The sequence below is a fragment of the Anopheles moucheti genome, chromosome 3, assembly GCF_943734755.1.
Source record: "Anopheles moucheti chromosome 3, idAnoMoucSN_F20_07, whole genome shotgun sequence".
Taxonomy (NCBI): domain Eukaryota; kingdom Metazoa; phylum Arthropoda; class Insecta; order Diptera; family Culicidae; genus Anopheles; species Anopheles moucheti.
This window is the reverse complement of record NC_069141.1, coordinates 36262857-36404051: the sequence shown is the minus strand read 5'-3', so window position 1 is coordinate 36404051 and position 141195 is coordinate 36262857. Positions and strand designations below refer to the sequence as shown.

Below are 141195 nucleotides of genomic sequence, written 5' to 3'. Positions count from 1 at the left end.
TTAATTTATTTATCTTATGACGGCATTTGCCGTATTATCAACACCGTAGTGTTGAGTGGTGTACAATTTTACAAAGCATTTTCTCCTTGCAATTTGCTTATCCCGAGCATACTCGATTGTTCCAATTAAATTATGTAATGTTAATAAATAACAAATAGTCTTTTTTCTATTTTTTATAAGTATTTCGGTGTTTACCTTTTGTATTGCCATGTTATAAATTTTGGTGAAATTATATTTTTCATGACCTGACTTACATTATTCGTTATAACCAAACCAAACTAGGTAAAAAATCTATATTTTTGAAGGAGATATTATGAACCCTGTTTACATTGGCTGTACATAATATTGCATTTGATCCGTTACAGGGTGTAACCAGATAGAAATGTGAATAACAAATCTAAAATGCTGAAAAAAATGCATTTTTTTCTGTCTTGTCTGTCTAAATGATTAACGGTTATTTAAATGCAATTAATTAATGAAATATAAGTTTATAAATAAAACGAAACTTTGCAAAATATAAAATATTGCTTGTTAGCTAATTCTGTCAGTTAAATAACTTTTTTAACACTGGACCTGCCATTATACAAATTAATACATTATCCATAAACCTTCTCAACTGTACGCACACTGAGCGACCCCTTCAGACTTTTTGATGCTCATTTTATCGACGATTGAACAAACTCCAAATTGGCCGGGAACAACTTTCGGACTTCCAAGCCGCGGTATCATTATTGACTTGGCGCAAAGGTAATTGAATTAGTTTTCCTCACCTCAACGCACACGGTCGTCCACTGTGTTTGGGGCAATTATTTGCAGGATTCGGTCACGTTCGCTCGAACAACACAAACGCGGACTAATGTGTTAAGCCAAACCGTTGCGCTGCTTGTTGGACAACCTTCAATCAACTAATCAATTGCTCCCGAACGAAACATGGATCGCAAACATCGATCGATACCGATCGCCACTGCACTCTATCAGATCGATGTCTAATGTCTCGTTACTTTTTCTCACGGTTTACATTTGACGGACTGACGGAGCGATATCTTAGGGGAGAATGGACGGAATGGCAAAGGGACGAGAGTTGAGCATACCGACATGCCTAGTTCTGATTACGCGTCTGAGCCGCCTTTATGATGTGTTTGATCGACGGAACGGGGCAGACCGTACACGAGCCATCGGTCACCGTGATAAGAACGTTCCCTTCGACCGTGCATCCAAATTGGGAGACAAACTTGCAACACCCAAAACGGAGTCTGCATCGGCGTGGAGCATAATTCATTTTTAATTTATCGGGCACGATCGAATTGCGAATTTTATGCTCTCTGCACAGGTGCTCCACGCCCATCGCCCGGCATGGTCCAATGTTGGCCCCCGGTCTAGTTAGCAATCTCAACCAAACCAAGGTGTGACCGAAGTAAATGAGGTTCCCGAGCACACATGCCCCGGGGGGCTGGCGGAAGGTGTATCAACACCCTCCCAAAACCCTCGGTCCCACCTCTGATGCTGCTGATTCGCACCGATGCATGTTTTATGGAAATGATGAGCCGTACCGTTTTAAATCGTCGATAACCTGTCCTGCTGGCGAGTGCAAATGGTCGCTGCCGGTCGTCGTCGTCGTACCGGAATGTGAACCACCGTGCAGGTGAATGGGTGGATAATGCGAGGCCACGCGAGATATGTTATGATAAAGGCATGCACACGCACCGCGCGCACTTGGTGCGTCGGTAAACGAGTTTTGCAAACGGGCCACACCAAGTTGAATTTTAAATATCACTCCAAATGGAAAGCAACTAGAAATAAATACATAATTAGTTGTGTGGTTTTGTCCTGCATTGCCGAGACTCCTCTCAGGAGAGCCCCGCAGAAATTCGCATCCGTCATCGAACGGAAAGGGCTGGCCCGGGGCGGCGGCAGGGGAGCGAGGAGACAAAAAAGAACACTTCCATCCCATTATTGCCATCGGGGGGTTCCATCTCATAATCTGTTTGCCTTTTTTTTGTCGATGCTGCATCCGTTGCCCGATTGCATCCAGCGCAATGTGGTGCGTTTTAATTTATGTGTCTCCAGCGCTCCAATCAACCATCGGACATCATGGGAATGATTTGAATTCAGTCTCATCGTCATCGATCGGCGGGTACGCTGCCACTCACCGCTGGCTTTTTGCCGGATGGACCGGTTTTGTCATTCACCGATCGTGTTCATGTAAAGTGAAATTGCAAATTAAACTGATTTGTATGCAATCGTCAATCGATGGACAGAAAAAAATGGGGACATATTCAAGACGCACTTGACTGTTTTCGTGTTGTCTACTGGCGAGACGATCGATTACAACCGATCGTGGTGGATGGTCGCGGCATGGATCGTGGTGAGTTGTGGTCTGTTCTACATTAAGATAGCGCGTGATAGCGATGCCTTTCTCCAGCTACGACGTACACATGCTACATAGAATGGCCACAGTACGGTGTGTATGTATAAGGAAAGTTATGCAAATCGCGCGAAAGAAATAAAAACCCTGATAAGCATAAGCGGCAGATGAGTTGTTAAAGGAGATCGGAAATGCAAGGCACATGAAGCTTGGGAAAACTCGAACCTGCTTCATGGACAAGAATATCGTCGATGCCATCACAAGCACATGTAAAAACAACCTGTACTAATATATTTCGAATTGGACTATTTGTTTCCTATTGGGCATTATTAAGAAACACAAAAATTTGACAAAATTGTAATTAATATTTACCTCATATTTTAGACGTCTCTGCGTCACCACAATTGGTGCTCTGCCTTAATGGGACCATTCTTATATCAAGTTTTATTGGCATATATTTTAAGCTGCACACTCTGTTTAAAAGATGTATAAATTTGGAAGACTATTGACTGCCAACCGGTCTTTCTACAATCTGAAAAAAAATTTCTCCTCAAAACTCCTATCGCGACGAACGAAGCGAAGGACTACATGGAACTTATATAGTTCCAGTGCTCAAAAACACTTCTGACACTTTGTCCAATATTCTAGTTGGCCACTTTCGAGAGGAAGATGTGCAGAAGGTTCAGCTCTACATATTGTACGATGAACTCACTGCCGTAGATAAAATTATTCATGCCAGGCTCTGGTGGATAGGTTATGTCATGAGAATGACACCGCACGACCCAACACGTAAAGTCCATTTAGATCGTCCACATACACAGAGGAGGCGTGGTGGGTACAAATTGAGATAGCATGATGGCATTGATACGTCCGCCAGAAAGGACCTAATAATGCGGCTTAGTGATCTAGAGGATTCCTGCAGCAGGGCAAGATCTCGAAAATTTCAATTTTCAAGCAGGACAATTCGCGAGATTCTCTAAATCACTATCCCAATAAAACTATGAGCTATTTTGAAAATTTTGCACATGATGATCATTTAACTATCGTGATACAACGTCTAGCGTCTAGAACTGTAATATTTCGCGAATGTCTTGACTTTTAATTACTGAAATCTGTATAGGAGAAGTGTCCTGGGTCCTGGATGACTCCTGGTCATAGGGTTACCAACTGCATGAGATATAGTACGGTACGGTAAATGAATGCGAATAGATAAGCTATTACAGGTTAAAGGAAAACTACTTTGTGTTGATTCTTTCCTTTCCCAGTGCGATAATTGAGGAATAACCAGCACCTGGAGCATGTCATCAGTTGGTAGCTGGAATGATTTCGGACATTCCCTGGCGTTCGAACATTTATCGACTACGTCATCGTGTTTGAAAAGGATATGAAATCTCAGCCAGCGTCACAATGTGTTGTTTTAACGGCTCAATAAGTTTTTTTTCAAGTTCATTTAGTTTTATTTCCCAGACCATTAGAAAATTCTGTTCCGCCAGATACAGCAATATCGCTTTTCATCGCCTATTTCTCCTTAATAATGTGTACCTTTAGGTTGTTTTGACTCAAGAAGTATGAATTTCACGTCAAGTCAAGTCAAGTCGATATAATCGTCGACATATCGTCGATTGACAGTTGCCTGCTGTATCCCTTCCAGGTCTTGTAGACCAACAGCGGTCTCAGGTCTTGGTAAAATATCAGAGATCGTGGATTGAGTTTCATGTAGACTAACTAACTACCGTAGAAATACCTCGACGATCAATCGGAAACGATCCCTACCATTTTACTGAATATGATTGATACTTGTCGATGATAAGAACTTGATTTAAAATCACTTTATGCCCGATTCAGATTTTCAAATTTTAGTTGAATTTTACGCTTCTGAGCATCTTTTGGTATGCGTAGATACTTGAAGACCACACCAATGTGTGACTCGGTAGAGTCTTAGTTAATTTAATAATAACTCAAACGACTTTACTGGAATGATCTACTTCTTATCTCGATCTTGTGCGTTAGTGATGAGTGAAAAAGTATCCCTTACCTTGCACATATTTCCCTCTCCCTATTTCTCATTCCCTATTCTTAATTCAAGACAACGATAATAATTCCATCATAAAAAGATCATATTGCGTGTGGAAAAAAACTGCACGATTAAATTCTTACAACGATGAGCGATGTTATTCTAATTCCTCTTTTGTTGCCTGCATTTGAACGCATACAAAAAGAGGGAAAATTCTTTGCATATTAACCAGCGCAGAATGTAATTCGATCGGACTGCCTTTTAAAATGGCAACACACACACAGACAAAAGCATGATCATTACTCACCAATGATCGTACGATGTGAATCAAATCTTTCCTTACGATACGGAACGGATCCGATCCATGGCCATGATCTTCGAAGCATAACATCGTTTCGTGTTTTCCTCCCCCTAACCCGGCAACGCAACCCGATCGATTTCATATTCTATTTATTATATTTAATTCCCACTCCCAAAAACGCCACTCTTATGAATTGTTTATGAATGTACCAAGCAAAGGGAAAGAAATTCCCGTCCGCTCCCCACTAGCCTTCGCGTTCTCAGCGATCGGAGTGAAGCCCGCACGGTTCGACAGAAAATGTTACGAATGTAATGTTTTCCTAATGTAATTAAAATTTCCTCCTATCGCTTCTTTACATTCTGCTTAATGTTGCTCAATTATCGTACCTGGTAAAAAAACCCCGAAATGGTAAAATATAAAAACCAAAATTTACACCAAAACCCATCGCGCATTCGACGCGCCGCACCGAAACATGGTTTAAATCATTTTAATTGTGTCAAAACTGTCCGCGGCTTCCAGATCTTGGGCCGATGATCTGCCGGCCGGTACGCACGCCGACCAATATTTATGATCAACCTGCAACCATGACTAATGCACCTGTTGAAAGCAAATTTTATGTCTTTTTTATGATAAAACACCCTTTTTCTTTCCTTCGGTTCAGCCGAACGACGAGGGGCAAAAATGAGAAATCCCAAAACGGCCCACCAGAAACCCGGCCCGGGATCAACTGGCAATTAACGGAAAAGATACACCGGGACCGGGTGCTGTCGCTGTCCGAGGGTAATAAGTCAAACCGTGAATAAGCATCTTTCGATGCCTGTTTTTGCCTGTTGGAACTGCACCAGTTGCTTTGGCACTGTGACACTTTTCCTCTAGACCCCTTCGGAGACCTTCCGCGACTAGCGGAAGAAAATAATCCCGCTACGGTCAACATAATAAGATAAGCATCGATGGAAGATTGTCTTGCATTTTTCCATTTCCATCCGGACGGCGCTGCTGCGGGATTGTAGGTGTTGAGCAATGAATTACCACTTGTCAGTGAACCTGTCGACGGAGCCGGTCCTTTCGGTGCTCGCCGGTAATGGGTCACGGATCGGCAGAACCGTCCCATCACCCAGGTGCCGGGAGCGAAAAGTGATGTAATAATTGTTTACGATCATCAGTTGTGGAATTTATGAATGAGCGCCCTGGGACAGCCAGTGTAGAACCGCACACAAATGAGGCTTTGCTGGAGAGCCCTCAGAGCGCCGTGGGCCAGTTTTTGGCCCTTTTCTTTTTAAATTAATTAACGCACCCGTTTAAAACACTCCACCACGGAAGGAAAAACGTACGTACCGGTAACGAGACCGGCATTAGAATAAGTACACTCATTCGCGTTGCCTCCATCAGGTCAGGTGGACGCATCGTTCCATTAGCGTTTGTCGAGGCTGAGTGCCTGTGCCACGGAAGTGCCACGGTGCGTTAACAGGTGTGGAGACTGTGTGTGTGTGCGACCCGTGGTTGTAGGACAGATTCACAGATGGAAAAGAAAATATGTTTTTATTGTTTTATTATTCAGAAAGATCGAATTTTAATACATTAAGCAAAAACGCTGTAAAATACTCCCAACGGGCAACTGGTCACAGCAACGAGAGGGCCTTTAGCCTGTTGCATTAATATTAATTATCTTAACGATCTTTCACTCTTTCACGGGGAAGGGCGGAAGATCACATTAGCGGTTAAGCAGATGCGTGAGAGGTTTTGGTGTGAAACATGAACACGCGAACTACGAAAGTTTCCGGTTTGGCGGTCCCAAGGCGCTTAATGCTGTGTTAATGTGCAGCCCCACAAGCATGTGAACAGCGTACACGTGTGTCCTCCTTCGCCGTGATTGCGGTTGTTCGCGAGAAGTTTGATGAGAATTGGTGAAGGAATTGCGGTGCGTTGAATAAAGGATCCCCTGATTGAACCACTCACCCACCTTTTCCCTTGGGCGAAAACCTCCCACCCCGCGATCGATCGCACGTGTCTTTTACAATTTTTCGGAACTTTCGGGGCGGATAATTTCATAAGCAATCGCGCAACAGTACGCGTGATGGATCCGGCTGGCACTTGTTTTACAACCGCCTTACCCATTCGGTATCGTTTACCCGTATTCATTCCACATAAATCACGGTGAATTATTAGCGCGCACCTTTTGCCTGCCAGCTGCACTTGGAAAGGCAAATAAAAAAATCCCCCCACCCCCGGTTTCGCCATGTACTTGGTAAATGTAATTATTCAGCAGCAAGCTATCATAATTACCAAAAGTACGTATACAGATATTTTTCAGCGCCATCCCCGGCACAAGTGTGGGGCTGCTCTTTGGATCTGCTCCTTGCAAAGATTCTACCCTCTACTGGTGGATTTTTCTGGACCCGGTGCACTGGACCGGTATAGCGGGGTTCAATTCGTGGCAGGGTGCTACGCGAATCGAGCGCCTGTTGAATAAAGATCACCCTCCAATCGTGAACCCTTTTACCCCCCCAGGGTGGAATGTTCGCCAAAACAAAAAACCAAAAACAAAACAACAAAAAATAGACTATAAAACTAATGGTTTTAATTTTGACCAGCCCCAGATCCCCGAGCACTCGCACACGCATGTGGTTGTGGTACCGCACCGACAAGGTTTTAAAGTGTTTCGAGTTTAATTGACGATTTATTAAATAATTAATAGCAGCAAAATGAAAACATCACACGAGTATGCGAGAGGGCTGGTGCTCTGGCTGTTTTTTTTTTTGTTTCTTCGAGGTGGACATTTAATCCCGACTCACTCCCTCTCCAAGTGGCAGACCAGTGGCGTACAAAGTGCTGTTTTGTTAATCAAACTCTCTCGGTCGGTAACACTTGTTTTAGCACCAGGCACCAGAAGTTCGAACGGCTATCGTCTATTTGGTGACCATTTACATTATCAGACGATTTGGACGGGAAGCGGTTTTAAACTAACCAAAGCGCATTCTAGCGAATCGTCGATCGTTCGCACCAGCCGTGGCGCGGAGTTGACCCTATACGGCCGTACACCGAGCGCCAAAATCCGGAAGCGGGCACATAAATTAATTCCTAATGAGCAATAACAATAAGGTTGGTGAAATTTTTATGTTTCATCATACCACGTGCCCGTGTGAATATGACTCGCGCACTGTATAAGTGATCAGTATGCTGCGGTGCTGGAGTGTTTGTGGGCATTTTTTTTCTTCTCTTCTCCGACTGCAAAACCAAGCGAAAACATAAAGCCAACAGGTTGAAATAGGTTTTTTTCTTTTTTGTTCGGTAGGAATTATAATTTTATTACACCCCAATAAGCTTTGCCGTAAGGTAAGGTAAGGTTCAACGTAACGCCAAGCTGAGCCACTTCCCCAAAGGTACGGGGTCGATTCTTGTGGCAGATTTTCTAATTTCATTGCCACGGCAAACGGCACGGTAACGTAACGGATAAACACATGCGGTGGACACCGGCGCTGGGCTGCTCAGGGATTCAGCATAAATGGTTTGAAGTATGCTTGCTCAGGATGACAGCAATAAATCACGCTTCGTGCACGGGTTACGGTATAATTAAATCAATCCCCCCTCACACATACACGCCGTGTCGGGCAGAATAGGTTAGCAAAGCAAATTTAATTACATACCAATGGAAACGTTTCCAAAATCAACAGTCAACATTTAACCATCTTTTAAAAAATGGTAAACATATTCCAGCAATAACCATCCCCAATGCTGGGGTCCTTTCGTATGCGCTCGCACAAATCTTTCGGGGAGAAAGGAACGAAAAACCACCGAACGCCCGAAATTCGTTTATTAGCCAGCACGATCGAAACGATCGATGTAGCATTGCTGCACGGCGCCCACATTCACGTTGCCATTAGCAACGACCTGTCGATTGACGACAAATCGTTTGCCGGAATGAAAATACACATTTGCACCATGATGCACCAATACACGTACACATACAACAACAAAAAAACGCATCGTCTGCTTCGCTTTTTCCGCAAAGTGAATTTTGAATTTGAATTTTAAATTCCAATTCCCTCCCAAAAGCAACACAAAAATACGTCACGGGAACGATATGTTTGTTTGTTTGTGTTTTTTTGTTTGTTGTTGGTGTCCTGCCATGCCGTTGTTTATGCGTGTGCATGCGCTTATCCTGTCGTCCTTTTTATGTTTGCAATTCTTGCAAAACTGGCATCGCATGCACGTTTGTCGCTAACGTGTTGAGTTTAATTTTTGTCTGATTGCATTGCAGCGACGCATCGATTGGAGAGGCGAGTCACTTTTAGAAGCTATCAATTAGCGAACATTCAATTCCATTCCGTTCGATTTGGAAGAAAGCTTTCCAACGGGGGGGGTATTCTTCCTCTCGGGCTAACATTTCGGTGCTTCATCTGCAAATGAATAAAGAAAAACCAGCATTACTATATGAACGCTCGAACTTGCAACATGATGATGAAGATGATCTGAATATTCATTTTCACGTTGCATTACGTTCACCTGCAAGCATCAGCGTTTGGGAATGGTCTTTTTTCCATTTTCCCTAATTGAAATCCGTCTCATAAACTGCAGCACAAATAAGAAGGTTAAAGAGCTTCTTAGTGGAAGTGGAGCCCTTTTTTCGAGTGCGGCAAGTGCCTTCCATTAGTGCCGGTGAGCATTTACTTCTTTCGTCCGGTCGTCTTCAAGTACGTCGAATCACTCTGCTCCAGGGTGGGATTGTTGCTTTTTTATTCCCAAGAGCACTCTGTTTGAAAATTTTCATAATTTCAATTAAATATTTAATAACATGTAAAGTAAATTAGTGCAATATTTACCCAAAAGAAGGAACGAAAAGAAACGGGGAATGGCCACTTCTTCCGCTACCGATAATGATGCACACGAGCTTCTCAACCGCAACGATGATCACGGCGATGAACCCCTTCCGATGACCTCTTCCGAACGGGGAGGGGGTGCGAGTGCCCTGTCTCTGAAGGGGGGAAGGGAACACATTTGATCAATTCAATGTAAATATCAAGATAGCTTTAATAGCCTTTAATGTTAGCATGAAAACTCATAAACAAATGCTTTTCTCACCTTCTCGCCCGTCGCCCTATTGATCGCCATTTTGTTTTTTTTTGGAACCATTTTCGGTGCGCAACCACACGAACCAAGGTGTCATGGTCCTATGTGTGGGTCAATCTTCATCCTCAGCTGAGGGTGGTTTAACGGATTCTTCCTTCCTTTCCACCTGCCGCATCGGGGTCCTTTTTGCGAGTTTAAGCCGAGTTTAAGCTTAACCATCATCGTTGCTATCATGCTTTGCTGAGCGGACAAAATTCAACCTAAAGAAAAGAGGTAAGCAGACGGGAATGAGAAAACATGTAAGTATGCATGCAATAAAGTTTTTTTTTTTATTTCGATGATTAAACGCGCAACGGCATGCTTCACAATTTGCGCCCTCACGAGAGATTTTTACCACTCTGGACGGTCTTTTAACGGCCAAAACCGTGCTGGTGAGGTGGAAAGGATAATGACCAAACATACCAAAATATGATGAGGATTAGGAGGACCACCGGTTGTGGCGTGTTGGCCACAAAACTTTCATTTTAATTCCTCCCTCGCCGCCGCACCTGCCCTTACAACCCACCCACCCACCCCCTTTCGCCATGTTTTCCATTGGTACCGGGTGCGAAAGTGGCTATGAAAACGTTTATATGCGTGCTGCGTTTTGGGGTGTTTATTTTTTGTTGGTTCAGGTGAATGGATGGCAGCTTTAATGTCCATCTTCTCTAGCCGTAAGCAAAAAAAAACTATTAAACTAAACCCCGAAAAAAACCCCATCGCCAATTATGTTAAATTTATCAGCAGTGAAACCCTGTTAAAAGCCATCAAATGGAAAAAAGGGGTTTTCACGTGGTAAGAATGTGTGTGTATGGTTAGTTTTTTTTTTGTTGCCTTATTGTTTTATGTTGTTTTGCACGAAAACACCACAACAATATAATTACATCTTCAGAATGTTTGTTCGAGGGCTTTGCTTATCGGTGATGTACATTGCAATCGAACTGTTCGATGCTCAAGGTTTGATGTTTATTGTACAGAATAATTTATTTACTGCTTCGGCCGCAGCCAATATACTTAACTTCCCCCTTTAGACTAAAGGCACCTAGCCTGAATAGCCTTCAACCCGTTTTGGAGAGCAAAACAGACGGGTGGGTGTAGGAAGTAAGACGCCCATTCTAATCGCATGAAATAATTAGCGGCCGTGTATGTTTTGTTTACACCGCTACGATTCAACATTTATTATCATCGACAATCGAACGATGATTGGCAACAATCGATCGAAATTGATAAAAAAAATCAACTCACACACACACACGCTATCACTTGTCATATATCATGGTCATCGGCTTTGCTGCTTGCCAAGGCTTAGATGAGCAACAGCAGCAACAGCAGAAACATAAATAAATAAATCCTATTCATTTAGCACCCAACCAGCGCACTTTGATACGGCACTAGGCGCTAGTTGCGCTTGTTGCGTAAATACTGCGTCTCGCGGCGCACGTGTGTGTTTGCATTGCATTTCATGCGGATTGATCGGTGCGCACATTTAATGCACCTTTCGCTTATAAAGTGCAATCAATATTACCTCGCATCGGCGATAATGATCAAACCCTCTCGAAAACTGTGGCTGTGTGTGACAAGCGTGTGGTGATATGAATATTTATTTAGCCTAACGCTCTTACGACGTGCAAATTACTTGAAATCAATATTATTACGCAGTAATTATGATGATTATCGCTTAGGGCGACGTACATTTTGCGAGCGGGCCCAGTTGAACCAGTTTCTTATTTGTCTTTCTTTTTTCTCGCGTTCAACGCGTAAACTACCTATTGACATACGATGGACAGCGAAGGCGCTGACAACAGCATACCTTTGCGGCATAATAACGGTACATAAATTAATTAAGTCTTTCCGCTCTCTTCCTATGTCTCTCTGTGGCACTTTTCCGCTCTCCATTTTGTACTAAAAATCATTCCCCTAACTGAGTGACGATGGAAAACCCTGCAAAGGAAACAGAAAGAAAACCCCACGTATTCAAAAACGTCCTGTTCGACATTCCAAGCCAGCAAACGAAGTAGGCGCGCATGTTTTAAATTGTATACAAAATCAGGTACAACCACCACAGTCGAAGGAAAATAGCGGTGGACGCGATTTGTGGCGACAGACAAGACTTTCAAAATGGCGTCTAAGGTAAAAAGAGAAAAACACACGGTAGCATAAAATGTATTCAACTATGCATTGTTGTGGTGCAGAGGGGATGGGGGGGAGGGAGTGTTGCCTGTGGAGGATGGGGGGGGGGGAGAGGAGTTATCATCACATCGATCGCAAACTTGATGGAATGAAAGGTGGCACACAAACGGTCCCACACACACACACGCGCACGTGATAATTAAATAGCCAACCCTGGAGCTAGGAAGGTTGGAAAATTATCAGCAGCGGTTTGCACCAACCGCGTTCCATCTCCGGTTTTATCGGAGATTCAAAATCGGACCTGAAATAAAAAATCAACATGCCGCAGCAAAAACCAGAGCAAACAGATGCTTCTACCAGGCAAGTCGCTAGGAAAAAATTCACTCCACACACGCGAACATGCGTCAACCTTGTTATGGGTAGCTGTGTTCCTGTAGTTAGGCGCTATGTTGCATATTCAACAGTAGGCGGCGTCTAATCATAAATTCAAATCACATTTCTTTTCAAATCCAACCCATCGATGAGGGGTTGCCGCGACCGTTACCGACCAAAAGGGTTCGGAAGAATCCGCCATTAAGGGAGAGAGGGACGGACAGAGGAAACGCTGGAGAAAAGTCCTGCAATAACCATTCGAACGTAAGTACGGATGATTAAGTCTCTATTAAATCTTACTTAAAGCTTCACAATCAAGTTTCGAAAGAAATAAAAAAACCTAATACATATTGAAAACGGTTAAGCAACCGATTGAACCACCCCAACACCGAACAATGGCTGCTGAGGTGAAATCATTATCGCTAATTAAATGATTATTAAAAAATGAAGTCCAACCAGATGAACCCTGCCCGGTGCGCATACGCATAATATACATTTGTGCCGCTATGTTTTTTTTTGTTGTTGTTTCTTGCTGCCTTGTGGATTGATGGTAAAACGTGTAATTATCTGATGGAAATCTAATCTAATTACAACCGTCCCATTATCGCCTTCAAAACAACCACTTACTATTCTCACCGCCAAGTGCCAGTGGGTTTTCATTTGGTTCTTCTAAGGGAAACGTCTTGAATATCAAAGAAAAAGAAACAAAAAAACCACCCCACCCCCACCTGTTGCTTCCGAGCCAAAATTCAAACCACCCCGTAACCCGCACTACAAGCCTTATGGCCGGAACGGTTTTCAATGTACGTTGGGTGTGTGTGGCAGTGCGGTGGTATCGAATATTTATTTATTCTAGTTCACTATCATCTTGTTATATTTTTATGGGTTATTAATTTGTGACTATTTTCTTCTCCTTCGGGTGGTGCGAGTTTTCTTTTCGTTTTTTTTCCCTCTCATTTTGAACTTGCTTCACTAGGGGTTTTGAGGAGTTCCACTAGTTAATTTTAACCCCACCACCACCGGGAGCAAGCTAAACTTTGTCTAAGAATGTTAATGATAAGCACATTGGGTGTGTTTTTTTGTTTTGTTTTAGGCTATCTTTCTCTCCTTTTCTCTACCTTACATTTTCCATCCATCCCAGTTTTCTTTGCCTTCAACTCATTTTCTCCTGCTGGTTGTTCGGTTTGTACAAGCATTTAATATTTCATGTACCGTGAGGTCCAATCACAGGTTTTTTTGGGTGCTCTTTTTCATTCAAAATGGAAATACAGCTAGCTTACTAAATTTTGTAAATTATCCCAGCGTTTTTGTGTTTTGTTTTTCTTCGACCCCCTTTTCCATACCGGGATCGCGAGTGAGGAAACGAATTTTCATTGCGTATGAGACTATCCGGTGGTCAAATTAATTAGGCGTTCGTTCAATTGGATCGCTCTTTATACGGTACACACACTAAATGCCCCATCATTGTAAGAGGAAAAAGGCACAGGTACATACAAGGCTGTGTAAAGCTATTTAAATGTAACCTGCCCCTGCCTAACATTCACAACCATTTTCACACCCTAATATTATGGAAAATTCATTCTGGAATAACAATCACATCACACGCAATATTAGTAAACAACAGTGTGTTTAACGCTTCCGTACGTTGTAATAGTGCACCTTGGTCTAATAGTCCACCTAAGGGTCCATCATGGTTTGTGCATCCGCCAACATAAGCATCCCATTTAAAACCATCATGTAGCGCATATTTTTCTCAATTTAACGATGGCTATTTTTAACAGGTAACAGTACAAAACAGTCGTTCCAGCTATGTGTTGCTTTTTTACCATTACAAAGTGCTGCTTCAAATTTGCTCCGGTGGCACATTACATTAGCTGGGCCTATTTGGGGTTCAACTGGGCATGTGGTGGACATCATTGTTCTGCTGGATCAATCTAAAAATGTTGGAAGGATACCAAATGTGTGTGAACTTGATTTTCCAATTAGCGATAAGGGATGGTGGACATACTTACGTGTTGTACCGTCGTGTACCTGTCGATCGAGCTTGGAACTGTGGGACGTATGTCCATCGTGAGCCAAAAATATACTTCGTCATATTCCTGCAAAAGACAGTATTGTGAGTTGATATTGGCAACGATTCAACAAAGCAAATGGTGAATTAAAATAGAACGGTTATGGAACAGTATATTTGGGGAAATCATGTAATAAAGAATAGACCCTTAGTCACAGTTTAACCCTCTTTTTTACTTATAGCTAAACTGTTTAATTGGAAACTAATTGCCTGAATGTTCGATTGAATGTTCAACTCTTGTAAGAATTTGAACGAGAATCCTACGCAAAACGAATTCTTGCTGATGTGGGAAACAATTCTACCAAATAAAACAAGCTAGAATTGTCCATCGTCTATGTAGATTTGCCATATTCCGACATCCTCATCCTCTGATGATGGTCATTACCTTCCCAATGCTTGCTCCCTCACACTGGCGAATAATTTTCCAACATCTTAACTGCACCATACGGTCTAGCATACCTCCACCACCTCTCCGAGACGAGAGTTTCTTGATTAGCCCAACATCCAAGGAAAACCGGGGGACCAACTTTCTGTCTGCTAGAGTTCCTCCCCCACACTGGCCAACATTTTTGCCAACCTTTTGGCGGAAGTTTTGAGACCTTTGCCGTCCCGGGATGGAACGTCCGGATAGATAGTGGTCTGCTGCTGCTGTTCATAGCAGGATGATATATGCGATGGATGTCTCAATTACCGTACTCTGCCCGTCTGCATCGCTTACCAATCGCATACAGGCACACAGAGACATCCAATTTTGGAGCCGTAAAGAGCGGTTTCCCGGGTGCAACTGCGAGGACATTCGTTTGCTCATTTTCACTCACTCCCGTCCAAACACCTCCTCCCACCGCAAAGACAGGAGGAAGAAAAGTGGCCAGATAATTTCACGCTTCGGCGGACGGGTTCTCGATGATGCGAAGACACGGAGAATGCTGTGCCGTGGCTTCAACTGGACAAACTTTCTGATTTATAGAATGGTTCATTAAAATGATTTAATGAGCGATACCCCAACGAGTAAAGGAAAAACCGGAACGAAGGTACAGCTTGGCATACAAATACGTGCGCTGCGGTGAAATGGACACACACACCAACGAAAAAAAAACAATGCACAGGAACGAATGATCAGAGGGATGTGACATGCCGTGCCATTAGTTCCAGACGCCGACTAGAACTGGCGAAACACCGTGCTCCAGACGGGGCGTCCCGTACTGGTTGAGATCGTAACGGGAGGAATTAAATATTCACCAGAACACGTACACAGCGGTCGGCGCACGTTTAATTATAGCTTGCCGGTTACTGTGTCCATTTGTGCGAATGGTGGTTCTTTTGGGGTTCGCGTTTGGGGAGAAACGCAAATCGAATATATGAACTTACATTGCATAAATTGAAGGTGACTTCATGCAAGTTCCTGAACTGCCTCCAGGGAATAATCCTTACCATTCGAGGTATTTCTCTTTTGCACACGTAAATGTACAAAATGATTTCAATCCGCTTCTCAACATCTTCCAGCAGGTCCCACACAAGACCACCCCATCCACACATGTTGCTATAAAAATTGCACTTCCTGTTTCCGTTTGGTTCCAGATCCTTTCTGCAAACTGACGCTGAGATTGCTGCACAATTTACTGTGCAGAAATACACCGTCCCTACCGGGCACGATACTGTCCCCGTCTTGGTCTTTCATTTCCGGTAGCGCAAGCACCAACCACGGTATGCATTGGGGGTGTTATTTTATGCTACATTTTTCTTTCCTTTTCACTATACAAAACGGGGTGAAAATTGACTTCTGCTACACATCCGGCATCGAGCTTCGAACATTTTGTTGTTCGTCTATTCTGGAGCGTTGGTCGTGATTTCGATGTCGTTTCTTGCTGCTCGTTCTTATTCTTTACCTTACCGGACCTTGGAAAGTCCGTTAAATCCTTAACCTAGAGGAAAATTTAAGGTACGATGGGGCATGGGTACGTAAACTCAACGTTTGCGATGGAAATACCTTGGAAAACTAATGAGTGATTATGTTTGATGTTCATCTCATCTAAAAGAGTTTTAGTAGTTGTTATTGTATTTGAAAAGCAAATAAAAATTTATCAGAGATGATATTTTAACTTGAATTTCTGAGGGATTTTTTTAAAGATAATAGTCAGAGCTTAGGTTATTAAACCAGAATGAAGTAATTTCTGAATAGTTTTCAGTTAAAACTTGTAAAACTAGATGGACAATATTTGTTTTTATTTTCTTGATTCTGTGGCCTAGGCTGAAAGAGAGAAAAATATTCCATCTTCAACTACAAAAGCGTTAATCCAAATTAGAAAAAAAACAAAAAATATTGAGGACCCTTATCGAGTATTTCATTTTAAGTCCCGTAAATTGTGAATTTAATTTTTTACCGCATGTCCTACGAATCTTTGTATTATGAGAGCCGTTTTTATCCTTGTTTTTGAACATCTAGTTGTACATCAATTAATTTTTACAATATATTGCTCCAATATTTTGCTATAATTTAGCTATCAATTCCAAATCTCATGTTTGCTCCACTTTACTCTAAAACCCCCCGAACGCAACTCCATTTAAGTATATACCGATAAAACTCGAATCGAAACCAACGGCCAACGAGCAAAAGGAAAGCAAATTTAGCACTGTCACTGCCCAAAACTTCGGACTACAATTTTCGGACCCCGATTAGAGGATGCCCTATTGCCTGTTGGCGATGAGTTTGGGGCAAATAGCAAGGCCCACAGCATCTTGTGATAGGAAAAGTTAGTTTTTTTCCTTTCCCCTATATTGGCCAACAATGGGCAAGTAAACGAGACAGTTTACCAACCGCCCTTCACACGAGGACAGAGAATACATTAAGGTTATTAATGAAAACTGTCCGAAATGATCATTTTTCAAACAAACACTCGTGCTGACTAGTTTTCGCACGTGAACATATTCAAATAGCATTCCGGTTTGGTGATAGTAAAACGAGTACGGTAATGTGTTTTCCCATTCGATATGGTCAGAAAGTGGTCAGTGAGTGACATCATTTTTTCGATTTGTCATCTTTGTGAATTTGTACGACAACAAAAAAAAAGCTCCACATCTCATCAGGGACAGCTTAAAAAATCATTTTCTCTAATGATTATTGTGATTACAGTACGGGACACCCCCGTACATTCTGAACCGTTCGTTATGAGATGCACAATGGTCGGTCGGTGTGTGAAGCGTTTCGTATAATTTAGTCATTTTTCTTCCATTTTCTTCCCCCGGAAAAATGTTGCGTTAAAAAAGGAATAATAAAAATACGCACACACAGAGGAAAAATCGTTCACTGCTTGCGAAAACCCCGGGAAAAACACGTAAAAGAGCAGTTGCGGGAAAACCTCCGTAACATGTTTTGACACGCCGCCCATGGCCTGCTCTGATAATACACTTTTTATGACACCCGATTATTCACGGCTTTTACGCTGGATCGCAATGGAAGCGATAGGAGAATATGATTGATTAGATAATGCCTGGAAGTGGAATCACAAGCACACGAGCACTGGACAAGCGTGAGTGAATGTGTGTGTGTGTGTGTTTCGGTTTTTCTTTCTGCACTCCAACTTTCTCTGCATAACGTAATTGCAAACGTATGCGCAAACATACACACAGTCAGTCCTGAGGCTGGCTATTGCAAACGGTTGGGTCAATTTATCTTTTGACAGCCTGATTGCATAGCCTTCAAGTAAATACACGCGCGCACAGAAATTTTTATAACGCCCGCACACAATTTCATATCCAATAACTGAATTAGGCGCTGTCAAAAGTGTTTTTCATCACAGCGGATCAATCCGCGAAACCATTTTTCCCAGCCCCGGCAACCGGCCGCTCGGTACGGTAAATCTGTAATCCAAGGTAAAATACATTATTTATCCACCAAAGCAACCAGTGTATCGCTGTTGAGAATGGTGGAAAAGCACGGGGTTGGTGTTGGTGGGAAAGAAGTGGTAGTGTGTAAAGCGGTAGGGTTGTGTTTCAATCATCCATCGAGCGTGCAGCACTTGTGTTATACGATATATTTATGCTTTTGTTTTTTTTTCCAATACTAAAAGTGTCTTTGGCCGGCAGTCGGCCATTGAGAAGGTATTACAATACGTTTTTTGTTTTTTTTTTCGCTTACATTTGCCTTGACGGTTCAACTAATTGATTACACGCCTGAAAGCGGGGGAATTGGAACTATAAACTCTCATGCTTAACTACTAATGACACATTAAAGTCGCTGAGCAAATTCACCCCTCCGACCCCGTGTATCTGCTTTTCCTTTCGTTTCAGCTCTCTTCATCTCGATTTATTATTATCTTATTCCCGGTTCGTACCATAAACATATTGAAAAGTGGCTCTTAATTAAAAAGAAATCGCATCTGGAGTGCTTTCAATGATGAAAATGAATTTAAATCGAATTACGATCGAAAACAAAAACCGAAACGAAATCAAATAAACAACAATACGATGGGACGAACAAAGTGAATGAAGCAACGCGGTACAAAAAAAGGAATCAGTTTAAAAGAGAGGAAAAAAAGAGAGACAGACAAATAAAGAAGCAAATAACTTTGCCAACTAACAAACGTGGAAAATGTTAAAATGAAATGAGTAATAATGAAATCGGATCTGTCAGGACAGTTCATAGCAAAACAAAAAAAAAACAAACCCCAGATGAAGAAGAAAACTTTAAAATGTGAATTTACTTTTTGTCGCGCATTTTGTTAAAAGAAATGGCGATACGATTGGTTCGATGGGTTCGCCGCATAACACAACGGACGGACCACCATGTTGTTCGACGCCGAGGTTTGATGCTGGGGATGTCGGGGGAGTCCAAAACGGTTCAGCGACACGGTCAGCAAGCTAAATGAGCCCAATGGATGATGGAGCTCATTCAATTATTGTTTCACTCGCCCGGCGATCATCTTTTTCCTATAAAATGTATTCGAATGATTTTGTGTTCATTTTTTCTTTGATTCACCCATTAATTCGATACGCAATGATCTCAATATGACTCGGGGGCAAAGCTTTTCGACAAATCGAATGTTTTGTCATTAATATTTTAATTGCGATGCCGATTGCACACGGCTAACGATGCCGAACGGTGGCCGGAAACGCACACGGGGTTGCTAAATAGGTATTGAAAAACAACTACAAATAGAAAATGCGGGGGGCTAACAACTACAATACTGTAGTCATCGTGGGTGGTTGATTGATCGTAATTATTTGTGGCTCAATTTTTGATTAAGGCAATTTGTTGTTCGATTTCTACAAAGTTTGTTGTGTGTGGAAGCAGTTTGGAGCTTTGGAAATTGAAGTTCAGTGACGCAAGCTACGGTAACACTCAATGTGAGAGGTAAAGTAAACGTTTCATATCATTCATTTTAGTGATGGATATAATGGTTATTTTGACGAATTCCGGAAGTAATTTTGAACCAACGGCACTAAATGGGGACTACCCAGCTCCAATTCGAAATTAATCGAACGTGATTACGGATATATCTTTCTTATTTCTTGAAAATAAAAAATCATCGACAATAGACGGTTAATAAAGAAGAAGGCTTAAAACCCAAGCAAAAAGTCCTGCTACTTGAGAATCCACAAGACAACCTATAAATAACTGGATCAAGCGGCAAAGAGAAAAATCCGTAGTAAAGTCATTGGAAAATCATAACAGTGTAATCATTATAATTAAATCCACCAAAATCCTTAAAGGAATAATCTGAAAATCCTTTGAAAACTGCTTAAACATTTACAGCGGTATCTCTAGCTATACTAAAAACTAAAACTAAATATATCCATGAAAATTTACTGCAAAACTCAATGATAATTGCAAAGACTTTCTAATAAAACAGCGTTAAACTCCAAAGCGAAGCTCTAAGCAGTCTTGAAGAATAGGTCGAAGTAATCGAAGTAGCCCACTAATCACTGGTCCATTTCGGTGCGAATCCTACATTACATAAGTGATCCATCAAAGGATGCTAACTTTACATTATTCACACGACATTTTTCCCGACTTCGAAATCACAGCGAATAACATGCTTGAATAACACCAATGACACGCCAAGTCAGCAAGTCCCGGGAGAAATATTTGAGGGGTCAATTAAGCCGACCGGTAGCAAACTGTCTCCCGGGGCCAAAATGTACTCCCAAACTCCCAGCGAAACGAAATAAACCACAAGAATTTCCCTCTGACGACATAACGATAAAAACCCACCCACAGTAGAAAAGTCCATTTTCCCGCTTTTACGGTGCGTAATCAAAATACAATCATTTATCAACAGTTTTTTTCCTTCCAGGCCAAAAAATGGATCCCTTTTTGGCCGGGCTTTAAACTTCAGCCACCGTGTAACGTGTGTTCCCTTCTGGCTTACATACTTGGCTTATCACTTCACAATGTCCTCGCTCGGTATTGTCAACAATTTTGCTTTGTTGTGTTAGTCGGGCCAGTTTACGTACGTTCTATTTTCCATTTTCCATCATTTACCAGGGAAGAAAAAAACCTCCCCCGTTGTGGTTATGGGATGGAGAAAATTTGAGTTTTTTCAACAATGAACACAACCAAACCCTCGGGCATTGGTTCACTCTCGCTCGCTCGCTCTCTCTCTCTCTCTTCGTGTGTCAATCGTCCCCTCACAAAGTTCGATGCTTCACAATTCCTTCGGGCATGATTGTGATGTAATATCCTTTTTTAAGCGGATAACAGCTGAAAAGCAGGAGTTTTATGTAAACTTTTTGCTTTGCGCTCCCACTCCCCAATCATTTTTCCACGAAAACATCCTCTCCCCATCCATGCGCGTTTCTTCAAGAATGAATAATGCAGAAGTAACACACGTGGAAGCAGCAAATGGAAGCACGCGGTTGCAAAAAAAAAAATGGTGTAGGAGGCCCCTTGAAGAAAGAAATCGCACATAAATAAGTTATCAAAAGATAGGCAACCCAACAGGCTCCAGCGCTTGGTTTGTCCACTTTTAAGCGCGCATTTTAGGCACATTTTCGTTCTAATCTTTGGCAAAGTGTGTGTGGCAAAGAAAATGGAAGTAAAAATGGCCACGTGCGGTACTGGTGGCGGTAGATGGTGCCGAAACAACCGTTCGTGAAGCGGAAATAAAAGTAAAACCATCGTCTCTAAAGCGATAACACTTAAAATTTATTTCCTTTTGCTTCCCTGTTTTGGTCGATTTTCCCGGTTTTTGCCGCTTATAATTTCCATTTCCCCGGCACTCAGAATTCACTTTCTTCCCACACAGGAAAGCTAAATGGCGTTCTTAACGGCAGTACTCTCTCGCTTTGTCCCCCTTTCCGTGGCCCTTTTCTTGCTCGCAGTCATGGAATCGTGCAAAACGTGGAGAATAATATTTCACAAAAGTGGATCCACCAGTTCGTTTGGGGTTTCCACTTTCCAGGAATGTACGTTTGATTGTGTGTGTGTGTGTGCGCAAAAAAGAAAAAACTTCTCCACAGTTTACGCCAATTCCCAAAATATAAATATAATATATCTCCCCGATACAGGAGGTATAACGCATTTTCCTCCCCGATAACCATTTTCCACTGCTTGAGACTTAGGAAAATTATAACTTCCCTTCCACTACCGGTGTCTAGATGTGCTACCAGGCAGGATTGATTGCCCGTTGTGCAGAATTTTTCCCCCGAATTCGTTTACCAACTTTTTTTGTTATGCCTGATTCGTTGCGTTGCGATTTGTTTCCATTTTCCTATTGACCGGGGAGGGCCCGGACGCCGGCCCGAGATTGAAAGATGCTCACTCGCGCCAAACGAACTGCAAGGCACTTCTAAAGTAAACACAAAATACGCTACTTCGCATGTAGCATGAGAAAAGGAAACATAAATAATAAATACAAGTCCCAACAACGAAATGTTAAAACCACCCTGGCCCTGGTCGGGTCTGGCTGCTTTCCTAGCAAGCTGGGTTCGCTTTGTGTCGTATGTGCTGCTTTTGCTAACATGTTATGTCGCTTATTCCTGTCCTGGCTCCCTGCACGAACTCCTGTATGTCCTTGGGTCCTTCCGGAGCTTTCCGGTGTGTATGTGTGCGTCCACCGCCACAATCTCTTGAGATTTTAAAAACCCGAAACATTCAATCCTAAACCCACTCAGCGGCAGAGGACACACACGTTAGTCGTATTTGCCATCGGGCCCAGCATTAGACGCGCGTGTTGGACAGGATTTTATCAGTCTGACTGACAATAACGAGACCAACAAACAACCAAGACAAAAAAAAACATTTATATACATGGAAGCGAACTCTGTCATAAACCGGTGAAGACAAGCATCTTCAAGCGAATGGAAAAGCAAACAAAACGAACAAGAAAACAGTGATACGAAAACGGAAGGAAAATTATGACAATGTCCACACACGATCCGGCGCAGCTAACGTTTTCCAATTCGGGGAGGATTTTCATTTTTTTTTTTAGTATTTCGTGTCAAAGAACGAGCCCGTTTATTCCATTCCAGCGCAGAGTAACAACAACAACAAAAAAAAACACCCCATCCCGCATTTTCCCAGCGGTCAAGCGAAAGCGAGGGTGGGAAAACTCGTGAGCCTTGGACCGCTTCCGAACGGTGTTTCGGAAGGGATTTTGACAAGAACAACTTGAATGCCTTTTTTACGTATTTTTTCCCCCTGTTCCTTGCCATACAGACACATAGGCACACTGGTCGTATGGTTTGGGGCTACCTCGTGATAGAAAAAAAACACTCAAGCATCCTTCTCACACACAACGGCAGGATAATGCTTTCAATCTTATTTTGTTCTGCACTTGCTTAAAAAATATCCTATTTCTAAGCACGGTCTCAGCAGCCCGCGTTACAGGGTTACTAACAGGGATGTGTGGGTCCGGCCCAACATCACCCCACGTTCTGCTCCCCTCCGTAAAAAAAAGGCGACTGACGAACAGCACAAGGCGTAGTAGGTGGGAAAGATTTTCCGTCCTCTCAAAAACGCTACTACGACCGCTTCGACGGGAGGACGTGCCCGGGGAACGTGGCTAACGCGTTGTGATGAAAATATATTCATCCCTTGAGATGGTGTTAAAAAGAAGAGAAAAGCCATGACCCCTCTACCCTGCCACCTCGCACCCTCATCAACTCGCCCCCATTCCTCGAAGGTGACCAAGTCCCAAGCAACAACAACCGAGGAAAAGAGAAGAAAAAAATGTTCAGCCATTTTTATTCCATTTGAATAAGTAGGCACTTGCCGCTGTTGTGGCCATCTTCAAACCCTCTCGCACCCCACCATCCGCACCACCATCGGGTGCGTTCGTGCGTGCGTGCGTGCGTCAGGATGCTGCTTGTCCGGTGTGTCCGGGAATGAATAATGCCAACCGTATGGCCGGACGCGCGCGCGTTTTTTTTTCCTGGTCGCTCACCCTCTCACCTTCTCATTCCATCCATCTATCTCTCTCTGTACTGTCGTGCATGTTATCCTTTATAACAAGGAAGAAAAGGGTCCACTCGGCACAAATTGGATGAAGGATGCTTTTGTTCCATGGGCGTCGGACAAGAGAAATGTTTTTAGAGATTATTGGATTAGAAAAGGCCACACCGCTGGGTGGACGGGAGAGAAAAGGGAGCAAAAGGGGAGGGGTGCAGGGGTGGCATATCTTTGGGGTACGCATATTTAACGCGTGTGTCCTTTCCCAATCGTGTCCGGATCGATTGTAAGGAGTGGAAAAATCGATCCACTTTTCACAGCAGGCGATTCCACATCCACGGAGTAATGTTGTCTATTCCATTTTCGTTTAAATCCTTCAAGATTCATGCTGCTTTACTTAAGTGCCAGGAGCGGAATTTTTCCTTACCGGTAAAATGGGAGGGAAAACTCGAATAATCAAACACTCGATGTGAACGGGATTAAGTGGATGTTCTGAAGGTTCTATCCCCAGCAAAGCGCCTTAAAGCAGCTTAACCTGTACCGGCATCTTATCGCTGTTTTACGACACCGGTTGAGATGGAAAAGAAAACAACACCACTTTGTTGTGTTTTTTGCGCTGCTGCAGCAGCATCCCCTTTCCTGATATGTTGTCGTTGGCATGGAAATAAATCACCCCATCGCTGGCCAGCTCACCATCTCGATTCATTCACCGTACCACGATGCCACGCCCCATTCAAATTTTAAAATCTGATAGGGTGAAGGCAACCGGCAACAAAAAAAAACCCTGGCGCATAATTTATGCTGGCCGGCTTCATTTGCAAGGTTCATTGCGGTCGGCCACGCCGTCCGCCGTGACATCCAATCCCTCATGGTGGGCCAAAAGGGGACAGGATTCGTGCGCCATCGAAACCGTGGCGCAGGATGTAATGGGCAACAACACCAACGACAAAAAAAACCCCACAAGCAACCGCGCCAGCTCGGCGAAGCATTTGAATTCCCATGCTGTGAGTGGAAAATGAATGCCATTGCGTGGCGCGCTGCGGGAATAAATGTGTCTGTAGGAATAAATAACGTCGGGCAGTAGGCTTTTGGTCAGAAAATAAAAGCAAAAAAACTCTCTCTCTCTCCATCTCTCGCGATCGTCTCGCGAAAGGAAACCTTTTATTAGCATTGCGTTGCCATAGCAATGGAAGAAATATTTCGTTCCTTCTCAGCATCAAGCTTGCATAAAAGCTTCTTTATACGATTTATAATATTAAAAACCGATTTACAGTGCAGTTTTTACAGAACAAAAAAACAGGCGGGATAAAAAAAGATTATGCTCAAGCAGCGCAACAATTTCACAATATCCTTCATTGCATGCCTTCCACCATTGGACAATTCCTTTTTGCTTCGCCAATGTCGGGCATTCGTGCGGGGAAAAAACCAAAAAACAATCGTAATGTGCGTAATAAAAATAACGACAAAACCTTGTCCAGTAAGGTGAGCTTATTAGGATTCAATTTTTTTTCCTCCTTCCCGATCCCCCCCCCCCCCCCCCACCTCGTACTCCCTGCCCTTTTCTTTCCGACCCCGTTCGCATCGCAGGCTTCCTTTCGATCAGATTAATTCTTCAAAAAAAAAAACCTGCCGTGACGAGGCTGCGTTTGCATCACAAACACACACCAACAACGGAACATCGGAACGGTTCCGAAGGTCACCCGCCACACCGTTACCGGTCCCTTAATCCCGCCCAATGTAAGTGTGCATTTATCATCCAAGCCAAGTCTTGCAAATGTTGTGCGCGTTGATGCGCGATGGATAATCAACCCTGAATGTCTTGGGTGCCGGGTGTGACAACCGTCCGGCCCGTCCGGCCCCGACCGAATGGTTGATCTTGGTCCGACACTAAGCAGAACAAAAAAAAACGTCAACCTTTGCTGCAGGGAAGGCAACAGCAGCAAAAATCAAACAGAACCACACAAACATACCGCCATTCGGTACCCCACAAAGGGCAGTGATGGGAGCGAAACAAAAAAAGTAGTACAATCCAGGAGTCAAATTAGCATTTTTCCTTTGATCCTGTGCCGCCATCGAGTTGGATGAGGCTGTGGGATTTATTTTGTTGTTTTCCTCCACGCGTGTGCTCAGTTGCAATCGACGCTCGTACAAACAAAGTTAACCTGCAAGCGTTGAAATCAAAGCAAACGGGGCTGAGTGCTGCGACAGCACCATAGAAACGCACTTGGCAGGTTGGGATGGCATGACGTATCGTGAAAGATTGTGCACCGACATGACGAAAAACAAGCGGGGAAAATGTCACCCCACAATACCATCCGAAGGGGGTGGGCTGACGTGGACAGCTCTGCTTAGAACAAACGCATAATGAGCATTTGCGTCTTTGCAGCACATCTCCCACACACACACGCACACAGTTGTTCATCCTCCCCCCGGGGTCACAAGTTTGTTTAATTGGAAACGGAACTAGCAGTACACATAATCCGGTGCACACACACACGCACACCGGTCACAAGATTTTCCAAAGCACTGCTAACAGAAAGCGAGGAAAACACTGGGTGGGTGGCGGTGTCATTAGCACCGGTTTCCCATAGCAACCGAAGCGACGTAAATCATTTATTCAAATATCGCCTATCCAAACATTTTCGCACGAGGATGCGAAATACCCATCCGGCTGGCAGGAGCACACACGAATAATTCGCATTGTCCTTTGTGTGTGTGGAAAAGATGCTAGCGAGCGAAAAGCGAGAAGAGGAACAGCCAGCAAGAAAAACGAAGGAGTTTTATTATTCTACGCGTGGAATACGTCTCCACCCGGGTGCCGTACCGATCGGATCCGTTCCGGCCAGAATCGGCTCCAGTTTCACAAAAACTCTGCCCTATAGTAACATAATGAGCTCATGCCGGCCCTTTCCTCCCGCCCTCCTTCATCCCTCGCACGCACTTCCTCACCCTTGTCGGAAAAGTCCGGCTTAATGCGTATTCGCACCCATACAGGTTCGGGCCGCACGCTACGCCCAGCACTGGTGCGTCAGCTTCCCGCTTTTATTTATGTCCATTTCCATATATACATTTTTATTTCATTTCCTTGCAAATTTTTCCTCGCACCTTGCCTCCACCAACCCCACCGGATGCCGCCCAACAAGTCCAGGAAGACGCACAAGGCACAACACAGCAGCGGGTTCGGGTAAGTAGCTGAAGATATTAATGATTTGTTGGTGTTCGTGCGCCAACGGTGGTAAAACGGGGAGTGCTGCGGGACCTGTCCTGAAGATGTGAGTGGGAAAACCAAGGATTGCTTGAGGGGAAAAGGGGGAAAAGGGAAGTGCGGTTAAGGATGCTACATTCAAATCGCAACATCTTTCCATGGCGCTACACACACACCGTTGCTACGTATCTGCGTGCCAGTCAAGAATCCGTAGCCAAATTTATGATGCCGGAAAAATTCGGAATTTCAGTAATTAATGTGCCCCGTATATGGGTTCCCGCCACCCGATTAAAGGTCAACGGCATCGAGTGTGTGTGTGCGCGTGTGTGTGTGTGTAAAAGGGACGGGTGGATTTTCTGGCGGACGATGGCATAAAGACGCCGTTGGTTAGGAAAATAATAATGAGCCGAAAACGAAGGAAAAACACACGCACTGCACTTCTGTTAGCACCCGGGAGGGAAGCACGTGCCGCAGCAGCCACTGCACAAGGGTTGGATGCTGGCTGCGCTGGATTTGTGCGATGCGCGCGCTCTGGCAGGTTGCTAGGGAGATTTGCAACCCATATAGGTGCAGCGATGGCGTCTGCTGGTGGAAGCACACGCACACACACATAACGACGCAAAAGGTAATGCTTTCATTTATTTTTCATGATTATTTTTCGGCTCTTTTGAAGGATGTATGACAACAATCTACTTCATCTACACGCCATTTAGAATTTTCTTCATTTAATGCATTTTTTAGTTCATTTTTTGTTTTATTCGTTTATAGACCCAAAATACAAAAAATGGGGCAGCCTGGTATTTCAATGTTAGTGACATCGGACTGCATTTAGACAGGACCGATACTGAAATTCAATCGGGCTCTATCGTTTTTCTCAAGCATGGAGAGATCAAATCAAATTTCCACCTGCCGTCATTAGCTGAGTAAATAGCGGTACCTCGAGATAAAAGTTTAATCCGGTGGGGTTTTTGTCAATGAAATTAACTAAAATGCCATTAATTCGTACCGATTCCCAAAACATCACCTCAGTTATCGATTGATAGTTATGTCGACAATTAGTCGATAGTTATAGAAAGGAATTGTGACATGCTTACAGAAGATCTTAATTTTCGTAACGCTTTGCTTATTTCCACTTACAATTCGTTGTAAAACGGACTGTCCAATAAGGTTTGTTTGTCCAACGAAAATTGTGCAAATCCATCAAAAAAGAACAAAGTAAGAACAGTTTTATTTCGAGAAACTCTACAAATTTTCTCCCACATTCTATTCTCTAGACGATTGTGCGTGTTGCTTAACGTACTACGTAGACGTACTAAATGTCAGACTCTTTGAAACTAATTTGGTGCTGCTGTGATTACACTTCGTGTAACTACTCGATTTTCGGACTAATCCTCGACGAGTTCGTTCACATCTGTCTCATCCACCTCCAGACCAATGAATTTTCTTAAAGAAACAATTTCCATTCCTCGATATTTCGAGTTGCAATACTTCGAAGATGTTTTCAACTCTAAACTCAAAGGTCCTCGTAGGAATACCCAGCTTAGTCGAATAATAATCCTTAGGCATAGAATAATACTAAAGAGATTCTCAACAAAACTGTGAGGTTAAAACAAAAGAAACAAGCACACAGGCAGTATGGACTAATCTGAGGTGAGAGAAACTGTTAAAATGCAGTCATTCACAATCGAAAACAAGTGCAACGAAAATAGAGTGATTTAAATAAAATTTAATCGCTCTGTCAGCGCGTGTCGGCTCCTTGCAGGGGTGTAGAGTACGATTGCTCGTACCTCAAAGCAAAATGTCGCTCTTGTTCGGCAAGAAGACGGTCTTTTGACCGCTGTACTTTATCAATTATCAACAATACAATTGTTGAAAACTTTCCTTTACCAACAAAACTTTTCCCCATTGAGATTCGAACTCACGCTGCACGGATTTCCTACGCTCCTGACTGACACCATAAGGCTATCGCGACGTTAAGACAATAAGCCGCCAGATTGTCAATATGACGGACGCTAAATAGGGTCCAAGCTTAAGAAATCTCAACCATGGATGAAAACCTAATTTTTTGCGCCAATTTTAACCACGTCGCGATCATCATATTCTCAGCTCATTCCCTTTGACGATAAAGCCGAGAAAACAGGTATTAACACGAACGGACGCAATTTCCGTTTTATGCCATTCCATTCCCGGCACAATCGGTCGTACGGAATACATTGCCTCTCAATATTTTTATATTACTCTACATTATTTTACTTCCAGCGAACATGTGTGTGTGGGTGTGTGTGGGTGTGTACCCCCCGCTACTGATGCGAAAGGGACATTTTTATTTACGTCTGCCTTTCCCATCCCCAAACGAAACCCTCCAATTCCATTCCACAAGTCACAATTCAAACGAGCGCTCATTTTCCTTACGGTCTATCGAATTTCTGTTTCTGCACATCGAATGCGCAACCAATCCAGACACGACCAAGGACGCGTTTTCCCGTTTATTCTCCATTCCACACTGGTTGGGGCCATTACGGAGCCCGAAATGTGAACAGTCCCCCTGCCTCTGCCCCCAATATTGGCTCGGACATGACGACACAATACACCAGAGTAACAACTATCATCGTGTGCTCTTCATTTTTCCGCCCATGTCTGGGTTTGGCCACCGAGGATGGGGAGCGCGTGTGTGGGTGGATGTGATGTGTGTGTGGGTGTGTGCTTTTTTTATTCCATTCCTTCTCTCAATTCGTTCGGTATTGTTTTTCCTTATTGCCCTCGTGCCCTGTCCCGTGTTAGCATGCATTTTCATTTCCAGCACTTTCAGCAAAATTTTCTCGGGCAATGTTTTTCACTTCTGATTTGATTGGCTTTGTTATTTTTTTCCATTTATGGTAATTGGATCCGGTTTTATCTGCTGCTTGTTTACCGGGAATGGACATGGTAAAGGGCCCTCGCCCCCCGCCCCCGGGAAAACTGTACTGCTCCGTCACACAGGCCGTTTCTGTCGTTTCGCCACTTCGGTGAAACCGTTTACTGCTTATCGATAGGCATCGTGGCTCCAAAAAACCATCGGCCAAGGCTTTTGTTATTGTCGTTTGATCGCAGTTGTTTGCTTTTTTTCGACTGCAAATAAACAAATTCCACTATCTTCACATAACACAGGCACAGTGTCCGCTGGAAAGTATTTTAACTATGCTTCATCTCTCCAGCTGATCTTCGACTTCCACAAACGGAGATAGGCAGTTCCAATTCTATAAAGAAACACAAAAAAAGCTGCCCCCTGATAAACATCTTGAAGAAATTGCACCACTTGAATTATTCGCTGGTCGCAATAATGTGAGGTCAATTCGAATGCCCATATCCCATTATTGCCTAGATTAGTTGATTTCCCGGGTATGTCGCCACACTGTCACATCCCCTACTAACGCCGCATGAGCTAGATCCGTTGCCGTGTGCGATAAGGAAAAAAAGCATTACCAGTTCCAACGCCTGATGGTACTGGTGGCACCTTGCAAATCGTCCGCCACATCCAATCCAGCATGTGGGGACCACCTCCTGCTGTCAGAAAAAATCATGCAAAATAAACACATCGCCGGCCTGACCGGCCAAATGGAAAGCAACGCCGGGAAAAAAAAAACCACTACCACCCCATGCTGGGAAGATAAAGAACGAACCACCGCCAGCGTGGACATGCAAACCCGGGGACCCGAACCTTCACTTGAAAAAATTTCCCCCTAAAAAAAGGGCCGGGAAAACATACACCAATAGTTTTCCCTCAATGTCCGCGTGTACTGGCTGTACACTTCGCTTCCATCTTTCCCTATCTTCTTTCTGCACGCGGAGAAAGGCAAACAATTCGCCATCAGTAACAGGGTTGGTTCGATTTGCCTGGGACTGTTTTCTATACTTTTTTTTTATCTTTTCAATTCAATTTAGCTAAAACGTGTGTGAGCGCGCGCGCGTGTAAGCATTAAGCATTATTTCTGTTCGATATCCGATATCCCGAGCATCACCGCCCGTTACCCCCTCGGTGCGTTCGTTGTTTGGTGGGCATTGCGCAAAAATTGCGCACGATGGGTGCCACACGATGGCAATGCCAAAAAAAAATCCCGGGAGCAGGGCAACAATCGTGCCGTGCCTAGGAAATCGTAAAAGATGAATATAAAAACAATAATAATATTTGATATTAAAATAAAAAACCTCGAACGCAGGCCGCACACCGCAGGATTTGATTGTTTCGTTAGAGGGAAAGGAAATGCGGCGAATCCGAAAAGGGACATTAAAGGGATGGAGGGGGCGAAATGGAGTTGTCACCAGCAATGGTGGTGCCATGTGGCGGTCTTCTCCCTTACACGGCCGGCCAACCGGAAACCGGTGCCCGGAAGGGAATGAATAATATTGCCATAACTGTGGCCAAGATTATTGAGCCGTACGGGGGGGGGGGGGGGGGGGGTTTTCGGCTGCTGGTCCCAATGTTTTACGATTATGATTATAATCATCACTAGCAGTAGTGCGAATGCACGCCGAGAGAAAAAAAAATACACCACACTACCTCTTACCGGACGACAGTGTTTGAATATATTTATCGTGTGTACAAAACCGCAATGAAATAGACACACACGAGCGGACCTCTGATTCTGATGGGCTTCGTTGTTTTTTGTTTTCTTTTTGCTTGAGCCCTTTTTTTGCTTGGGATCTCCAACACCCCGAACACACCAAACCAACAAGAAAAAACACGGAAACGAGTCCCATTACTACAAATGAAACCGCAGCATCCGAACGCACGTGCACGTGGTTCGTTCGATTGGGCTGGTTCGATTTTTATTTTAATAATGGCGCACACATTAGCGATAATTGGATACGCGGTTGGGGTGTTGGGTCCTTCCCCGATCGCACATATTTAAGGGCATCTCTTGTTATGTTCTGATAATGTTCTTGATGTTCTTGTTTTGCCTGCACACAGTCGGGAATTTACCCTCCAGAATTTTCGGCGTGGCGAACAAAAATTGCTAAAGCAGTCGAAATAAATGCTGAAATGCAATGTTTTATTTAGCTATATATTTTTTAATAGGACCTGCTCCCAGTGTTGTGGAAGGTGGCCACCGATAGAGCGACTGCTTTTTGCACCCATCCACCCCCCCTAGAAAATGCCGATTCAGCTTGACCGGATTAGCTTTAGATTCGACTAAGTCCGGCGGACGCATGCTTGATGGGAGGCGGGTGTTTTTAGGTACGGAAGGTATGGAGGTCGTGGTCAAGAAAGGAAAACCGCTTCCGCCCTTCGGCCCAATTCCTCGCGATTCTTCCCCGGATGATTGGACGTGCGAGCGAATAGGCGACAGGGCACAAGCACAAGCACACATCAACTCCGATATCGTAACCGGGTAAAGGCGGGGAGGGATGTGCGTCAGTCAACAGTTAAATTCATTTTATCGACCATCGGTTTGATTGACATTTCACATATTCGCTGTCGGTTTTGGGCCGTTGATTTCGATTTCGGAAGTTTTTTTTCTTCGGCAAACAGTTCGGTGGGGGTCTTCTCTTGCTGTTTTTTTTTGTTGTGTTTTGTCGGCCATTTGCAATCAAACGAACAACGACCGGACGGCCGGCGAAGACGTCGGAGACCTCGGACGCTTTATCGGACAAAACCACCAACGTAACGCATGGTTGCAATTCTTTCCTATTTTTGCTGTTGGTATATTTCAATTACTAGCGCGGGAGTAGAATGCGCAAAAAACAGGGGCCAACCTCTCCCACCTCTTCAAACTTTCCACACCACAAAGCCCCCAAGCTGGAGTTGAATTGATAAAGTTTTTTTCTCTCCTTTGTGCCACCACCACCCACACGTCAATCACCACCGCCGGTACACCGGTACGCAATTTGTTAATCTGTTTGCAAAAGGGGACCGGTTGGAAAATGCCACCATTGGAAATAGAGCGTGTGTCACTGCGTGTGTGTGTGCGGATGTGTGTTTTTCGCAAACAATCGATTGGAATTTATTTTCCACAATTTGAGGCCTTTTTTAATCCAACTGCTTCTTTGTCCATCGAAAAAAAATTAGGGAAAATTTGGTTTTCCTTTTCACAATCGAATGGTTCACCCCCATACCATGATCGTTTTGAATGATCCTAAACGTCAATGTTGCTTCCCTGCATCTAGTAGCCATCCTAGCAATCGTTTTGTTTTATTCGCATTATAACCATAGTTACCATCGACCATCGTCGAACGAATGCCGCGGAGTGCGAAACGGTACGATGCAACAATGTCACTCCGGCTGTCTATCAAAGCGACCCATCTATCTGTCTATCCGTCTGTCTGTTCGGTCCGTTTCTTCCGAGCGCACCGAGCCAACGTAGCAACAAAAAAAAGCATCCAAAAGCTGTCAAATCAAAAGATGCCACCCACCCAACCCGATCTTTATATGCAACGGCAACAAAAAGGGAAAAAGGGTGAATAGTGAATCAAACGTCACTATGTAAGTGACGTGGCTGTTTCGAAGCCAGTGCTGTACATACTCAACCCCTTTAACAACCTGAAATTTCCATCCCTATCGCTGCTCGCAAAACCAGCACAGCCAGCCAGCCAGTACCAGGCACGTTCCCGGGAAAACTCCCCGGTGGAAAACCGAACCGGAATAAGGGCATCCTTCGTTTTTCCTCCACCGGCGGTGAAGTGAAACCCCCGGAAGGGTGGCTGGAAAACCAGGCACACCTCGTTGCGCATGCGTCAGTTCAAATTTAATGTATGAAATAAAATATAATGTATGGAAAATATATGCGCCTGAATATATAATGTTGCACTACACACAGCATCCTTCTCTACCGACCGGAAAACGGCACGGTTCGGAACGGGGAAAAAAAGGAAGCAACACTGTATCGCTTTCGGTCACACACACCGTCGCAGCTAGGCGGTGCGAGAGCGCACGAACGGGAGCGAGAGAAAAGGAAATCGGAACGTGAAGCGGAAAAAAGGATCATAAAATAAATTGCACACAACGGACGGTGTGTAGTCCTGGCGTTGATATGCTCGGCGCTTCTTGCGTCCGTGTGTTGTCGTCGTCGTCGTCATCATCATCATCGGATCGTATCGCTACGTGTGTATGTGTGTGCATGAATATGGGATCAACATCACAACAGCCGGAGGGGCTGACGAAAATGGGGCGACGTGAAACAGACGGGAATTCAGAATAGATTTTCCACTACGAGAGGGTTGCAAGCGCACGCGGTTACAAGGGTGAACCGAACCGTACCCAACGAGAGCGAGCAAAAGGCGAAACCCCTTAACTGACAGCATTCCCCTTTTTTGTTCCTTTTTGGAAGTGCAAATATGCGCTTCCGCCAAACCTCCTGCGCCTGCCACCGAACCGGACCCGGCTACGCTGCACAAAAGGTATTCGAATGAGGTGAAAACCGGTGGCGAAAGGATGTAAACGGATGCAATCTGTGTGGCATTGAAGGCAGCAGCAGCACACACACGCACACAAAACCATAAAGGGTGTAATGGTTGTGGCTCGTGGCACAGCAGTATATCCCAATTTTTTTGTTTCGGATACTCTGTACATAAGCAGAAACCGTGAAAATCGGAGGGTTAACAAGGACAAAAGCATGAAGGACGAAGGCACCCAGCAGTCGTTGAACCGTGCTCTGGCCATGCGACAGATGCATGCTTAGTCATATGATGATGAGATAATGAGATCCAACCAATGCGAACCACAATCGCCGTTCCGTTGTCTATTGTGGCCACGCGTGTGTCTGTGTTTTGTATGCTTTGATTTGAGAGAGAGGTTTTTTTTTAGTTGCTACCATTTGGAAATAAAGGATATAGCCAAAAGGATTGAATTTAAATAAAATCCGCCATTTTCCTTTTGCCAACCCTTTTTTCTTATCGCGAAGCATTTGGTTAACAAAACTAAAAGGGAAGGATTATGCAACTGCCATTTGAATATAGGCAAATGATGGGAATAGCGCAATTCAATTGGATTACGGTGTTTGGGGTGCCGTTTTAAAATGGATTTCTTTTTTCAGAAGCTTTCCCATTGGCTGTAGGAGCGAGTTTTAAAATGGAGATTTAAATGCGCAAATGTCCTTTTTTATTTGATGCACGATTTTATGTGCCGCCATGCGCGAGAGCGAGTCCTATGTCATGAGTTAGTAACGAAGTAAACGTCAGTATGAACAAGATTAGATGAGCTAGCTCGTGCGAGCACTCGAAATGCTTCACACGATTTTAGGCTCTTTTAATTTAGAGTTTAACTTATTTATTAACGTTTCCGGTTAGTCCTCGTGGCTCATCACGAGTTGATAAGATAACTCGAGCGCTCAACTTACCGAAAATAGCAAGTGATCGTAACTATGAGGCGCAATTCACCTAGTTCGCGCGATCTCCAGGAAAAAAAAACTTTTTACCTTTCTTCATACGTTTTTAAATTCTTTACATGTTTATATTTTTATCGATTTCTATACCTATTCCTATATGTGCAGCTAATGCTAATACCTTCTCTTAGGCAATTGAATTTTGTTGCTGCTCACGGAACGATATCCCCTTATTTCACAAGATTTCAGAATGTTGAATTCCCCTGCAATAGATTTATGAATTATAGACTTAAAATTAGACAATAAAAGCTGATCATTTTGACACTCTTGTGAAAGTTGAGTGATTCGTCTAGAAAATATTGAGCTCGTTTGAGAACAAACAATTTAAATTATGAAGATTAGTATTGTCTGATGAATCTTTAGTAAAAATTCTTAAGGATCTTAGAGGATTCGTTAATGTTCGGGGATTTTTGATCCTTTGAGGCATTGGCGGGTTTAACGGTAAGCAAACTAAGCAATTGCGGGGGGCCTCGAGCTGACGGGGACCCCGAGCTGACGGGGACCACGAGCTGAGACAGGCCGAGAGTTGAGGATTTACCTTTTCCAGGAAGTGGGTTAAGCAAAAATTGGAGTAAACAAGCTACGGGTATGCAGGTAAAATCCAAGATAATTTTATAAGACAAAGTCTACTGATCTACTGTTATAAGAATGCCCCGATCTTGGGCTAGACCATTGCAGACCATTGGGCGAGCGCAGTGCAGGTGATGCAGTGCATTACTTATCAGAACATTACTTATATTTCATGAAAGATAAAGACACAATTCAAAGTTCAGAACTGAACATTCAGGAAATGCATAAAATAACAAGACAAATGTCACGCCGTGTTTCCTAAATATTGAGATATTATTGAAAATTTTCTTAACCATCCCAATGTCAAATGCTTCAGCGGAAAGATCGTTCTCCACTTTAAAACGTGTTAAATCATATTTGAGGAAAACACTAGGAGCAGAAAAGCTAAACAAGTAAGCACTTTTGTATGTAGAGCAAGATTTATTAAATCAACTAGATACAGAGAAAAATATTCAGGAATTCGCCATTAGCAAAGTCAGGCGCAAAAATATTTAGCTCATACTTATAGAAAAGTATGATACAAAATTAAATACAGTTGCAAATGAACACCAAAACGACTAGAATCAATTTTTTTTTCTTTTCATTTAAACGCAAATTTAAAAAATAAAATCAATAAGTTTAACCAAAATGGAATGTTTGAATTAAATTAAAGAAAACAATGAACTACAGGTATTTTCCATCTTTTTCAAATAAAACGTAAGATACATTTAATAAGAAAAGCATTTTTATTAGGGGCCCTAAAACTATTGTTGCTCAGGGCCTCCGCACTCCTAAATACGCCACTGCTTTGAGGGTGAACCCTATTGCAGATTTATGAAAGTTTAAGGGTCTATGAATCTCCAGGAGTTCATGTTTCTGAAGAATAAAGATTCAGAACAATTCATTTAGTTCAAAAACTACCTTCAAATTCTTGTGCTATTTGGTCTAAACTGTTGTTAGTGTGTTTAGTGTATTTTTATGGGCAAGGATTTGGCATAATAGCTCACAAAAGGAACATCTCGCGTTATTAGAAACAGTGCAGTAAAGAGAAGCGTCTACTCCTCCTCCGTGTTGGTTGGTTATGATACATTGCCATTCTGTCATGCTTGATCGATTCATGTAACAACAAAGAATTTGGGAGTCCAGCTTTTGAACCAACAAAAAAAAAGCCGAAAGAAAACATAAAAATGCGTCCCGTTTTACCTCTTCCACTCGATCTTCCCAGCCGGACCGGTATTGATTTGTTGCAAATCTATACAACTTCCGTCCTTGCATACAGTCAGGCAAAAAAAAAATAACAAACCAGTCTCCACCCTTAGGACATCCCCCCGGGGACACACGGTACCACCCTCCCTCCCGAAAAAAAAGGATGCTGATTGCCAGTAAATCCTTACGATGCAAACAAGTCCAACACCGCCAGGCAGAGGGGCGACTAAACCAAATGTCTATCAACGCACGGGACGGTACGCAACGCAAACGCACAATCATTCCGACACGGAAAATGTGTGCCTTCCGGAAAAGCAGAAGGAAGTATAATCCAAAGCGCGGGCTCATAAAATATATATTTATGGTTGACCAGTCCCAGTTCTTGCGCCCGTCTTGCATCACGGAACGCAACAGAAAAAACCGGGGGGCTGGATACCCGATTTTTTCCGTCCCATGTGGCGTAACGTTGGGTTTATACTTTCCATACTAATCGGATGCAAAGCCTCAGCCTCGGGAAGGAAAGCCCATTTCAACAAACGTGAGCACAGCGCCCAAGGATAACGCCCGCCGCTGTCCATGCAGGACACCTTCCCGCAAATCACAACCATCCACCAAACCTCGGCCCAGTAGCCGTTCGTCTATATTTCACATCTTAATGTGACATTTCGATTATTCTATGGGATTTAATGTGTTTTATGGCTCTTCACCGGACACAACAACACCGGGCACCGGGATCAGGAGAAATGGGTATGAGGGTCAAACAAACACCGGGTGAGATGGTAAAAAACGATGGAAGTGAAGATCTTTGTTTTTTTTTGTGGCCTTTCTTTCTACACTATTGGTAAAATGATTATTGCCAGTGTCGAAATATGAGTGGTCCCGAAGGTGGTACGGGATGGGTACTTCGACCAGATAGTGTCGGCCCACTCAAATCCACCCCCTACCTAGAGGGGTTGAGAGGAGTTTGCTGCGTCCACAACGTCCACAAGGACATTAAAATCATCCACCTCACGTACTCGGACACTAACCTCAAGAGGCTTTTAAGTGGGAGGAAAAGAGAGGGCAGCAGGCGCTCACACACACACACACGAAAAAACGCCCAGCCGAGTCATGATCTAATTTCAAGTAAATTCAAATAAATTACAGCGGAAAAGCTTACCGAGCCGAAATCCTGGCACGGAAATAAATCAAATCCTTTTTTGACTCGTTTCGCTGATCCTCTAACTGAGATTTATGGCGACTACTCGGGTAAGTAGGGTCTCTAGGACCACCACACACCCTCTGGTGCCACCCAAGAACATCTGCCAGCAGCTCCACCGTAGGCCACAAACACTCTCTGTTGAATGCTGATAAAGCTTGAAATCCCAAGTCTTCAAGGGGTGTATGATTCTACCAATCGAGGTTTTTCTTTCCTTTTTCCGTCCACATCGCAAAGGACAAAAGAAACTCCCCGCCGCTGGCGACAATATGTGTCCACAAAACGTCTCCCTTTTCGTTGCCACCCTGGGAGCACTCAAACGAAATTGGTACAATCTTTGCCCATCGAGCACCACCACCACCATCGAGCACGAAGGTATGATGGATTATTCATCCTTTAACATAATTTTGCACTAAATACACTCCACTTTAACACAGCGTTTGACGTCCCTTCGGCACGCCATTGCGTTGCTATTGAAAATGAATGAGAAACCAACATTAAACTGGAACTCGATTCTGTATAGGGCGAACGGGCAGTACGGGCTCACGGAGGTTTGAAAATTGTGATTAATAATCAGTAAATATCGGTAACCGGATCTTTTGTGCGATCGATCCCATCATGTCATCCTGGCATGGGTACAGGAACCACTGCGAATTAATCCCATCTGTAACCCTTTTCTTACTCGCTCTCGTTAAAGAGTGTGGGTGACCGTAGCAGCATGAAGTTGCGTGAATTGTTCCCTTACTGCTCGGCTGCCGAAGGTTGGATGGATGAGTGGGTGGATGTAAACACAATCAATCATTTTACTGACCGCACACGAGCATGAACGTGTATGTAAATACGTTACAGCGATGGTTGCAGTAATGGAAGAAGATGAATAACATCGATAGCATAAAAGGGGAACCCGAGTCGCCAGAATGTTCGTCAAGTGTCCTAAGATTACACAAAAGGGGTTGAAGAACATTAACAATATATCCAGTGCCATTTGAGGACTTCCATGGAGACTGATATGGGAAATCTTTTCACAGTATTTTTGTTTTAAACATATTATATTTCAAAGAAGGTATGTTCCTCTAAAATAATTATATTAAAAGAAGGATAATTTCCATCATTTTCGCTTGTTATTATAAGATATCTCTGCCATATAATGTCTTATTTAATCTTTATAAGGTATCAGGTACCTGTGTTTGTAAACATTCTTCAAGGACCTTAATAATTCAGCATTCTTTTTCATCTAGACAGGGCTAATAGTAACGTAAAAATTGTCTCAAATTAACTCAAGCAAAGAGAGAAGAACAGTGAAAGAACAGAAAATCATAAAAGGTTCACCAATCATTAAACGGTTCCAAAAATAATTTACCAAAACAAACTGACGACGAATGAAAGTGGAAAAGCTAGTTTAAAAGAAGCTAAATATTATCTTAAATCAACAATACAAACTAACTGGTAAACAATTAAATTGAAAACAGAAATACGAAAGAAGTAGAAAGTAGAATTTAATTAATAATAAAGAGATTACAAAGGGATATCAGAATAACAAACGAAAGTAAGTAATAAAGTAGTAATTAGTGCAACAAAAATAGGAACAAATAGGTTATAGTGGATCGAATACATCCTAATATTTGAACAAATTGATGAAACAAATAGAAATAATCAACTTCTAAACTGTAGCACCTAACAAAATCCTTTATTCAATTCAAATACTCTACATGATACTGTCTCTAGTACGAAAAAAAAAATATGCAAATATCTTATCTTATTCTTACGCATATTATCTAACCCAATAGATCTCTATCAGTTTTCACACTTTTAGAATTCTAGCAAATTCTAGGCCCCGAAGGTAAAGTGTATGGTGTCCATTTTCATCAGAATACTAATAACACCCAGTGGACATCCTGCCCACCAACAAACTTTCCTGTTGATTTCTTGTCCCTGATAAGGACACTGTCTGGACACCGGGCGAAAGATCTGCGTCCGGTCCGGTCCAATCCAATTTACATAATAATGAGCGTGTGTGTGTATGTGTGTGTGTGTGAGTCCCTTTTTCCCAAACGCTTCATTACACTGTTGCAAGCACACGCACGTTCAGCTCATTTCAATAATGGACGTCACCTCATCGGGGATCGGCCATTGTATTTGCGGTCCGAATAATGAGGCCTCCCATTATCGCCCATGTCCGTCATGCTCATTACCGGCACCGTATCGGGCCGAGGTTGCCCACAGTCAAATCTACTCCCGAATCACGTCCATGTCGAATTCGTGGACGGCTTTGAATTTAAATCCTCCCTCTCGGTGCGGAAATGTTTTCTGCTTTATAAATCCCATTGCCGGTCTTATCGCGTTGGCATGGCAACGAGCTTGGCTAGGCTTACCGTTGTTTAGGGGTGGAAAAACAGCACCCCGGAACACACACTCGAACCAAAAACTACATGCACATAATTTGAACGACATGTTTCGATAATGCTCTTGAAAAAATAAATACATTTGTGATAAGTTTCCGTGCATTGACAACGACGGCCGGACGGCATCCGACGTTCGGTCCAACTTCGGTTGAAATAGAAAAATAACACGCAACGCCAGGGCAGGGGTTGAGGGAAACGCAACATTTGACGTAAATTCGATTTCGGCTTTAAAAAATGCATGTTTTTCTTGTTTTTTCCCCCATCCTTAAACACTTTGGACAACTCCCGGGCTTTACACCCTGCACAGGATGGGTGGTCCTGCTATTATTATTGTTATTACTGTAGAGTTTTGAACATTCAGTCGATTGTCATAAATATGAAAACAGGGAAATGGGCAGGAACGATGTCCACCAATGTCTTCGCAGAGAAGGGAGCGATATTTCACATTTTTTTTTCTTAGGTACAAGATGGAAATGCTTCCCTGAATTTTCCAAGCCGGAAAAGAAGGATGAGCAAGTTTTCCAACGCTTCAAAATCGCTTCCATTGCCAAACAGGGGACGATTTGAGCTGAGTTCAGTGCTGTGGTTGACCCCTGGCGGTTTATGATAATAAATCCTGTATTCTTGTTTCTTTTGTTGTTGCCGGAGCAGCTGGAAAAACTTGCCATACTGGACCCGGTGCAATCCAATCAAAGAGGGTGGCATTTTATACCGTTTTTACCCGGTGGGTTTATTTCGACTTCCACTTTTTCTACACGCGCAAGATTGCGTAACAATTGTGAAAATTTGGAAGTTAAAAATTAGATTCCATTGGTGGGGTGGTGGAGGGGAGGGGGGGGGAAGAAATAAAAATAAAACCATTTGTCGTAATGAACCTTAGAAATGGTGGCTAAACCCCCCGTGGCTTTGAAGAGGTAAAAATGACACATTTCCACTCGACACAATTTAAGGGCTGATTTTCGTACGATGCTTGATCACATTTCACTTCGTGGAAAAGTTCACAATAAATCAACCACAACGAACACACACACATACCCAATCTGGGGAGAATCACGAGCGGGGAGTTCCAAATTAATCTAACCCAAATCACTTTTTCATTAAACGGGTAAAAAGGGACGCTGGGTAACTTCATTCCGGACCGATGGCCACTTATGGAAAAAAACCAAAATTCCAGCATAAACACACACACACACGCGATTGGATTTGTGGAGAATTTTCATTTGTCGTCTAATGGGGCGGGGGGGGTGGGGGAGGGAGCCAATCAGTGGCGAAAGAAAAGCCCGGGACTTTATCAATCGCCATTCGCCCGAATGTCCAATTTCAAATTCAACTATTAACACAGGTATTGGCTTAAAAAAAACGGAGAATTGCTGTCCTACCGATCGTTCCACAATTTCACATCCTTAGCGCTACAAGTGATTTTTCCCATTTCGACATTTCCTTTACGGGGAAAGATCTCGAACGAACATCCATCACCCTGAACGTAAATTGAACCGTTTTCGTTCGTTTCGGGTGAAAGCAAAGCGGAAGAGTGGTGGAAGAGTAGCGAGCGGCTAAATAAATTTAACTAACATGGATTTTCCTTTCACATTTTCTTTCTTATTAGAAATTCCATTTCAAGCACCATCCTTCATCAACCGGCACGGCCATGTTCCATTTCCTGCCAACGAAGCACTAGGACGGACAGCATCGCGCTGACCAGTGCGATAGCCCTCCTTCAGCAGGTAAGGAGATTTCCACAACCGAAAATACCCAATTTGATCTAACATATGGGTGGGTATGGATGGACATTTCTATCCACCAATTACGAGCCTTCAAAAGGGCTGTCCACTCCAAGGAGGGAAAGAGCAGTCTTTACGTTTTTTTTTATTTCATTCCTTTAAAAAACGTTCCATCGTGTTGTCTATAAAGTACACAACATGCACACAACACAAATGGCAAGCAAAGGTAAAGCATCACACACTCATCGCCATACTTGCTACACTTGGATCACATTTCTAATTTCCTAATTACGGAACCTCTAGCCATGTCCTTTAACCCACCCCACCCAGCCACCCTTCCTGATGAGCTTCGGCATCCATTTCAGGCTTGTTAAAAATACGGACATTTTGTGCCCCGAGGACACTCAGCATTGTGCTGTAGGTTTAGTTTGTTTTTTTGTTTTGTACGAACACGATTCGCCTGATGCCAGTTCAAGTGGACTTCCGAAGCACTCTAATGTCCCTCGCCATCCACTATCTGTTACCGTAGGACACCGGTGCCATTTTTCCATCACTACGAAATTCAGTATCGGCGATTTGGCGCTGATACGATGCCAATTTGTCCACCTCTTCGCGCTCCTTTCGCCTTTTTCTTCCTCTCTTTCCAACGTCAGAAGTGATGGTTATTTGGCCTTTTTGTTTGGGATTTTCTTCATTTTTTTTTTTGGGGGGGGGGAGGGAAATTTAATTTCGATTTCGAGTGCAAAATTCCTGCTTTACAATGATTACCTTTTTGAATGATCAAAGCTTAATTAAATTCCTGTACGAAACGATGCTATCTTGGTGGCTCAATAATATCCTTGGGTTGTTCTCTTGTGTTCTTGAGGAGATTTAAAACTGAAATGATCACCAATATTCGGTGTCTCTGCAGGCACTGCACACCATAGAGCGCTTAGGAGCTACTCTTTGCAGCTGTTTTGCATAGAAAACATTCGCAAACATGCGCATTTGAATGTGGATTTGGGATGGAAACATTTACAACGAAAACGCGAGAAAACTAACTTACCTTCCACAAGCGCCAAGCGTGCCGTCGTCTCTGTTCGCCGATATCCAATCACTACTCCGGTTCGGGCGCAACTAAATCAATCGCTGGGACGGTAGAACGGCCTAACCCCTTCATTATGGACAGCTTTGGTGATTGTTAAAAAACCTACCGCACACACCAACCTACCCATCGCCATCCAACCCCCTTCAATAAGGATACTCTCCGTTGCGTTATGTACACCCAACACAGCATTGGTGCACATCGTTGAAAACCTAAAAAAAAACAACAACAAGGGTAACCCTACCACGGATTGTTGAAGCTAACCCCTTTGCAAAGTATGTAAAAGGATTGGAAAGTTTTAGCATAACACAAACACACCCTACGCACACCCAGCGAGTGGGAAAACGGGGTGGGTAAACGATATCATCGAAAAGGAAAAGGAAAGAAAAAGGACACAGCGTATGTTTTTTTTCATCCTTCGAAAATCTTCCGGAAAGAGACAAACGTTATCTACTGCTCAGCTTATGTATTTTCCGTGTTTATATAGTACTCTTTTTCCTTTTAAAATTCTACCACGTGCGCAATTTAAATATGGAGGCGCGCCTGTCAAATTCTCCCCTTTTGGTTCAGGACAAAGAGGAAGTCATAGCAGGCATTGCTGGAAATTCAAAAAACCACGTGCATCCAACCGTTAAATTGCCTTTCTGCTTAGGGGAAAATGTTGTTCCCATACCGGTAGAGTAGTTATGTGTTTTATGGTTTTTAATCGTTAACATAAACGATTAGCACCTTCTGATTAGTGCGATAAGCAAGCGTTTGACACGCAGAAAAGGTGTGATAAATAGAGCTGTACATTAATTGCCCACACTGTTGATATGCTAATCGTGCCAGAGCGACAATAGGGGTGGTGAAGTTTGTTTTAACAACCCCTCGCAATGTAAATTGGACCGGATGACAATAACAAAACAAACGTACCAACCCTTAATGCCGCTGTCACGATCGCGACGCACCTGATTATATGGTGACGTGAATGCGCCAAACGTGAATGACATCGCGTTTAAAACTGGAATCAGGTGAATGCAATTAGTGTGTAAATAGCAAACGTTGCACACAAAGTGATTCACGTGGCTTGACTCATCATCTCAGCTGCTAGACAATATAAACAGGCTGTACGCAAACGATGCTCGTATGATAAAGTGCGTTCTGTGAAGCGGAAATTAATCACCCTCAGTACACTTCATTGGTTCGCATTCAATTGGAAATGCCACCTGACAGCCGTTTTTTTTCATGATGATGTCATCATCAGGAAGTCAACTTTCGTCGGGTTAATTGAATTATTCTTTGCCACAATATTTATTAAAGCGACATAAATGCAATATCAACATCATTGTTGCCCTATTACTTTTTTTTGTTGTAGAGACGGTCGAAATATCGGTCACACATGAAAACCGGGCAGTGATACGGCAGCTTATTTGCCCAGCTGTTGTAGTTGCAACACCCAAACGCTATTTTGCTAATGACGAATAAATGCATATCTGGACAACAATGCTACCTGCGGGAATGGTTAGTTCGAATAAGAGTAGTAGAAACATTAGAACTACGTACGGTTAATCCTGTCAACATTGAACCGGTCTGTCCACAATTACGGATCACGAATAGATTTTTCTTTATATTGATGTTGATATTTTATCCCAGAACCCTCCCTAGCTAGTTTTGCTATTTCTGGTAATGAGTGAGAGTGGTTAAACTTGGTTACAAGAAAATAACAGCAACGTCTAGTGCAACTACTTCCTAATGGACAGCGAAAACGGTGGCCTTTCTATATATCGCAACTATATAATAAAAGCTATAAATACGAGAGATACGACAAACAGTGGAATGCATTCGTGCAAGTGTGGAATGTGAAAAGTGTATGAACCTGTCGATGATGATGCGCTTTGTGCTAATTCGTTTGGTGTGTAAAACCAAATATTTGACTAAAACGTTCTTCTCGCATTTGTTTTTCAATTTTTCGTTGCATCTGTTAACGCACCGGCCTAGTTTTCTCCGCGATTTAACTATCTCTACTTAGCCCTGCTTAAGTACAAAAAGTTTGTTTCTTTTTTTTGCGATGCGACGAGTTCTTCGGTTTTTGCGCGAAGCCGCACTTAGCAAACAAGTGTTTGTTTGTTTTTTTTTGTTTGAAATCTGTTCTACAGCTCGGTCGTCATATGGCTGGTGAGGGTTTGCACCCGTTTGGCGTTACAGCTCTTGCAGAGTATGTGATCGTCCAGTGGATAGCAACCGCGACCTTCCGCCTCGGACGACAGCACCAACCCACAGTCCTCGCACTTGTAGCAGTTGATGTGGAAGCTGCGATCGAGCGCCACCACACGGACCGTTTCGTCCTCGCCCGGACCGGGCATGATCGGTAACTTGCAGACGCAGCAACGGGGCGCAAACTTTTTGTGGAAATCATCGATACAGTGTATCTGGTTCGTGGCATCCACCGTGAACGGGATGCCGTCGAGCGATTTGCCGCAGACGATGCACGTGAAGCACTGCGGATGGTACGGTTTGCCCGTGGCGCGCAATATACGCTCCAGAATCGGCTTCAAACAGACGGAACACTTTTCCAGGGTGTTCAGATAGTCCTCCTTGCAGTACGGTTTCCCATCTAGGCCGTAGAACGGTTTGCCCTGCAAATTGATCTGACACTGGTGGCACGTGAAGCACGCGATGTGATAGATCTTGTCCATCGCGGTACAGCCCGTCTTCTCACCGAGGACACGCTCACCGCACTTTACGCACGTGCCGAACGATTCCTGGTCTTGGATCGATTGCACCAGCAGATCGGTGAGCGTGTCTACTTCGGCACCCTTGGACATCGTGTTACCGCCATGGCCACGGTGCTGCTGTTGAGAGGCGCTCGTTATGATGCTATCGTTCGGGCTGTTTATACCGTGCGAGTTGACGTACGGTGCGTACAGCGAGTAGTTCGATCGGCCCGACATCTGACTCGGCGGGCGTGGATTGATCGGTTCGTAGATCGATTCGTACGTAGTCGAACCCTGCGAACTCATGCCGTACGTACCGTACAGTGACTGATGGTGCATGTTGTTGGCATAAATCTGACTGCCCGGGGCCATGTTACTGTACGTTTGGCCTCCCGGTGCACCAACACCCCCTGCACCGGGACCCACCAGCGTGTACGTCGGTTGCGATTGACGGCCCATGTGTGGCAAATCGGTAGCTCGCCTTAGCTCGCTGTACGATGAACTGACCGGACTAGGAGGTGGCGGGAATTCATCATCATTATCCTCCAAGTTGAGTGCAGTCAGGGTCAGCTGCAGCGGCATGTCCTGTGGTGGCGGTGGTGGCAATTCCTCCGAAATTTGTCGTTGAGGAAACGATTTCGATGGGTTTGTGTTGTGCATTATGTTGCTATAGATCAGTCCTTCGTTGTTCTTCCCTCCCTGATGGCCGGGATGTGGCGCTCCAGGAAGATTCGAGTACGTTGCGTCCGATGCGTAACTACCTGCGTACGATGCTGGTTGTGTATTTTCGTACACCGTGTTACCATGCTCCGGCCCTTGGCCCTGGAGTGACTTTGAGCGGTTTGCTTCCAGCGTACGTTTGTGATGTTCCAGCGCTTCTTTGACGTGCTGTAGCTCGAGGGCATCATCAAGGGTAACCTTACGCGCCCCAAGTTTACCACTCCGGGCAGTGGTCGCCGCACCATTAGCTGCGTTCGTAACATTTGTATATGCATGCTCGTCAAGGTTGGTGGCTTGGCCTTCGAGCACGGTAGAGAATGATGGTTCACAGTACTGCTTCACGTTGGAGCTTTTCGGGACCTGCGGTGGAACTTGTTGCTGGCCATTTTTGCGCGGTTTCGGCGGGACGGCTGGACCACTCTTGCGCCCAATCATTACCATGCCCGGTATACCTGCCCCGTTGGGTGGACAGTCCGGAAGGCCGGTGCTGTGGTACGGCCTTTGCTGTCCGTTCGACTGTCGCAGCACCGAGTTGTAAGCAGGAAACTGTTCCTTCAAGTCTTCCATCTTCACTTTATCGTTTGCTTGTGGTGTTTTAATTGCGATCACCCCTAATTTTGCACTACGTGCCGCACCCCAAACTTTTTTTTCTCGTTGAACTGTACACTTTGGGGCTGGTGTTTGCTATTTCTTGCACGAAACGAAGGTCCACTGCCTTTCGACGAGCGCTGCAAAGTCGTGTGTGACCTCAGTGGATGATTAATGGCACTTCCGCACACGCAGATAAAGAGCTCTGCTTGGACGGCTACGAAGAAAGAAAATGTTTAGCAAAGGTTTTTGTCTGTATTTATCAATAAATGTACAATTTGCTTTCTTTATTTTTTTACCTCTGCGTCAAGTGCCAAAATGACACCTGATCTACGTACCAAGATGATTAGAGCCGGGTGGATTTTTATAGCAACTCGGGCTCGGGGTGAGATGACAGCGAAACGTCACAACAAACACATGTTTTGGATTGTTAGTACAGTGCGTTTTGTAGCCGAACATCGCCCGGTTGGACAAATTTTCCAGTTCGTTTGTTTCCTATTTAGAGAGATAATCATGGTAAGCATTGGCGTTTTCCTTAAACTTCTTCATTCACTCTCAACCAACAATCTTTTGGCCGTTTTCAGGGTAATAAGAATCAGGTGAAAAGATTACAGCAGCAGCGCTCGGGACTTCTGAGGCGAATGATCAAATCCACCGACAGCCGGCTGAAACCTGCGGACCGTTCCGCAGCGAAACCGAAGAAAAAGAGAGACAACGATGAACCAAAGCTAGTCGAACGTCCACAAGGCAGTTCGGCAATGTTCTTCCAATACAACACACAGCTAGGACCACCGTACCACGTACTGGTCGACACAAATTTCGTCAACTTCAGCATCAAGAACAAGCTTGACATTATCAAAACCATGATGGACTGTCTGTACGCAAAATGTATCCCATACATTACGGACTGCGTGGTGGCTGAGTTGGAGAAGCTTGGACAAAAGTACAAGCTAGCCCTTCGGATCATAAAAGATCCACGCTTCGAGCGACTGCACTGTATGCACCGAGGTACGTACGCCGATGACTGCCTAGTACAGCGAGTTACCCAGCACAAATGCTACATAGTTGCCACAAACGATAAGGATCTGAAACGACGCATTCGTAAAATTCCCGGTGTGCCGATCATGAACGTGGCCGTAAATCGTTACGTTATCGAACGAATGCCGGATGCTTTCGAGCCGATGACGTCGAAGAAGTGATCCCCAAACGCTGGTTTTACTTTAAGTGTTTTGTTTATTAAGAGAAAGATGCGAATACGAACATTACAAACAAACGATTAATGTGTGTGTAGGTATTTTAAATGATTCCGAATCGTATCCGAAAGGAAATTGTTCAGCAAGGCGACTTAACAAGCGTGTGTAATAAGGTGTTCAGAAATGCGTGTTGGGTGAGGTTAAGAATGAACGCATTCGTTGGTTAGTGATGCGGGTGGAGTGACCGCGCCCTGACGTGTAACTGATAATCACGATGATAATTCCACTTATTGCATGGTGTTCACGATGTCATCTATCTTCAGGATCGAACGCACCGTCTCGGATGCAAGCGTTATCGACGAGATGGACACCAGCAGTGGCTGTACGACGTTCTCGGCCAGGATGTCTGTAATGGCACCCTTGCGCACATTAATGCCTGCATTCTTCTCACCCTGTGCGTGACGATTGCGCAGCTCCGTTACGGTAGCAATTGGATTCAGTCCAGCATTTTCGGCTAACGTCGAAGGAATCACTTCGAGTGCGTTCGCAAATGCACGGAAACAGTACGCATCGACGCCCTGTAGCGTTTGAGCATAGGCTGCCAACTGTAGAGCCATCTCAATCTCAGGCGCTCCTCCACCGGCGATCAGGGCACGCTTTTTCACCAAACAACGCACCACACACAGTGCATCGTGAAGGGAACGATCCGCCTCCTCTAGAACCAGTTTGTTCGATCCACGCACAACAATCGACACGGTTTGTCCCATGTTCTGGATACCTGTCACTTTTACAAACTTAGTCGATCCACTGGCCACTTCCTCAACCAAATCGGCGTTCACCAAGTTCTCTGCGACGAAATGATCGAGCGAAGCGATCGGTCGACAACGCAGCGTTTTGCAGACAAACTCAATGTGCTCTCGCTCGATATCCTTTACAACCATGACCTTAATCTTGTCTAAGAAATGTTGGGCCAAATCCGAAATGGCATCGCGTAGAATCGATTTCTGTACCAGCAGCACATTACAGCCAGACTTTTTGATTTGCTTTACAATGTTCAGGATGTACGCTCGTTCCTCCTTCAATACGCGATCCATTGCAGCATAGTCCGACACAACCACGCTATGATCCATCTAAAAACGAGGACAAAAGATGATAAATTGTTTGTTCACGGTTCTAAATTCATCGCCGTACTTACATCTGTCTTAGGTGCTGAGATACAGAACTGAATCAACCCAATCTTTGCCTTTTCCACACGTTTCGGCCCATTAATACCCGACGAACGTTGTGTGAACACGAGCCCATCAATCAGCTCCGTATCCTCAATGGTGCCACCGAGGCTGCGGATGATTTTGACGTTCTTCAAATCTACCGATCCTTGAGCGTGTGATTCAGTCACCTTCAGCACAGCATCGACCGCAATCGGTGCCAACATGCTGCTGTGCTGCGAGACAACCTTCGAATTCAACGAAGTGGATGCACTCTTGATCAGTGATTCGCGGTCGTTCAATTCAACTGGACGCGACATTTCGGTCAAAATTTCCACCGCCTTAGCGGAACATCGCTGGAACGCTTCCGAGATCGCTGTCGGATGGATGCCCATCTGCAGCAGCTTTTCCACCGCTTCCAACAAGGCACCCGCCACAACGACAACCGACGTCGTACCGTCTCCGGCTTCCACATCTTGTGCACGGGACAGTTCCACCAACATCTTGGCCGCCGGATGAATGACATTCATCTGTTTCAAGATCGTTGCTCCATCGTTTGTAATGGTAACTTCACCGTTCGATGCCTGGATCTGTTAAACAGATAAATTGTTGAGAAAATTAATTCATCTCATCTGGACGGCACTGTGATTTTGCACGTGTTACTCACCATCTTGTCCATACCGCGCGGTCCCAAGCTGGTGCGAATAGCATCCGAAACGGCTGTAGGAAGTTAGAAACATAGATGAACAATATGGTACCGGTTTCTCATCGACAAAACGTATCATATGACTCACAACATTGAGGTTATGTAGCCAGAAAACAGTAAAACAGTTGAGGCAAGCCTTGGTTTCCAACATGACTATAGACATGGGCCATAGAAGTATTGTCATTCGTAAACTATCCCAAATCTTACTTAATACGGGTTTTTAACGAGATTCGATGGATAAATAGTATCACACTAATGCAATGTACATGCACTATATGAGCGACCAAAGTAAATGTTCTCGAACAGATGACCAAAACTCAAGATATTGTATTTCTTCAACAATTCCATCAAATCCCAATTTGTTCCTTTCCAATTGCAAACTCACAAAAGAACAGCACGTGAGCCTTTTCCGTACTTTCGTAGTGTCCCATTTGCTTATTCCCACAGATTCTCATTACACCCACCTTTGGCCGCATTGATGTTGCTCAGACGGATGTCAGCCGGTTTGCTTTTATCCTTGTAAGCCTGTCCCTGCGGCTTTGTCGCGGTCATACCCGGTTTCACAACCATCTTCTTGCAGTTAATTTCCCGTTCAATAGCCAATTACAACACCAAACGCAAGAATTCAGCGATTAATTCACTGATCAAAATGCACTGCTCTACGCCGTCTCGATTCACCAAACGCGTGCGGAACAAAATCTTCTTCGTTTCATTCCCACTGCGTTCCTACAAACGATCCGGCTGTCATCCGACAATCGGTGGCACAGTGTCATTTCCAATCAAAGTGGAAAAGAAGTTGGCTTAATTTATTATTTTAATTGATACTGGCGTGGAAAGAATATGCCAAATAAATTATTTAAATTAACAAAACCTCTAAATTTACAAATTGAAACATAAAAATTGTGAAAAATATTCAATTGTCGGATACGATTTCGTCTCATCGGAGCTCATTTTTATAGCACTTCAAATTGTCATTTCGTTGTCGCTGTCACAACAAAGCAAGGACGCTATTTGGCCGGAAAAATAGTGGAACCGTTTGGCTCTATTTTGTGAAAATTTAGTAATTTAATCTTAATCAACTAACATGAATACCGCTGCAATAAAACGTCCATCGGACGCGTTAGTTCCGGTGACAACTGCGAAGAAATCGCGCACAGATATCGTAGCGTACACGGCCAAAGATAAACAACTTCTCGAGCAGGTACGGTCGATCATCTCGAATGTTTTGATGAAGTCAATTCCTAATTCGTATTCTTCCATTCCCAGAATGTTGAGCGTACATCCGGATTGTTGGGACCGATAATGCTCCTGGAAGGCCATGGTGGGGAGATATTTTCCACGGAATTTCATCCCGAAGGAGAGCACCTATTGTCTACCGGGTTTGATCGGCAAATCTGTAAGTATCACCGAAATTGACAGGAAATTCTGTTTATTAACCCGATTGCTTTTTTTTCTCTCAGTTCTTTGGAAAGTGTACGACGAGTGCGATAACGTCGGTGTACTTAGTGGCCATTCGGGAGCTGTAATGGAAGCACATTTTTCACCGGACGGTTCCAACATCTATACATGTGCCACGGACAAAGTGGTTGGCGTGTGGGACGTGCCAACTTGCACCCGTATACGCAAACTGAAGGGCCATACACACTTCGTCAACAGTTGCTGTGGTGCGCGTCGTGGACCGACATTGATCGTTTCTGGTTCGGATGATTCTTCGATCAAGATTTGGGATGCACGAAAAAGACACGTCGTTAGCACGTTCGATAACATGTACCAGGTGACCGCGGTGTGTTTCAACGATACAGCCGAGCAGGTTGTTTCGGGTGGAATTGATAATGAGATCAAGGTTTGGGATATTCGCAAAAAGGAGATTGTATATCGTCTAAGGGGTCATACGGACACGGTAACTGGTCTTTCATTATCGCCCGATGGTTCATACGTGCTTAGCAACTCCATGGACAACACTTTGCGCATCTGGGACATTCGTCCTTATGTACCAGGCGAACGGTGTGTGAAGGTATTTACGGGTCATCAGCACAACTTTGAGAAGAATTTGCTTCGGTGTGCTTGGTCGCCTGATGGGTTGAAGATTAGCGCCGGTTCGGCAGATAGATTCGTTTACATATGGGACACAACATCGCGTCGCATTCTGTACAAATTGCCAGGACATAATGGTAGTGTTAATGATATTGATTTCCATCCCAGCGAACCGATCATTGTGTCGGGATCGAGCGATAAAACGTTGTATCTGGGTGAGATTGAAGCCTAACTCAAACATGCCGACATTTAAATAAATACGAATCATTTTTCTCACTGAAAAATGGATCAGGAGTTGTGGTTGGATTTATTACGATTCTTCCGTACAATGTATTTATATTGAGTAGCCTGCTAGTATCGACGAAGTAGTATAGTACTGTTTGATCCAAGGTTGGATTTGCAGGAATCAAAGACGATAGGACATCATAGTAGACACGCTTCGTTGGTATGCACCCAAGGATTTTAATACGCCCTAACTGATGCACCGAACTACCCGGTACAAGGGATCCCCTGGTACATGCGCACACCTTACGCCTGCTGACTGTTGGGGTACAAAATATCGTAATGCCCCGGACGGTACAACAGATAGACGTTCGGTTTGAAACCGTCCGGAAAATCGTGAGCAATCACCTGATCACCATCGCCCCGATCCATGTACTCGACCCGCACCCCAGCATCCAGTGCGGAGCAGATAGCGATAATGTGAATGTGATCCGATTCCTTGTACATGGGTTCCACCTCCTGGTGGCAAAACTCTACAATCGTGATGTTACCATCGATAAAGTTCTGGTAAAAGTCGGCCTTTTCCTGCAGATGGCTCGAGGTAATCAGTCGCAGATACACGACGACATAATCCGAGTACCCTTGTTCGTTGAATAGCTTGTGCAGCTCGTTGAGGGCAGCGGCGGTGTCGTCCCCATCCGGTTTCACTTTGTTAATCACCTCCATGAACGTATCGTAAAAGTCTTCGATCGTAAATGGCGGAAAGCCGGCTTCGGTTAACCGTTCCCGAGATTTGGACGCATATTCGTAGAACTTTTGAAATTCGTCCTTGTTCCGCACCAAATATTCCAGGTAAGCGTATGCGAATGCTCGGAAAAAGCAGTTCCCATCTGGACGGCTGCGCCGAATCGCGCGGTACTTCGAGGAGAGATCTTTAATTTTTGATATGTAGACAGGATCGTCCAGGTACTCCTGGTTGAGGCTGGAGATCGGCTGCGACTCACTGACTAGCGGATTGGAATGAGCAATCTAAAAAAACGGTCATAGAAACATTACCTATCGTCTCACCATGGCCACCGGGTAGTAAGCGGTACATACCTCTTGTTCAATTTCGCGCTGTTGTTTTATAATCAGCTCGTCTTGATTTTCTTCTGATTTTGCATTTTTGCTGCCGCTGCTGCTGCTGCTGCTACTCTCTGAGTTGCTCATGGCGTGTAAAGTCTGTGGGGAATCTTCCCTCGTTTGCACGGTTGCCTAATTAATATTCCTCCTCCGGAATGAACAGCGCTACGTTGCGCTTATCTCCGTACAGTGAAGAACCAGCAATTACACGTTACAATACCGGACAATTACACAGACAACAAATTTGCGGAAATTCGAGGCTTAAGCGGCGGACATTTTACCAACAAATACACAGGCCCGCAAAATGGGTGTAGAAGAGGTTGGTTGACAGCGAAATTGACAGCAGCGGACCGGTTCGGCCATGACGTTTGTTTGCCGAATTTGACCGCGCTGTGTTGACGCAGTGTTCACACGGGAACAAAATCACACTACGCGAGAGTTTTTAGTACAAAAGAGGACTGGCCCAGCTGTTGTAGGAAGAATTGGAATGAAAATTATTAACTATTATTCATCGATGGACTGTAGAGCCCTCTCGGTAGCGTAAACGTATAACAAATTAATAAAACTTTACAATACATAACATCAGTACTCACAATTGACATATCAACTGCAAGGCAGACAGAACCCTACGTAGTTGGACGAGAGAATCGTAAGGCGTTGATGCGCGTATTCAAATCCATCTCTGATCCATTCGGTTCGAACACGTCGCCCACTGAGTTAAGCTCACGACACATACGGGTCACGAGAGCCAAATGAAGTACGGGGGATCGGAATGGCTAGCAATGTCCGATGAGAGCAGCGTTGGACAGTCGTTGCTTTCGTTCGAGTAGCCTCGTGATGAAGGCAAATCTGCCGTGCTGAATCCGGCCATTGATAGATTGCAGCCCGAGCAGAAGACAACTGGTTCTGTACTTCAGGTGACGATCCCAGGAACGGAGCGCGAAGTGCGTAGCCCTACGTTGGATAGACCCGAGACGCGCAGAGGCCCGAATCGAAGGCGCAGAGGCCCGACCACACAATGCTGGCATACTCCATAAGCGATCGAACTAATGAGCAGTACACATAAAGGGTCCTTGCGCTCACGTGGCATGTTGGTGACCAAACCAAGCAGTTGGTTGCTTCTCGCTACCACATAGTCAAGCTGCTCTACGAAAGAGAGTCTGCAATCAATAAAAATGCCGAGGTCTTTGACGCACTCGGTTCTTCCGAGAATTTGGTCATTTAGCTCGTACGCTTGCACATTACGCTTGCACCAGGAATTAAACTCACGCAGCAAGGCCTAGAGCTGAAGATGATCGTCCGGCGTACGAATCACACGAAAGATTTTTGCGTCATCAGCATACAACATGTAATTGTCTTCAGGAAGTACCATAGACATGTCATTGATGTACAGCGCGAACAGCAAGGTCCCCAGATTGCTGCCCTGAGGGACGTCGGAGGTTGCGCGAAGAGCTCTGGATAGATGTGAGCCCAACCTTACTGAGTAAGATCGATCGGACAGGTATGACCTAAGCCATGTCACCAAAGGCTTTGGTATGCCTAACCTATCGAGCTTGGCAAGTAAGATAATGTGAGACAGGCATTACAGGCAGCCCTCTGATACGCGGTCGAAAATACCTTTTTTGTGACATAACACGTTTCTTTCTAACTTATTTTAATGTAATCTTTCTAAAAATCGCCTGATCCGCTGCATAAATTAAATGCAGAGAAGTAAGTCGACTCTGTGACTTTGGTATAAATGAAATTGCACCAGGATTCGACTTACGCGGAAATTCGAGTTACGCGGATTTTTCCCGGGTTATAGCAAATCTCATGATTTTGCGATCGTTTGAAATGTCCAGAGTTTTTAATGAGTCTTTAAAAAATAGTTTTATGTTATTTATATGTCACCGAAGTTAATGAACCCCATGACTTCAACCACAATCATTCTGTATTCACATATGTCCTCCAAATAATTTGTGATATTTTCTAGTGGCGATATGTGGTCAGAGCCATCATCATGCGATTTGTAGGAATGATTAATTGAAATGTCTTTATTGTAATTGCTGTCTATACATAATTTAAATTTTTGTTGCACAACATGTCGCATTGTGGAACGCATTTTAGTTACACCATACGTGAGAACGGAACGAACGATGCGTCCATAAATCTGTTCGCAGGTTCGGGCTACCGCGTACAAAGTTGCTTACACATTCGAAACTTTTATATTTTTGACGCAAAATGCAATTTGGAATTGCTATCATGCGCCAAAAGAATAATACAATAAGAATGAAACGATAACAATTAAAAATAACAGCGTTTTTTTTTCAAAAAAGTTTGCGTTTATAAAACGCATATTTTTGACATTTGCAAAATGACCGCCACAGGAAAACAAGCAAACGTCATCGATGCGCAGGGTTGAAGACAGACCGAACTGTCATGTTCTTTTCCGGTTTGATTCTCTAACGTGTAAGTAGTGTTATTGCCGTGTCGGTTGTTTCTTTTTAGAAAATATCGTGTTAAATAGCTAAACAAGACCGGGAATCATCGCTGAAACCAAACTGGCACTTGTTGGCTACGGAGTGAGGGTAGCAACATGATCCGTACGCTCGACCACGCACCGTCGCAGCTGTATCAAAAATTGATTTACACCAGTGAACGCGATAGGAGTTCGTGTAGACGGTGTGATGGTGGCGAGCGGCGAGGCGTACCTGTCAGACCAGGATTACCGGAATCCCCGGTCGTCGTTGGGTTTCGTTTCAGCTTTGATGCTGAATAATGTTACCAGCACGATATAATTTTCGCAATGCAACATCTTCTGATAACTAATTGTTTTTGTGAATGTGTTTTGTTTTACAGATTAGCTTACAATGAGAACCATCAATTCTAACCAGTCGGTGATCATCCCGAAGGGTGTATCCCTGAAAGTGCATGCCCGTGTTGTGACGGTAAAAGGACCGCGCGGGCAGCTCATCAAGAACTTCCGTCATCTGCCCATCGATGTCTACAAGGTGCACCGCAAGAAGGTGACGGTGGAAAAGTGGTTCGGTTCCAAGAAAGAGCTGGCCGCTGTCCGCACCGTTTGCTCGCACATCGAGAACATGATCAAGGGTATGAGTGTATAGTGAACGAAAATCCTTACGTAGACTCATCGTGTCATTAATGCGTCGTGTTTGTTTCGTTTCGCTCCTGATCGCAGGTGTCACCAAGGGATTCCAGTACAAGATGCGTGCTGTACATGCTCACTTCCCGATCAATTGTGTGATCAGTGAGAACAACTCGTTGGTGGAAATTCGTAACTTCCTGGGCGAGAAGCACATCCGTCGCGTGAAGATGCAGTCCGGCGTGACCGTGGTGAACTCCGCCAAGCAGAAGGACGAGCTGATCCTGGAAGGCAATGATATCGAAGCGGTTTCGCTGTCGGCCGCCCTCATTCAGCAGTCGACCACCGTCCACAACAAGGATATCCGTAAATTCTTGGACGGTCTGTACGTTTCCGAGAAGACCACCGTGGTACAGGACGAGGAATAATTTGTAACATTGTTGTAAGCATACGGAATGAAGCAGAAAACAAAGCGCGTGGTGTGAACGATGGAAACTAATCGTACCGTGTTTGTGATGTTTTTTTTCGCCCTGCGGTTTTGTTTACGTCGAGTGAATAGATCGAAAGTTGTTGGTGTGAAATGTGGTTCTCGGCAAGCAAAATATCGATTGAATTCCGTTTGTAGTAAAATTTTAACGATTATTAGTGCAGTTTAAATTGGTCCTTTGTTGTAAACATCGACGAGGTGAGGCTTTCGTACCTTACTGAAATTATTTGGCTTCAAATATCAACTGCGTCTGTAAATTGGGCGGAATTTTGAACAATGGCAAGACCATTTTGCCAGAAGGAAAGCTGGTTGAAGAGCTTTTAAATCAAATCTTATCGAATAATCTCATGGCAAAATTATAGAAAGAAACATAGTTTTTCAACAAAATGTCTCTGAGCGGGATCTATAGTACTCTTCCAGTTACATTAAAGAAGTTTTTCAACGACTTTTTCATTTGTTATGAGAAGTGGTGGTGCGAACTAAATAGAACATGTTGGTCAGCCTTACGCTCAAAATTAAATCATCAAAATAATATGATCAATATGGCTCTACCCAATAGAACTAGTTTGACCGCCAATTCTTTTAAGGGCCCTGGCATTCCTTTCAATTCGATTTTTTCCACACGGCTAGGAGGCACAGTATGGTTTTTCATATTTGAACGATTCACGCGAATCGCCTGGCTGGTGTATTTAGAAAATTATTCGACAGTTATATTGAATATCGATTTGATATTTCATAATTTCATTTGTGTTTTTGGAAGCGAAAATGTTGAAATATGCTTTTTCGCAGCCAAACCTCGCTTAATCGCTATACAAATTTTAGTTGGCGACGCAATTTGATTTTAGACGAGGCATAACGTTTCCATGGTAACATTATTTCCCACATCCACGGATCATTTTTGATTTCACTGTTCTTCTTAAAATCCTTACTTTCGCTATGCCTTCTATGATCCTCTCGCCAACAATTTATTTTTCCATGTATACTATGGTTTTAGCAAATGGTTTTTACACGTATCCACAGACGCGCAATTTGTGAATGTTTTTATGTGTTGTCCTTGGGTATTCGCGCGTTTTCTTGCATTTTCAGTCGGATCCTTAACAAGATTTTCAAAGTTTTTAATTTTGGTCGGTGATACAGTGTGAACGGTTTCTTAAACGACCGTACCCCGATTCGAGCCGTACCCCCGTACGCAGCACTCACCTCTTCTAAGAGGTCTGAACCTGCCATTTCTGGCTTTCTGTATCTTTATTTACCCGAAGCTGGATAGTCAGTCCTGAGTACGGGTGATTGATCCGGATGGGATTTTGGTCAGGTCCGATCGTGTGAAGACCGGCGTCGCTACCATCAAACCACCGGGCCGCTCCAACGCTTCCAAGTGCCAAGTGAGCGACTCATTATCCTGATTAATACAAATCAAGGAAGACCAGAAATGGTCGTTGAATCCACGAAAATAGCAGCATTATTTTCTAAAATAATACCATGCTTTACAGTAGCTTATAAATATTTTAAAGTTGTTTACTGCTTGATTCGCTACAATTTTTCATGTTTTATTTTTCACTGACAGAAATGCGAGAGTGTTTCAGGAGTAATTGCTGTTGTTGTGCTATGTAGTTTACTTCTCAGTTTAAATAGAGACATTTTTATCAAACCAGGTAACCGAGAAGATTTTTAGTAGGGTCAATTTTTTTTCAAATCGTCTGTATTTCAATAACCCATGACACAAGCACAACATCAAGAGATATTGGCCAGCAAATTCTGGGCTTTTTTAAACTTTATTTACCCGCAACCTGGATAGTTGTTCCTGGGAACGAGGGATTGGTTCGGTTGTAATTTTGTACCGGTCCTGTCTAAAGAAGACTGGCGCCGCTACATCTGATTAAATGGCACCTTATGAAATTTAAACATGTATGTGTCTGTTACTGGAAAGACATGACTCAAATATACTGTCTGTGAGGAAAAATTTAGAAAATACACTTGGGAAATCTGTGGTACCTGAATGTGGATGGCTACTTAACCTGAGATATATCCAATCAGTTGCTTTTATCTAATTGTGAAAGACGTCGACGTCGACGTCGAATTATGTGCGATGCCTACGAAAATCATGAATGCATAGCAAGCAACTGGGGATCTAACGCAAAAATATTAAGAAGTGCTTGTAGAAGAAGTGTAATTTGGAATACTCATGTTAAAATGATAAGTTGCATATGATCCAGATGGGAGCTGAACGCAAACACGACGTGTCGTATATTTTTACGATACATTTCATTCGTGATAAATGATCAAGGTTCGGAACTTATCAACCACAAAGATCAAATATCTAAAACACGACGCTAGATGTCCAGATCAGAGGAATGGCTATATCAGACTATAATAATCAGGCTATAAGAGAAGAACGAAGTCTTCAAGGCTCAAAGTCTGTTAAAACTAATAACAACAACAAAAGCTCAATGTGACTTGGAATATGCTTTGCCAAATAGTTTTTTATGACCCAAAGGGGCCCGAGGTGAGAAATTTGATAATTTATTAAACTAAATAAAATAAAATTAATAACTTCCTCCAATTGGGTAGAAAACCTCTTTTTAAAACATCTTTGAGTTTGCGTACACAACAAAATTCTGTTGCATAGCCCTGTAACGGGGCCGATTGGCTAGTAATTACAAAATTGAATAAACCCTTCAATTTAACAAATTGATTTGTAAAAATAACGTCCGTTATCTTCACATTTGAGCGAAGTCAAATATTTCCGGACATCAATGTCGCCCCTTTGTCACCCTGTACAGCTTGCTCACACATGGGTTATATGTGTGCGTGTGGGTAGGCGACATTTATCGCTGAACATATTTGACAGCTGGCACGCGGCTTCGGCGAAAAATGCTAGGCGGCACAAAATATCACAATTGGACGCTGTTTGCAGAATAGCTAACTTTCCGGTGTATGCTGTTCCATCGAAACTTACTAGCAGTGGTGAAGAATTTGTTTGCGTGACGTAAGAAAAATAGAACACGGGACATAGCGCAGAGCGCAGAATTAGTTACAATAGCAAACTGTACGAATTAGGGCTTCGTTGAAAAGGCGAAAAATTGCGGCAGGTAAGAATGGTACAGCGGTGTTATTGTTCCCGATTCATTTACCCTGCACCGCATACGCAAAATGGCTTACCGCGTAAAAATTGCTTCCGTTAGCAGTTTCGTACAAGGCGGTTGTAATGCGATGCCAACCGGCTAGGGTTGATGGGATTTTGTCAACGTATTAATTTGAAGCATTGTGTGTTTGGTTTAACAGGCCGCTAAATATGGCGGATGGTAGACGAGATCCTCCACCGTATGGGCGGGATCGAGTGCGCGGTGCGATCGGTTCACACTCACCGTACGATGCTGGTTCCGGTCGTGGTGGTGGTCATCCATCCACCCGAGGAGGTTATCCACCCCAAGGGGCAACATATCATACGCAAGAGGTAATTTTCCTATTGAAGCTACCGATATTGGTACAATGCCTAATGTGGGTTTTTGTTTGTTTTTAGCGGCGCCCGGCATGGCGTAATCCATCGCCCGGTCCACCAGATGGACCACCGCTACCGAGCACTTCGGCTGCCGTGTCAACGCCGGCATTCAGTACAAACGTGCACGAACCACCGCCTCAACCGGCAGCAGCAGCACCAAGTACTAGTGGTTTGCCATTGAATCGCCTAAATCGTCCAAGCGGCCGAGGACGTCGTCCGCTAGCAGATACACTGCGTACCCGTGGTCCGGATGCACCGTCGAAGCATGGTACCACTGGACAACCGCTGGTATTGCAATCGAACTATTTTAAGCTGTTGAAACGGGTCGACTGGACACTTTACCACTATCAGGTAGAGTTTGTACCCAACTGTCCAAGTCCCCGCCTGACACAATCGCTCGTCAACGAGCACAAAAAGCTTCTGGGCGGGTTCGTCTTTGACGGTATACAACTCTTTACCGCCTGCAAGCTGTCGAGCGATGAGCTTGTGTTGCACTCGCAGCACGACCGTACCGGCGATAAGTACGAGCTACACATTCAACGTGTCGCCGTCGTAGACATGACGGACGAAACTGGTCTGCAGGTGCTGAATTTGATTTTGCGCCGAGCAATGAATGGGTTAAATTTGCAGCTGGTTGGTCGCAATCTGTACGATGCTGCTGCCAAGATACCGATCCGCGAGTACCACATCGAACTGTGGCCCGGCTATATGACTAGCATCCGGCAGCACGAAAACGAAGTGCTGGTTTGTTGCGAAATTGCTCACAAAACGATGCGCATGCAGACCTGTTACGATATTTTGCGCGAATGTCAGCGGCATGATCGGAATTTTAAGGACGCTTTTAGGCGGGCCGTACTCGGATGTGTGGTGCTAACTGGCTATAACAACAAAACGTACACGATTCATGATGTAACATTTGAAACGACACCGGAGAGCACATTCGATACGAAAAATGGCAAGATTTCATTCTTGGATTATTACAAAAACAAGTATAACCTGCGCATTCGCGACGCTTATCAACCGATGTTGCTTTCGCGTGCGAAAAAGAAGGACACACGATCGGGCGATAGCGAACTGATGGCTCTCGTACCGGAACTTTGCCAAATGACTGGACTAACGGATTCAATGCGTTCGGATTTCAAGTAATGTGTTCTTGTGCTCCCATACCATTAACTAGAAGGGAAATTAATGTTATGTTTTGTTCACTAGGATGATGCGAGCGATGGCTGACCATACGCGTTTAAATCCGGATCGACGTATTGAGCGGTTGGAAACATTCAATCGACGCCTGCAAACTTCACCCGAAAGCCAGGAGGTATTGAAAGTTTGGCAGATGGAACTCGACCGTCGTCTCGTCGAGTTGCCGGGACGGTTGCTTCCACAAGAGATGATATTCTTTTCCACTACCTCCAAGTAAGTGTCGACAGGGGGTGTGAAACCGCCCAGAGATCGTTACTAATTGCTCGTTTCATTATCCTCTACCCTCTCTCTTTCTTTTAGTGGTGTACAGGCCGGTGAAAATGCCGACTGGACAGCACACTTCCGCGACAATCCCATGTTTGCAACGGTTCGGTTGAGCCGCTGGTATTTGGTTGTGCCTGGACGGTGCCAGCGTGAGGCAGGCGATTTCCTGAACTGCATGATAACGGCGGCCCGTGGCATGCGGTTCGAAATCAGTAACTGCGAGATGGTCCCGATGCCGGACGATAATCCGAACACGTACATACGCACGCTGGACGCGATCATCAACAAAGACCCGCAGATGATCATGTGCGTGGTGTCGAACAACAAATCCGACCGGTACACTGCCATAAAGAAGAAGTGTTGCGTTGATCGTGCAATACCGACGCAAGTGATGGTACAGAAGACGATCACGCCAAAGAGTGGCAATGTGCGCACGCTAATGTCCGTGGCGACAAAGGTAGTCATACAGATGAACTGCAAGCTGGGAGGTGTACCGTGGAAGGTGAAGATTCCGCTGAACGGTTTGATGACGATCGGGTTCGATGTGTGTCACGATTCGAAGGATAAGAGCAAATCGTTCGGTGCGATGGTGGCGACGCTCGATCACGATAACCGTGGTACGCCGAAGTTCTTCTCCACCGTAAGCCACCATTCGAATGGGGAGGAAATTTCCAATTACTTGCCGTTAAACACGGTCAAGGCGCTGAACGAGTATCGGCGCGAGTTCGGTGAGCTACCGAAGCGTATTATCTTCTACCGCGATGGTGTTAGCGATGGGCAGCTGCAGTACATCTACGATCATGAGGTGCGCTCACTGGTAGAGAAGTTGGGCCAAATCTATAAATCGGCCGGCGTCGAACAGGACGTTCTGCTGACGTTCTTCATCGTTAACAAGCGCATCAATACTCGGTTCTTTGACCATCGGCTTAATCCACGTCCTGGTACGGTGGTGGATAATGTCGTAACGCTTCCACAACGGTAAGTGCTCAAATGAAGGATCCATATATACAGGGGTTGGACCGGTATTCCGGCGGTTGGATTTTGGACCGGTTCTGTTGTGTGAAGTCCGGCGTGTGGCTATCAATATACTACCGAGCCGTCCCATTTAATATTTGCACTGCAATTCAAATCGAGACCGAAGGGTCAATTGCATGTAGAAATAGTTCGCTACAGAAGTGAAAAATGCTTTCGTTTACAAAAATGATCTGAAAATCCCTGTCATGTCTTCCCTTTGTTGTGCGCCAAATAATAACCATTATTCCTTTTCTTCCTCTCCAACAGTACCGATTTCTACCTCGTGTCACAGTCGGTTAAACAGGGTACCGTTTCGCCAACTGCGTACAACGTCATCTACGACACATCCGGGTTGAAGATAGACCATCTGCAAATGCTGTCGTACAAACAGTGCCACCTGTACTATAATTGGTCCGGTACGACCCGCGTACCGGCCGTGTGCCAGTACGCACACAAGCTATCTTTCCTAGTAGGCCAATACCTGCACCAGTCGCCTTGCAACATGCTAGAAAAGAAATTATACTTCCTGTAGCGAACGAGCGCGCGCGTTTTAGTCCAGCTACGTCTGTGCTGCCGAAAATGTTTGTCACCTAACGAATGGTTGCAATGTTTATTTTCAATTCTTCACTTTCCCAACACGCGGTTTTTAATTTTCTCATCAAGATTTTTTGCTCCTTTTAATACCTATTTTTCATATTCGGTGAAATATCGAACCATACAATAAACAAAGAAAGAAAAGGTGGAAATTGTGCTTAGTGTTAGTAAATGCATATTGCTTATTTTTCATATTACAAAAAGCTATCGGTTTTGCAATGGAACTATTATTTTTAAAGAATTTATATGCGTAGCACATGTACAGAAGAAATGTTGTAAGACAGTTCGATTAAAATAAATGTCGAATGATTTGGACAGATAGTTTAGAATTAGTTAGTTTGTTCGCAAAGGCAAAGGATATTTGACACACATTCGCGCAAAAAAAAAAAAAAACAAGAAATACTCCTAAGAAAGAGATGATTTATTGAATTACAATATTTTTATTTCGCTTTGAATTGATTTCTTATCTTTATTCTGTTTTTTTTTATGTTCACTTCTCTATCGTTCAACAAATTGGTTAGTTGGCGCCTAAAATACGGTGTGTGATGTATAATTTCCTAAATTGTTGCAAACTTTTTCTTTCTAAATGTGCTACCGCCGGTGCACAGATATAGGCCAACTCTATATTATTACCATTAGTAGAAGCAACTCTTTATATCAGGTGTGTAGACGATGGTGCGCGGGTGCATATAACGTCTCCCGATTAACGAACACTGTAAAACAAAACTTTGAACAATGAAAAAACCCTGCAGGAAACGGAAAACAATTTTTTTTGGTGTCTCTTTGCTCTATCTCATCTTATTGACAAAGGAAAAAAAACGGGAGGAGGGCACAATTCAACACTCTCTACACGCGCTACACGTCCGGTTCTTCTGCGCTACACGTCCGGTTCTTCTGTTTCGAGTTCCTCCCAATGCGTGATATATATGTATCAGTAAACAGCAGGAATAGGGTGTTTTGGTTCGTACAAAATTTTGCTTTACAGTTTAACTAGTCAATCCGCGGCACACACCGCCATCGCTTCCTCCTTCTCCTCGAGCAGCTCCTTCGCCGTCACGTCCAGCTTGCTGCGCGTGAACTCATCCACCGACAAACCCTGCACGATCTTCCACTGCCGGTTCTGGATCTGGACCGGGAAGGAAAACACAATATCCTTCGGTGCACCGTAGCTACCGTCGGAAATGACACCCATCGACACGTACTCTCCGTCGCGAGTTCCCGCAAACCAATCGCGCATGTGATCGCTGGCCGCCTTTGCCGCGGACATAGCTGAAGACATCTTCCGAGCGGCAATGACCGCCGCACCACGCTTCTGGACCGTCTCAAGGAATTGCTGCTTCAGAAACTCATCGTCCGCGACGGCTTCCGGTACAGTCTTTACCGTACCGTTCACCTCCACCGAAGCGTTCCGTGCGTCCGGCACCTGGGTAGCTGAATGGTTACCCCAGATGATGACGTTCTTCACCTTCATGATGCGTACGCCGAGCCGACCGGCAATCTGGGCCTGGGCACGGTTCTGATCCAACCGCGTCATGGCGGTAAAGTTTTCCTTCGGGATGGTAGGGGCATAGTGCGAGCAAACCAGTGCGTTCGTGTTGGCCGGGTTGCCCACCACCAGTACTTTCACGTCCTGCAAACGAAGTGAGAAAAAGAGTCTTAAAGATTTGAAGAAGGCGGATCCAGAGCCACACGACTGCGTACCTTCTTGGCATACTTGTCCAGTGCTTCGCCCTGCACCTTGAAGATTTTCACGTTCGCCGACAGCAGATCCTTGCGCTCCATGCCCTGTTTGCGGGGCATCGCACCGACCAGGAAGGCCGCATCGACATCCTTGAAGGCGACGGCCGGATCGGCGGTCGGGACGACGCTGACAAGCAGTGGCAGGGCGCAGTCGTCCAGCTCCATCACGACACCCTCCAGCACGCCCATCATCGGTGGAATGTCCAGTAAATGCAGAATCAGCGGTTGGTTCGGTCCAAACACATCGCCCTTCGCTACCATGTACAGCAGCGAGTAAGCGATCTGACCGGCAGCTCCCGTTACGACAACACGGATCGGTTCGGCAGACTGGAAAGACATGGGAATATGGCACACCGGATTAGCTATTGAATGTGGCGTTAAAGTCAATAGGCTGGAATAATGGAACCACCTCTCCGTCACAGGACATCTTGTTCGGGGAGCGAATTTGTTTGTTTATCTGTCATTTTAACACCCAGCCCACTTTGATCGCGCAAGAGGTGTAAATTTCGCGTTCCAACAGCTTCATCTTGTCGTAGCACACCTCCTAATTATCGTTTGCCCTTGAAAACATTGAAACTATTCGAGTCACATATTCCGGAAGACAAAAATAGGCAATATAAAATGGTGGTTCCTGTGTGTTTTAGCATAACCAGATTCGTTGCTTGATTAGCGACTCAAAAACGAAACAAAAAGTTGAATGGAGTGGTACTTTGTAGGTTGTAAAAATAACAACAATAAACACGACACACCACCGACGGCGTTTGTGGAGGCCGCACAGTTCTATGACGACAATGACATATCGCGAAATGTCTTGGAGAAAGAGAGAAAGAACGAGCGGGCGTGTGTGATGTGGGTGCGAGGAAAAGACAAAAAAAGGTCAATTCAATGACTCGCTCCTGTGTATTACATAAAGTAATTATTTTCATTCTTTCTGCATTCAACACAGAACGAAACCGGCGCGTACTTGAGGGTTGATGATAAGTGAATTTTTGAGCGTTTTAATCTTTTCACCCGAACGTCATCAGTAGTTGGACGGGAAGCAGAGAAAACGCACCGAAGTGGTAATGAAACAAACAGCTTCCTGTGATTATCGGAGCAAAATGTTGTTGACAGGTTGGTGCGTTGTCTTGCTGGCACCGCTGTAGGGGCCAAAGGGTACCGAAACGGATCAACGAAATTTGACAGATAATGCTCCACCGTAGAAGAACAGGCGGTGTACGTGTGTCGAAGAAACGGAATGTACTAGAGATTGCCGGCGGTGTCTCCATTCGTATGCTACACACCATCTAATCAGAACCGACCAACCACGGTTCCTGCCCGAAGGTGACCGTGGGCAGGGCGTGATTTACATCCTTCCGGGGGAATTTTCCACACCAAACAGTTACAACGCAATGGACGGTAATGGATGCATCGTCGTCATCTCGCTGGAGGCCATGAAGGGTTTTGCTCCGTATCCATCACTATTCCAACAAAATCCGGAACCTACTTTCACAATACGTGCTCCCCGTCATGGCTTACTGTTCGACGTCGTGTTATTCAATTTAGTACTTTCGATTGTGTTTATCTCCGTGTGTTTCAAATTGCACCCCATATTCTTCGCTTGTCCAATTCTCCCTGCCTTATCATATTCGATCGAAACCGGAATTCACGCGGTTGGTAATATTACAGCGTAGGGCTTACCATTTTTACTACGATTACACAGCAACTGTCTTTTAAAAGCAAATGATAAACACACACACAGATACACACAAACGGAACGAAATGCCGCACAATAAAAGGAACGTTCCTTACTGCAGGTGGAAAATATTATGCACAAAAAAGGCAAAAACTTCCTAATCGTAGTAAATGCAACGCACCACCATCCGCTTGAAGGAACGCGAAATACTTAATTGAGTGTACGGCGTGAAGAGATCTAGTGGCAGGCGGCGCTCTCGTTTTTTCGTGCGAATTCGAATACCCCCCACCAACGTTTCTCTCTCGTACGCACTCTCTTTCTCGCTCGCTCCTGCATTCCAAATACAGTGCTGCATACTAAAAGGTTACACTAACTGTTAAAACTATTAAATAACTAGTGGCAGTTATCTAGTTTACTGTGGTTTGATGTGTTTAGTGTTGAATTTTAAACACTATTTTAGACTTAATTTTGGGCAACATTTGGAAGAGGAGTGATATTGCTCGTTTATAATTCATCAGAATTACTTCCTTCACCCTGATGCACACAAAACTGACCACTCTATTATCGTACGTTAAGATTTTGGGCATCAGTGCGTGCTTTGAAGACTTACTACTTTTACTTATCTCGCTTAGATCAAGCTTTCCAACCTTTCCTCGTATGCTGCACGGCACCACCTTCTAGACCTCCCCCGCTTCTTACCGTTAGAAGGCGTAATGAACAGTGCAATTTAAGGGTCCTTGCCGCTTAATTTTTCTTGTAAGTGTTAAATTCTTCAATTTCAATTTTTGCCTCCATAATAAGCAAAAACTGATGCCGTAGAGACAAAAGTTGGTGCTTTGTTATTGGTGCAACTATGCTATGCGACTATGTTGCTCCCCTGATAAACGGTACGATCGACTCGCTGTCTTTGTAGTCCCGCAGCAACATTTCTGTACCATCTGGACCGCACTGTGAGTGCTTGCCAAATGAGCTATGCAGTGCACTATGAGTTTTAGTTACTAAAAATGGGCCCAATTACCATTCCGCTGAAGGTAATTCAAGAAGGCTAATTTAGGCTTCACACTAAAGATTCATATGAACACCTCTTCTCAAAAGATTGATTAAGCACATCACTAGTTCAGGGCATTAATATTCCCGTTTTAATGCTGTTAAAGAAACATTCATTTTGGTCTAAAAGCTTCGTCTTTGTTTAGGTTTGCGATATTTACGGGATCAAGCAGTGATGTTTTAATCGGAAGTAATTACTGACAGAAAAGTTCCGACCTAGGTTTAGGATCGGGTTTGTGTTTAAATGACCCACGTACCTTCTCATTGTAGGGCGCACCCATTAAAATTAGTCGTTTAAATGTCTTTGTTATCAAAAGAGACGGAAAGCAGGTTTATTGTTTTTCTCGTTGAAATAAATACTTTATAAAAGAAAATGATAGAAGCTGCTTTTGTAAATAAAGATATTGAAGCCAATAATAACATTATAAAAAACACCTTTTTATGTGTATGCCTACTTTCTATGCACTCTACTGTAATTTACTCTCCGCTTGTAAACGCTCCGCGTATGCTCTCCGTTAGCTTCTTCGCGAGCAAGAGTAAATATTTTTCACGTTCGCCAATCGATGTAATAATGGAAAAAAAAGAAAAAAATAAATAAATTATGAAACAAGGTGGAAACACGGCAACGCATTGTGTTTGTGTGTCGGTATCGCAAGTGTCCATGTAACGATTCGAAATCTAATTGTTCGTACGGATCGCATGTTATCTCCGTTGAAGGTAATAAATGTTTAACCTCTTTTAGCAACGGTAGCAACAGTCGGCGAACTAGGCTAAGGAAAAATCCGAAGAGAAAAGGTTGAAAAATCGTAGGCCATTTTCCCACTACCGTGTTGTGTTTGAGTGTGGAATAAAATAGGAACGGGAAAACTTGCCGGCAGTTTATTTTTAAAACTACGAGAAGAAAACCGGCCACGCAGCGAAGCCGGTCGGTCGCCCGCTGTCCATTTTCTCGCGACCATCGCGTCGTCGTTAAGAAACATCAATTTTTAAAAATAATTTTCAAAAGTCAATCATGCGTTCAGTTATGATGTGACACTGATTTGCAAACACAAGAGAGCAACACTTTGGTTTGGATGTATTTAACTAGTTTTTTATTTTATTTTTGCCTTACTATCCTCGCATATAATTCGTGTATTATAGGAGCCTTTTAAGTATGTTGTGTGGCTGTATGTGGGTAGATTCTTGAACTCACGCAGCAAGACTGAGTGTGTGTATGTGTGTGTGGTTTAAGATTAAAGTGTGTAGAGCATCTGCATTAATTAATTGTGTTTCATCTGCTTTGAATAGTGTTATAATCAAAATTCTTTTCTTTTTGTTTAATGTATTCCTCACAACATCTCTATAACATTTTTCTCCTTTTCTTTCACGCTCTGTCGCATTGTTGTTCTATTCATTCCTAAACGCTCTACTTACTATGTAAACGTTCCTTTCTATTTCTTGCGCCCTAGGTTTATATTTGCTCATTTGCTACGCCACTCACTTGCCATTTCTGCCCACTATGAACCATATCCATCCAAAGAATACTAATATATATATATAGGGTATATTATATTTCTTCTTTTAATGAAAACTTCAATTCCACACACACACACACGCCCCCTTTTCGGGCGGGACAAACGGACACGTGTCACGTGTGCACGAAAAAACGCGTGTTTTAGTGTACATTTTGCACTAACTTTCGCTAAATGGTTGCAAATTCTTCAAGGGAGGCTAGACAAATAATTCCTCCTAACCCCCGCAGCACATAAGTATGAGTTTGGTTATATACAAAGTTGACGACACCGTACGTAGTAACGGAAGTCCGGAACTAGCTACATATTCGTTACTTATGAATTTAGTAAATGGTGTCTCAGGAGGGCGCACACACGCACACATGAAACCAAACCGATGTGCCCTTCCTTTCCCATTTCCTGCACACATACAACACACCCGTGCACACACACACACATACACACACAAAACATTTCTAATAACGCCTTGGGCAAACAGCACACATACAACACACGCACCACCATGCGCAACAAAGAGACAAACACTCGTGAGGGATTTTATATCTGTCGCAAACGCGCAATCCGATGTAACATTTTATGTAATAATCAATCACAAACAGAAAAACTCATAGTTAGTACCATATTCTTTGCCCCGTCCCCATTCTACCGTTTCTTCTACCTTCTTCTACTGTTTCCCCTAGCATCCATCACATACAGATCTTCACGCCGTAAAGTTATCTTCGCTTTGTTGTGTTTTGTTAGTTGGTTGTGTTTGTTCTATCTATTCACGGGCGCAGAATCCGGTAGAGATGAAAAGGCTCTTTCAGTTTTCCATTCACCCGATCCATCCACTAACTATAATTTCACATCCATACACTTTCCACGCAGGCACACACATCCTAAACACACTACAGAAACATACACACGCATTCATACAGAAAACTACGTTTTTTGTTAGAAGATAGCAAGAAGGTAGCAATTGTGTGTGGGCAGCAGATAAGACAGTGCCGAAGGACCTTATATGGTGTGTGTAAACGCAAAGAGGAACGGATTTGCATCTCTGATGGATTTGTTCTCTAGCTTTTTAACCTAATATTATTATTATCCTACCGTGGTTGAAATAGTTGTATCATGTACAATTTCACGAACAAAAAAGCTTATTGTTTCTTCCTTTTTCTTCGTATAATATTTATCGCTTTCGAATTTGCTTAAACGACACAAGCTACCGTGAGAAAAGGAGTAATGGTGAACTGCCCGTCGGGTATGTGTGTGCAGTGTGTGTGCATGGCTACTAATATTATAACATCTTTAGCCCGGATCAGGCCGAACGAAGTGGTGCGAGTTAAAATAGTAATTAATTCCTTTGCAGCTAACCATTTCTATCTGATCGTTGCTTATATCTTCGTATTCGCCCTTACGCTAAAAACACACACACGCAACTTTCCTTAACACACTCGCCCACTTGCTCTTATTCCGCGCTTCTATCCGATCAGTCATTTTCACAATCTAGTTCTGTTTCGCAAAACACTACAAACAACATTTCATAACAACACAGATTTGATTTAGTTTAGATGGAACCCTTTCTCCTTGGTGGCCGTCAGCAGACGCTCGCGAAGGATCTGCTCGTTCGGGTAGTCCGGCAGCTTAAGATAGTGCACGCAGGTGTTGACCGACGGATAGGAACCCTCGCCAGCATCCACTTTGCGCACCACCGTGAGACGTGGATGCAGATTTGCCAAACCACCGGGCGGTAGACTGCTGCAACCGGTGGTAAACTGAAGGAACGCTTTCCTTTCCGATCCATTCATGCCCATCAGCACGTTGACAAAGCGCAGGAAACCAGGACTATTGAACGAAAAATGGAAATGCGAAAAATGTTACTGATAAAGTTCCAAAGGGCAAATAAAAATCAATTCTTACCTTTCCTTGGTATATCCTAGCTTCGGTTCGGTATAGGTCATGATGTCTTCGCGCGTCCACTCCGGATTCTGTTCACCGCACAGCATCTTGCGTATCTCATCCGGCGTGAATGCGGCAAGCTTGTTCAGCGTAAATACCTCACAGAACCCGCGATGGAATGCGGCAAGCTGGCGGGCGATGCCTTCCTGCAGGCAGAACGCAATCGTCAGATTGCAGTACTCCTCCACGTTGTTAATCGTCACATCAATGTTCGACCCGTTCGGTATCAGATCGGCCGACGCATAGCCGTAGTTCTTCGAGCTCGGCAGATAGGTAAAGGTAAGCGCCAGATCCTCCAGCGCCACACAGCCCGTTTTGGTGTTTAGCTTCAATTCACTGATCTGCTGGAGCTTTTCCTCCGAGCTGATCATATCGTTCTGTTCGATGTTTTGCTTCTGCTGCACCAGCTCCTGCAGCTCCCGCAGGAATTGGTACCGTATCGGATCGATCTCCTGCAGGTTCTCCTGCGACAATATACCATCGTACCACGCACCATCGCTGGTCGCCATTTTGGACTGGTACGAGTCCACCAGCAGATCGCGGTCGCGATCGCTTTCCTCCGACATGATGGACGAGATCATAATGTCATCGCCTACGCTCGATTTACCACCGCCGAACAGCGAATGGCTGGACGCACCGCGAGATATTGAGCGACTGTGGCTGAGCAGCTGCAGGAAGCTGTTGGACAAGGGCAAATCGACCAACCGATTGTCCTGCAATACTTTTGCCAAAAACACTCCTAGGAACCAGAAGTAGTTGGACACATATTCGCAGATATCCGAATCCTGTGGTAACGGTGCCGGGAAGAGACCGGTCGAACGGCGCACATAATACCCGACCGGTTTGCTACCCTCGCCCAGGTCGATCTCGTCCTCGATCAGCTTCGGTTCCTCGTCGTCGCACAGCCACATACCGAGATCGCTTCGCTGCAGTTCAGCAGCCACGAGCGCGTAGAATTCGAGCGTCGGTCCCAAACCGGTGCCTTCCTCTCCGACAAACTCCACCTCTAGCACTGACTTTCGGTTGCAGTGCACCTTCATCACTTGCTGGGCCCAGTCAAGCAGATTCTCTCCCCGTGGTACCTTTACACGTTCGTGCTTCAACCGCCCGACACGGAACTCCTGTTGGTCGGCATGCCGTGGGCTAAGACCCGGCGCACGCTGACGCTCCAGACTAACGTCACGCTGCGATTGCAACCATACGATACTGCGCGACGCACCGAACGCCGTGCAGCTGAAGTACAGTTGGCGTGTCTCGAACGGAAACAGGAACGGACAGCTCTGGTTGTACTCTTCGCACCACTTTGGCAAGCTACCGCTGGAAAGGACGAGCGGATCCTGGATCTGCTGTTGCAGCTTGTTCGTTATCTTCTTACTCATGAATACCTCCGGGTTTAGGTAATGGGATTCCACGTCCGGTATCAAATTCTTGTCGTTGTTGGTCGGCGCGGAGGCTAGCGATTGGTTGATGCTGTTTAGCTGCGACAGTAGCTGGAGTACGTCCTCCACGGAACAGTACTGCTGATTGCCACACGATGCCGGTGCGGACAAAGCTCCACCGCTGCTGGGACCTGCACCACCGATAATGGACGGTGTTCCGGGAATGGGTGAGCTAGGAGATAATGTCGAACCGTGGCTGCGCTGGGAATAGAGCGAGATGATCGGTGTAGCACGACCTTCTTCTCCGCTGCTGAAGTCTTCCTTTCCACCAGCCAACAGCGAAGAGGACGACCCAGGGGTAGCCTCTCGGTAGATGATCGTGTACGTTGGTTGCCAGATTTTGCGGAACTTATCCTGCTTGGGCATAGACGTCTGTAGCATCAGTTCCTGTACGGCGCGGAAAATCGTCCAGTCCGAGTGTGTCAGATCAACCTCAACATCGTTCACTCCATTAATGTTTGGACCGCGCAAAATCAGTGACAGCGTTGGCTGCGGTAATGACGACATCATCGCATGGCTTCCCTGTTGTTCCAACACGTTACCACCCTTGCCAGATGAAGAGGGTTCCGTCGGATCTACCGAATCCTGGGTAGCCCGTCCACTGCTGCTTCCCGGTGCCGGAATATCGAGATCGCTCGTCTGATTGACATTGGTCTTGCCGGGGCGCGGGTCAAACGCAGGTATGAGTGCGGAAAATTGACGCTTCAACACAAACTCATCATCCCAGGATTTTCGTTTCCCTGCCGTTGGTAGCCGACTCTCGAAGGTTCGCTCCTCCATGAAGGAAAGCAGATTGCGAGATACCATCACCTGCAGTAACGTGTTGCCAACCTCCTCGTATTCGTCTTCGTTCTCATCGTCATCATTCTCATCCTCAATGTCTTCGTCGTCTTCCAGATCACCGAGCAGTGTCGGTGCGCGGCATTGCTCCAAAAAGTCCTCCAACGACACCTGCTCACTATCGCTTGAGGTTGAAGTTAAGCTCATGGTCAGGGCAGGGTTCAATGGATTAACCTGACCAACTCCAACCATATTGTTGGTGGTGTTGTTGTTCCCACTGCCACTATTACCGCCTCCACCTGGTCCGGACGATGTGTTGTTGTTTGAGGTGGAACTGAACAGACTCGGGTAACTTTGGGCCGTGCTAAGCAGTCCGGTGTGGGTCGAGAGAGCCAACTTCACGAGACTCGTGACCGAATTTGGACCACGCGGGAAAAAGTTACTATTGTTTTGCATTACACCGCCAACGAGAGCTCCACTGCCACCGCTGCTGATCAGCTGATTATTGATCGGCACCGTCTGCTGTGAGGAGGTGGACGATGACGACGGATTTGAAGCGGCGTTATTGTTCTCATTGTTATTATTGGCGTTGGTTACGGAATTCGAACCACTGCCAGATGTTCGACGACGTGCAATAGCGGCGAAAGTTTCCAGCAGTCCCGGCGGTGGTGTCTGCACTTCGTTTTGCATTGTTGACGCACTGTCTGGATGATGTTGGTGGTGGTGACGGTGATGCGTGTGGTGATGATGCTGATGATTGTTGCTGCCATTGCCGCTACTCGTCAGATTCGGTACGCTCACGCTCATCGGATTCGAAGAGGGCACCACTACGGGGACCACATTAACGCCATCGCTACCGGACACGGATCCCAGCAGACAGTCCGCATTAGGATCATCCTGTGAAGCTCCCAGGACCGTTTCCGTAGATCCAACCACCACTATGTTGTTCTTCAAATTATTCGTCGCATCGCGGCCACCGGTAGACATTGAATCGACCGCAGACGAGAACTGCTTTGCTTCGTTCAGAACCTTCTTAAACGTGTTCACAGACACATTGGAACCATTCGATGAGGCGGTATTGTTGAATTTCACATCGAACTTATCCGAAGGTGTTTTAGCGCCCGTTGAAGCCGTCGCTGATGGTGCCGCCGAGTTTGTGCCGGTGCTTGTACTTGCCACAAAAATGCTATTTCCGTACGATGCTCCACCGCTAACGCCACTTCCGGCAGAGGCGGTAGGCGGCGGTATTGGTGGGAATGCAATCTTTACGGACGAAAGCAGATTCGATTGGGTGAGCAGCTCCGACGAGAGAAAATTGTTCGTGTTGTTTCGAAGCATGTCCACGCCTTCGCGCATCTTTCCCATCATGTCTAACCTTGTCTGCAGGTAGGATAGACCGGTCTTTCCGCTGGATGCACTACTGCCGCTGGCAACACTGCTACCACCGCTGCCGCTGGTTAAATTGATTTTATTATTCGTTTCGTTGATGTTGTTCGTTTTGTTGTTTTCCTCCGTAGACGACGATGAAGAGGATGAGGACGAAGATCCCATCAGAACGGGAACACTGGATCCACTGTTGCCGCTAATGTTGCTCACAAACTGCTGACCGGTGCCGGTAGACGACGTTGCTGCAACGCTCTGTTTTGTTGGACCATCCGACAGAGACAGATTCTCCGTAATGGTGGCCAAATCCGATACCAACATCGACGTGCTGCTGTTAATTTGGGACAGGTCGGGAATATTGTTTCCTCGTTCGCTCAACGATGAATGTACCGTGACGGATACTTCTTGGTTGTTGCCACCACCGGCGCCGGAAGTTACCACCGATGAGGACAGATCATTGCTGCTACCGCCACTACCGACCGTAGCTAGATCTGAGCGGGCCGAAGAAAGAACATTCTCTGTGATCACTTCTACCGCCTGTTTCCAGGACAGGTTATCGGCTGACGTTGCCTGTTCGGTAGACGCAACGGAAGATCGGTTTTCGGTCGTCGCATCCGGCAGACTAGGCGTTGAACTTGATTTGCGGCTAGTCAACACATTCAGCGACTTGTCGTAGATCTTCTTCTTGCTGGATACGGAACCATCCACCTCGCATTGGACGTTGGCGGAAGATGAAAACTGATTATTGTTTCCACCGCCGCCAACCGTCGTTATGGAAATGCCGCTGTTGTGCAAATCGTACCCTCCTACTACCAGTCCATCGACATTGGCCAACTTCAAATCATACTTCCCCTCAGCTCCCATACGGTACGAATTGCGCATACCGTGGTCCCACTTTACGTCTATCCAACCATTATGGATCTCTGCGATAACCGTACCTTCCCCGGGTGGATTTCCGTCCTGATCGTCCCAGTGCCAATCTACACCACGAACTACACGCGCTCCATCGGTGATGTACTTAAGCTGCGAACGAACTTGACGTCGTTCTTTGCGCAACTTGGCCTCGTTCTCTTTGGCTGCCGTTTTGTCCATGTCCTCGCATACCGACATCACCTTGCCGTAGATTTCGAACCCACTGAGGCTCAAATAATGTGTCTGGCCGGATGCGTTGCGCCCGTTCTGGTGAATGCGCACATGCCGGTAGCCTTGCTGTTCGTCGGCGGAACAATCGATTGGCCATGTACAGGTGCTGCCCGGTTCTGCGAGACTTTTGTCGTCCGTGTGAGTTAGCATTGTGATCCAGTTGACGCCATCTTTCGACATCTGGAACATCCAGTTGCGCAGTGCTGAACGCCCATACCCACGAGCATGACGAAGCGTGTACGCCGTCGGAATAATGAATATTCCCAGATCGATCGCGAACCAAGACTTCTTGTTGTCCTTCGTGTGACAATTTACACTGACACTGTCGCGCGACAAAATATCCTCCAACTTACCGTACGGCAGCTGTTTGCCTTCGCTGCTCGTCACAGTCACGAGACCGTACTGGGCCGGATTGACCCACTCGAGCGTCTTTCCATTCGTACCAATGTAGTAGATGATACCGTTCTCATCGAAATCATGCCGATGCCGGAACTGCATCGTACCCTGTTTCGCTTCCTTCATCTTGCGTAGATATAAAAACGATGATCGCTCCATATCGTACCACTGCTTAGCGACCATCTTCAGCAGATATTTATTCAAGTGTCCCACGGTTGCCAACGGTTCCATCTTAAGGTTACGACCAGTCCGATCAAACAGTGTCTGTTCGCAGGCCGCTCGCTCCAACCGGAAGCTAAGCTTCTTCGTCAATATTTGCAGTCCATAACTACCACCCGGCGAATCGTACATGTACACTGGTAGCTTCTCGATGCTTTCCAGCACCGCAACCAGCTTCTGCACCAGGATAGCTGCCGTGTTTTTGCCCGTTTTCATTTCACCTCCGTACATACACTTCTTGAAGATCGATAGTCGTTGCTTTTGATATTTGTTTGCTTTGTTGCGGTTCATGCCCAAGTCCCAGTAGTTGGGAGAAAGCACTGCCACCAACGCCTGCACCAAACCGGAACTGTACATCTCGTACGCACTAATCACACCGTCTTCATTCAGTAGATGTACCAACTCGTTTAAAGCGTTGTAAAGCTTCTCCTGCCAGCTTACACTGGCACTACTGGGAGTGATCTGCTGAGTTGAACAAGAGATTAGTGCTGCCTTCGACGATGATTGCTGCTCCTCCAAGGCGATCTCGATCTGATGCACAATCTTGGACAGCTTCGCTACAGCTCCACGTGGTATAGCTTGTGCAGCCTTGAAATAGCGATTGTATAGATCACGAGCCAATTTATTAAGCTGAAATGATCAGAAAAACGAAAAGATTCATTATTCATATTCTTACGAATCGGGTCCTTATTTCTATTACATACCTGATATTTCTGTGCCTCGGCCTTGCAGCGCATTTTCTTCTTCTTTGTATTTATCCAGCCGGCTGCAAAATCTGGTCCCAACGTTGTTTCTGCAGTGAATGTGTGCTTTGTGCCGCGGTTGCTCTCGAAGATGAAGCCGGGCAGTTCGTCTTGCAGGATCGTCACCTGATGGCCCTCGGAATTGTTGATATGTAGTTGATGTTCTTTCTGACTTTGCAACACCCAATTGCCGACCGCTATGCGTGCCAAGCTTGGCGCCGACAGGATCGGTTGCGATACGGTAACCTGACGTACGGCTGCACGGGCACGCTGAAGCTTTTCGAGAAATTCTCCACGATTTTCTAGCATAAAAACATACAAGGGAATTTACATTAAACTTAATCAGGAAACTAACCAGCTTGTTTGGAGTGAATATTTCTTTTCACATTCTAGCTCAGTACTACATGTGCTATTCTCTTTCATCTGTTGCTTTTTGTTAATATGTAAAATATTTTTATCTTTTTTTAAAATTATTGTTCAGAGGACGAATTCTCACCTTCATTAGGGACGTTGGGATCGGAGGATTTTTCCTTGCCTAAAAGTGTGGAAAACCATGTGTTGCAAAACACGATTTGGTAAACATTAGAAGAATCAATGTAACCGAAACGTAAGGCCAAATAAGATCTAGTGGGATCACAAGCGTACACGCATATTAATTTCACTATAGCGTATGCGAATATTTTTAATGAAAGCGTGCGCCTTTAGGCAATTGTATGCGTTGCAGTAACATGAAGCATATGTGTAAGACACATATAAGATGCCTAATTTGTAGTTATAGAACTGCAACAATAATGTAAATTAACAGCTAACGCATCATCATTATGTGTAATGAGCTTTCACTCTGCAGCAAAAGGCAGAAAGGCAACGATTAGTAAGAGAACAGCGCATTTGTTAGAATGTGATCGATTTCTTTTTTAATTCATATGCTCCTATAGCTTTGTAATTATGTTTGAGCATTAACGCCATAGTGCTAGCAATTTGAAATAACGTCTACTGCTACTTACCCGTGCTATCACTGCCATTTTCGGGACTTCCACTAGAGTACATTGTCGCCAGTTTGCCGTCAAGTATGAACCGGAACCATCCGTTCGATCCATTCGAAAGCTCTAACGCAGCCGAATCCGACCACACGTACAAACAATCGCGCCCACGGCATATACTCCAATCGTGCCAATGGTAAGCTTTTCCGTGGAGTATCTCCTTGGCGTCCTCGACAGACACCGTCGTACCGGTGGCAGATGCGGTTACTACTACGGGACCACTGGATCCTCCCGGTGTTACCGTTACGGTACCGGAACCGCAAGCTTCGGTAGCCGAAGATTTTGTGTCGTCAGATGTCGATTTAATCACATCATTATTGTCGTTGCTGCCGTCGAAGCTCGGTTCACCCATCAGCGCTTGAACCTTTGTGTAAACGCCCAACCGCGCGAAGTGATCGAGGAAATCGTTTTGCGTCTTTGACATAAGCTCTTGCACAATCGTCAGCACCACCAGATGGCCATCTTCATCATCCTGCGAGATTGAAAATTATCCAATAGACAAAAAAATACGGAATTAGCAAAACCAGCTTCGGAACGTGCAAAGAACATTTGATGATGAAAGCAATAAAAAAACGGACAAAAAACACACACGCAGCAACATCAACATGCACACGCGCGTGACAGATAGTGGTGGGCCAGCCACTTCTGGCAATACTATATCTTTGCTGAAGAAGGAAAGAAGCAATAACAACAGAGAATCAATTTCACCGATCATCGCATGTTGAAAGCAACTGGTCTGATCCACCGTTGGGATCTGTGTACACCGAAAGGAGTGCGGTAATAAGTTAAAGCGTAGCTAGATTTTTTTCAAGACAAGGGAAGCTGCATAATTTTTGAGTTCGACATATTGCCAATCGCTTGATACACACTGTTCACAAACACGAGCGTTTTAATTCATATGTTTGACGCTTTTGTTACCAAGAGAATGGGGAGCATATGTGAAAATCTAAACAAAAGCTACTATAATTCACAAAACGGTTATTAGAATATGCTCTTGGAAGCGTATTAATGGTAACTTCTGGCTGAAACAAAACGTGCATTTCATTGTTATTAGCCAGCAGAACGAACTGTAACCGGTTTACTGTACAAAGGAGTATTTTATCGTTAAATGTTGCTTAGTTCGCATATAGACATGGCTATGAAATGTTGTATTATTGTACAGATGGCAGTTTCAATTGATTATTATATTAAAAAAGCAGCGCGCTAATGAAATATTTCCAATCCATCTAAGTTTGATTATTGCAATCAAATCGTTAAAAAAACGTAAAACGTAAAATGTAAATTGTAAAATAGCGGTCGACTATACGGGGAGATATATATGGGTAATATGTAAATAAAAGGATAACAAACACAATTCGGGGACTTCATCATTACCGCAATGCTAAGATCTGACCAATTGCTTTGGATGCGATTACGAGGATTGGTGGTGTCGTTACTATTGTTATTGCTTTTGGAACCGATCCGTTCTTCATCCGCGTCTTCGTCCGAGTCGGGATTTGCCCTTGCCGAGATTGGTGGTGGTGTCAACGGTAGCAATGGTGGCGGCGGTGGTATTATGTAGCTGCTAGAATTGCGCCTCAGTCGCTTGGCCTGCACAAACTTGCTCAACCGCTCGGCGCAGCTGTGCTTGGTTAGGATATTATTGCTAACACTACTAGAACTAATACGCGGCACGGTTAGGATCGGCGGAGGAGGCGGATACGACGACGTTGATGGTTGGGTCAACGGTGGCCAGCTGTAGCTAATCTGTGGAAGCCAACAATGGAAAGTTTTAACCCCTTTTTAGTATCGCATTACGGCCGGTACAACAAAATGGAAATGGATTCGAACACTGCGAAGCAAACACTATACGGGCGACGATAAGGGAGCCCCCTCGAGATATATGGAGGTGCACGATTCAGTGATGTATAATTTCGAATAATTTCACCACACAGCGATCCGGACATTGTTATTAACCGATTTAAAAAGCGCGCCGAATGTTGGTAGAGATGAGGCAGAATCTGTTGATACGGAACTTAGAAACGAGCGTGTATTAGGTGACTTAATCGAAGCGCATACCTCATTGTCCAGTACGCTCGCGATGACTTCGACTAGAAGCGTGCCTAAGCTTTGCTCGTAGCTTTGCAGTCCCTCCGAAGAGCATAGCTTCGAAAGAACCTCTGGTTGAACGTACTGGATCATTTTCTTGATAAGTCCTACAAATAAAAACGGAAACAAGTTATAACAATTTTCTTCAATACTCAACTGAATCATGCACTTGCCCCGCACTACTTACCTAAGCTAGATCTACGCACGCTAGCAAGCATTGTGCTTTGGAAAGTTTTACAGAACGTCGGTAGGAAAAACTTCAGATATACCGGTGCCATTTCGGGATCGCCGCGGGGTTCTCCTAAACCCGTCTCGTCACCACTTTCACCACACTTCACATCCGACCTCGTAGCCGCCATCATCCATTCACCTGGTGACTGCAAGATCGAGGCCACCTCTCGATGGCCTTCATCTGGACGCTCGCGCGCCTTATCGAGCGGTGTTTTACCGTCCTCGTCGCGCAGATCGGGATTGGCACCATGCTTAAGTAGCACCTTCGCGATACCGGGTCGCCCGAAGCAGGCCGCATAGTGAAGGGACGAGCTGCGCTGCCCCTTGTTTACGTCCGCTCCCTTATCACACAGAAACTCCACCATCTCTAGGGTGCCGAATGCGGACGCCCAGTTTAGCAACGTTTGTCCCACGTCATCCATGCAATTGACATCGATACCACCGGATTCGATCGATTCGATCAGTGCCTCGGTGTCCTTGCTGCGGATGCAATCGATCAGCTGTCGATGGGTACGCTCCGTGCTGGAATCGGCCCGCCTTACCCGCGGCGCTATCTGACCTTGCGATCCCCCGACTCGGCCCAGCGCCTGCCGGCCCTCGAACAGCAGCAGCAAAATTAGGTCAGCTAATCGCATACAGTCCAGCACGCACCGTTCGTCTCCTTTGAACGCGCGTTCCATCGCCTCAAGCAAGTTCGAACGGAGCAGATCGTGCGTGATAGAGGGCGAACCGCGGCACAATGTTGACAGCAGCGATATGGTAGTTGCGATCGATTGGCTCGATCTGCCAGCTTCCATTGCACCTTGGGCCGTCTTCGGTGCGGACGACGACAGCTGTGCGGTTGACGGTGATGATTCCGGGTGCGAGGAGGAGTTTGTTCCCAGGCTGGAGGAGATCGCTACCGTGCCACCGCCGGATGAAATCTGTGGACCGCCGGCAGCATTGCTTAACCGATTCAGCAGTTCCTTCACCAGCCCATACTCAGCCAACGGCGCGGGATCGACACCTTTGCGTGTGAATCGATCCGCAACCGAGGCGAAGCACTTCAAGGCGCCATCCGCTACCAGCGGATCCTCATGCTGCAACAGCGTGCTCAGGCTCTCCACGCACGTTTGCACATTCGCTCCCTGCGGTTCGACCTTCGTGCACAGTCGCGATACGACCGCCATGGCCGAATGCAGCGTGTCCTTGTGGATCTGCGAACCGCTGTCACGGATGAAGGTGAGCACACAGTTTAGGCCACCGCCCTCAAACACGGCACCCGCTTCCCGGGTGCAAATCAGCTCCAGCACCTTGATGCACTGTTCGGCGAGATCGCGACTAGTTCGGCTTTCGAGATCGGCCACCTCGAGCCGGTTGCAGATCGCGCGGATCGCGCCATCGATTGCGACGATGCGGCGGGTGCATTCGGAGGACACGTCCAGATAGTACGTGATGGCTCGGGCCGTCACCTCCAGCACATTTTCCGGAGCAAGCTCGTCAAGGAATATTTTACATAGTGCGGGCAGGAACGTTCTCGGTGGACAACTACAATTTAAAAAGGAAGGAAAGAGTTTGAAGGATTTGTCTAATACGAAACGTGTTACATTTGCCGTTACATACCTTTCGAAACATCTATCTACATTATCGGACATGAGCAGTAGCATGCAAAGCTGCTCTAAAGCAATCAGTTGCATGTCACGCTCGTCGCCCTGCCCCATCGAGAGCCATTCCAAAAGCGTTTCCGGATCGACGTCTCCCATCTGGAAAGAAAGACGATTGAACGGTACATTACAAAAAATGGGATTCATTAATGTATGCCGTCACAGCGTTGTTGAGTGTATTTTAAAAAAAGAATGCGTAGTTTGAAAATCACTTTAACCATTCATGCGTGCAGTGCAACGTGGTGGTGGTGTGTGCCAGCAATAATCGCTCGTTCCCCCGAAAGGCACATGGCAGGCATTTATTATTATCCACCAAATGCAACCATTTTCCACACGGTGTGCGAACGATGTCGAAAAGGCCGAAGCATACCGAGGATTTTCGGTGCTAAGTGAAACGATGCCTCGCGATCAAGCGCGCGCGTTGTGTAACCGATCAAAGTCAGACAGCAGCAGTATGCTCCAGTGTGGACACACACACACACACACACGTACAACGGCATGAAACTGATGTTGGCAGCTAGTGGAGTGGCAAAACATAACCGACCGAGCCCTGACTTCCCTTTTGCATAGAGGGCACGCTATATTCAAGTGATTGTTGCCGTCTTGGTTGATGATGGTAGTGGTGGTTGAGCGTTGATGTTGCAACAACAAATATGTGCTGCTGCACAAAACGAACGCACCATGTATCATTCCGAGCGCCAGGGCAGGGCCAGCAGCAGGCCTGCCTGGGGCGCCATTAAGACACGTGCCAATATGCTTCCCTGTGTCTGCGTGTCGGTATTGTGTGTTAGAAACGGCCAAAGCTATTTATATGACAAATATAATCAATATCAACTTGAATGCTTCCTCATTGGATCACAGCATGGCAGCATCACACCACATCCCATGTATCCCTTATTATACATGTCAAAAAAAGGAATCTCATTGTTGAGATCAGAAAAAATCAGCTTTACGTACAGCTTTCTTTACACTATCTTAATAGCGTTAGAAGAAGCAGCAAAACAAAAAAAAAACGTGCCACGCGAGGCCCACATCTTTGCCCCGGTTATCAGCAATAGCATATGCTCCGAAGGTCAACTGTTTCAGGTTCACAGCTCGTGTGCTCGCGAAGAGAACCTTCTGTCGACTGAACGCTATATTGATTTATCACTTACATGAATCATGAACGACCTACTGGCACAGGCAGCACCGTGTACACAACGCTGCGACGTTGTCCAGCAAACTTACGAACCGTACTGCACACCGTTGAGACGGTTTGTAAGTCAAACAATCAAACTCCCGACTCTTCTGCGACACCCCCGCGTAGTCTTGGTCTGTCCAATTCCAGTGGTAGGAAAACTTTTCGAGTGAAGGGAATGGATTGGATAAGTTTGTTTTTCAAATCCGTAACTAGCACACATTATTGAAAAACTTTCACACTTTAATGAGGAGATCTTATAGAAAATGCTAATTCTAACAAATCTCGTACATATTAAATATTAGAACAATATTAAATGCAATTTGCTGACGCTGAGTTTAGAATTGTCGCGTTATATAAGAATATGTACATCCAAAATTAGAATACCAAAGAAGAGTACTTGTACCTTTGAATGTGGCTAAGTATATAGAAGCCCCTCGATCAGAAGGTAGCGCAAAACTCAAAAAAGTAGCAGCAGAAGAAGAAGATGCATTTTCACCACGAACAGACAGACATTGCCCACAAGTCGAATTAATGTAACACTCAGACTAACAACGCATCCATCAGTTCATGGAGCGTTCTTGTGTGATGATCGACAGTACTGATGTTCAATTTACAACATTTTCGCTTCAAACGGTATTCAATTTTGAAAATGTGTTATTTGCGGATGATTACATTAAAAAAATGAATCGGCTCATGCTGGTTTTTAGCTGCGTATAAGTATGTCCACCATGTTGTTTTAAGAGTCTTGTATTAAAAGCTGTTCAAGGAATTACTTTTCCAGTTTTTTAAATTTTTTGATATGTTTAGGTTCATTACTTCATTACTTTTAGATATAAGGCCTGGCCATTCTAACGATAATAATAAAAAAAGGTTCATTACTTTTTATAGAATTATATTGGGGAATTGGGGAAATTGTATAAAATCAGAAGGAAAATAAATCGGAATATGTGGAACTTCTTGTTAAAGAATAGAGCACACTATGGAGAGAGAAGAAAGTTGTCTAGCAGAATACAGAATTAAATAAAATGGAGGTAAGTAAAGAGCCAACGTAAGTAAAGGCCACTAAAAAAAACCCTTGTCGAACCCTGGCTTCCACACCAAGCGGTAATGGGGATGTGTGTTATGTTTGCCTGCATTCTGTTCTTTCGAAACGAAAACAAATCGGCACTTGAAAAATCTTTGCTTGATATGCCGCGTCTTCTTTGCCATTTTTTGTTTTTGCTGTTATTTGTTTGTTGGCACTCTCTGTGTTGGTGGTTAATAAAACCGCGGTTGAATAAGCTCTTTTTGCACCCTTGGTTTTCCGCATCAGATAGTAAAAGCCCCAGAGCCGGGCGCAATGTACGTAACCTCCGCGCTTGTCGATAATAGCAGTGTGGCTAAACTACGTAACTTCGAGTCTTAACGCTAGTATTAGCTCTGGATCCAAAGATAGTCACACACAAAAACAAGGCATCTTGAATTGAGAGATATACTTTAGCAAAAACACGAAAATGGCAAGAAAACGCACCGAACAATAATTAGCAGATGCATTAATTGCTTACTTTCTTGGCTACCACCTCTCTTACCGGCCTGGCTGTTATGTGTGATTGTGCAGAAAAACAAAAGCTTTTCCGACCAAAATTGGCAACGCTACATACCACCACCACCACCCCCGTCTGCCGCTTCTCCCCTGTGGGTGCGTCAATTTAGCAAGAATCAACTTATCATTTTATTGATGCCCACATATTGTATACGATATCATGCACCACTGGAGATTGATTTATTATTCCATCAGAACATGGCAAACCTGGGATCACAACATTACGTTTAGAGCGTTTCGAATAATTCAATGTGTTTAATATTCATTGCTTACTATTTTGCTTCATAAAAAGGAATACATTTTCTATCATTGTAAATCGGTGAATCAAATCTGAACACAAAACTCCCATAACGATCGACCTTGACTAGAGCAGCGGGGGTGGTGATGGAGGGCTTGAGAATAAAATTAGCAAATCAAAAGGAACAAAAAAAACTAATACGCCGGTCAACAACCAGTAGCGCCAGGTTTTGTTCCACTGCAGAGCCAGGGTCACGACGACGACGACGACCGGTGCCCAAAACTATTGGACCCAAACATGGCCGTCGTAACTGTTGTTGGTACGTTTCCATTCCGTTTGATCAATACAACGACAAAACCTTGTCAAGGATGATGATGGGCCTGTTGGATCCGAAGACGGACGGATTGGGTTGAAAGATGGAACACGTAAAACTTCACGTAACTGTCATTGGTGTTTTATTTTCTTGCTGTTCCTTCTCCATATACCCGAATTGCCGAGAAAGGACCACCAACGTTAACAAGGATCTTTTTGCTGGCAAGAGTACTGCTGTGCCCGAGAGGCTTATGTATCGATTTTTTTCTGCCCTCAATGCTTTATTAAATCAATGAAATGCGGTGTCATTGCAAATGTAACCGAGACCGGTGTCCGGGGTCTGGTACAGCAATTGGTTCGGTTTGATCGTTGGTTGCGCGGGCTTTACACCATCAACTAGGATCAACTTGGATACAGGGTCCCTCTCTCAAGCGATTGGATAGAATGATCACAATATTTTAAATTATTAAAACCTACACAGAACAAAATGATCGCGATGATTGAAAATTTATTAAACTGACTTGCAACAGAAACAACTTTACCGAATAAGCATAGTTAAATAGTTAACCTTTTGAAAAGGTTAATTCAATAATTATGATTCAAACGATGTTGTAGCAAAAGAATTTAAAATTATGCTTAATAACACACCATTTATTTTTGTGAATTTTCAACAGCAGGTTTAATAAATTCTCAAATACAACAATCGTTGAAATATTAATTATTCACTAAACTGTGCGCGCGATTCAATATCTAATGCAATATTCGCTCTCTCTATTCTTGACATAATGATTGTGTAGGTCATGCCTGCCATTTCTGGCTTACTAGAGTTATTTTACCACGCAGCCGGATAGTCAGTCCCTGCTACGGGGGATTGTTCCGGATGGGATTTTCCTCCAGATCGTTCGTGTGAAGACTGGCGCCACTACCATCATGCCACCGGTCCGTCCCCTAATTCAATATCAAATATTTTATTGGGCAAATGGCCAAATTCGCAGGTTCAGATAACTAGAGGATTCACTTTCTCGAAGAAATAATGAACTTCAATGTGAGATTCGGATCCACCTTGAGTAAATCAATTCTCCGATACGGATCCGTATTGGTCTTCGGGAACAAAGAATCAATTCTATCCAATATTGGATTTCAATAACCTATACCGATTCAGCATTCAGAAGATCCTAGGTTTCAGATTGAATTTAGAATCAACAGATCAAGTATCGAATTTTAGAATCCGGTTCCGGAATTACCAACATTGGGAACTATCATAGAAAGGCACAGGTCACAGAATTCTAGCGGTTGTATTTCAGTATCAATTGCAACGAATATCTTATTAGCTTGCGCGATTCAATATAGTCCGTTCGTTCTATTCTATTGGGAAACTCTGTATTTTACCCAGTGTGCCAAAAGGTCAGATTGTCTCTATTTCCAGCAATGCAACAATCAACTAGTGATCTTTATTCTATAACGCATTAAAACGTCATTCATTGTTCACAGTGATTCAGCGTCTGATGTCTGAATCGATTTAAATTAATTCCAAATTTGCCCGCTTTAAGATTAAGTTTGTGTCAACGGCCATTACGCGGGTTGTTGTGCATCATATTCTTTACAGCTTCAAATGAATATTTAATATAACAAAAGTCATCACAGCACAATGGAAGGGCCGCCGGCGAAGCTTGCAAACAGTGTTTAGTAGGTTACGGAAGCGTCTCCAACGGTCTGGGAAATGAGGGCTGTCTCCACCAGTATCATCCTAATTCCCCATGCCCGCCTTTTGCTTACAAAGAAGATCTCTTCCGCGTTTGTGTCTGTCTAGTGGCCCGTTTCATCATCCCCTTTTTGCAGCAGCTACCGGTTCACAAGCAGTACACGAGAAAAGAAGAGCTCAAGCAGCGATTTCATCAACCGCTCACACTTAAACATACAACCACAGGAGTAGTAGTAGTAGTAGTAGTAGTAGTAGTAGTCTGTCTTAGTCGAAAAGCTCGTTTCCCTCTCGTGCGTAGTCAACTGCAACAACCAGACCACGAATGAATGCATATTTCGTGACCATAAACAGGAGGGAGGCTAATCGGGCCAAACATGGGAGGGGAGTCACACTGAGAGAAGTTCCCTTTCTTTACTTTAGCCAGGGCAAAGGTAAACATCACCATGGGGTCTGCCACTTTGCTAGTGAAATGGGTGCACACTCCACGGAAGACGGCCATCTTCTTTACTGCCAAGAGATGCGCCCCGCTCCATCAAACTAAACTTCCGGGATTTCTCGCTAAAGTCGGTTTTGCACCAAGAACTACACCGCAAGCCAGATTGACAAAGCGCAACAGACAGATGATCAAGCTGTGCCGTCCTACACCCGCGGGTCTAGCGCCAGCCAGAGCCGGGCAAAAGCTCAACACTTCTTTGTGCTTGAATGATCTCATAATTTCGGGTAACATCGTTTTTCGAGTGCGCCACAACACGCTTGAGAGGCGCTTGATGCCAAGATGGACGGACGGGTTGGTGGCCATAAAATAAAACGAGCTTGCCACAAAAGCCAGCCCAGGCTACAGCTGGTTGCGCTCGAGAGAGAGAGCGAGAGGTTGATGTACACAAAATGCCAGATGGAACAAGGGTAATTTATTAATTCAAACCGCGTCGAGTCACGTTGTTTTGTGGGTTTTTTCACTTCTTTTTTGTTTTTGCTACGCATCATCATTACGTGCGCATGAGAGAGAGAGAGAGAGGACGGGAGGATATGAAAAGGGGCCTTAATACACAATATTCCCCGGGTTTCCAACGGCTAGTACCACATATGAACATGACAGAAAACCATCGGTGACTAACAACCTTCAATCGTCCACCTTGGAGGAGAAAGAGGTAACAAAACTGCACAAACTGACCAGCTCCATCTACCCCCGAGGGAAAGAATGGTCGGTGGCGCTATAATGAAACAGGCTGGAGCCCTCTTTTGCACCGACCTTCGTAGGGAATCTCTGAGAAAAACAAAACCATAACAAGTCCGAGGGGGGGAAAAAGATATTGCTACACAATAACAGAGCATATGATGGAAAAGAAAGTTGTCCCGGATGAAGTAAGCATCGGCGAAAGAGTGAGAGTCACAACAAAGGTAAAGCAAGATCCTTGGTTTATTAATCCACCATGTGGGAGAGCTTACGTTTTTTTTTTTTCTTCATCGCCCCATTAGAAACTCGTTCTACGGGCCGACGGGAAGAAGGTCGTTATTGTGCAAGTAGACCACTCGCTCATCAACCACGATGGATTGCAAGTTGTTACATTAGCACAAACGGCCCAAGTTCAGTCCACTCTTACTAAACAGTCTCCAAACAGTCCAACACGCACCCAACCGGTCCACCCGGACGGTGAACGTGGTCGTGGTGGCTGCTTGTCGTGGGGTTTTGTACACTTCTTTGAGGTCGGCAAAAGTATGCCGCAGCAGCAAAACCAAAAGACGAATCAAAAAAAAGTGTTGGTCTTGCGGTGCGGTTCCACACCGCTTGACACACTGTTGGGGACTTGAGGTGCCCGCCACCAAGGAGGGAGAGTTAGTTCTTAAATTCATGGCCGACAACAGAAAAGGGTAAAGTTTTGCATTCGTTGATCGCGATTAAGGGTCACGGAAACGCGTACGCAAAGAGGATCGAGTGGGGGCTGTCGGGGTGGTGGAGAGATGTAGTAAAAGGCGCAAAAAAAAGGCTAACAAAACGAGTTCTCAGAGACACAAAATTCCCGGTGTGTGTGTGGATGTGTGGATGTGTGAGTATGACTACTTCTCCAATGCAGAATAAAACAACACAGTACGGTACAGCAGCACGCAGTAAATGCGCGAATGCGACCAATAAATAATCCGCCTTCTTCAAACTTTAAGCAGCCGCTACACGACCAGAGAAGGAGGTACGACCAGTTACACGACCTTCTCTCCCACCTCCAAACCCGGTGTCCCAACAGTCAACTGGCAGTGTATAGTTCTACTATTATACTGCAGCGAGTTCCCCGCGAGCTCTCTAGTAGTGATCATGGCGAGTCTTATGAGAATCATTGCGCCATCGGCGAAGCACGAATTAACGGTTAGAACCGGTGTGTAAGAAGCTAAGCGTCTTAAAAACGGCCGAAAACCCCCCCCACTATAGTGCGTGGGAGGGGGTAACTCGCCGCGTGTTTTATTGTTTTACGTAAAAAAAAAAGAACAGTTACATATAGGCGTGCTTCCCTTCCCACGGAAGTACAGAGACAGACAACGCAAAAAACGTCGGGGCTTATTGTCTTTCAGCGTCCAAGCGTCATCGTGTACCTAACTGCTGCACAACTTTGTGTCGCATTGTGTGTTTGAAAAATTGTATTCACGCTCGAACTTGCCCCGGGGGTGGGATTGGGGGGTCGCTGGTGGAAGGCAAGTGTTTTGACATTGAATTCTTCAGGACATTCCACCCCGTCCGAAGAAACGCAGCTGCGCGACCACAATTTCAAACACGTGCGTCGTCAAATGCGCAATGATCGTTTCGCCTTCTGCCTTTCCTGCGCGTCTGTGTGTTCGGCGCGACATGGGTTGCGCGAATTAGAATGGTAGAATATCCCTTCAGGGATGCCGCAAAAAGCCGCCAAACTTAGCCGATAGCGGACGGACTTTGCTGATTACAAGATCTTCCACCAAAACTGGAGACCGGTTCATCATCCCCAAGTAAGAGAGAGATCGTCGCATAGTAGTGTTTTGAAATTGGAAGCAATCATTCGTAGAGACGAATACGCCGCCACACATCAGATGGAACTTATATGCCTGTGCTCGCATGCTAATGTGCTTCACATGCGGCAGAGTTTTGGAATTCAAAATTCACTTCCCCCTTTTTCTGGACGCCCGTCTATTTCTCTCGGCACCCGGGCGACCGTGTGTAACCACCATCATCATTCAGTGGTGCCGTTAATAAACTGTGCTTTACATGCAAGAAGCAAAACGCTCAAAAATGCCGCACTGTACCGAGTTGCATATTGCGAGCGGTGGTTGGATGATGATTGCGCATATACAAATATAAATTTATTCCTCGACTGCATGTGTACGGATGCATGCGCTGCTGCGTGATTTCGGTATAAGTAACGTTCGAATCGCAACCTTGTACTTGTGCGCTACTACGCTTGTCTCTTTCGAATGCGGACCAGCAAGGCAAACCGTATCATACGGTGGGCACACACAGACACACGCATTTTGATATAGGGCTAAATTGTTAGCGCACTGATGCAACGACGGTGCATCCAACACACCGCAGAACGAGCGAGAGGCAGTGGAGATTGTTGTTTTCTTGAATTTCATCAAGTTTACGATAGAAGCTAAGTACGTTCTACGGGTGCGTTTTATCCAATTTTCAACTGCAAAGCATTACTGCGCGCCACGAACGTGTTTCTACGGCGATTGTTAAAATTATATTAATTCAGCACAGTTAATAATATTAACTTACCTTTTAGACCGCTTCTTGCTGCAACTAGCAGCAACCAACTTTCAAAGATGATCTTCGTGTTTCTGGATTGATCTCTGTTGATGCTGAGGGTGTTTTCCAAAAAATGCCCACGTCCGCCACTCAATTTACTACCGGGCAGGTTCTGGCCCTATGTCATTTCGCCGATGATGAGTATGGAGACGATTTCTCCTCGATCGACCACCTTCAGCTTAAAGGGGGGGGATTCAGTTGTTTTCCTTTTTCTTCTCCTCCTTCTTCTTCTGCTTTCTGTTATGAATGCAGGTGCCTTTACTTCCGTTTTACATTCAATTTATGCTGTGCAAAACACGACCGATCACCCCGCGCGCACTATATATTATTTTCACTAAATTTCCACTACAAAGTGTTTCTTTCCTTTTCTGCACACCCCAAACACAATCAATACTCACTTCACTCGACACATACGGCTCTTTCTCACTGTGTGTGTTGTGTGGGGGGCTGCTATCTTCCGAAACAGACACACGGAATGAAACGAAAACATAAACTAGCACTCCAACGAAAACACACCGCCGTTCATCGAACGATGAGCTTGTAGAAGGGTGTATACGTTTTTAACGCTTCCTTCTGGTACTCTGCAACATTCGACAGCGAAGTATTCCACGGATCAGCTAAAAAAGAACCAAACAAAATCAAATTAGTAAAGAACAGTTCCAAAGCGATACAGATGTACGTAGAGTCAAATGCAAAAATGGTTTGAAAATGCTGCTAATTACTTCGCCACCACACAGTAAAAATGATTTTTGACGTGCAGGAATCTGTCCTTCAACAAAACTGTCAAACGATCACTCCAACGTGGAATACGCGCCCGCAATAAATGTGTATCGTTCTTATTTTTGGGATAATCTCAAAATAGCCTGCTTGGATGATCGTTCACTATGCGCGCGAACATCCCTTTTCATGTGCGAACATATTTGTTGTGTGTGTTTGGCTTCATACGGCGACCACTTTACACCTTTTTTTCTGAAGGAACTCTACAAGAGCGCACATTTATTGCGGTAAAGCAATCTACACAGCGACGTACAGCAATCGATGAAAATGTTTATTTTCGTCACATCGATATAAACAATAAACAGTGTGTTCGTTGGGGATTTTTTTTTTGCCTTCCCGTAGACAACAATCAATTAGAGAAGATCGAGACGCAACTAGCCCAACCAACAAACAATGACAGTAATGCGATTATATACCTGTGAGCATCATCCTTCTTTTCCCCCATGAGCGCGGGATTTGTTGTTTGCTCTCATGATACGATGTGGGGCATAAGTAGGTCAGACACGACGCGTGGAAAAAGACATGATGCTCGGGATGTTGGTTCTACTATGTTTAACCACTCATAAACCGATGCTATAATGGCGCCATCTAACCACCACCCCCGATTGGGCCTATTGGTATGTTTGTTGTTCTTGTATAATCCAAATGTGTTCGTTGTGCGAAACAATGGAGAACACATGATTCATGCAAAAACCGAGAAATGTATGCATGAGATTTTATGCTTCTGACTTTTAGAGCTCATAATAGTATTGAATGACAATTTAAAAAAATTAACTAACTAAGATGATAATTGAATGAAATAAAATTTGCTTGAATAAAGTTCCTATGTATAGAAAGCTGTCAGGAAAAATGCGTTGAAACTATCTTCGAGGGATTTCTGATTTGCTAGAAACTTAGTTTACGTCACCCAAATTAAAATCGTTAGCATTTGGTTTAGCTTTTTCATGGCCTTGACCAAAATCGTCCGCTGATCCTTATGGGATATTGCCTACTAATCAGATACTGCTAGTCTCGACAAACACTTTCACGTAACTAAGTCCGTCTTGTACAGGTACTTCAATGTTTGGCCGACTGCTTCATCGTCTTGGGAGAACCCAGAGATCACTTTATCTTCAGATTCTGCTGCACTTTACGGTGACGTCTGTTGTGGGGTGGCCAGAACAGTAGTACTATTTGGCAATCTGGGAATCTTTCTCAAGGCGGGAAAACATATTTTAGCTGGCGACCATATCCGCCGGATAAAAAGTACCTCATAATGTAAACCTTCTTCAGTCCATTGTGAACAAAACCTCAAAAGTAAGGGGCCTTACAGTTGCCGTTACAAATTTATTAATAAAAGATGTCAAATTTTGGCACTTGGAACACGCAACTGTACTGTGGTGGTCTGTCTTCAATAGGTTGAAGCGAACTCGTATGAAAAATCGCTGAAAAGGGTCCATCTTCTCGATATCCGATCTGAAGCGATTTGATTGGTCATGGAGCAGCAAAACTCAACCTTCTCAACATATTAGCCTCCCCCAAAAGCCAAAATGCAGTGGCCATCATCAGGCAAAAGGTTAACTTTCATTTTTTCTTCTCACGTGGCGTAATTCGTTTCATTTCGCTGCTAGACAATCGACACTGCGAGCAGCCAACAAAACCGATCCGATGTCCCGGTGGTGCGGCATGTACCGAAACCTTTTTTCCTTCCAATTTCAATTTTCGGTGCTTTCCGAACCGACGAATCGGTAGACCTCTAATAATCGAAACCAAGCCACGGGCATCGACGTTCATGCTGAGATAGACGGAGGGGGGACGACCGCTGGCCTGCCAAATGGATGAATGAAGGTTCGTGAAATATAATTGCATTGTGCGCGGCCATAAATTGCGGCGGCAGTGACGTTACGCAATTGGAAACGTATTTCTCCAAGCGTGTGTGTAAGCCCCTTCTCGGTGGTAACCAACTTCTTTTTCGGGTACTTTGCGCCGATTGGGTAGGTTGGAAAAAGGTGTACCGCGAGAGTGTAGATGTTTCCTCTAACAGCTCATACACACGCACGACCGGAAGCAGAAGCAGCTCTCTGGGCTGGTGTGCGGCGAGGTTTATTAATTCCTTCTGCACCACGCGCAGCCACACGGTGTCGTACGGTCGTGCGTGATTTCTTTCCTTTCCTTTCGGCACATTCGACTAACCACTTTCGCGAAACCGTAACCATCCGGTAACCGTGCGTAGTGTGTTGGGGCTCAATCTTTCAATCCCGCATCATTTCGTCCGGGTTTTGGACCACAATCGGTTTACATAGCAGGCTGCAGCAGCAGCAGGAGTTGCCACCGTGAACAACGGCGATGAGTGCGTCGGACATGAATATTTTGTTCAATTCACGGTACATTGATTCCAGCAGTGAAAAGATTGTACATATGCCCATGATGGTGTGTAGTGTATGCTGACTGCTGTCGGAAGGATTTTGCAACACACCACCACGCAATGTTTTGAAAGATTTTCGCTATCGCGTGCGATTTTTGTGCTGCTGCTATTGTTGTTGTTTGCGTTCATTCGCAGTACACAACGCGACATGGTGAGTCATTGACGTGGGAGAGATAAAAACACTTCATCATCATTTCGTCACAAATGTTGAACATTTCATCATAATTAGTGTTTTTGGCAATTATCTCTTCCATGTTTTCACGCTTTGACGTTGTTATAATTTTCCTCCTGGTATGTTTCCTATGGCGACAGCAACAACCTACTAGATCTCGTACCGTGTCTTTCGAGCGTGTATTTGGTGTCTGTACCCGTTGCTAAGGATCCGTTTAGTACACATTGATTTTTTCACCTAAAAGCGAGACAATAATGCTACAGTGTATGGGAAAACATGTATCGATTTTTCCAACTGTCCCTGTGCTGGACAAATTGCTGCAGCGGGTGCGTTTGGTACGGGTGGAAAATCAATAATCTATTGTGTGTCAAATCACTTCCAATGGCAGCAGTAGACACATTTGCGAATAATCGTAGCAATTGTGTGTTTACGAGCAAACACAATCTGCACCAATACCACCTGAGCGCAGTGAGCACAGGACCACTTTCGTGGCGTGCTGCGTGTGTGTGTTCGCTCTTTTGTGTTCTTTTTTTGTTGTTGGCTATTTTTGAAGTAGAAGTTTTCTTTCTATTTTTTCTGCACCAGAGTGCTATGTTTTTTTTTTTGCACGCTTCTGCTGCTGGTTTGGTTTTTCGCCATTTTGACGGCAACTCTGGCGCTACTGTTGTTTCACAGATGGGAAGGGGGATTGGGATGAAGAATCTCGGGAACGATGGGCTGTACTGTGCAGCTGAGTTACAATTGGAAGATCTGTTTTGCACACACCATTTTGCCTCCGTGTTTCAACAACAATGACTCAGTGAAAACACGGTACACTCTCCATGGCATTTGCGCATGAAATGATACACAGTTGCGGAACCCAAAGTGGGACAGGCAAAAGTACTTTGGAGGGGCCGATATTATACTTTTGCAGAGAACACAAGGCACACAACTTAGTTCACTGCTTTATGGCTTTTCAATCACCGTGTAACCCGCGGGATAGATTAGTGGCAGATAACGAAACGAGAATGCAACCACAATCGTCACTTTGATACTGTGCTGTCCCTTTGTATCGTTTCTCACCAACGAACGGCAGAGCAGATGGGGAACTTGACGTTTCTTTGCAGAATTTGACGTGCGCAGCGATAGGCATAAAACGATAGGAAATGTGGCTTTCTCAGGGAAACCAGGTATACCAGACCAGCAGGCTGGCCCCATCTAATCAGCACACTGCACATACACACACACGGAGATGGATGGATTCAACTGATCTTCTTTCCCTTCCCTTTGCACTAATCCTACCACTCCGCAATGAGTGTTCCTTCTTTTTCCTCGAACGCAGAAAGGGGCGATAAAATTAGATCCTGGTTAGAAAAATGCTCACACCAGTCGGAGCACACACAAGCGACACATACACACACACAGGTCGGGAAATTATGCAAGCTTTTCACACACTTTCTGTGTGTGTTTCCATTCGAGAAAACACACAGAAAACTCTCGGTGTTACCCTTTTTAGTTGGAAATGCGAATCGCACCTTTCGACTTCCCAAGCACGGCACAATATTCTAGTCAGTACGAGACGGTGTTGCACGACGTATTCGGACGCAGCGCGGATGGAGCATTGGACGTTCACTCTGCTATTAGCGTGTTTTGTGTGTGAATTAGAAATAAAAGAAACCCATCCGCGATGTGCCTCCCACTTCGGTAGGAAAAGGAATTATGAAGCATTTTCTACTGTTCAATGGTGGTTTATAAGGATGGGTTGAAAGACGCTCATAAGGTTGCTACACACAGTGGTGTGCAAATTTGTGCACCTGCTATTATTTTCGGTTGATGATTTTGCCAGCAGGAAAGAAAGTTTCAATTGTTTTTGGGAGTAACAAATGAATAAAATGAAAAGGAATGTTTCATGCGAAAATATACTTTCCATAATGGTGGGTTTTCTCCCACTTTGTGAACAGCTGTAGATTGCGAATGGTCCCTTGAGAAACCTTGTGCTTTTCTAAGCAACGGTTTTTGGATTCGGAGAAAAGATGGCTTGACAGGTGTTAGTTTCGGTTGTTTGGCGCTTGCGGTTCATAATTTCGCGGACACCTTGTCTGGCAAAGTTGTGTTTGTAAATCATCTGGAACAGGAAGGACTCGGAAGAATCCTGAAGGAATTTTGTGAAGATTGTACAATTCTATTACTGTGAACGATTTTATTATACATACATTCCCTTAACTGTAAAAGGTATTCCGTTTTCAATAAGTTTAGGTTTGAAGCTTCCTAATAATACGAATTTATTTGTTCATTTCAACCACTGAAGCAAGATGGAGCAAAAGGCAGACCAGGATACATCGTACGTTACCATGGCAGATATTCTACAAGAACAGGAAGAGCTGGAAGAAACATCGCGAGCCGTTCTCGGTGGGTCAGATGAAAAGAATTGCACGTACTCCAAGGTATGCATGCCATGGCGTAATAATTCCCGAGAACAATATCTCAACTCCATTTACGTGTTTCGTTTTCCAGGGATACGTTGGTCGGCAAGCGCTGTACGCTTGTTTGACCTGCGTGCCGGAAGCACGAGGTATCGAATCGAAACGCAGTGGCATTTGTTTAGCCTGTTCGCTGCAGTGTCACGATAACCATGAGCTGTTGGAGCTGTACACCAAACGAAACTTTCGCTGCGATTGCGGTGGTAAACGTATGCCGGATGCAAAGTGCAAGCTGGAACCACGGAAGGAGGAAGAAAACGGCCGCAATCGCTATAATCAAAACTTTTCTGGTCTGTACTGCGTCTGTCACCGACCGTATCCGGATCCGGAAGATGAAGTAGACGATGAGATGATTCAGTGCATCGTTTGCGAGGATTGGTACCACATGAGACATCTGGATGTGGATGAGCCAAAGAGTGCAAAGGATTATGCGGAAATGGTTTGTGGCGGTTGTATGGAGGCGAATCCATTTCTGAAAAATTACGTCGGTACGATAGAGGACACCAGCAAAACGGTGCTGGATGATACGGTTCAGGTGGATGTAACTGGTTTGGATGAGTCAAATGTGGCGACCGAAGCAGATTCGGATATTGCAGGACCGAGCGAACCTAAACAGCGCCGATTGGACGATTCAAAGGTTCCGGAAGAAGAATTAAAGAAAGAGACACCAACCGTTTTGTTGGACATTTGTACCATGCCACCAGTCGCCACCGGCGATGAGAGCAAAAAGTCGTACAAGAAAGGCGCATCGTTTTGGGTTGAAGGTTGGCGTAAGTTTCTTTGCCAGTGTAAGGCATGCGTGGAGCTGTACAAACAGCATAGCGTTGAGTACTTACTCAACGAAAAGGACACAGTGAAACATTATGAAGAAGTTGGCAAGCAAAAGCACGGCACGGATGGGACGGCGTATGAACAAGGCATGCAAATGTTGGGCCAACTGGATCGTGGCACACAGGTTGATATGCTCACCGAGTACAACCGCATGACCAGCAGGTTGCGCGAGTTCCTTGATCAGTTCGTGGCAAACCAGCAGGTCGTGACTCGTGACGACATCAATGAGTTCTTTGCCAAACTGAACAAGGAGCGTCGTGAATCGGCCAGCAGTGGTCCACCTTACTTCTGCCGTTAGGCATTGACTTGCTTGGCGTAACACAGGCAAAAACAAAATTCCAAAATAATTCCCCCCATATGTATTATCACGCTCTCAATGGCCAACTAAAACAGCCATCTACTTACGAATAAAGGTCATAGTTTGTACAAGCAAAAAGGCGATAACGCATTAATACATCCGGACACGATTGGTAAGCTGTTAAATACTCTTTATTGCTTTTCATTCAGTAAAACAAATCCATCCCCAGGATAGACGGTCACGACCAAGAAAGTTCCTATTCGCTAGCGGTTGTTTGAGCAAAACTTTTGTCAGATAGTAGGGCCTGCAACCAAGATGCAACCAGTCCGGCCGGTTTCAACCACTTTGGTTATACACCACCGTTGAGCTTCCGTTGAAGTAGGGATTGCGATCTACGTCATCGGTTCCATCGCTTCCAACGAGCTGTCCACCACCGGCTGGACCCGCATTGTGACAGTTGGGTGAAGATGAGGACGTCCCATTCGGACCACCGTGATGGGTACCGTGTTGCAGGCCACCATCCATCCCGGTACCGCCACCGTTGCAGGATTGGTTTGTCTGCGCACCGGATGTCCCGTACGCCATGTTGAACAGTGCTTCTGGATCGCACACGAACTTGTACACGTACCGCTCACCGGCCACCTTCTGCATAATCCCTTTCTCGTAGTAGTAGCGTAGACTTCGCGAAAGCTTATCGTAGTTCATGGCGGGCCGGTTCTTCTGTATGCCCCACCGGCGGGCCACTTCCTCCGGTTCGACCAGCTTGAATTCCATCCCACGACCCGTCCAGGCAATGCACCCCGCGCTGGACGAAGGTTCATCGAGCAGGGCCACCAAAAATTGCCACAGCTGCAGCGATCCTCGGCGCTGGTGTAGCGCTCCATTTCCACCATTTTGCTGCAGCGCACCCAACGGGGAAGGATTCGTTGTCGTGGTAATGCTAGCGATCGAAGCGGACGTTCCACCGGCACCGGTACAGTAGTCGGTTTCGCTCGACGTTACAATGTCCGCCGGTTGACGGTACGGGTAGCCACCTCCAATGGAGGGCTGGTGCAGGAACGGATCGGTCGCGTGTGAACCATCGCCCGAACCCTGCTGTACACCGTGCGCCCCAATGGCCAGCGAGTGCTGGTGATGTTCGAGGGATGCGGCCGCTGCTACGGCTGCCGATGCCAGATGGGACGTGGAGTCGGGAAAGATCGAATGCTGCGGTACCAGCTGTGGCGGTGAAGATTGCTGTGTCTGTAGCTTGAGCGACGTGTACAGCGGGTCGGAAAACATTCGCTCCGAGTAGGAATGCCAGGCAGCGGCCGCTGATACTGCAAACGTGATGGGTGGGGGTGTTGGGCCCAGAAGTAGAAAGAAAAGAAGAAAAAGGCAAAAAGATCAGGTACAGATATTCCAAGGCATGCGGAAGGCGAAATTTCAGCAAGCAATCCGTTGTGTAATGGTTGAATGGCGACAGCGTCGACGACGGCTAAAAGCAGTCGCTCCATGCATATTTTAAGTCGCTAATAGAGCTGGTTCCCTCGAGCGAAGGCTTCGATGGTTTTCCTTTTTTTTTTGGTCTCTTCTGGCGTATCTTAACCAACCAGCTTAACCTCGGGAATCACGGGATACAGTAGTAATCGGATTTTCGGAACCTTGGCACAGGTAAAGGTGGCTACTCTGCACGCCAAAATTCCGTCGGGATTTCGGTACGCGAACGGGAATGCTAAGCCACTCGTTCGTGTTTATGCAATTTTAATAGGTCGAGAGTCTTTTTCGTATTTTTAGTAAAATAGCATCGAAAGGCCCCCGTGATTGTTCTTTCCCTCCCCCGCTAAGGTTGAAGATTTCACCCCGAAATGATGGTGAACCGAATGAATGGACGGGGGTGACTTCAATTAGAAGCTTCATTTCATTTATATCAATTATGTAGACAAACAATTAGCTGCTCGTTTTGTGGCGATTCATTCATACTCGCCCCCGTTTGGGCCATTAACGTGGCTTACATCGTTTGGACACGGGGTGGCTTGTTGCAAATTTAATCTCTCCATTGTTTTTCCCGCGCGACTCCTAACCCTTTGGCAGCAAAGGTGTGCGTCTGTGGCCCCTCAGGTTCGATGTGTTCCCTAGGGTGCTTATCAGAAGGTTAGCTCATTGTTAACAGGGTGCTCCGGTGCTCTGATGGGCACGATTAAATGTGTTTGTTGCGTAAACAAGTGGCTCATAAGCGGTGTGTTGTACGGTGGACCTAAACCCGCTGGACCTAAACCCGAGCCGGGAAAATGGTATACAGCTATTTTATGCTTCACTGTTCCGCACGGTACGAGCTGCTGGTAGCTCGGGAAAAAGGGGAATTTTCCCGAAAGGATAAATTTTACCTTGAAGGAATTCGAACGTTTCGGGGGGAGAGAGCGCATGAAGAGTGCTAATGCTAATGAAATGTTTGGCCACGCGTACGGCACCCTGCCGCCTAGGGTGGTGAGAAAATCGGGAAAACATACGGGGAAAACCTTCCCGCTCTGCACCGTTCGTCGTTTGTCTGCCGTGCGGCTGGGTTGGTTGAAAAGCGGGGAAAGGTTTAATGTAAAATTATGAATAATAAATGGAACGTAATGCCTGATACTTTCCAGTCAAACAAACTTAGTCGTTTCACTCAATTTCTGTACAGGGATGTCCTCTGTATTTTGGGTGTAGAACGATTGGGAAATGTTTAACATTAGAAACTTTATAAACAAAACTTGAGTTGTTAATTTTCACTGATCAAGATAGTTTGAAATTAATTCCAATAGGTCAAACTAGAGATGTGCAAGTGAGTAGTAATGTCAGCAGGTCACAGTAAATTACTCTATGATGGTACCACTTTCCAATAATGGCACAATAGAATGGCTTATTTTGGGTGAATATTAGTAGTACACTGAAAGTTCCTTGAGCTCACTCTATATGATTCCGCAGCTCCACTAAATTGTTTCTGGTGTAGCTAATATATTCCATTAGTCCTTATTCTCTCAAACATAAAAATATAGAAAATGGTATCGGTAGCTCACAATACACGATTCTGTCGTGATCCCACCGATAAGTTGTATCAAAAGTCGAAATAACTTCTCCTTATAAAATAACGATTTTTTGATAACTTGTTGTGAAATAATAACAGTTTAAAGTTTAATGGTGGGATGTTCCATTATCTTAGAGTAGATAGCTTCGTTATAATCCCACCAAAACCCACCCAAGTAGCTCGAACGGGAATAATCCTTTCAAAATTTTATTTCTTACTTTTATTTCTTCATCTCCATTGCATAGGATAATTTAAACTTCTTTCAATGCTTGTCTAAAAATCTAAATTTGATGTACGCGATTTCACAATAATATAATCGGCTCAAAATAAAATAATGTATTGTGGTCCCCCTGATCACCTGGTGATACTGTAGTTGCACTATAAGCGGAAATATTGTTTTTTCTTGCTCGTTTTCACGGTTTAATTGACTTTGTTGCTAAAATGTAAACTATACAGATATGTAAAAGCCAAAAGAGTCCATTAATCCCTAAGGACGGGTGGATTTAGGGGTTAATGGACAATGAGAAGGCGGTCTGAGCTGGGTACAATAGAAAGCACTTCTTGCGTGCGTTTTGCGATCATCCGAAATTCGATGAGCTGGAAACGCTTACGTTTAGGAGAATGTTCACGAGGTAGATGGCACGGGAGATGCAATGGAATGGATGAGAACGAGCTACAAACAAATCCAATATACTACTCCGCTGCAGTCCGCCCAATTCCTCACCAAATAGCCTCAAGTTGGTATAATCTTTTGACATTTTTCTGTTCCACTTTCACAGGCTATTTTAACCTTTTAAAGTAACCTTATATTTTCTTATAGCCTTATATTTTCTTTAAGTCCAATTTAGACATAAAGAATTATGAAATAATATTAGCAGCTCACAGTAAAGTATTTAATTGTAGGCCCACCGGTCGCCTGGGGAAAAAATCGTCTGGATGGAATTAGATTTCGCTATGGAACGATATCATTGGGTACCTCCAGTTGGGACATTCCATGAGGTCAGAGTATATTATTTCGTTGCAATCCCACTAAACAGCCTTAGGTGCATATAATTTTTAAGAGTTTAGCTAGGCTCCAAACTAAATTAAGCAATAATAGCAGCAGCACACAGCAAAATATTCTATTGTGGTACATCCAATCAGTAGATAATGTAATTTCACTAAAAGTAGAAAAATAACTGTGGGATGCTTTAAATACTATGCTTTAAATACGATGCTTCAGCCTGGGATTTTCTGTATACAGCGCATAGTGTAAGACTTCCTTTACAATCTTCCATCAATAAACTTGTGCTGCAAGTAATCTTTTCCACACTTCATACCAGCTCAATTCTACCATTCTACCACTATGATACGGACGATCGGAAAAATGACAAAAATCACCAAGTTACAAGTATGCAAATATGATTGTTGGCTTTCAATAACCTCTAATCTGGAAAGTCAATCAGATTAATCAAAACCGCAACCGATGGTGGTGCATTAAAGATTATTCTTCTCGCGATTAGAGTGAGTGTACTTCGCAATGGAATTAGATGTTCCGTTTTGGGTGATAAAATTTCCACCACGTCCCGATATGGTTGGCGGTTGGATTTACCTTTCGGTTCACAAACAAATAAACCGCGTGGCGGTGGGGAGTGAAGAAATCACCGCTCCGTTCGCTATTGGCAACAGCAGCAGCAGGATGACACGATCAGGCAATGAATATTAATTCACAATTCATTCTCCCTTCAGGCGTGTCAATTTTCCGACGGTATGCAGCCCGATATTATGGCGTATTGCGTTTGGAATGGAGAAATAAAAATTACCATTTTTTTTGGTTTGTTCAAATTCAAACACTCGCGATACGGATTTCGCGGATAAGAACGCGAATACGGTGGCGAAAAGCGAAATCCAATTTGAGTGAATAGGTAAGGTGTGTGCCGTGTGTGCGAGCGTAAACATGGCTCCTGAATGAACCATTAACAATACACACCTTCATTGGGTGATCGTAGTGTGCGATGATGTAGAACGTATTTTGTTTTTTTTTCGTTCTCTTGCTTTTTGCATCATTTTCACCCATTCCGCGGGTGGGAGGGGTGGGTGGGTTTGTTTGTGTGTTTATGGGTTCAGATGCTGCAGGTGGATTAAGAAAGATGTCGCTTTCATGCCATATTTGTCACGCGTCCGGTTCCTCGAAAAATGAGGAAGGGTGTTTGAACAGCGCCAAGTACCGTTCAAGTGTGGCGTATATTTGAGAAATTTAACCTCCCGCACCAAGCGGGAAAACGCCTCCCTTTACGAGAATGTTTTTTTCCACCCCCATTTTTATCCACTTCCTTTCGTGCGTCAGTTTCCGTCGGTGAGAAATTTTACCGTCGAATTGGTAGAAATTAAATTATGTGGCAATTTTGATTCGCGATTATTCATCTGTTGATTTGTACAGCGCGAATAGTGTGGGAAAAAGATGGTACATGCCGCGGTACAAGTTTCCCTCTTGTAGGAACCAATTCGGCAGTCAATTTTGGTTACATTTCCGCTTTTTTCCGCCAGAATGCCCGGGGACTGCGTCGGTTCTGTGTGCTGGACGTAATTTTTAAGAAGATGTTCTTACTTACCGTCGTTTGGTTCGCGCTTGACTAGCTGGGGAGGTGTAGACAGTCGGTAGCAGTAGGCGGCAGCTGCAGCAGCCGGATGTGCGGTGGCGGGAGTAGTCGCGAAATCGAAAAATGCCGACCGTTCGTTGCGTATGGCTTTTGTCCCTGGGTTGAGCGCACGTGAATCGGAGTCCCAAAGCGGAATGATGACCGAAGGTGTGTTATGCAGAAGAGAAGGTAATAAAAAAAACAGAAACATAAGTTGGATAAGAAAACGCTGGCAGATAGCACACAGGTTGATTTTCTCATGAAGATGACAACGAGAATAAAAAAAAAACAGGGATGGCTGGTGAGATTGCGACAAGATTGAACTTCCGTTTTCATTTTAAGGAGGCGGTTTTTTGTTGTCCCAAGAACCGTGTTTTGTTCGCGCTGTTTGTGCGCGAGAAGGATAAGCGATTTGAGACCAACTCAAAAACAAGGACAGCATCACGATGCTCACGGAGTGGAAGATGACACACTTACAGTGTGTGCGGAACATACATGCGCTTTGCTGATCGTTCTAGCGAACCCCGGCATCCTACAAGGGGCAAACCGCCCGTAGAACCGCCCGCTGTGCCCGAATATTAAAGTCCTTTTGTGTAATTTATTCTTTGATTATCTTGGCTGACGGGAAAAGTCAGCCGAAAAGGCGGCGACGACGACGCGCGACAGTTTCAATGGAAAACTGTTTAAGTTTCCTTTTTCATCTCGGCAAGCGGCAACTGACAGGTGGGACAATCTCTGCAGCTTCCGAATCGGTGACGGTGATCTGCTGGTGAAAGGTCGAAACCGTGTAGATCGGTTTAATGTGGGAACAATCTTTATTGTTATGTCATACGGCGAAAATCTTGGTTGAGAAAAAAAATCGAAGTTTTTGTTGTGTTTCTAAGAATTGAATGATTTTTAACGTTTCACAAAAGTAAAATTGTTAGATATTATGATTTAGAAATAAATATTCATCAAAAGAGAGGTTTTGTTGTACAAATTGCAGCCATTTAGGCGTTTTGTATTGTTAGTGAAACAATTCGTTGATATTTTGCTACTAATCAGTACGAATCCAACGCCAACAACGCCTAACGTTATGCAATGTTCATGGTTGAGTTTGTGTCTTGGATACACACTGTTTTTACTCCTGAAAGTATGCAATTGATACTTTTAACATCAAGAGTGATCACTTTTAACCTGGGTTGAGCGAAGATTTTTAAAAGTTAGTTTATTTTTAAGATGTATTAAAATAGTTTTGAAATAGACATTCCACATTCTTCATTCTACCGAAACCTTTTAATTTCCATTTTCGAAAATCAAACATGATCTTCTCGGCCTGCCATTTCTGGCTTTCTTTGACTTTATTTAACCGTAGCGGGTAGTCAGTCCTACGTACTTCATCACAATCTTCTAAATATTTGTTTTACACGAAAAACATGAACTTATTAACAAATTTCTTGTTTCGAATGTCATAATTCAATGATAAATGATAAAAAAAACTGACTGAAGTTCAATACCATTCGCACTGGAACCTTGTGGCTTGATAGCCTTCCATGTAATCAATGCAATCCCACAGACCAATATCAACTGGGGTACTCAATAATCTGCCCCTCGTATCCTTTTTCAATAACATTTTATTTATTATTAAGTTTAAAATAGCTCAGCAAACCCGTAAGCATATGCTTGGCCGATAGTTGATTTAATATGTCCATAGCCTCGGGCCGCAACCGTACCGAAGCGTTTCGCTACACACCAGCCCACGGTTTTGTTTGACTGTTACTGTTAATTGAATTTGTTTTCGAATAAAATATCGAACACGTGGGCAAGTCGGGGGAAACGGAGCAGGACATACACACAGCAGGGTTTTATGCTGTACTCGGCCAGGATGGCTCACTCGTGGAGCGTTTGCGGCAAAATGGCTAGAGAAAGAAGGGATGCAAGTATTTGCGTTATACGGCACGGTATATGGCCGGGTCGTACCTCGTGGAACTGGCTCGGGAAAATCTCTCATCTAGGCAACAGCCAACAGCACAACATTACCAACATTAACTCCGTGCGTTCCGTGTCAATATTTGCACGCGCTCAAACTCCATAAAGCCAACCGGCAAACTCGCACCACGAACGCACCGAACGAGTAATGTAAATAATTTTGCTCTAAAATGGAGCAAATTTATTAACTTTGGCCGGGTTTGTTCAGGGTGGAGCGTACATGATTGGGACTGCCAGCTATGAACGTCGCTGGAACGCGAGTTCGGTACTTACCGTGCTCGTGGCGCAAGCTGTAACTATCACAACTTTCCTGTATGAAGGTACCGGCCGCTGCCGCCGCTGGTGTCCACGGGAGATGGCCGGTAATGGCGGGCGGTGATGCGGTCAGGTCCCGTGGATGTGGCCCATGATGGTGCGGATGATGGTGGTGATGGTGATGGTGATGGTGGTGCGAATTGAGCCGATACCCGGAACTGATCCGATAGTCCGGATAAAAATCTACAAGTGTGTCGAGTTTTTTAAATAGCGTTACAGAAATTAAGTTACCCCTTACCGAGGTCAGTACGCATGGGAACTTTCAAGAAAGTGCGCTTACCATTTGCGAGGGCCGTGGACGAGGCATTGTTCGTGTGGAATCCAACATGCGCTAGCGATGCGTTTGCGAGCGATCCCGCTGGTTCCGGTGAGGATGGAATGGCCGGATTGCTACTGCTGCTACTGCTACCATTGCGCTGGTGTGGCTTACCCGGGTGCGACAGCGAGGTGGTGGAACCGTTCGAGACGGCACTGTTACTACCGGTGGTAGCACCCGCGACACTCGTCACTGCCCCTGCCGATGCGCCACGGTTGTCCAGATTGTGCTGCTGCGAATGTATCGGATGGTGGTGATCGATCTGATGCTGCTGCTGCTGCTGGTGAAGATGATGCTGGTGGAGTAGATAATTGGCGGCCACCGAGGAGGCCACCGGCGAGGATAGGGAGGTGGATAGGAAGTCGTTCGTGTGCTGTGCGTCTCCGACGGTGGCCGTACCGACGACGAGGGTTGTGCTGGCGCTCGTACGATTGTCACCCCCGCTGACAGAGAGAATCAGTGCGGCCGCTGTTGAGGTTGAGGCCGTACCAACCGTCGCTCTGGCGGAGGTGGATGAAGACGCACCAGAATCGAGGTCCTGCTGTGAACATAATGTAGTGCGCCATGGCACCGTGGCAGGAGGGAGAAAAGAAAGCGAAGAATGTTTTAGTCAAACAGTTCAATCAAGGTTATCATTTATCAAAATCTATTCACCCACAGCACCCTGTCCGGGGGAGAGTGTGGGGAAGGGGCAGTTTTTTTTTTATTTTCACTTGTTACCGTCATTTGTTGGAATTATGTCAAGTTTTTTTCGTTGCTCTTCGTCCACGTAATAATGATTATAATATCGTTTGTTTATCCCAGGTCGTGGCTGGTTTGGTGAAATCGCGATACTTGCCCCGTCAGTCAGCTAGCTGGTCCCTTCGTTCACTGTTATTGCTTTTACCATTAACGCCACGCCACGGGATCTAGACCGTCTTATGTTCTACGCGGCAGGCGGTCCCTGCTTGACATGGCGTTGGTACAGCGGCAAAAAATCAACCAATACAACAATACGCTTATCTAATAGGCGTACCAAAACGCGAGGCTTACCGAGCGGACAACAGCAGCAGCAGGAGAAAAAAAGACAACCTGCAACCGCAACATTAGGTTAATCAAATATTTGCCCCGATGACATTGCAAGCGTTCAATTGTGCTAATCGATCTATTTGCTTGCTGAAACCGACGGACCGACCAGTTGCGATGACAGTTCCCAACCACAAACCGCCCCCAACGAGGAATGGGTCATGAAAAGTTGATTAGTTGATAGGACAGCAACACACCGTCGGCAAGTGGGGCGAAATTCCCTTTTCGGATCGGTAAACAATGACGTTGTCACAGGTTTTGTTGTTGAAAGCAGCCCCGCGCAGGGTGGGTTGTAACGCCCGTTGTAACACACACCTTAAGACAATTGTTCTTCCTCGAGGTGTTAACAACGTGTGGTGCAACAAACGATGCCCGGGAGGGTTCGCTGACAAACACAACGCCACCGTGCAACTGATGATGATGATGGTCAGCGACACTCTCATTAAGTAATTGGCTTTCGATTGAAAAGGGCAAAACGTCACCGCAATCTGATGGAGACGCCTGGTGAGGTGTGAATGTGTATGTGTGCAACGAAGGTGTTTCGTGTCCTTAGGGAACAAACACCACCGATAAGGACATTTCTCACAATCTTGGTGGAAAACCTTGCAAATGTGCAAAACAAAAAAAAAATCAAAAGAAATTGCACTTGCGGAAAATTGAAAATGGAATTTCCCGCGTTCCCGTGCTCGCGAGATTGTGATATCCGCCGCGAGATTGTTTTTGTTTCCGGATCAACCTCTCGGATGTTCGAGTTGGTAGGTTGGTTTACGATCGTGAGGGACGATGAAAAAAAAACACAGGTCTGCTGGAAGTGGTGGGTTACATTTTTACGCCCGATGCGCAGATTTTTGCAATCTTCTTCACCAATGGTTGCTGCGTTCGCTTTTGTTTGTACGTGTTTATGTCTAGCGGTTGAACCGCTAAGACGCGAGATGGATTTCTTGAAGGAAATGCAATTAGCTTTAGTGTCAGGGAGTAGTTTGAAGTAAACTATAGGTATGGGTTTATAGTTGTTTTCGAGGTGTTGCTGGCGGTTGGCTCAATTCCGTTCCTTTCATAACTTCCAGGAAATGGAAATGTTGAGATTATATGGAAAAGGAAATAACTTGCTTTAAATATATTATATTTACAATCCAATTATACTTGATCCGTGAATCGGTGAAAGGACTTTTTTATCTATACAAAAATCACAGGCCACATAGCTTATAATTGTTGGTCACTTTACTGACGGTCCAATTGACACTGGTTGGAAGACTTTTCGAAATTAACGAGGCTAAAACCAAGTTGATGGTGGCCCCATCAGCGACCTTTCTAACAAATCCCATCTTACGCAGGGGTGACGATCAAATAGCTGAGTGCTGGTCGATAACCGGTCATTCTACAGTCCGAAATAACCACCATACTCAAAATACCTATCGCGCCGAACGAAGCTGGGACTATATAGAACATAAATAGCTCCAATACTCACATACGCCTCTGAGACATGGACTATGTCCAAAACTGACGAAACCCTCTTAATGTGTGGAGGGACTATGAACGAGCCACTAGAATGTATGAGCTGTGAGGCGAACTCACTGTTGTACAGTGGATTAGACTCGCTAATTAGACTTCGGTGGGTTGGTCACGTTATGAAAATGATACCGGACAACCCAGCCCGTAAAGTCCTTTTAGGTCATCCACACGGACAGAGAAGGCGTGGTAGGCCCAAATTGCGATGAAGTAATGGCGTTGATGCGTCCACCAGAAAGACCAAGATAATGGATTGGCAGACGAAGGCACTCGACCGTTAGCGATTTAGAGGACTCCTGTAACAGGCAGACTGGGAAGCGGTTGAAGCACCAGATAAGTAAGTAAGTAAAGGGAGACATTTGCTTCTCTGAACAGTGAAAGGGAACCTTATCCAGGGTTTATTCGGTCGTATTGCTGTGTGCTAATCTATCATCCAAGAGGGGCATCCTTTTTCTATTCAGGGTCAGAGTCGTGTCACACACACGACCCCGCATGGAGAACTACGCACATCAGCGCATCGGCAGGGTTCGGATCAGGTCGAGGAGTGGTTTAGTGCGGTCGCATCGGCCGCTTGACTCGCTTCACGGGTCAAGCTTCATGATGAATCCCACATAACCCATCTCGAGGGGCGGTGTCTAGCCGCGATAAGCCCCTCTAGGTGGGTACCTTTTGAAGGTTCCCTCTCCGTTAACAAAAAAAAAGGGTCAGAGTCGTGGTCGTTATCGAAGTTTAGGTCTGAACCTTCGGATTGATAGGGGTGATAATGATCGTACTTTGTCTTTGGAGTGGAGGTCTGAAGATGACTTCATGTTGGACTAGAGACTAAATCATATCACACTAATAATCACACTAACTCTTACTACCATTCATGTATATACTTATATGTCTTCATACATACAAGATAGGTACAACATATATGCTACAAAGGCGATGAGGTTGGCTACATCTGAGCATCTTAGCAGATCGCGAATCAGAGTAACCAAGCATCTTCCTATGCTCCGAGTATTCTTCCGACAAGGAAGGTCTTGCAGCGTCGTACTCTACGCAGGACAATAAAAGGTGATCTAAGTCATGGACGCCGAGCTGGAGAATTGCACCTAGCGCAAAACAGCTGGACCTAAGTCTAGACACCATTGCCTGAGAACCAAAGTATCAAGAAAACTTGGAGATTGATTAAACACAAAAGATAATTTTAAAATAATCAATGCTTCACGCATTGCTGCTGGTGCCAAAAGTTTAACGCACAAACAGCTTGTATTTATGACGAAAAGTTGAGGAATGTTTCATTATAAAGTAAATTGTGCTTTTTTGAGTGAGAACGAAGCTGGGACTATATAGAAACTATATAGTTCCAGTGTTCACATGCGCCTTTGAGACATGGACTTTGTCCAAAACTGATGTAACCTTCTAAATGTTGTGGAAGGACAATGAAGGAGCCGCTACAATGATGTGCTCTATGAGCTGTATGGCGGACTAACTGTCATACAGTGGATTAGACTCGCCAATTAGACTCTGGTGGGCTGGTCACGTCATGACAATGACACCGGACTCCTGCAGTAGGCCAGTAAGGAAGTATGTAAGCAAATGTTATTATTGACTAAAGAAAATAACAAATAGTTTAAAATATTTACTGAATTTAATTCTTCTTCTCGGAATCGGTAAAATAACCTTCTTGAGGTTCCATGCCTGCCATTTCCGACTTTCTTTGACTTTATTTTCCCTTTGCCGGATAGTCCAGGAGGATTGGTCCGGATGCGATTTTGGACCGGCACTGTAGTGTGAAGGCTGTCGCCGCTATCAATATACCATCGGGCTGCCTCAATTTTTAATTTTTAATTTGATTGATATTTTATAATTCTTGAAGGACTACAAAATACATTATGAGTTTGTTGATAAAGCATAATTAAATTATTTGCTTACATACCAACAAGAAAAAACACAAATTTTTGTCGTAAATATAATAATCCTTTCTATTTTAGTAGCTGATTGTGCTGATAAAGTCAAGAGGAAATTTACATATTATTTTACTCTTACTTATTAATTTATCAGAAACCAAACCTATACGATGTGATCAGGTGATGATGTGAAGAAAATCAGGTTTTAAAACGAATAATTATTAAAAACTATTAAGAAAACGTAATTATTGAAATAACTATTGCCCAGGTTTTCGTATTTCGAAATTGTTTTTATTTAAATTATTTAAAGATAATAACTATAACCAAGGTATATAACACCTACATCAAAAACACAATGAAAAATTGAAATAGGAATAATTGGAAATAAATGCTGACAAAAAACTACAAACAGTTAGTAGAAAAATTGAAATTGCATGCAATGTGTTTTGTGTCGCAACTTTGCTGCATAATTTCAATGATGATTGTATTCTATGTTCTAATCCTTCGTTGAATTTATATTATCTTCATCTAATGTGCAACGAAGAATTTAATTACACTTCCTATCGCTAATTACCATTATGTTTCTCTCATTATTGTTGTTAATTAAGATCTATTTTTAAACTGTTGTTTCCTACTGCTTACTTTAGTAATATATTTAATTTGTTTTTAATTTTATAAACCATAAAAAAATAGTCGGTTTAAATATCTAAAAGCTCTAAGGCAGTATACTCTAGACGTAAAAGTAAACTAAAAAGCAACGTTTAACTAATTATAAAAAAAATAATGAGAATAATGATTAACAGTTGCTAACTAAAGCTGACAAACCATGAGGTAAGAAATCAACCAACACTTTAAGCATCCGTCTTGCGGCCTTCAAATAAAGATCTGCAGGGATGAAATTAAAACCTGAAAAATCGACACAATCCGGTCGATATCATTACCAATGCTCGTTCATCGACTTTCAACTCATCAAACCGGAAGAATACTGGGACTCTTGGATGATATACATGTGTATGTGTGTGTATGTGTCTTAGTATGTGCGTGTGCAGAAAGGATGATGATGACGATGACGAGGATACGACCAGTAAGCCATTGCAGCCATGTCTGAAAATCGATACATTTGCAACATTTTGTCTACATACTGTCGATTCCGTCGATTCGAAAGGTGTGCCATTTTCGCTATTTTGGGTACACTTTTTTGGGCTTATGTGTGCTGCTGCTGTGTGTATGAGGTCGCCTGCGAGATTGGCAACATGAGTGAGGGACACACATACTACACACGTGATGTGTCACTGTCATCGGAGGAAGATCTACCACTTCCGTTGGACTTTTGTACGTGAAAGTGAATTTAGGCTCTGGAGCATTTGGGTGGCAGATTTCTGCCTGTGTGTGTGTGTGTGTGGGAAGTGCCATACTTCAAAGTGTGGGCTCAATAAACCACTTATGAGATATAGTTTAAATAAGCAACTTACCAAACGACCAAGCGTCGAATGTATTGGACTAATGCTTTGCGTCAATGCGTTCATTTTCATCTTCCCTTGGAGCTCCGAACTGAATATATTTTGCCTTGTTCTTTGTCACACTTAGGGAAACATTTCACTCTGCTTCCATAGAATGGCTTCCAGTATGGATTCCACTTATATTTTGATAATCTTTACGCTAGCGACACATTTTAGCACTCACAGGTGTGTATTTTCGTAAAACTTGGATTAAATTGCACGTTCCAGACGCTTCTGTCACATTAACTCTAACAACAATTTGCTCAATTATTCTTTACTTCAAAAAGGCCAATAGCGTTGCACCCATCGCGACACATCATTTTCCCAGTAGCACAAGATTTACTATCAACACGCACTGCACTGCAAACCACCAATCCACTCAACGGTAAGCGATGAAATACTACGAGCAGCAGCCTGGCAACACCGAGCAACGCCATGCTTGCCTCAATCACAATTTTGCAGGATATGCAAATTGCCCTGGCCGTGGTCGCATGATAAGGATAAAACGCCTGCATAACGAGCGTGCGAGCAGGTGAACAGCAGCACCCGCATAAAGTGTTTGGGAAAAGTAGGCGGTTCCATCAGCTAACGCGACGAGCGTGAGCAAAAACGGTTTGCGCAACCGTTTCCGGTCGAAGGTTCCACCTACTTGTCTTCTCGTTTGCTTGCTCTCGCTGTAAAGGATGTGATGATGGTGATGGTCCTTATTGTGTTTCGTGTTGCTGTGCAGAAAATTTTCCCACACACCGCAGATTTCTTCTTCGCCGATTGCTTTGGTGTGTTTCGGGTGAAAGCACTGTGGTACCTGGGTGATAATGCGATGATGTGTTATTTGTTTTATTGACATATTTATAAACATCAACCACCATTCAGAGTGTTCAAGGAGATAAACAAGCTGTTATTAATGTAAACGAAGAGTTATTTTTGTCATGCGGGAAATGCGTTACAATTGCTTTCATTTGTTTGGCGGATTGCATACTTTGCTCTTGCATCGCGTTTGCAAATACGCCTGAAAGTATGCAATCGGCAAAGCAGTTAGTTCGTATAATAGCGATGATTTATGCAATCATTAACAATAGATAATTTTCTAATATTTTAGCATTTCTCCACTGGACGTTAAGTGATTAGTATGTTCATTCCTTCCTTTTTGGTCACAAATAAATTTGGCAACTAATTATTTAAGTACTGCATTATTTAAGTGTAGAAATGGTGCCACAAGGCTAGCAAACAGAAGCCAGCCATCCTTACCACGCCAAGTGCTGGGCGGCAAACCAGCGAGAGTAAAACATTTTAAATAATTTAGCATTAAAAAGCAGCAAAATTCATTCCAATTTGATGCATAAAATATTAACGCATAAACCGTGAGGCTATTATTTTATTTACCTTTCATGTAGCACCGGGTACCGGGTTGTGTTAGGAGTGTACCGTTTCATTATCCCATTTCATTTCACCGGCTCCATCCTCTCGGGGTCCTCCCGGTGTGGGCCCGTTATGGAGGTCACCATCAACTGACCGCAGGAAGCTGTTGGTGTAGAAATGTTGAGGTTTTTGCTGAGAAAGGCAAATGGGTTTGCTGGGATTTTTAACCACCGTTTTTGTTTCATCCCCATTTCCACCGTGTTTGAAAGTGGTTTGAATGTGCACACTCCTTCTTTATTTACTCTCCATCATCCAACCTAACCCCTAACTCCACCGTATTGTATGAGGCTAATTTTTATTACCATTATGTCACGTCAGCGTTCGTTTAGTGCGGGTGATAATTTTTATGTAATAATGGTTTTAAATGAGCCTCGATGAAATTAATCTCATGCACTATGCAGCAGGTCAGCGGTTAGGTCCGGCTCCGGTTGGTTGGTGAATAATTGAGGCCGGTGATCTAAATTTATTTCCTCGGGCTAAGGCACCACATGGAGCGCCGCAAGGGCCGTTCATGGGTCACTAACGATTTTGTGTTCAATCAATCGATTTGCGAGCAGCGAACCGGAGGGGGTTGGACACATAAGCCAGAAAATTAAATTTGGACAGATGGGGGGTGAGTGGGCGGTAGATTCATGGTCATCGGTTCCTTCCTCACTGAGATTCGCTTTGGAATTCTCATGCGTTGATGTTGAGATAGATGATGATTGAAAGATTTATTTATGTGTGACCTTGGTGTTGTGTTCGACATAAATGTCTTTCATTCTTATGTGTTTATTTATTTGATAATATTCTTAATAGATTTAAATGAATCGAATTTTAACGAAATCTATTTTTAATTCTGAAATTGAAGCTATAAAGAAGGGCTACAAAAGATGTTTCAAGATGAACTAAAAAAATATTAGCACAGAGGAAACACGAAAACATAAAAAAATAATTAAGTGTAAATGGTGTGTAAATAAATAAATAAATAAATAAATAAACAAATAAATGAATAAATAAATAAAAACAAATAAACAAGCAAATAAGTAAATAAATAAATAAATAAATAAATAAATAAATAAATCAATATATAAAAAATAAAAAATAAATATATAAATAAATTAATGAATAAATGAATAAATCAATAAATAAATAAATAAATAAACATAAAATAAAATAAAACATATATAAAAACATAAAAATCAATAAATAAACAGAAACATAAATTTATTATTCAATAAATGTAACAAAATTAGTACACAAATAAATAAATTTATAAATAAGTAAATGAAACAAAATAACTAAACAAGTAAAGAAGCAAAAAACTAAATAATTAAACAATTAAATGTTAATAAAAGTGCTGGTCTAAAATTGAAATAATAAATGAACAAAGCTGAACGATAATTGATTACAGTAAAGTTCGCTTATATTATATCCTTAATGAACACTAAACGCAATTAAAGCCTTACTGGGCTGTCATAAACCAACTGGCCAGAATCATATCCTGTGTAACCTATTATAAAACTAAATGGAGGTTATAAGTGAACGGCGGTTTTCAGTAAAAGTGAATAATTTACCAATATCGAAATAATTTTCACATGTCGGTCCTTCCTGTCGATTGCCTGCGAATGTTCTTGACATTTTCCACAAACCATAAATCTATTGTCCAGGTTCACTGTTTGGCCGATTGCTTCAACTTCCGGAAGGTACACTGCTGGACTTTACATTGATGTCTTCTATCACTATGTGGTGTATGTGTCAGCCAGAACAAGGCTACAGCTTGGCACTTTGGTCTTTCTGAAGATAGGTCAGAAATCAGATATCATATCAAACAAATCATAACAGAACAAATCCTTAAAAGCAGTTGCCTTACTGTTTTGGCAGCGGCCATTACAAATTAAGTGATAACGCTGTCATATTTTGATTGTACATAAATTCATAGGTACAAAACATGAAACAGTGCTGGGTTCTCAACTAGGTGGCTGGGAAATCGTATGAAAAATCAATTAAATTAGACCATTTTTAATGCATTCGATTTTCAATATATTTTTGAATTTGCCCGTTGTTCTAAATGTTTTAGTACTCGCATCTTAAATTGTTACCCATTTATTAAGCTTGTCTAGAACTTGATTCAGTGTTGATAAATCAACAAGTAGACCCATAATTTCCATCCTTCTAACTAAAAGATTTGCACTTTTTCAATTTCAGTTGCAAAACAAAAATAGCACGCCACAGGTGATATTGGTTGTTCAGAATCAAGCAAGACCTCCAAAAATCGATTACTGTAAAATAAAATTTCCACCATGAAAAATTAAATTCGCCACAATTGAATTGTTTTCCTTTGCCATTCGCTTCCATTTCATTACCCAAAACATACAGGTAACTTTCGCTTTCCCACCTGTTGCTTGCCGAAAACCTAACCTCACAAAACCATCACATTCCACAGATTCCCGCGCAAAACTCGGTACCGGCTGCCGGCGGGAAGAAAAACGCACGTGCGTTACGGAATTTTCCCCTCCAGCGAAAGGATTCGCGCGCGCAAACCCATATCCTTGACTGCGCCGGCGTGACGCCATCGTCGGGTTTGGTTCGCCTTCGGGTGCTACCGTCGTCGTCGTCGTCGTCGTCGGTGTGCTTCTGTCGGGGATTACAAGGATGCTGGGGGATGCTGCAAAAAGGGGCACCCGGAAACACGGCAGACAGGACGTGAGCGAGTTGCCGTTGCCGATACGGAGCATGGTACATAATTAATAAAACAAATAGAGCCTATGACGGGGGTGGTTGCAGTGCCACAAACATGCACATACCGACACGCACACATGATGGTGCAGTCCGTGTGGAAGTAGAAGAATTCTACTTCATCGACCACACACTATTGGAACGCCATTACAGGTACTAGGGAAGACAAACAAACCCCGCGCAGACGGGTTTTTTGAATTGGAGCAAACTGGCAGCAAAAGAAGAGGAGAAGAAAAAAAAAAGGGGAGAAAGGGCAAAAATGTGGAGCACGAAAAACATAGGAGGCTTTGGGCCACTCGAATCGTGGGGGGCCCATGCTAACGACTACCACGACAGATGGAATCGAGAGTGAAGTGTTTTTCCGTTCAATGCACGAGATAGGGGGGCGGGTGGGTGGAAAGTGCGGGAAATGCTTTTGCCGCCCGTTCGACAAATGGAGCCCGCGAGCGAGATAGGATGGATACGGGGCCCATACGTAGTCAGCATCAATAATATACATAGGAAAAAGGGAAAAAAGGACACCAAAACACACATACACACACACACCATTCGGGAAGGAAGGAAAGGGACTAAAACAAAAACTTACCTTCGTCGCTCCGTGTTGCCCCAGCAGCTTTGCTTTGCTTTCATCTTTTCAGCGATGGCGGGACTGGTGAAAGGGCGCAGGAAAAAAGGGCCATATCTTCCGTATCGAGGCAGCATTGGCATTTCTCTTCTCAGTTGCATCGAGGATTCTGACGCGTTCGGACGACTTTTCGGTGTACTCTCTCGCGTGTGTGTGGCGTTTGGTTCGGCAGCAGCAAGGAAGCAGGTTAACCGGAAGCCCGGAAGTGTTGTACTCGTAGGTCGTGAACTTGGCATACCTATACCCCTTTACCTTTCCCCTTCAAAACCCCTCCCCCACCCACCTCCTCCCGTTCCCCGCGCTTCTCCAGCGGGGGGTCGGAAGGAAAGGGTTTTGACGCCACTTTCGGGAAGGATTTCGCGCTCGGGCACTCGCTCTCCTTTAAAACTTTGATGAGGATTAATTGCACTTTCGTAAACCGGCGTTTTAAAGTGTGCCGTACCGTGTGCCTTGTGCCGGTTGTTTTTGTGGTGGAAATATTGGTGCCGCAGCGTTAGTGTGACTGTGTGACCTACCAGCACAGTCGGCAACCGTCGCTGGTGCTAATAAGCGAATAGGGAAGCTGGGCACTCGAGGGCGTGAACGGGGGTGAGGCATGCAATTGTGTTTAAGGGTCAAGATTTTGTGCTACCTTTCGCCCGTGTGTTCGTGCCGGTTGGTGGTGTGGTATTTGTGTACGGGTCGAATGTGTCTTTTACCCCCCTGAGGGGAATTAAGCCGTAGATTGAAATGGAACCAAACACCGTGGCACAAAGTGGCACGGTCGCCGCCGGACCGGTGTCTCTAATCCCGGGCAAAGTTCTGGGACTTGCAAAACAGGTTCACCGAGTGGCTCCCAAGGGTTGGGGTGGGTGGAAAAAAAAGTATCCAATCAAAACTACAAAACGAGATTTTTTAAACAAAACAAAAAAAAACGAGTAAAAGGTAAAACCCACTCCGGGTGACATAAAAAGGGAAGTTACGGGAAATGTTAAAAGCCTTTGCGAAAGTGGAACTCTATGTGTATGTCCTCGCTAGATGAGAATAAGAAGGGACAGAACCGTGTTTGCACGTTTGATGAGCATGGTACGGATCTCTTGTTTGTTTGTTTGTTTGTTTGTTTATTTGTTGCTGTTTGTTTGATTAATCTACTGACAGTGATCCGAAAGAGTTTGGGCCCAAAAAGCCTTTACCGGGAGAAGGCGGATTAATGAACGTCCGTTTGATTGGAACCGTTTCAAATGAGATCAGTCCGTGATTGTGCAGCGCAGATTCATTCAATCAATCGAAATTCCATTTCCATTACGAGCAGGAATGCTTCGTTACCTGAGTTGCAAGGACGCCACTACTCGGGTCCCCGGGGGAACTTGTGGAAGGGGAAGTGTGGGGGGGGGGGGGTGGTCCTCCCAAACCCTGCCAGCAATAGCGAAAAAGCGCTCGGTTTTTGCATCTTCGATTCGGCTTTAATGGGCCGCTTTCAAGTGCACTGGAGCTAAATGCATTTAAATTAAAATTCAATTAGAAGGAAACATAGTTTCCTATGTTTCCCCACGTGGCACATAGCCCCCCCCCCTCCCACCCCCACACACACACACATACGTAGGCAGCAGCTCAAACATCAAGTGCAAAATCGATCGAGCAGTTGCAAAACGGCATGGCCACGCTGTATGGTACTTGATGAGGTTTTTTGGTCGCCGTGTATGTGCTTTATGATGTTTCCGGTTTCCGTTGCACTCGTTGCGCGCCAACGATGACAGCCAGAAAGCACTTCCGCACGCTCTCGAGTGGGGCCCACACGTTGTCACGCTGAAGTCCCCCGTTTTACGGCAAGCAGACCATAGCGCTGGCAAGGCACGACGCTGTACGCTGTTGAGCCCTGGCCCCGACCGGTGTGTAAGTGTCGCAAGGACGAGCCACAAAGGACGATGGACGGGGGCGGAGATCGCTCGGTTTGCGCGTTTGCGGCAATTATCTGTGAAGAACAAAGTGAAGCACGCGCCGCCTGCTTGAACGTACGGTTGTGGTGGCATTTTCAGCTTGACGTGATGTGACTGAGGTGCGTTCCTTTGGGCTGGCGCTTATCCCGGTGCCCGGTATTCTTCATCGCTCGCGGAGACAATCGGTAAAAGGGAAGCTTTTCCAAACGGCACTAGTATGGTTTGGCATTTTCAGGGGCGCTGCGCTTCTTGCTTTTGAAGCTTCCTTGATGATAATTGGCTTCAAAGCGAGTTCAAAATAATGGCACGAGAATAAAACAAAGTTTAAAAATTCATAATTTTAATGATAAAAGCAACAGAAGAGAAATTGCTTTTCTTTCGGCCCGGAAACGATGGAATGCATCTAAGTTGGCGCTGAGAAAATGCAAACCCCTTGGGTAAAGGCAGGCAGAAAGAGCAAACAAGTACACACCAACAACGCGTAGCATGCTACGATGGTCCTCCAGGATACGGATTCAGGTCTTTAGTGGGTCCTCCATGGTTGACGTGATCGTTCCGTTTCGAATCAGTACGTTAGGAACAGAGGGAAAAGTTGCGATCCGAGGGGAAAAAGAACTCCAACAGCGTCCACAAGTAAAGCTAGTGGAAAATACCACAACAAAGCATAACAGTGATGAAAGACAATTCACTTTTCGCTAACTCGTTGTTGTCGTTGAGCGTGTAATGGGGCAAAGGGAAGGAATGCGAAGAACGTGGCGAAACTGCCCATTCGCTTACCTATTGTGGTCATTGTAATTTGCGTCGAGTGCTTTTTACCTTGCCCGACCCGGTGTGGTTTGGTGGTTATGGAGTGGCGTTTCGCAATCACTCTGCTCCATCGATATGATTTATTTTTTAAAGCTAAACATTGGAAGCGTTTGTGCTTTTAGGGGCCTTTAATTGCAGACCGTAATGACATTTGTTAAAGCTATAATTCCGTTTCGATTTTCTGAATGAAGGTATAAAAATTAAAGATATCATCTTTTTAAACGATTCAAAATACAGTATGATAAGGATTACGAGCGATTTGTTGTGCGGTTTGCATACCTGTAGGCGCACATAAAACAAATTTGTTGAAACAAGCGCCTACAGGTATGCAATGTGCATGACATGTTTATCGTTTTTTTATGAGCTCGTTTGCAATTTGCTTACCGTGTTTTTTTTTTATTTCGACTGTCACCTGGATGCTGATGCCTTCTCTTCCTCCTATCGCACGGACAATAGCACAATCCGTGTCATTCGATCAACGGAAAATTCGTCAAGTTGTACTCGGCTGGTTGCGAACAATTGTTGGGGATTTATTAAGGGAAATATCCACCTTCAATCACTGCTACCCTACTGCTACTATCCCTAGGCTGGTGCAAAATTCCACCTTTCCCCATCGATAATGGTCACAACCATGGCGCTGATGGTGTGGTTGGTGTGTGCGGCGCGGATCGTTCTGTTTTGTTTTATTGCGGTACATTCAGTAGTCGCGTGTTGCAACTTGCCGTCACAAGGACACAGCAGTCAGGATGGTGTCCCTGGTGGCGGCACGGTACGGATGCCGGTGCGAAATTCTTGCGATGCGAAGAAAAACCACAACCATAACAAGACGAAACCTGAGATGGTGCGGGAAAGCCGTGGTACAAAAGAATGAGTAAAGCTCACCGCAGAGCCGAGGGAAAAGCCGTGAAACAAAAGCCCATCGGCCTGTCGTTATGGTGAAATGTTTTTCAACGAGCAGAGGCCGACGGTGGGTTCTCGTGTCGTGTGAAGTAAATGGTGGTAGCGTGTGAGTGGATGGCTTTAATCCGTTCTTGGCCTAGTGCTCACCTGAGCAGGTTGGTTAGATTGGTGTTAACGTGTCTATCATGGTACAGGGAAATGCCTTTAATATGGTGGGATGTTTCATTATAATTACTAGTCGAGTATGTAACACCATCGGACAAAAATTCTTTAAAACTTGTTAAGCATTCTTTATGATTAGACATTAAGAGAATTAGGAGAAAACGCAATAAATAGTTCTACTGTCTAGATAGCTCTGTTTAAAAGTTATTTACAACCCCTCCGTCCTTTCGTTGGACTATTGAGACTTTCATTAAAATTCGCCTAGTCTATGCTCAACCCAGTCGAGACAATAACATCATTCATGGTACTTGGTCGCCTAAAGTCCGTGTTCATTCCCCTGTGTGTATGCAATTCCTCACACACGGTTCTATTGTGTTAGTCACGTATGTCGAGGGTGGGTTTGAAAATGGGGGGTTTTAACTTTAACCCTCATTTCCTATACATCAGCATCCAATGTAGCTGCTGGCTGGCTGGTTGACTAGATGGATGATCCATTCCTCGCTCTTTCCCTCTCTCTCTCCCTCCCTCTCTTCATCGCGTCCCATTTCCCACAATGCTGCAATTGATTCTTGACGTTATGCCTGCAGGGTTCGACCTGAACCTCCCTTTGTACCGGGCAAGGTTGGGAAATCAAGCGTGCGAAGGTCATTTCACTTATGCGCTTTACATAAACCCCTTTTCGGTGCTGTCCTGTCCGAGGTGGATGATATGTCGCTAATGGTTCGCGTGGACAAATCAGGCGAAATCGAGCAAGAGCACCGATAAACTGATGCACAGATCGGATGGATGGACTACCGGCCGTATTAGGGCGACCGCGGGTTATTTGATTGGCATATTTGAAGTACACCAAGGCATACGACGGCATGTGTATGCCATTACGCCTTACCTTGGAGCGGTATGCTGAAGCGCTTTTGCTTCAAAATTAATGCTATGCCATGAGAGAACAAAAAAACACACACAAGATGACATACGGATGACATTATCAAACGGAGCACAAGATTTGGTGGGCAGTTGGCATGGCGATGGGTGCGTGCACGTATGCCGTATCTCATCAAAGTTTGCAGACATATGCTCTGGCTAATAATACGTTGTACGTATGCTGCGTATCGGAGGGAGATGGAGAGAAAATAAAGCGATAACGTGGACAGAAAAAGGATAAAAAATGAAGTACGCATACTTGAACAGATACTGTCGGCTTTTCTAATGAGGATCGTATAACGCGGGAGGATTCTGTGGAATTTATCATCCTTTCCATGGTGGAAAGAAACACTTTACCGCGTATTATGAATGTATCAAAATAATAGCATTAACTGCTCGAGATAATTTGGAAGCCGAATTCCAAGAGGTGTTATTGAACTGGTTGAAAAGAGGAGAAAAAAAGTGCCCCTTGCAACTCAGAATGTAAACATTTTGACAAAATGGATGACAAAAAACCTTCAAGAATAATATTAAAAAATGCAACACGAAATAAAACGCCTAAATGTATGCAATTCGACACACAAACTATTCTTTACTCTCTTTACATGGTTACTCTTGTTTATAGAGTCCCAGGGGAGCTGGGTTTAAGCGTGCTTGGGAAGTAGTCAGGCAATATCAATTTTCGAGGTGGAATAGTGTAGATTAGAGTCACACCTTTCGCGAATAGGACTAGTTAGTAGAAACAACTTTCTGCGGGCGAGTTTTTAGACATATCAAGTAGAAGAAACCATTGAATAAAACTTCCTATAATTTGTCCATGCTGTATTGGTTGTGCTGGTACACGAACTTCTTTTCATAATTGTGATTGCAAACCGTTCACAGTGCATTTTTAATGTTTCATACTTTTTTTGTATTCTTTTTTTGCAATTCATTCCTATGTTATTTGGCTCAAAATACTGACAGTACCAACGGAATTTAAAAAAAAAATTGTTTTTCAGTCATGTTGTTGAAATCATGGACAAATCTCTGCCATCCTCCAGCCCTGTCACATGGTATCTCGAAGCGTTCCGATCGACCAATAATTAATTGGTTAAGAAAAGATAAGCAAATAAGTTTTGGTTAAAAATGTAGAGAAATATTACTCATATATTTTTACTATCATGGTTAAGAGATCTTGTGTTGTCTGTAAGGTCTGTCCAAATTTTCACTTTGCCGACCCCTAACGTAGATGGATGCGGAACCGGTTCCACACAACAGAACCGATATAAAATCCCTTCCGGATCGTTCGCCCATAGTACGGATCGACTATTTCGCAATCAAGTCCAGTATACCAGATATGGCTGGCCTGCCCTAGTAGGCAATACCGCCAAGAAGAAAACATATCAATTATTGAAAGGGTGCTAGAGAATTAATGATGCTGAACACGAACCATTGGGTCAACCAATGTTAAGGGTTAATGTGGTACTAACGATGTAAGGGTTGTTGAGTTTTCTTGGATGTACAATTTGATATCGTCACGCTATGAACGAAAGAACTGTATTGTAACCTATGTTTGGGTTATGGGTCATTTTCATACTGTCGACCATGACCTTGAATGTGATTCCAAAATTGACTACTTTATTCCTTTGCCCTAGTAACACGTCTATAAACACGGCTTAAGGAACGATCGAGCAAACTTATATTTGCGATATTTACTTTTATTAAGATGGACTATTTACTATTGCTGCCTATCATGCAATGCACTTAGGCGCAGAAGTGCATCTTCGCAAATAGTTTAATACGCTTCTTAAACTCCCTCCTAAACGCTTAGTTTATTATGTTTGACAGGAATCTCCACTTGCTCTCTCGCTCGAAGTCGCTTTTTAAGAAACGGCATGCATCTGTAAGTTCTTCCTACAACCTACAACTAATGTATGATTTATGCTTCCCATGGCAAAATAATCGTTTCTCCTTTTCCATCCTACCCCTGGTTCCATCCACCCACTTTCGATGCTCGGACTCCATCGCACGTAGCGCCGTGAACGGCACACCACCGAAAAGGATCATGGTGTAATCTGGGATTTATTTTAAAAATAACTTCCTTGCAAGGCAGTCCCCATACAGGGAAGCCATCAAACATGATGCTGGCGGCAGGAGAACCGTGGACGGTGCGCGGGCTGTGCAAAACTTTTCCGTTTTGTAAATGGTCCTGTTTGTTCGCAACCGGTCGCTATTGTCCGACCGGTCCACCGGTCTGGTCCGTACGGTGGATGGACACTGAAGTTCATCTTAAAAACATGCACCAATAACATTTAGTGTTTCTTTTTCTCTATGCCGTATGCCGGCCGGATAGGGAAAGGATGCTTTCTTACCGCTTAGCGAAGGCCTAGTTTAGAAACCGGGGAGGTTTTTGCTGTTCCGTTTTCGCTTTTTTATACCATTTTCTCCTCTCTTTTTTTGCTGCTGTTTTTTTCCGACCCCACTTCAGACCGTGGACAACACGAGCGCACTTGAACGTGGTGGCACGTGCGGCTCTATCGCACGGATAAACCACGTTTCCGCAGGCTCGGTGTCGACGCCAGTCGATGGCAACGGCTTACTGCGAGCAGTCGAAAAACGCGTCTTCAGTCGTTGGTCCGTCACAACTGCCGGTTCGTCAGCGGTTGCTGCGATGAGTCGAAAGCCCTGCCCGAGTGGATACGTGCCGTTGGCAATGATGATGATGCTGGTGCTTTTCGACGCCCTGCCACGACAGCTGATGGCAAGTGAAAGTGCCGCCAATCGGAAGTCGCCGCCGAACCAAACGAACGAGCTCAATCGGAACATTATCAATACGGTGTTCGAACGTAGCCGCCCGACCGGCAGTGAGAGACGTGGCCGGGAGGTAACCATCCTGGGGCTGTTCGAGCTCAGCAGCAAGGGTGGCGAGGAACGTCGGGAAGGGTTCAGCGAGCTTGCAGCGGCACAGCTCGCAGTGCAACACATCAATCGCCGAGGGTTGCTGTTGGGCTACAAGCTAAAGCTCATCACGAACGACACCAAGGTACGGCCCGGGTGGGTGATGAGAGACAGTGAGCAACATAAATTCTTACATGTGTGGTATGTGTTACAGTGCGATCCTGGCGTTGGGATTGATCGATTCTTCCACGCACTCTACACGCACCAGAGCAAGCGCATCATTATGGTGCTCGGGTCGGCCTGTTCCGAAGTTACGGAAAGCCTGGCGAAGGTCGTCCCCTACTGGAACATCCTGCAGGTAAATGCAACGTGGCGGAATAAATAAATCGCTTCCCGCGCGAAAGTTTACTAATGCGATATGATTTTGCGTGCGGGCGCCTAAAGGTATGCAATGTAGTGTTTTTGCAATTCCTGTTAACAGCGGAAGGGATTGCACATTGCATACCGTTAGGCGTAATGCAGAAGAAGAGTAATTCGCTTACGTAAGTTGTTCTACTAACAGCGACACATTTCACTCCCGTTCAAGGTTTCGTTTGGTTCCACCTCACCGGCGCTGAGCGATCGCCGGGAGTTTCCCCTGTTCTATCGCACCGTTGCACCGGATTCGTCGCACCATCCGGCCCGGATAGCGTTCCTGATGCGGTTCGGCTGGGACACGGTGGCCACCTTTTCCCAGAACGAGGAAGGCTACTCGCTGGCGGTGAACGATCTCGTGACGGAACTCGAGCGGGCAAACATTACGTGTGCCGCCACCATTTCCTTCGCCGAAACTGACTTTAAGGAGCAGCTGAAGCTGCTACGGGTATTAAACCAGTAGATTCTTCGCTTCCCTATTCCCAAAAGCGGCGCGAAAGAAAAGTGTTTCCACCCCCTTTTTGCATACACACTTATGTTCTTCCCCTTCTCTCCCACACTTCAGTTTCCACCTCCAGTGCAATGGTTTTTCTCTCTCTCTAGTAGTTTTTCCAGTAGAAAGTTGTTGTAATTGTTGCTCCCAATGCCACCAACCATACACATGATAATACGCGCTAGGTAAGCTACCCGGGAACATCGAAACCCCATCATCACTCATCCATTGTTGCACACATCCTCACACACATGCCCAGGATAAATATTTCTGTTTTCCACCTCTCTAGCTCTCTAACATGTATCCTCCCATCCATCCAACACGTAGTTACAATTCACTGCACTTTACCGTTCGATAAGAATCAGCTTCCGTCCCTAGAAATCGTTTATTATTCCAGCGCTAAAGATGTGCCATTTTCTGTCATTCTCTCTACTTACGGCCACCCAATCCTCATTTCCACTCACCCAACCCCCTCAATAAAGGATCGAGACGTACGAGTGATTATCGGGAGCTTTTCGCATGAAATTGCCCCTCAAGTGTTCTGCGAGGTAAGCAAAAAAAGGTCAACCTGCACGTACACGTGAACACGCCGAAGACGGTGCGGCCAACATCTCTTAACCCCTTTTTGGTTGTGGTTACTATCGTACTCGTTGGCATAGGTGTACAACCTGGGCATGTACGGTGCGGAGTATGCCTGGATTCTGCAGGATACGTACATCTCGTCCTGGTGGCTGTCGGACACGGAGTCGTCCGTCTGCTCCTCCAAAGCCCTGCTGACGGCAGTGGAGAACTTAATCATCGTATCGAGCTACAACAGCATCGTCGGCATGGGTACGGCCCTGAGTGGATTAGTAAGTATTGCACAACTTCGATCGATTGCCGATAATCGGCCGCAGTAATCCCCTTCCGTAGTGGTTTCATTTATTTGCCATTAAGCCGTACGATGTTGTGCATGTTTGTCGAATCTTTTGTCTATTTTAATTACTCTCGTCCCTCGACAACAATCGATAAGAAGTCCCTTGGGATGCTGTGTTCTTATTTCTCATTCCAGACGAACGATATCTTCCTGCAGAAGCTTCGGGAAATGAATGTCACCGGTACGGTGTCACAGTTTGCTCCCCAAACGTACGATGCCGTGTGGGCGATGGCACTAGCACTGCGCGGTGCCGAAAAGTCCTGGTCCCAAATGGTCGCGAACCGCGTCCGCCTGGCGGACTACGATTACACCCGGTATGATATCGCGCAGGAGTTACTGCGTCAGTTTGATCTGCTGAAGTTTAACGGCATCTCGGGGCCGGTATCGTTCGAGGGTGCGGATCGCATCGGTACGACCTCGTTCCATCAGATACAGCGCGGCCAGCTGCAGATGATTGCGTTCTACTATCCGAAGAATGCGACGCTAGACTTTGGCTGCCGGTACTGCGTGCCGATAGTGTGGGCCGGCGGACAAGTGCCGATAGCGAAGCGGATTTTGAGGTTACGCGTCGATACGATCGACCCGCTGGCGTTCTACACGGTGGTGATCCTTTCGCTGGTAGGCATCGGGATTTCTGTACTATTTCTTGGATTGAATCTGCGGTTCCGGAAGCTAAAGTAAGAATAGAATCCACAAAGATTCCTTCAAAGCTTCAATTAATTCTTTCCATCTCGTTCTTTCTACAGAGCAATAAAACTATCGAGCCCGAAGCTTAGCACCATTACCGTATGCGGATGTATTCTCGTCTACACTGCGACAATTCTTCTCGGGCTGGATCACTCCACCTTGCCCTGGTCGAGTGTTACCTTCTCAACGATCTGCATGGCACGTATCTACTTCCTGTCGGCCGGATTTTCGCTCGCATTCGGTTCCATGTTTGCCAAAACGTTCCGAGTGTATCGCATCTTCACGCAGAGCGCTGGGGGACTCTGCCGGGACAAGATACTGCGGGACACTCAGCTGATCTCCGTCATCGGTGCGCTACTGCTGGTGGATGCCTTTGTCGTATCGTTCTGGATGGCGGCCGACCCGATGGAGCGGCATCTGCATAATCTGTCGCTCGAGATCAGTGCCACCGATCGGAGCGTGGTGTTTCTGCCCCAGGTCGAACTCTGCCGCTCGCGACACTACGAAAGCTGGCTGGGAATGCTGTACGCGTACAAGGGTTTGCTGCTGATCGTCGGTGTGTATATGGCGTGGCAGACGCGTAATGTGAAGATATCGGCCCTGAACGATTCGCAGTACATCGGCATCTCGGTGTACAGCGTGGTGATCACCAGTGCCAGCGTGGTGGTGCTGGCCAATCTGCTCTACGAAAAGGTAACGTTAGCGTTCATCATCACTGCCGGGTTTGTGCTGATCTCGACGACGGCCACACTGTGCTTACTGTTTCTGCCCAAGATAAAGGACATCTTCGAGAAGGGTGAGGTGTACGACCCAATCATACACAGCATGGGACTGAAGATGGAGTTTAACACGCGTCGCTTCGTGTTGGATGATCGCCGCGAGCTGCAGTTTCGTGTCGAGGTCCAGAATCGAGTGTACCGGAAGGAGCTTGAGCTGTTGGACGCAGAAATATGTCGCCTGGAACGGTTACTGCAGGACCGCTCACCCCAAAGCTCTCCGCGCTCTTCGGAACCTAACCTGCAAGATACGCGCTCTTGTGCGATTGCACGGGCGCACGGTTCGAGTGGACTGCCGATGCTGTTACTCTCGGTACTGCCACCAATCATTCCCCGTGCCAGCTGGCCTTCGGTCGATCCCATGCTATCTCCCATGAAGCGTAACATTGCCTTCAGTTCGCAACCAAAAATAGACCCCGCAATAACGACAGCAGGACCTGCTAATAGTCGAGAACGCATCATTACATCCAACAGTCGGTGTAGCGTTGATGAGCCACCCTCGCTCGTGACACCGAACGGAACCGGTTCCGGGGTGATGGGAAAGATTAGACACATGTTTACTCCGCGACTACAGAAAACACCTTCCGTTTCGATGATTGGGACACCCGGCACAAGCACCACAGCGATTCGTAAGTCAGCACTCACGATTTTCAACGAAATCGACACCGAGGACGACCTGCCGTTCGCCGTACCACAGTCGATCTACACGATCAGCAAACCGAAAAGTGAAGAGCTTAATCTGACGGGTTCTGAGCCAAGGGTTAACTTCGTTCTGCCACCGACGGGACGACGGCGTTCGTCGATCGTGCAGCAGGGTGGTCCGGTACGGGAGCGCATCCGCGGTTCGCCACGATTTCCACACCGCATCTGTCCGCAGACGACAAGCCTTACGGAGCTGGGTATCGAGCGACCGAGGATCAGCTTCCTGACGGTGAAAAGCTGTGAACAGATCCACGGCAAACAGTGTGAATCTCGTGCCAAATGGAAGTCGATGGATTCTTTCTCCAAGAGCATTGGTTCGCAGTAGTGGAACTCTCTGTGTTGACATTTCGGAAGTCGTGACCTAATCGCTCAAATGAATAGCTTTCTCATTGCACCGTACGGTGAGGAAGCGCCCGTGTTGTATCGCAATAGAATCAGAAACGTGTTCGTTTACCCAAGAGCTTATCACCTGCTGTTCGGATGTTGTTGTACAGCGCCTGCGTTTGTGCAATCTATACCATCCGAATTCCCAAAACTCCCACAGGACCAAAAGACACGCAAAACACAAGCCAAATAAATCATCGCATAATTTGCTCTTATGTATAACAAAATCTCAACGGATCTTCCTTGTTTTTTTTTTTAGTTTTACTTGCCAATGGTCAGTATTGAACGTCCGCAATAGAAAACTTAACAATCAATTATACAAAATGTCGTCAACACAGCGCAGGTCATTTGATGCTTACGGACTACACGATCTGAAGCGAAAGAATTGTGTTCGGATCAATTACATTAGGCGTTTTGCCGATTGCCATTGGGTCAAAAGGGTAGGGGAATGGTGGGACAAATTAGTCGGGACAGGAGGTGTGTGAGGGGGTTTGGTGCCTTAGCTTAGTTTAAGTCGTTGGTGCTGAGTTTCGTAAAGCTATCGGTCAGGTCCTCGTCGTTGTCGTTTCGATCTGGTAGCGTTTGGCCTTGTTCCTGCTGGGGTTGCTGTTGCTGTGTTGCCAAGAGAGTCTTGAGAGTTTGCTGCTGGTTGGAGGTGGCGGCATTTTGCTGGTAATTACCGGACGTCTGCATGTTTGCCGCATGCTCCAGACGGTTCAGCTCCGTCGTAGAGAGCGTCCCCAGCACGGACCGTATCTCGGACGAGTTGAACGGCTCGAGGTTTGTAAAGTCAAGGTTCATAAAGTTCAAATCGGACCCCATCGAGAGTGGACCCACGTTCGGCAGGCTGTTGTTGGTGGGGATCGTGTTCGTTGTGTTCATGGTTAGCATCGATTCGCCGGTAAGTGGCAGCGAGCCAAAGTTGCCCAAATTGAAGGACTGCTGTTGACTAGGGACGTTTTGGTTCTGTAATGGTACGGGCTGCACCCAACCGTTCGATGGACCGGGCAGGTTGGTTTCGAATATCGGCAGACTGGCGTTCGGTTGCTGCTGCGCTGTGCCGTTACCGAAATTGGTAGCAAAGGTACCGAACAGATTGCCAACGGGGCCGCCCAGCGTGGTGTAGGCGGGTGGGGTAGGTGTGACGTTGCCGGGATCCAGGGGTGAGATCGGACCACCGATGCCTGGGGATGGTGTGAGCGTGGACGGCGATCGATCCGGTCCTGGTGAGGTGCTTTCAGCGGTAAGCATTCCCTGCATCGGTTGCAGTTGATATTGGTTCGATGGGTTGTGGATGGGTGAGTCTGTGGAATTAGAAACGGACATGAGCATAACTAACCAACAGATTAAGCGTTTGCGTGAGTCAATGCTTACCTCCCGGTTCGTCTTTAATTTCCTCTTTTTTCATCTGCGGGAACCCACTCACATTTTGATAGCTATAAATGCCTCCTGTTTACGAAAAAGAAGAGAACAAAATTAATAAAACATTTCCTTGTACATTAAAAACTAAGCAACAGTAAATATCATGCAGAAATGAAATCAATTTTAAATCAATATAAAACAAATACCATGCACCAAAAAGGATTGTTAGAAAAATGATTAGAAAAGGAACACAGAAAAGAATGAAAGAAATAAAACAAACTTAAGCAAAACTATCATTGCCACACGCTTTAGTCTAAAACAGTTAGCTATTGTGAACACCACTCTTAACCGTACCTTAACCGTTGCGGACATCTTACTCCTGCTAACCCTGACCTGCAGTAGGATAACCTGTACATGGATATAAATCTAAACCCGTGCTGGAACATGACACCAAATTGTTTGTTTTTTATCTTACTTTCACACCGCCTTTATTCATCTTTTATAAAGATTAACAATTTGACTTAGTGCGGAGGTTGGTTGACCTGGTTGACAGAGTAAAAACTAGTTTCCATCGCTCTGCGATTTCCGGAGCCATTACCTCCGCGTACGCATTTTACAACCTAGTAGTAGTAATAGTAGTATATTTATTGTATTTGGTTTCCTTTGCGCAATTTGCAAGACTTTTGTTACTTTAGTATTACAACAGCGTACTTACAACGAGTAATAGTATTATTTACCACTGTATCGATTTTTTTTCTCCCCTCTCATCTGCCACAACAGACCAGGGACCAAATGCCAATTTGTTGCGTACTTTCCGTCACACATGTGTGACAGCTCTATTTACTATTTTATGCATAGTTTGCCAAATTTCGCTTGTGACAGCCAACAATTAACAAAAATGAAGAAAACGAAACTCCCTAACTTCACCTTTTCCTGTTATAAAAGTCTGTTTTTCTTTAAATAAATACAGTGAAATTCCTTTAAATGACTCCTAATTCAGTATCTCCTACCAAATTCACTACAAATTAAAAAGAAAACTCACACACGTATCGGTTCTTGTCGGTCTAAGTACATGTTTTTAAGTGTATAAATTCGAGACAGCTTCAAAGTTACTAAAAAAATCTGACTAAAACTTCGTTAACTTCACGGGTTGTAGCTTGTATGTCAAAAAGTGACACACCCTGTAGCGATTTCTGTTAATCCACATACAAAAATTCAACAACTGCCGGATGCAAACATTCCACTTTTCCTGCTCCACTGACTAAATCCATCCTAACAGCAAACAATGTTCGTTATTTCAAAAATGTTCAAACCTGTTGCACGGGCATGCGCCCTAGCAACCACGTTTCTATCGCTAACAAATCTCACAAATAGATGGCAATGCTGGTTTGAATTTCAATATTCTTTAACGCTAACGGGTTTGTTTTGTTACGTTTCGAATGTTAGTTTCCTTCACCGTTTTTTTGTAACCAATTTTGTGTTTGTATTCATTAGTAGTAGGTACCCAAATTTCAAATTCTACAACCACCGGCGACACAAATACCAACAGGACAACAATTAGGAACCAATTTCCGCCCAATACGTTCGGCCAAACATCCGGTTACAACTCGCAAGACTCGCGACCGAGGATGCTGCCCTTTTGCCAAATGTCAAACAACGGTACAACAATGATTGTTTTCTTTTCTTTACTGTGATTAAAATGTGTTCTACATAATGGCCATTGTGGACGGGTTTGGAGCATCTCCAGGCGAGATAGTGAGTATTGGACAGTGCAAGAATAGATGGACAACTTATCGCAATAAGGACGAGATAGACAACGGTTGTGGTACAACAATATGAGGAAATGTAACCAATGAACCCAAACCGGAAGAGATCAAGTGTACAATGAAGAAGCGAACGAGCTGTGCAGTGAATTTCGAACTACAAAATGAAACCCAAACCAATGGAACGAAGAGCCAACAATGCCACAAGAGGGACGCAATACGATTGCCGTGTGTTTGTGCGGGAAATGGAAAAATGGTACTCCAACAGCGGAGTAGGAAGAAAAACTTACGGGGTAAACCGCTCGTCGACGCACTGTGACCGTCAGTGCGGGTAAACTGCGATAGGTTCGGAATATTGCCCGACACCACATTGTCCTGTGGTGACTGGCCCCGCATCGGTTTCGCTACCGGCAAAAAGACATTCGTTGAACTCGCTAGCTTCTGGCGCTTTCTTCGCAGTTCGACTATTGCGTCGATTAGGGGTAGGATTTTGATCAAGCAGTTTGGCGCGTGTGCGTGTGTGTATTGCGGAGGGCGTTAACCGAAAAAAAAAACAATGCGAAAAAAGAGAAAAAATTACATTAGTACAGGTGGTGCGCCGTGGTGATGGTAACTATGGGAAATATGCTGCGATGATCATGTAACGATTATTGCTGCGATCGTTGTTGCTATGATATGCACAAGAAATCATTGCTCTGAAGGAGCTCAGGGCACAAAAGGGGATCAAAAATAAAATGTATCAGCTCCTCTCAAACATCACTATCGGTGACCATTCGTGTGATTTGGCTCTGCTGCTGTTGCTGCTGCTGCTGCAGCTGGTTCTGCTGGTTCTGCGGGTACTGTTGGGAGATGGCGATCAGTGGACTGGGTTCTACCGGGGCATAATAGCAGGAAGTTTCATCGAACTCGCTGAGCGCGGCATTCGGAGCGATCGAGGTATAGAGTGCAAAGTGTTCAGCCTCCGTCAAATCCACGTTCGGGTCCAGCTGTACGCCATAGTTGCCCTCGACTAGATTCTTTATGCTGCGCGCATCAGCGATCGCTACCAGCTCCAGATTACCGTCCTGTATCGGTACATCCAGCTGTAAAGCACTGACCGCTTTACGATCGAGCGGTGGCAGTGACGCCGTACTAGCGCGCTCGTACGAATCGTTGCCCGGTAGCGAAAGGTGCGTTCCACTTCCACCATTGCGCGATTGCATACCACCCGTCGGGCCGTCACCCTTCAGCGGGATGTAGATATAATCCGGATTGGCATCTGACGCTGGTCGCCGGGCACTAACGCTACTCACGCTACGAGCGACCGGTTTTCCTGCCTTTCGTTTGTCGCCCGACGACGAATCGCGCAGCGATCCTTTACGGTGCGGTGACGAACCCTCCGAACTGCTAAAGTCCACCGTCAGACTTGGTTCTTTCGAGGTGCCGGATGCGTTCTTGCGATTGAGCGTATTGGTGCTGGCCGTTAGATCCGATTTGCTCTTCTTACGCGAGAACAACTTCGAGAAAAAGCCCGGCTTTTTGTTGCTGTTCTTGGGCAGCGTGCTGAAGTCTCCCGGTCCCGTACCCCCAGCACTCGAAGAACCCTTCGAGGGTGAGCTGGGCGGTGTGGGAGGTAGCTTCTTATTGAGCGGACTGTCGGGCGATTTCATGATGATGATCTGATCGGACTGGGGACGAGGTGCCAAACTACGCATCGAACCCTTGCGGATGATCGTATTCAAAAGCACCTCATCGTTGGCATCCAGTGCGTTGTTTTCCTTGTTCTGAACACTCGGTTTGGCACGCTTCGGTGGCAATGGTGGTAGCTTTTCCATTTCTTGCGATTCACGCTTCAGCGAGGTTACGTCGATCGTGGGCACGTGGAGCGGTTCCACCGCATCGTACACACCCGCATCCAGCTTCGCATGCTCCGGTCTCGGAGGAATCGGCGGACCAAGCGTAATCGAGAGCGGATTCTTGAAGGCCCGTTGAAGACTAGTGTAAGTGGCAGCATCATCAAATACCTCGTCGATGTCCATCGGTTGACCACCGGGTGATCCGAGCTGGACGGGAACTGTTTGTTCAAGAGTTTTCAACTCCTGCTCCAATATCAAATTCTCGCGGCGCAACTGATGATCGGTGTAGATCTCGTCCAGCTCAGCCACCTGCTCCAACAGCTCCTTCAGAGTCTGATCATCGTCCGGTACAGCAGCAGAACCAGTAGCAGCAGCATTAGCAACAGGTGCAACGAGTACATTCGCGTTTGCGTCCGTGTTGCCATCGGGCAGATCGAACGAATTGGACTGATAAACGTTGTTGTTAGTGTCACCGATGATCATCTGATTGTCATCGCCTGAGGAACCGCCATCGCCGATAGTGTTGCCATTGTTGGCTGTCACGTTGAATTCGTTTCGTTGTATCCATTCGGTCGTTTTCTGGTCGCTGGTTACCGTTTCTGCGACGAACGGCTTATCCTCAACGATCGGAGTGTCGAGTACGATCACTTCCTCGGTACGCAAAGAAGGACCATTAGTGGGCTTAACAACGGCTGTCTGTTGTTCCAGGGCCGATCTGTTGGAGCCCTCGAGCAAGATGCGCTTGAAGAGCAGATTCTCAGGAGAATCGGCGTTGGGATTTTTCATGAGCTCACGATGCAATGCGGAAAATCGACGCCTACCTGTGTCTAGTGGTATGAACTGGAAATCTCGAGCCTCAGAGTACGTGTTGTCCGATGGTCGCTCTAGCTGCACGTAAACCTACGATACGACACGAAGAGAATATAAAATTCTTCGCATATATCTACATTTCCTAGACATTAGACTTACCCGTGCAGGATCACTGATATCAATCGCTTTGTACGGTGGTGTCCGGAAGCTAATGGCCACTTGCTTGTGTACGTCGGTGTGCGAAAACTCTGCATAGTTCTCCCACACCGTAATATTGCCCTTCTTCTCGAAGAACCGCACCTTGATGTCTTCCTTGACAACTTTCTCACAGAGCAGAATGATCTCCTTGCCACCGGATACCGGCGCACAACAGTCGCTCAACCGGCAGATAATCAGATCGGACATCGCCTTCTTATCGTAGATAATATCCGACACAACCGGCGTGAGCGGCTCCGTGAAGCGTCCACGCTGTTGACCTTCAAGAAACACCTGGAAGCACAGCCGGACAGCGTTGAGGTCGATCGAGCCGGGTTCCTTGGCGTGGCCAAATCCAGCTGCAAGAAAACAGATACCTTTAGCGTTGGAGACACGGGAAGAAGCACTTGTGCTACTCACTTCTGTACGGATCGACCCGAATTTCTTGGCGCAAACGAAGTGCCTCCTCGACGTCCTTCTTTTTAACGCACTGTATCCCCAGATTGTTGAACGTGTAGCTCATGGTGGTACTGTTGATCTCAACCGTACAAACGCCCTTCTTGCAGCCCTCCTTACCGACGAGATTGTGCGGATGCGGCTTATGCTCGGGGCCTTCCTTGGTGACGCAGGACACCACAACAACCGCACGTCCCCGATAACCGTGCACCTGTATGCTGGGGAACGTTTTGTGTTCGGTCGTGGTACTGACGCCGGGAATCGAACCGGCCGATCGTCCTTCGCACTCATAGCGAAACCGCAGCGCCTTCGGATGCGGCTGCTCCGTGATCTCCACGTACGGTCGTTGAGTTGCTACTGGTGGCATTTCTTGGCGTATATCTTCACCGATTACGTGAACTGTAGAGTAAACGGAAGGTATGGAACAGTTAACATAAGTTTAAGAAGTATTCACAAGCAGACATCATAAGGTTAAGTTTGACCGGAACACCAATAGCGCGAACGGGCATACGCAAGGTTTTTGGAGAAGATCTTGTCTATCTACAGTACAATCATTACCTTCCGGTTGGAATGCGGGAGATGGTATTTGGATTGGTATTGGTGATGGTTTTGGTGGAGATAATGGTTGTTTGGTTGGCAATTCTGGCTGTTTTGTCGCTACCGGTGGTGATGTGACGGTAATAATTGGGGAGGGAACTTTACTAGCGTCCAGAGCACCACCACCGTCGCCAGTAACGGAGGAGGCGGACACAGCACGGTTAACAACTATCTCAGGAGTATTGTGTACGATCACGTTGTACAAACCCGCGATCGGGGATCGTTGCAGATGGTCGAGTTTGTGAAAGAGATTGAGATGCTCGTAGTCGGACGATGACGTGGAAGTGTCCGAAGATGCAGACGAGTTGTAGCGACGCTCGGTGTCACCATCGGTATCGACCGTATAGGGAGTGTAGGAACGAGTGGCACCGGTAGCCGAATAGGGATCGTATCGACGCACCGGAAAGGACATTCTTGGTTAGTATTCGGGCTTGCAGATGTCTAAACTGAAGGCAGATTGGGATGGTTGTGGAAAAATCGAACGCGTTACTGACGATTTAAGAAGCAACCTAATTCTGGGCAGTGTATACATTCGATTAGTTACACATTTAATTATAGGTTTACGAGGTCAAGACGCTGATGTGAGAATGTTAGTACGCAGGATTAGCGTTAACAAATCAAAAGCTGCGATCAGCACCGATCGGTTCAATATGATCGAGTTTGTTTAATTTTGTACGATGATTTCAAATGTGTGATTTTTTCATACTGCTGTTGATCATCTCTCGTGCTGCCAGTTGCCAAAATCTGTATCCGCATGTAACATGTTGAGCGTCAGAAAGAGCCCAGAGAGTAACTCGACTTCTCGACAACAGGATAAATTATCAGAAAAACCCTATTGCAACTCTGCATCACTCTCTTTTTTCATCACAGATTCTTATTCCTTTTCCGTGCTTTTCGCGTGTGTGAGAGATCTTTTCTTAATCTCTCGTCTGGCCGAGAACGATACAACATTGCCGTGCGGTACCAACCGCCAACACGGCACGGCAGTGCCTGATTGAAACTGCGGACTAATGGAGAAATCTATTTTTAAACATTTTCATCGCGCTATCGAGAGCCACTGAGTCGTGCGAGACGTTAGCGGTCTGCATCAAGGCGGCACACACGCTAAACTGCCGGGAGTTGCAGCTTCATGTTACGGAAAATTGGACGTTCCCGGGGAGATAGATACACAATTTTACATCTGTGCACCTCACTGGGTTAAATTATTTTTAAGAAATTCGCCCGCTAAGGTCGCGCCTAGCGCTGCTGGAAAGCGTAGACTGATCACACGAAATGGTCTTCCATCGGGAATGGAGTTGTACCGATGGGGAATGGTTTGAAAAGGAGATTTGACTGTTTTTCTTAAATAAATATTGCATTGACTTTTCGCACGGTTAGTTACAAAGATAGCACAGCGAGTGGGAAGAAAGAGAAGAATGTTGCGATTTTTGGCACAGCACAGTGTCAAGAGTTATCTAAGGTCCATATACTTGAGAGCACAAAACTAGCGGCGGCAAAAGGTCACTTTAACACACTGGCGATTAAAATTGATAAAGGAAGTGTTTAGAGCGTAGGCACAGACACAGATCACAGCACAGAAAATGAGTTTTAAAGCAAATTTAATAACCGAACCTCCAATGATCACGAACCGTAATGTCACACCGACGTTGGTTCACGTACGACTTGCGTGTACTTGCGTGCGGCGAAAACTGGTACCGCTGGGAAAATGGGATACGGAAAATTTTCCACCACACGCTCTCGATTTCTCTCCCGATCGGTGTAGGGATAGGTCACTAGAGACTCTCGCTGTCTCCGTCGGCGATCGACATCGACTAGTGACTCTCTCTCGCTCCCAGCGGACCTTACGTTCTCTTGTGCAGATTGACTGATCTCTGGGATCTCTGTGGTCGGAAAATTGACACTAACTTTCTGTGTTAGTGGTGGTGTGCGTTTGGTAGAGGAAAATGGACTCAAGGAAGAAAAAAAGGGAAAAACTCCAACACATTCAGCGAAAACACAACCTGAAGCAACGTGATCTCGCGTGAGGGCATTTAGAAAGGTGCAGAGGTCATAAAATAATTTGTTAACGAGACGGATGTACGTCAGCTTTGCAGCGTGATCCACGAAGAATTTATGTATAACGTTGCTTAAATTAATGAAATGAATAAGAGATTGAACTCAAAAAAGTTTGTGTCAACTTGCAATTACGCCATCTTTACCAGAACACAAGACACATGACTCTCCCTGTCGTACGCGATCGATGGCGGATAGGGGACGCAGATGGTTTGAGGACGATGATTATCAAAATTTTCACCGCACGTTCGCACGAGAGCGCAAACGAACATGAAACACGTGCGTTCGTCGTTGCGCTTGCGGACGATGGCGGTGATCGGGCAACATAAAAATAAATTCATGACATGACAATGATCATCATCCTTCCACGATTTTCCCGTGCCAGGCTGCGCGAAGAGTTGGCGTACGGTTCCGAGTGCCGGCAGTTTAAAAAACACAGATGGATTCGTGTATTTTTTTTTTGTTTCGTTGCGTTTTTGTTTGCCAATTCTACGACCCAACGGTCAGCGGGTGTTGATGTATTTAGTGAGGTCTTTTTCGTTTTCCCTCTCGGATCTGGATCACTGGTGACAGTAATGCTGCGTAGCGGTTCTGAAAACTGTTTCGTTTTCATTTTTCATGTCATCGAATTTTGGGTGACAGGTGCTGCTGCTACGAGAGAGTGTGCCATCGTGCGCTTCCGTCGCGCGATGTGACGCAATGGGCGGCGTGATCATGCAAGTAAGACGCCGACACCAACAAAACGATCCTGTCCGGCGCAATATGGTGGCGACTCGCGGCCCACTGATAGACACAGACAGTGAACCGGTGTGTGTGTTTTTAGGTTTCCAAGAATTGTGGCTAAGGGTTATGTGTTTTTTTTTATTGCAGCTTAACCGCGATGAGTCAGTGGCGTGAACAGATCACATAAAATAAAAACATTATATCAGACACTAGAGTGAAGCTGTTCGACAAGCTGTTAGGGATTAAATAAAAACTTAAACCCATGCAAATCCTGTTGCCCCGCGATAATGAGCGGCGCGACGCATTTCACCCAACTCTCTTCAGCACTCGAAAGATGTCCATTAGATCAGGCACAAAATTATCCCAATGACTAATAGCACCCACAAACACCGAGCGGTAGCAATTTATTTGGCGCTCTTATGTGCGCGCCTGCGACATTGAAAGCGACCACTATTTCCAACTGCAGACTAAAGGATTGATTGCTATCGTAAAGGTTTAGTCATCTAGGTTTAGCCACACAGCGCCGGCCAGCGGGAGACATAATAAATCAATGTGCACGAAATAATTACACCACTGTCACAACAAACTTCTGCTGAAAGGGTTTTTTTTTTCCTTTTCGTCCCGAATGTGTTATCTTTGTTTGTAGAATAAAAACAAATTAGAATTGGTTCCAAAAGCTAGAACAAATTATGTCTCAACCGAATACTTTTTATTCTCTAGCCGTCTAGCCAGGTTGCATTGCAGCGTTTCAATTAGGCGCATCCGATACGGTATTGCGCGGGTGACAAAATTGCAATCGTCTAGCCGAAATGCATTTTTCACCGCGTACCACGTGGTAGACAGGAGCGACTCGGTCAAGGTTACCCCGTGCGATATGGTGTTCTTGCTTGTTCGTGCATTTCTTTGTGTGTGTTTGTATGGCAATTATATAATTAAATCAGCGATACTTACTAATATCATCCAACAGATCACTTTCTCCTAAAATTCCCTCTATTGGTAGAAATGCAACATCTGCAAAGAGTAAAAGAAACGAAAGCAATGTTATTATTACAGTGTGCATGGTAAAGAAAAAAGCAATCCTTTAAATTAGTGTTTGTGTGGTGATAAAGAGAGGAAAATGCTCTGTTTATAAACATGCAGTCAAGTGTCAACGGAAAGAAAATATTCAAGCACTGAAACTGCGGTGCCCCTGCCCCCCCACCATGGTCGGTAATGATCCACTTCGTAGAAAGTGTGGAATGTTAGGAATTTTCCTTCCGTTCCCACCGCACTTCACATTGCTCCTTTCCCAACAATGCGTCCACGGTAGTGTTGTTATCGATTGGATTGCAAGTGGTTGTGAAAGTTGAGGTTTGTTGGAGACCGCAAAAATGGAAAAAAGGACCACCGACGGACAGGAAAAAAAAGCGGCAGGAAATGGGTGTGAAAATGGTGGCGAGGAAAAAGAAAAATTCTACCACAAATTTCCACTGGGTGGGTCTGAGGGGGTGGGTCTAATCAACGAATGTCCCCTGTACGCGGACCTCCCGTTTACGAGCCACAAGTTCTGGGTCATCGCGTAGAGTTCGAGGGTTGGTAATGAGTTCCATTCTCACTATGCGACTAACATTTACAGTGTACGATGTATGGTT

The 141195-nt window shown here is 44.9% G+C and overlaps 14 protein-coding genes across 16 annotated transcripts; 6 read left to right on the top strand and 8 right to left on the bottom strand.

Moving 5' to 3' along the window:
- Positions 1 to 44749: 44749 nt before the first annotated feature.
- Positions 44750 to 47760, bottom strand: LOC128300950 (lipoma-preferred partner homolog). The gene has a single exon (XM_053037213.1). It carries the CDS (start codon positions 47450 to 47452, stop codon positions 45602 to 45604), a length of 1851 nt encoding a protein of 616 aa, XP_052893173.1. The 5' UTR covers positions 47453 to 47760; the 3' UTR covers positions 44750 to 45601.
- A 302-nt stretch (positions 47761 to 48062) lies between these two features.
- On the top strand, positions 48063 to 48747 carry LOC128300913 (rRNA-processing protein FCF1 homolog). Its single transcript, XM_053037161.1, has one exon. The coding sequence runs from the start codon at positions 48115 to 48117 to the stop codon at positions 48670 to 48672; it is 558 nt and encodes a 185-aa protein (XP_052893121.1). The 5' UTR covers positions 48063 to 48114; the 3' UTR covers positions 48673 to 48747.
- Positions 48665 to 51273, bottom strand: LOC128300912 (T-complex protein 1 subunit delta). Its single transcript, XM_053037160.1, has 4 exons — positions 51042 to 51273; positions 50539 to 50591; positions 49862 to 50461; positions 48665 to 49796 (listed from the first exon to the last, which is right to left on the bottom strand). The coding sequence occupies exons 1-4, from the start codon at positions 51145 to 51147 to the stop codon at positions 48954 to 48956; spliced, it is 1602 nt and encodes a 533-aa protein (XP_052893120.1). The 5' UTR covers positions 51148 to 51273; the 3' UTR covers positions 48665 to 48953.
- A 312-nt stretch (positions 51274 to 51585) lies between these two features.
- LOC128301568 (U5 small nuclear ribonucleoprotein 40 kDa protein) lies at positions 51586 to 52884 on the top strand. Its single transcript, XM_053038123.1, has 3 exons — positions 51586 to 51778; positions 51844 to 51973; positions 52038 to 52884. The coding sequence occupies exons 1-3, from the start codon at positions 51662 to 51664 to the stop codon at positions 52841 to 52843; spliced, it is 1053 nt and encodes a 350-aa protein (XP_052894083.1). The 5' UTR covers positions 51586 to 51661; the 3' UTR covers positions 52844 to 52884.
- On the bottom strand, positions 52883 to 54242 carry LOC128301569 (ubiquitin thioesterase otubain-like). Its single transcript, XM_053038124.1, has 2 exons — positions 53932 to 54242; positions 52883 to 53862 (listed from the first exon to the last, which is right to left on the bottom strand). The coding sequence occupies exons 1-2, from the start codon at positions 54040 to 54042 to the stop codon at positions 53140 to 53142; spliced, it is 834 nt and encodes a 277-aa protein (XP_052894084.1). The 5' UTR covers positions 54043 to 54242; the 3' UTR covers positions 52883 to 53139.
- Positions 54243 to 56340: 2098 nt separating this feature from the next.
- LOC128301423 (60S ribosomal protein L9) lies at positions 56341 to 57536 on the top strand. Its single transcript, XM_053037888.1, has 3 exons — positions 56341 to 56403; positions 56794 to 57045; positions 57134 to 57536. Exons 2-3 carry the CDS (start codon positions 56805 to 56807, stop codon positions 57463 to 57465), a joined length of 573 nt encoding a protein of 190 aa, XP_052893848.1. The 5' UTR covers positions 56341 to 56403; positions 56794 to 56804; the 3' UTR covers positions 57466 to 57536.
- A 2896-nt stretch (positions 57537 to 60432) lies between these two features.
- LOC128304705 (protein aubergine) lies at positions 60433 to 64896 on the top strand. The gene is made up of 6 exons (XM_053041917.1): positions 60433 to 60613; positions 60807 to 60978; positions 61045 to 62165; positions 62233 to 62436; positions 62524 to 63465; positions 63769 to 64896. Exons 2-6 carry the CDS (start codon positions 60817 to 60819, stop codon positions 64031 to 64033), a joined length of 2694 nt encoding a protein of 897 aa, XP_052897877.1. The 5' UTR covers positions 60433 to 60613; positions 60807 to 60816; the 3' UTR covers positions 64034 to 64896.
- Positions 64516 to 67706, bottom strand: LOC128304706 (malate dehydrogenase, cytoplasmic). Of its 2 annotated transcripts, none has more exons than XM_053041919.1 (3): positions 67516 to 67706; positions 65797 to 66162; positions 64516 to 65725 (listed from the first exon to the last, which is right to left on the bottom strand). In XM_053041919.1, exons 1-3 carry the CDS (start codon positions 67516 to 67518, stop codon positions 65090 to 65092), a joined length of 1005 nt encoding a protein of 334 aa, XP_052897879.1. In that variant the 5' UTR covers positions 67519 to 67706; the 3' UTR covers positions 64516 to 65089. The 2 variants fall into 2 exon arrangements, with proteins under 2 accessions (XP_052897879.1, XP_052897878.1); XM_053041918.1 differs by lacking the exon at positions 67516 to 67706 and adding an exon at positions 66245 to 66460.
- Positions 67707 to 70619: 2913 nt separating this feature from the next.
- LOC128305106 (E3 ubiquitin-protein ligase Ufd4) lies at positions 70620 to 96865 on the bottom strand. The gene is made up of 15 exons (XM_053042407.1): positions 96759 to 96865; positions 91862 to 92508; positions 83071 to 83210; positions 81425 to 82995; positions 81208 to 81344; positions 79498 to 79621; positions 79114 to 79413; positions 78071 to 78411; positions 77866 to 77996; positions 76422 to 77814; positions 74764 to 76346; positions 74025 to 74703; positions 73581 to 73934; positions 71968 to 73526; positions 70620 to 71892 (listed from the first exon to the last, which is right to left on the bottom strand). Exons 3-15 carry the CDS (start codon positions 83208 to 83210, stop codon positions 71610 to 71612), a joined length of 8595 nt encoding a protein of 2864 aa, XP_052898367.1. The 5' UTR covers positions 91862 to 92508; positions 96759 to 96865; the 3' UTR covers positions 70620 to 71609.
- Positions 96866 to 97317: 452 nt separating this feature from the next.
- Positions 97318 to 98959, top strand: LOC128303496 (putative E3 ubiquitin-protein ligase UBR7). Of its 2 annotated transcripts, none has more exons than XM_053040469.1 (3): positions 97318 to 97455; positions 97532 to 97667; positions 97738 to 98959. In XM_053040469.1, the coding sequence occupies exons 2-3, from the start codon at positions 97536 to 97538 to the stop codon at positions 98830 to 98832; spliced, it is 1227 nt and encodes a 408-aa protein (XP_052896429.1). In that variant the 5' UTR covers positions 97318 to 97455; positions 97532 to 97535; the 3' UTR covers positions 98833 to 98959. The 2 variants fall into 2 exon arrangements, with proteins under 2 accessions (XP_052896429.1, XP_052896431.1); XM_053040471.1 differs by having other exon boundaries at positions 97338 to 97455; positions 97536 to 97667.
- Positions 98960 to 99168: 209 nt separating this feature from the next.
- Positions 99169 to 113084, bottom strand: LOC128304326 (ETV5-related protein Ets96B). The gene is made up of 5 exons (XM_053041504.1): positions 113031 to 113084; positions 107054 to 107630; positions 106732 to 106956; positions 104464 to 104607; positions 99169 to 100151 (listed from the first exon to the last, which is right to left on the bottom strand). The coding sequence occupies exons 1-5, from the start codon at positions 113082 to 113084 to the stop codon at positions 99169 to 99171; spliced, it is 1983 nt and encodes a 660-aa protein (XP_052897464.1).
- A 4927-nt stretch (positions 113085 to 118011) lies between these two features.
- Positions 118012 to 129829, top strand: LOC128304619 (gamma-aminobutyric acid type B receptor subunit 2). The gene is made up of 8 exons (XM_053041825.1): positions 118012 to 118035; positions 124990 to 125544; positions 125614 to 125757; positions 125986 to 126261; positions 126789 to 126854; positions 126966 to 127157; positions 127358 to 127899; positions 127969 to 129829. Exons 2-8 carry the CDS (start codon positions 125173 to 125175, stop codon positions 129710 to 129712), a joined length of 3336 nt encoding a protein of 1111 aa, XP_052897785.1. The 5' UTR covers positions 118012 to 118035; positions 124990 to 125172; the 3' UTR covers positions 129713 to 129829.
- Positions 129830 to 129968: 139 nt separating this feature from the next.
- Positions 129969 to 133420, bottom strand: LOC128304624 (uncharacterized). Its single transcript, XM_053041830.1, has 3 exons — positions 133187 to 133420; positions 131146 to 131220; positions 129969 to 131075 (listed from the first exon to the last, which is right to left on the bottom strand). Exons 1-3 carry the CDS (start codon positions 133290 to 133292, stop codon positions 130276 to 130278), a joined length of 981 nt encoding a protein of 326 aa, XP_052897790.1. The 5' UTR covers positions 133293 to 133420; the 3' UTR covers positions 129969 to 130275.
- Positions 133421 to 133645: 225 nt separating this feature from the next.
- On the bottom strand, positions 133646 to 137201 carry LOC128304620 (embryonic polarity protein dorsal-like). The gene is made up of 4 exons (XM_053041826.1): positions 136751 to 137201; positions 136157 to 136591; positions 135701 to 136095; positions 133646 to 135631 (listed from the first exon to the last, which is right to left on the bottom strand). Exons 1-4 carry the CDS (start codon positions 137199 to 137201, stop codon positions 133646 to 133648), a joined length of 3267 nt encoding a protein of 1088 aa, XP_052897786.1.
- Between the last annotated feature and the right edge of the window lie 3994 nt (positions 137202 to 141195).

Bases quoted from the DNA above. Each gene is read 5' to 3' on its own strand.
- LOC128300950 (XM_053037213.1), bottom strand. From the start codon at position 47,452: ATGGAAGACTTGAAGGAACAGTTTCCTGCTTACAACTCGGTGCTGCGA.
- LOC128300913 (XM_053037161.1), top strand. From the start codon at position 48,115: ATGATCAAATCCACCGACAGCCGGCTGAAACCTGCGGACCGTTCCGCA.
- LOC128300912 (XM_053037160.1), bottom strand. From the start codon at position 51,147: ATGGTTGTGAAACCGGGTATGACCGCGACAAAGCCGCAGGGACAGGCT. The intron at 50,592-51,041 runs GTGGGTGTAATG...AACTTCCTACAG, and splicing joins CAACATCAATGCGGCCAAAG to CCGTTTCGGATGCTATTCGC. The intron at 50,462-50,538 runs GTGAGTAACACG...TCTGTTTAACAG, and splicing joins CGCGCGGTATGGACAAGATG to ATCCAGGCATCGAACGGTGA.
- LOC128301568 (XM_053038123.1), top strand. From the start codon at position 51,662: ATGAATACCGCTGCAATAAAACGTCCATCGGACGCGTTAGTTCCGGTG. The intron at 51,779-51,843 runs GTACGGTCGATC...TTCCATTCCCAG, and splicing joins ATAAACAACTTCTCGAGCAG to AATGTTGAGCGTACATCCGG. The intron at 51,974-52,037 runs GTAAGTATCACC...TTTTTCTCTCAG, and splicing joins CGGGTTTGATCGGCAAATCT to TTCTTTGGAAAGTGTACGAC.
- LOC128301569 (XM_053038124.1), bottom strand. From the start codon at position 54,042: ATGAGCAACTCAGAGAGTAGCAGCAGCAGCAGCAGCGGCAGCAAAAAT. The intron at 53,863-53,931 runs GTATGTACCGCT...CCGTTTTTTTAG, and splicing joins AGCGCGAAATTGAACAAGAG to ATTGCTCATTCCAATCCGCT.
- LOC128301423 (XM_053037888.1), top strand. From the start codon at position 56,805: ATGAGAACCATCAATTCTAACCAGTCGGTGATCATCCCGAAGGGTGTA. The intron at 57,046-57,133 runs GTATGAGTGTAT...TCCTGATCGCAG, and splicing joins CATCGAGAACATGATCAAGG to GTGTCACCAAGGGATTCCAG.
- LOC128304705 (XM_053041917.1), top strand. From the start codon at position 60,817: ATGGCGGATGGTAGACGAGATCCTCCACCGTATGGGCGGGATCGAGTG. The intron at 60,979-61,044 runs GTAATTTTCCTA...GTTTGTTTTTAG, and splicing joins CAACATATCATACGCAAGAG to CGGCGCCCGGCATGGCGTAA. The intron at 62,166-62,232 runs GTAATGTGTTCT...TTTGTTCACTAG, and splicing joins TCAATGCGTTCGGATTTCAA to GATGATGCGAGCGATGGCTG.
- LOC128304706 (XM_053041918.1), bottom strand. The intron at 65,726-65,796 runs GTACGCAGTCGT...CTTCGTTTGCAG, and splicing joins TGGACAAGTATGCCAAGAAG to GACGTGAAAGTACTGGTGGT.
- LOC128305106 (XM_053042407.1), bottom strand. From the start codon at position 83,210: ATGGGAGACGTCGATCCGGAAACGCTTTTGGAATGGCTCTCGATGGGG. The intron at 79,414-79,497 runs GTGAACCGAGCT...CGGCTACCGAAG, and splicing joins AAAGGTTCAAGCGCTGATGG to CTTGCGGTTCCGGTACCGTA. The intron at 77,815-77,865 runs GTCGAAGGCAGC...CACTCCCAGTAG, and splicing joins TTGGAGGAGCAGCAATCATC to TGCCAGTGTAAGCTGGCAGG.
- LOC128303496 (XM_053040469.1), top strand. From the start codon at position 97,536: ATGGAGCAAAAGGCAGACCAGGATACATCGTACGTTACCATGGCAGAT. The intron at 97,668-97,737 runs GTATGCATGCCA...TTCGTTTTCCAG, and splicing joins AGAATTGCACGTACTCCAAG to GGATACGTTGGTCGGCAAGC.
- LOC128304326 (XM_053041504.1), bottom strand. From the start codon at position 113,084: ATGAACGCATTGACGCAAAGCATTAGTCCAATACATTCGACGCTTGGT. The intron at 107,631-113,030 runs GTAAGTTGCTTA...TTATGTTCACAG, and splicing joins ATTCGACGCTTGGTCGTTTG to CAGGACCTCGATTCTGGTGC. The intron at 106,957-107,053 runs GTAAGCGCACTT...ACACACTTGTAG, and splicing joins GTCCACGGCCCTCGCAAATG to ATTTTTATCCGGACTATCGG.
- LOC128304619 (XM_053041825.1), top strand. From the start codon at position 125,173: ATGAGTCGAAAGCCCTGCCCGAGTGGATACGTGCCGTTGGCAATGATG. The intron at 125,758-125,985 runs GTAAATGCAACG...CTCCCGTTCAAG, and splicing joins CCTACTGGAACATCCTGCAG to GTTTCGTTTGGTTCCACCTC. The intron at 126,855-126,965 runs GTAAGCAAAAAA...TCGTTGGCATAG, and splicing joins CCCCTCAAGTGTTCTGCGAG to GTGTACAACCTGGGCATGTA.
- LOC128304624 (XM_053041830.1), bottom strand. From the start codon at position 133,292: ATGCGGGGCCAGTCACCACAGGACAATGTGGTGTCGGGCAATATTCCG. The intron at 131,221-133,186 runs GTAAGTTTTTCT...TTTCGTAAACAG, and splicing joins GTCGACGAGCGGTTTACCCC to GAGGCATTTATAGCTATCAA. The intron at 131,076-131,145 runs GTAAGCATTGAC...CTAATTCCACAG, and splicing joins AATTAAAGACGAACCGGGAG to ACTCACCCATCCACAACCCA.
- LOC128304620 (XM_053041826.1), bottom strand. From the start codon at position 137,201: ATGTCCTTTCCGGTGCGTCGATACGATCCCTATTCGGCTACCGGTGCC. The intron at 136,592-136,750 runs GTAATGATTGTA...TTTACTCTACAG, and splicing joins TCCCGCATTCCAACCGGAAG to TTCACGTAATCGGTGAAGAT. The intron at 136,096-136,156 runs GTGAGTAGCACA...GTTTTCTTGCAG, and splicing joins TCGGGTCGATCCGTACAGAA to CTGGATTTGGCCACGCCAAG.